At 37.4% G+C, this 144,179-nt stretch overlaps 1 protein-coding gene and 1 long non-coding RNA gene across 2 annotated transcripts; one reads left to right on the top strand and one right to left on the bottom strand.

Moving 5' to 3' along the window:
* Positions 1-7,629: 7,629 nt before the first annotated feature.
* LOC109029444 (uncharacterized) lies at positions 7,630-97,759 on the top strand. Its single transcript, XR_002008527.4, has 7 exons — positions 7,630-7,703; positions 16,953-17,126; positions 17,740-17,814; positions 19,222-19,272; positions 22,029-22,091; positions 22,397-23,653; positions 96,585-97,759. It is a non-coding gene; the product is annotated as an uncharacterized lncRNA (long non-coding RNA).
* EDNRB (endothelin receptor type B) lies at positions 84,363-108,665 on the bottom strand. Its single transcript, XM_004054622.5, has 8 exons — positions 108,270-108,665; positions 106,964-107,497; positions 92,387-92,499; positions 92,048-92,252; positions 89,929-90,078; positions 89,392-89,525; positions 88,730-88,838; positions 84,363-87,214 (listed from the first exon to the last, which is right to left on the bottom strand). The coding sequence occupies exons 1-8, from the start codon at positions 108,486-108,488 to the stop codon at positions 87,080-87,082; spliced, it is 1,599 nt and encodes a 532-aa protein (XP_004054670.3). The 5' UTR covers positions 108,489-108,665; the 3' UTR covers positions 84,363-87,079.
* Positions 108,666-144,179: the final 35,514 nt, after the last annotated feature.

Here is a 144,179-nt window from a genome sequence, read left to right on the forward strand (position 1 = left end):
AAGTGTGGAGAAAACAAGAGCTGTAAAATTAGAGCGTTTGCAAGACAGGTTGAGGGTAGGTAGTTTTTGACACAAAAGCAATTCGAGCTCATTTGGAACTATGTTTGGGACTCTGAATTGGCAACAAAGAAACTTATGTTTCTTTTAATAACTTAATAAATATACTATATTATCACATATAAAGAGGCAGTATATAACACAGCAATTAAAAGCATATACTCTGAAGCCAGGCTACTTGCTTTCAGATGCCAGTTTCAACGATTCAACTTTTGGGCTTTGGACAGATTACTTCACTGCTTTGTTCCTCCATTTCCTCATCTGTAAAACAGGAATAATTACATAACCTATAGGGCTGTTGAGAAGAGTAGTTCTAACACTTAGAAAGCATTATATAATTATATGTACATTACATATTATTGTTATTATAGTACTCTATAAAATCTGTAAGGGATCACATGAAAAATAGACTGTAAACATATTGATTCTATATAGTAAAATATCAGAATTAATAACTTTTGAAAGGAATATCAATATAACACTTTAAGAACTGATATAAAATTTTCAATTTTGTTTAGGAAGCACAGGATGTATATCTCAGAAATATGGAATGAATGAACGTATAGCAAATGAAACAGTCAATTTTCAATGAGTGAAATGCAGGACAATGATAACCTTCACATCTTTCACTAAGAAATAACCTCCTAGTAGATGGTACATACATATAAGATATTTTATTATGCAAATATCTTTATCATAACCAATAAATGAAAAAATACAGTTATTTCCCATTTTATTATTTGTGAATCCAAACCAGAGTCTCAGGAAATGACTAGTTGATCTCATGTGGTACTCATGTGGTCTTCTACTTTCTTCTAATCTGAGAATAGAAGAACCATTAATGTCTTTTGCCTCAAGTCATTTTTGAGGAGAATAAGTTCATTTCCTTAGTATAGGAAAAGAAAATGAAGTTGGCTCCTTGACACTTGTCTTAAAAGGCAAACCTAGTATTAAATTGTAGTCCAAATCTTTAAGTTTTTTCTTGCTGAAGAAGCAAACTGCTTTAGTGCACTTCATTGACCAGTATGGATAACACAAACAACACTGACTTCTAAATGCTTGGCTATTGGCATGAAGTAATGAATGTTACAAAGTTATAATAAGAGGAAATGTATAACAGACACACTAAAGAGATACATTGTGTGAAGTGTCATTATCTCAAAGAATGCTTTCCATTTTGTTAATTACACATAACTTCAAGGTAGCCATTAATACAATTAATTGAAGGAGACTATTAATACAATACAATTATAATTAAAAATTTGAATACTTTCTTATTTTACTAAGCTGTTATAGTTATTTTGGTACTTGTTACCAAGCCCTACAAAATTATACATGGAATAAAGTGTGAACCAATGAATAACTGATGTTTATTAAGCTTGAGCTTTGGGTCATTTTAGTCTCAGTGGCCCCATGAAGTTCACACAATGATCCTTATAAAATGAGAAATCAGGAATTGATTTTGATAATGCTACAATGTATAGGGGAAATTAAATGGACTAAAAATATACAACAGATGGTTAGATGTTTCCCAATCTCATTCCCTCTTCTTGGGCTGGTAGGAAGACTATGTTTCCCAGCCCCTGTGGTAGCTAGGCTGGACCGTGTGACTATATTATGGTCACTTGGTGATCACATGTGACACGTCTTCACTCTGGGCCTTTACATAAACCTCCCTCCATATCCTCCATGTTCTCATTTCCTCTTGTTGTGCTGACTACAGAGACCATGTGTTAAGAACGTAAGAGTCGGCCAGGCGTAGTGGCTCACGCCTGTAATCCCAGCACTTTGGGAGGCCGAGGCAGGTGGATTATGAGGTCAGGAGTTCGAGACCAGCCTGACCAACATGGTAAAACCCTGTCTCTACTATAAAAAAATACAAAAATTAGCTGGCTGTGGTGCTGCACACCTGTAGTCCCAGCTACGTGGGAGGCTAAGGCAGAAGAATCGCTTGAACCCAGGAGGTAGAGGTTGCAGTGAGCAGAGATTGTGCCACTGCACTCCAGCCTGGGAACCAGCCTGGGCGACAGAGTGAGAATCCATGAAAAACAAACAAACAAAAAAAAACAATGTAAGAGTCCTGGAGTCACGGCTTTGAGGGGAGCTGCCCAAGAAAGCCTCTGGACTTGCATTGGGTTGTATATTAACTTACCAAGATTTCAAGGTCTGCTTGTATATACTTGAGCATATCCTAGCTTATCCTGAGCAATGTCTCAGAATAGCTTGATAGATATTCAAAGCAAATATCCTCATAGATGTAGCATACAGGATTGGGCTTTTCCAATCGCTGTGAGAAAATTCCACAAGGAGGTGAGACAATGGTTCTGGTGTGTGCCAAGACTTTTGTTTTTAAGGAAATAGTTTACAAAAAGAACCGAATTATAAACCATCAAGCAGACTAAAATGTAGTATTTATTTTAGAATTATAGAATATTTTATGGGCAGGACCTCAGAAGTTGTCTGGTCAGTGCATACTCCAACCCAGTACATGAATCTCATCCACATTCACCCTCCACTTACTCCTTCCATAATTTGGATTACTACGATAATTTCTACTTATGAAAATTTGGGAAATTTTAAAAAATTTATTCTCTTTGTATTTGCTTGAACAGAAACATGTATCGAAATTTTTTAAAAAACTAAAAAAGGCAATGAATGTAACAAGAACCAAGATAAACACATGCCCCGTGTAGCTTGGCCTAAGATCCAGAAATGGATGTATGTGTGCAGGTGCATTCTGGGGGTGGGGTGAGGTTTCTGGAGAAACTAAGCACTATATGGAGACTTGACAGATGAGAAGGAGTTTCAGTTGCCTGGATAGAAGATGAAACCAGCCACAACATTTCCAGGGGTTAATGCACCTGGTGACTTTTAAGTTGAAGCCAATCGATACTCATTTACCATTTAAAAAATCATGGGGCCCTTAGGAATTATGCTTAATCTACTCTGCCTGTACTTTTATAAATGGAGCAACAAAGCCTGGATGACAACACATCTGTTTATAGCATGGATTACTGAATATCGTAAACCCACTGTTGAGATTTACTGCTCAAAAAAAAAGATGCCTTTTAAAATATTACTGCTCACTGACAATGCTCACTGATTAGGCTCTTGGTCACCCAATAGCTCTGATGGAGATTTACAAGGATATTAATATTGTTTTCATGTCTGCTAACACAACATTCATATTGCAGTCCATGGATCAAAGGATTATGATATGGTAAGAAATACTATAACCTTATGAAATATAAGAAATACATTTCTTATATGTATGTATTACATATATATATACACATACATATATATATGAAACACATTTCTTATATGCCATAGACAGTGATTCCCTTGATGGGTCTGGGAAAGGAAAATTGAAAACCTTCTGGAAAGGATTCACCATTCTAGATGTCACTAAGAAAATTCATGATTCATTGGAGGAGCTCAAAATATCAACATTAAAAGGAATTTGGAAGAGGTTTATTTCAACCCTCCTGGATGACTTTGAGGGGTTTGAGACTTCAGTGGAGGAAGTACCTGCAGATATTGTAGAAATAGCAAGAGAACTAGAATTAGAAGTGGAGCCTGAAGATGTGACTGAATTCCTGCAATCTCATGATAAAACTAATGGATGAGGAGTTGCTTCTTATGGGTGAAGAAAGAATGTAGTTTCTTGAGAAGAAATCTACTTCTGGTGAAGATGCTGTGAACATTGCTGAAATCACAACAAAGGATTAGAAGATTACATAAGCTTAGTTGATAAAGCAGCAGCAGGGTTTGAGAGAACTGACTCCGATTTTGAAGGAATTCCTACTGTGGGTAAATGCTATCCACCAACATCTCATGCTACAGAGAAATCTTTCATGAAAGGAAGAGGCATTGTGTGTTATTCATTGTTGGGTTATCTTAAGAAATTGCCACAGCCACCCCAACCTTCAGCAACCACCACCCTGATCAATCAGCAGCCATCAGCATTGAGACAAGACCCTCCAGCAGCAAAAAGATTATGAGTCACTGAAGGCCTGGATGACCGTTGGCAATTTTTAGCAATAAAGTATTTTAAAATGAAGGTATGTACATTGTGTTTCAGATATAATACTATTGCACAATTAATAGACTACAGTATAGTGTAAACATAACTTTCATATGTACCAGGAAACCAAAATATTCATGTGACTCACTTTATTGCAATACTTGCCTTATTGCGGTGATCCAGAGCAAAACCCACCATATCTCTGAGGTAAGCCTGTATACGGATATGTACATGTACATACACATCTACATAGGCAACAAGATGCTGAAAAAGACAAGTGAAACTGATTTTGACTTCTAGCCTCCAGAACTGCAAGACAAAAAAGTTTTGCTGTTCTAAGCCACCAAGTTCATGTGTATTAATTTGTTACAGCAGCCACGGGAAACTACTGAAGAGTTGAATCTTGTGGAAGTGGTGTGGTTCTGGGTTAGGAAATGCCATTCAGGTTTGGAATTGAGTATAGAAGTTCAGCTGAATTTCATTGAAATCAGAGGTTGGGGCTCTGAGGCAAAGGTATAAACGGATTGTCCACTTGCTTGTTCAGGTTCCCTGGGACAACACAAAAGCAGGAGTACAGAGATGTGTTTTGGGACTGGGCACCAAAGTCTTGAATTCAATGTGGAATTAGTGTCAGAAGGTTCAGTGGAAGACAAGGGATGTGGAGTAAAAGAGGCTGGAACCAAGTTTCATTAATGTCAAAGAAGAGGGATAGTTACGTGAGGTGGAAGAAATATCTTCTACTGCGTGGGGAGTAGAGATGCCTCTTGGACATACAGATAGTGCAGAATGGGGCACCAGGAGAAAAATCAGTCTCATGGTCAGGGGCTGCAGGAAAAGTGAAGTTGCAGGCAGTAAGCCAGATTTCAGCTCAAAGAAGAAGGTGGAGAGTGGATGTCTTACCTGATGTTCAATTCAGTTCATTTGCTTATTAGTTTTCTCAGAGATAGATGTTTTCAGAGTTAGATTTTATATTTCTCCTCAAATCACCTACTTGATATCTCCACTTTAAAACACCTTTATTATGTCTTTTTCTGTCAAGCGTGATCATTTAAAATATCCTTTAAAAGTAGTGTTAAATGGAGTAGAAACTTAAGGCAGAAGAAGCTGTTGCATAACCATATTGCCAACAATATATAATGCCATTTCCTTTTTTTCCCATCTTCTTATTTGTATAAATGTAAGGGGTATAAGTTTAGCTCTGTTACATGGATACATTGCATAGCAGTGAAGTCTGGGCTTTTAGTGCAACTGTCATACAAAAAATATACATTGTACCCATTAAGTACTGTCTAATTTCTTACTCCCCTCCCATCCTCCCACTCTTCCAAGTATCCAATGTCTATTATTCCACACTCTATGTCCATGTGTACACATCATTTAGCTCTCACTTGTAAATGAGAACCTGCAGTATGATGTCACGTGCTCACTCGTTTGTTTTAATAGGGCCATAGGAACAAGTTGGGGATTATTTTGCATGAACAGCTGGCTATTGCTAGACATGAACAAAGTAATTGGAAGTGATTTCTCTTTAAGCAGTGCACCACTGGACCTGTATACTTTATATGAAAATGTTGACTTTCATTCAACTACCAAACTTTTTATAGACGTTACAAACATATCTGTTGACAAAGCTCAGTCTTTGATATGCAAAGAATATGACTTTGTTATGAAGCTTATAAAAGCTTATTCCTCAGAGTTTATCTAAATGACTTTCATCTTCGGTGGTCTGTGGAATATTACCCAGTCTTCACACTGCACCTGTCTGGTAAGAAGACAACATATTATCTCCATTTTAGAGAATGAAAAAGAAGAATGGGGTGAGTCTAAGTGATTTACCTACATTAATTACATCCTGAAAAGAGACCATAGCCCTCATTTTTGATTTGTAACCTTGAGAATGTGTTTTGATGTAAAGCTTTCTGACGATTTTCAATTCAAAATCAATAACATTTCACACTGTATATAAAATATGGTAAGTCGATTCTGCTACACTTTGAAAATGTGAATTGGCTTCAACACGATTAATATATAAAGGAAGAATTTGAACATGATATGAAGTTCATGTTCATAAATGTACAATTTCATCCTCAGAAGCACTAGGTAAACATAGAAAACTACAGCCCTTGCAGCTGGCCCTTACATCAAAGGAATACACAAAGCCCACCACATGCACCTCAAATGTCTCCCGGTTAACTAAAGTCTTTGGGTGTATTATGATCCACTGCGCTCACTCCCCTTCACATCTACTGTTAACAACACTTTTGTTTTTCTGATTTCGGAAAATCCTCTTTCAACACTTTACAATGACTCACAAGCTACAACCCTTCCAGACACCCACTTCTGCAAGCAAACTTCGGGTTTTGTTCAAGTAAAGTGCAATAGTTACTGCAGTATTTGTGTATTTCTTAACCACTTACTGTGTGCTACTCTTTTTTCCAGGTTCTTGTCTTGTTTTTATGTGTCACTGACATGCGTGGCACCTAATCCCATATTTTCTCAGATGCCCTGTGGTTTATATTGCAAGATATTGCATAGGGCAGTGATTTTTAGGAATGTGTATATCACATTATATATAGATCATCACACTCTTAAACTCCACAAACAATGATCTAGCACTTGTTATGTTTCAGACACTATTCTGTACATGGTGGGGGATACAAAGATGAACAGTTCTGGTCCCTGCCTTCTAGCATCATAGTTTGTCAGCGATTGTCACACACATAAATGTCTCTAATGATAAGATATAATGTGCTCATAAATGAAGAGTCACAATGGTAAGGTGGAGGGAGAGAATAATTCTACCCCAGAGGATCTAGGAGAGTTTCCTGGAAGACATAGGGTTTGACCAGCACACTGAGGAATGAGAGGTGCCTTTAGTAGGTACGAGGGAATGAGATAGAGAGAAGGGTTTTCTGATGCATCTTAAATGGCCCTTTATTGTAGTTATTTTTTTTTTCTGTTTCTCTCCCTCTTCCCACCCTCTGACAGGCCCCAGTGTGTGTTGTTCCCCTCTATATGTCCATGTGTTCTCATCATTAAGTGGCACTTTAAAGATGCTTCCGTTAATTGACAATTCTGAGTCCATAATGGTAGAAATTTCGAGAAACAAACTGACTGCCAAGGAAAAATCTCCATGCACCGCAAACAGTTTTGGCTTTTTTTGAAGAGATTGACAATCAGTTAGGAGTCTGAATCAGGTAAACCTAATTTTTGGTATTCATCCATTTTTCCTGAGAACAACACTTTTCTCATTCTTGCTGTCACTCTTCTCTAATCTCTAAATAATTTTCCTTTTCAGTGGTTCGTTTCTGCCTGAACATTATTTGATAACATAGCTGTCACCTAAAAAGAATGTGGTCTCTTCCAGAGAGGCTTAAAACTGCAGAGGCATTTTTAGGGAGGAGTCTGGAAGGATGCAGGAGAATAGGAAAACACATTCATTGAGCACCTACCATATGCCAGGCACTGTGAAAGTCAGTTTTATATATGTGATGTATTTGATGTCATAATAACCCCATGCATTTATGTAATTAATCACACCCATTGCAGAAGGGATGGAGACACTTGCTGAGCCTATAGTAGTAGTTCTTAACTTTGACTGTTCCATTAGAATCAAAAGGTGGGAAGAGCTTTTAAAAATCCCTTTACCTAGACCATACTCAGCACAGTGGAATTAGAAACCAGGGTGCTGTGACCCAAGCTTTGATATTTTTTTCCCATAATCCTCAGGTGGTGCCAAAGTTCAGCCCAAGTTGAGAACTACTGACCAAGAAAGTCTCTTATCCCTGCTATAGTGACCTCACACAGGGAAGTTTGAGAGCAAACTCCTTAGTTTGATTTAAATAGCAACTTCGTGTAGATGCTACCATTCACATGATAATAGAAGAGAAAAAGAACTCACAACATTTTTTTAAAAAACTATTTTAAATTAGAAATTTGCTTATGTAGAATCTATGGGATTTGGGAGCTGGTTGGTTTTAGGAGGCAATTGTTCAGTTCTGCTTATCTAGGCTGGAGCAAACTTGGAAGGAGAAATCAGATATATGAGGGAAGTTTCTGGGTCAGTCCAGACAGGGTATTTATTACCACGGAGATGACGAAAACAAAGAGTCGTACAGATGGCAGGTGTAAATGATGCCCTCAGTTGAATCAAGGTGTCTTGAAGCCGGGTCTTGAATTAACAGATATAACACAGTCCTTGGGATCCAGAAGTGAGAAAGGAAATTTTAAAATGAGAAGGGCCAAAATGCTTCAAGACAATGGGGTGAGCTAAGCACAGTGACTGGTGGTCACTCTTGGCAGGTGCCATGTTGGGGGAGGTTGGCTCTTACAGGCATCAGTCTCCAGATGTCAGTAGACAGGGAGGAATAAAAAATAATGACATGACAATAAATTCCTTAGGTGATAGTATTATAATGTCCATTATTACAAATAAGGAAGACAGAAAGAAGAATAGACTCTTGGTTGTTGGGGAGTGTGTATGTGTCAGTTTAGGGGAAGGCTCAGGGTGAGGATGATACGGGAGAGTCTAGGCAGAAAGGGAAATGGTAAGTTTGCTTTTGGTACATATTTAGTTTGAAATGCTGGTAATTTATTCCATGGAGGTGTCTGGAAGCCGGGGAAAGATATAAAGTTGTTCTGAGTTTCAGTAGGTCACTGAAATATGCTGTCAGATACACCTTCATCCGGGTCCTTGGTTGATCAGTGTTTCCCAAAACTCTGGGCTCCCGATTCAGCCTCCAGTGGACTATATTTGTTGGCTGTTTCTGATTCTGTAAGTCCTGATTAAAATCTCCAAGTACTCCCTGCATGTGTAGGCCAGAATTATTTGGAATGGCTTCATCAGTTTTCTAGAGAAAACTGTACGAGTATATAGTTCTTTCAAGAATTTACTCAGAAGTGTCTAGCAGTTTGGAGAAAGCAGCCTGGAAGGCCATGCAGTTTTTGCCTTCTCTTGGTTTTCCTGCTCTTCAGTGGTCATGCTAGTTCTTCTGTGTTTGTTTTTCTCCCAATCTATTCTTTTACTGCTTTTTCCCAGGAGGCTGATCCCTGAAAACTGCTCCCTTTCTAGATTCTGATTGGGTTCAGCCAATGAGAAACCCTGGCAGGAGATCAAAGGACAGAAGGAGAGATAATCAGGGTATTTCATCTCCACCTCCTCCCCTCTTTGGTACCGCATCTTTGGCAGTTGCTGAAATACAGCCCTTGCCTGTCAGAACCTTCTTTGTGGCTCCAGTTTTCATTGTATCTTGATAACACTATTTCCTCCCTTTTCTTCTTTAACCAAATACATAGTAATGACTTCCTTCTGTTGCTTATCAGTGCCTCAACATACTTTGTTGGTTCCTTTAACCTTTCCCCGAGCTCTGTAATTATTCCCTTTATTATTATAGTCTCTTCATTTGAATAATTTTGGAGGAGGTGTGGTGACTTCTATTTCTTCTTGAGATCCTGATTTATGAGTCCTGAAGAGGGACACAGGTCCCAGTACATCCTTAGCTCCAAGTGAGATCTTATAGCCTAGAGGAGACCAGGATTTCAAAGCAAGGCCACCCCCTGCCACTAGGGGTTCCACAATTTGATAATTTAGGTCATTTAGCGTACCAGGATCTCCTATTATATTTCCTACTTGTAGACTAAAAGGATCCCTAAATATTCTTTGTGTTCCAAGATGAATGTTAATTATACCACTCATGATTGTAACAAGATGAGGTTTAGTAGATAAAACAGCCACTCTACAGATATCAGAAAGGATAGTTAAGGATCTGAAAGATCTTTTCAGTGACATACTGTTTAGTGACTTGAACAGGAACAAATTATTAATATATTTTACTTTCAATGATGTGCTATGCTAACACTTTGTTTGAACTAAAGTTTCAGGTTTTCAACTAAGCATAGGCGTACCTAACATTTTTTTCCATAATAGTTATTGGAAACAAGGTTTTCATCTTATTTGATGTGACAAAATGATACTCTTCCACCCTCACATAATTATAGGCAGGAGCCTCATTGATGAATGTGCTATTTCCTTCATTTGCAGGTAGGTACTTACATTGGGCTTATCTAACTCAATGAGTAATCATAATTACATAATTACAATGAGAATCATAATTATTGCACACACAAGAACTGGGACTTTATTTTCCTGCTATTAAAATGTATTGTTTCATATTTAGAGTTGTGAGGAGGACTATTAAAAGTATTAAAGAAATATATAAAAATGACTAAAAGAAGTAGGAGAACTTTCTGGGGTCCTTAAAAATAGGATAGTGTTAAATAAAAATAAAAGATTGAAGGATCAATTCATAAGTACTTTATGGTGTGATGGGTACTGCTTATTCATCCCCACTGGGGAAATAACATAAGGTTAAAAACCGTTGTTCTTTCAGCTCCTCTCTGATCCCTTGGCTGGAATTTCTCATATCTGGGGTGTCTTTTTTACTTTTGTCTCAACAATTCTTCTGGGCCAGGCTTAACTACATGGTGTGACAGAACTCATCTTGAAGGATAAACATGACAGATTATTCAACTAAGACATCAATCAATAGTGGCTGAGCAAAGAAGCTACATCCAGCAACCTGGCCACAGGGTAGGTGCTGGAATACCTCATTAGAGCCAGAGGGTTCAGTGCTGAGGGTAGCAAGTTCTTTTTACAACTAGTTATGCCTAATGTCCTATGTTTGCTCTGTCTCTGTCATTCCGTAGTAAATTTCTGGAGGCCAGGAATTGTGTATTCATTTCAATTCCCCACAGCATCTCACAGGGAGCTTGGCACCTATATTATTCATCATTGACTTATAGCCAAGTCAAGGTTAACCTATAAGCACTACTGCTGACGGAAATGAATGAAATCCTTTCTTTTTTTGAGCATATCTCATCTTCCATTTCATGTGATTGAGGAAGAGAGTATTTGCTTTGAGATGAGGTTTAAATTAGATTATTCAATAAGATTCCTTCTGGTTCTAGGATTCCAGAATTAAGTGCCAATTAATGAAGCCTCAGAATGCTGATTGCCAAAAGAATTGATTACTTTGACTTAAGGTATATGCTAAGGAGTAGACCTTATGTTGGATACTGCCTCATGGTATGAACAGGCATTCTTTTCTCAGATGTCTCCCGAGTCATTTACATGTGTTTTGGGTGAGATTGGTCTTTTTAATGGGCACAAGAGGCAAAAAGTAAAGTCTTCCTTCCCAGTATTCATGTAATTGTTACCGATCTTCAGGGCTCATAGCAATAAGCAGGCTGTGGAGTTGATGAGGAGGCTGGTTGAAAAGCCCTATTAGAGGTGAACAGGGTCCTCTCCCTCGTACTCATTTGCACCGCTGGTAGAGTTAGTGTTTTGAGTCTGAAGGACACTATGACTGTTATCAGTTTTATTGGACAAGTGAATATAAAGGTAATTAAAGAGACCATGCCTAATAACCCAACTCTTACAATTTAGAAGTAAGAAAGAGGCCTGATAGGGTACCAGGGATATACCTATCATCCTAATTAAGTGCTAACAAGACAGTTGTCCTCACTTTGGTAACTTCAGTATATTCCCTGTGTTAACTATCTCCAACCAGTGGACTCATCTACAATTCTTAATTCTGCTCCATGGTTACCCTTCTTCATTCTCCACACGAGCAATGTTTCTATAGGCTTCAGTGTTTAGCAGGTGGTGTCCCCAATGCACTCACCCCAAATTGCCCATCCAGTTTATTCATTCATCCACCTTTTCACACCTTCCCCCTGCAGTTCAGATTTAGCCAAATTGCCACACAGTTTGCACTTACCATCTCCTCCAGCGTTTCTACTTTATTAAGCAAGCACATCTCATAAATGAAAACAAGAGGAGACGTGTGGCAAGCCCATTCTCTTATTTCACTAAAAATTTTTAAAATCACCTACCCAACACGTAGTGCTTCAGGAATGTGAGTAGATATAAATCCAATGAATCAGTAGAGATAAATCCAATATTTAAATGAACATGCATAATCGAGTGGCAATTTTCTAAATCAGAGAAGCCTCTGGCTCTAGCTGTATTTAAAGACACCTCAATATTTTGATTAAATATGCCAAAAGGCAGAAAATGTTTTTAGAAATGTATAACAATGGTTTATGATGTACAAGGCAAAGAAAAACTCTTGTATAATTACCTAAAACCTCCCAATTTTATTTGGAATTTGCTTAGCATCTCTTTTTAGCCTTGTTAACTATAAGTTTGAGTTCTGAGAATGAATGGCATTGACATTTTCTGTGAGGTGGATGAAGAAAGTGAAATCCGGAGAGCCTGATTGATCTATCAATATTTGCTGAATGTTAATTCTAAGAAAAAATGGACTAGCCATTTCTGTATATAGCCAACAGGCCCAGGTATAGTTACATTAACATGACACTAACCTAAATAGAGAATTTGTTGGTGACATTATGACACTTTACTCCTGATCATAATTTACAAATAATAATTTTCTTTAGGCATAATAAACTTTTACTGTGCACAGCAATGTAAAAGGAGACTATTTGAAACACAGGAAATGATTATTCTCTATTCAAATACATCTCACAGAAACTACTGTATCTTTTCTTTGTTCACACATTTTTCCCTTGACATTATTTTTTAATTTCTTCCTTATAAGACCTTCTACCAAAGTAGTTTGTTTCTGTAATTTTCTAACTTTCAGTATGTATATAAAGAATTACATTTTTAAATCCTTTATAATATTTTACTTGGAATTTTAAGATATAACTTCTGGTCAAGTCCAATATATTTCTTCAAAATTAAGTCTTTATCAAAGAGGAGAGGTATTTGATTCTGTGTGATAATTGCTTATGGATACAAAATAATCAGTCAAGATCAGCTTGGCTGGGCACAGTGGCTCGTGCTTGTAATCCTAGCACTTTGGGAGGCTGAGGCGAGTGGATTACCTGAGGTCAGGAGTTTGAGACCAGCCTGGCCAACATGGTGAAACCCTGTATCCACTAAAAATACAAAAATTAGCCGAGTGTGATGGCGCATGCTTGTAATCTCAGCTACTCGGCAGGTTGAGGCAGGAGAATCTCTGGAACCCGGGAGGCGGAGGTTGCAGTGAGCCGAGATCACGCCATTGCACTCCACTCCAGCCTGGGCAACAAGAGCGAGACTCCGTATAAAAAAAGAAAAAGATCAACTAGATACTTGACGAATGGCAGGGTTAGAATCATAGAAGCTAGCTGGCCCTGAATTGTTGATCAGTTAAAAATGATCATGGGGTTTTTAGAATAAAGAAATGACATCATAGAAGTAGTCTTTTTATACAGTGTGTTAGGTAGTGTAGAGAAAATACTTTTTTTAATACACAGAATTAATTCAGCATGCAGAAAAGGCAAACCAATGGCATTTCCCTAATATAGTTGGAATAGGCAATTCAGGATTCTCATTAGAGCTATCAGTGACTGAAAATAGGCAGCAAAATTGGCAAAATCCATTTGTGTGTGTTGAAAACACTCAGTAAAATAGGAATGGATCTCTATTTCTTTAAAATGATAAAACATACACTTTAGACCAAAAGCCAGCATCTTACTTAATGGGGAAACATTAGAGGCTTTCCCATTAAAGTTGGGAATAGAATAAGATTTAAGATTGCCCATTATTTTCACTATTATTTCACATTGTGTTGATAGTATCAGCCAAGAAAATTAGAAAAATGAAAGTAATTAGAAGTGAAAGAAAGAGACAAAACCACTTATATTTGTTGGTGACATGGCATGGAGGAAAAACTACTACAGAAGATATTAGCAATCATAAATAAAAACAAAATCCATGTTCAACATTCTCAAGAGCAAATTGAATAGACTCTCATTGGCCAAAAATGGGACAGTTTAAATATCAGTAAGAATAATGAGCATAACTGACTGAAACACATGAAATATGCTTAAATCCATGAGTTCACAATAATGCTAAAATTTAATATTCCTAATTGGTCACCATTTACATTTAAAATTTAAATTCCTAATTGGTCACCATCTAGTATTAAAGGGTACTAGAGAACCAATTAATTACTGGCAAACTGGCAAATAAAGGGAAATAATCAGGCATTTATTCTGCCTTTCTCATGTGAATTGTAACCAAATAGTATGTAAGAGGAAGTTTCTCTTTATGGAAGAATTCCAACTAATACATAAAAAAGGAATGATAATTAGAAGATCCTTATTTTGTAAGCACTAAGGAACTAACAGATCTAGGCATTGGTCATCAATAGCTGCTAACAAAACAAAAATAAGACAATCAGAAATTATGAACCTCCTGGTGGAAGAATACAATAGCATCCATGAAGCAGTTTTGCCATTAAAAATTTTCAGCATGAAACTACTTAATCTTTAAAGCATCTACTTATTTGTAATTATTGAAGAAGATAGAGAGGCATTTAAACTACACCATGGGGATGCATTCAGTAAAATCCAAACTTTGAGAAACTCTATGTGGTAAACATTGTTTTTCAACTTAAGTTGCAAAGAAATAAAAATGGACAAAGAATGACCCTGTGGATTAGATGAGATACATGATACATATGAACCAATCACAATGGATGAACTAGATTTGGATCCTGTTTAAAAAAGAAAATACCTCTGTGGTGACTCCTGCAAGATCTCACTGTTCCCACCACTGAGGAAAGTTGACAATGGTACCTGGTCCTAGTATTAGAGTTCAGACCTCACCTTCCTTGCTACCGCCTGTCCAGGAACAGCCTCTGTACATTGCAGTGTCTGCACCCTCATGGTGCTCTTTCCTGAGTCTCCATCTTGAGAGCGTTGGCAAAGCCCAAGTCACATTCCTCGACCTCAGCTATAGGAAGGCCAGGAAAGTGAATATCTGGCTGCTCCCATGGGGAGAAAGTCCTCCTAGTGTGGGAAGTTCCCCAACAAAGGAAGGTATTCAAAACACTGGATAACCACAAAGTGTCACAAATGTCTATTCCAGAAGTTTTTATTTTAAGAAAAGTTAATTAGAAATGTATGATCCCTAACAACACCATGGCTTCTAGACTGATGTTAGTTTGATGAAAGCTGGATTTCTGTCAGTCATATAGAAGTGTGGTGAAATTCAGCCATAATTGAAATAGAGTGGGATTTGTGAATGAAATACAAATCCTACTTTATGTGCTATTTCTTTAAATCTTTATGCATATTGAAATATTTTAAAACATGGTAAATAGATGTTATGACTTTCTACTTAAATGTTTCAATAAAGTAATTTTAAATATTTTAAAGCCTATATTAAATTAATTTTTATTTTAATCAAAATAAAACACACTAATTGTATTATTACTAAAAGACAGTGCAAAAGAACTTTATGCTCCCCACCTACAGCTGTGCTCACCTTTTAGCAATGTATTCTGCTATTTGTGTCCATTTTCAAAATAATGTGCATGTACTGATTTGATTCTTCTGTTTTATTTTATTTTTTACTTACTTTTTATTTTTGTTAGAGACAATGTCTCATTCCACCACCCAGACAGGAGTGCAGTGGTGCGATCACAGTTCACTTAACCTCAACCTCCTGGCCTCAAATAAGCCACCCAAGTAGCTGACACTATAGGTTTGTACCACAATATTCAGCTAATCTGTTTTGCTGTTGTTCTTTGTAGAGACAGAGTCTCCCTATGTTGTCCAGGCTAATTTTGAACTCCTGACCTCAAGTGATCCTCCTGCCTTGACCTCCCAAAGTCTTGGGATATAGGCATGAGCCATAATGCCCAGCGCACTATTTAATTTTAGACTTAATTGATCAACTGACTTCAATTATGATGAGTTAGGATTTTAATCTCCCAGTTTCTTTTTCCTAATCCTCTTTTAATTCTCAAAATATAGTTATATTACAATCTTAGGTTAACTTTTTACCTAGTAGTTTTTTTAAAAAGTGATCATGTTCATTTTTTAAGCCATGTAATATATATAAATTATGTTTCCTTCATTTTATGTCTTTTCAACTATTACTATAGTCTAAGTTTGCTTTTTAAATTTGTTTTCTTAATTTTTTAATCTAAGCCTAAGTCTTCTGTACTCCGATAACTCTGTGCAATGCCTCTCAATTCAATTTTGCACATAGTCAAAACTATCAAAGAGTAGCTTTGCTTCTCTTCTGAATAAATTCTTCCTGAAGATTCTGAAGCAATCTGGACTGGTTGCTTTCCAGGCCTGCTGCCAAGTGCTCATAATTGTAATACTGAATACATCAAAAAGGAACCGAGAGACTTTCATATGCCAAGTTTTATATGAAGTACTCGACACACATAACTTCACTGAGTCCTTACACGTTTCATTCATTCAATAAATATTTATTAGCATTTACTAAGTGCCACATGCTGAGTTAGTGGATGGGCATATACTATTGTATAAACCGATGTGGTTCATGGCCACATGGAACTTACAGTCTCAGAGAAAAAGCAGGTGGAAATCATACCCTGAGATAAGCGGAGGGTGCAATGAGCACACGTAAAGTTTGGGAAAATCTCTGAGAAACTGACACTTGAGTTGGCACCTGACGGATTTGTTGAAATCATTTAGGAACAGTGGGTGATGAGAAGAAGGGAAGTGAGAGAGGATGTTCCAGCGAGAGGATGATGGCGCATGCTCAGGTCCTCTGGCTGGGTAGAGTTCCACATTTGCAGCCCTGGAGGTTTTAGGTACAGAAGCGTATGATGTGCCTGGAGTGAAGGGGAGATCAGTCAGGGGCCCAGGTGCTATGCTGCAGATTTCATTTAATATCTACTTCTGGCTCCTGCAATTTGACAATTTCTTTAGGTTTATTATACGTTGGTTTCCTCATTTTGGCTTTATTTTCCTACTTTTTTAGGCATCGGAAGCTCTCAGAAGAGTAACTACTTGCTCTCATCTTTATCCATAGGAATTGACCAGCTGACCAGCTGGCTAAGTACCCAAATGTGTGTGGTGAGGGTGAGACTTAAAAACAGAGCTCGACATCTGAAATCTAGAAACAATTTGGTGCCAGTGTTCTTCACATGAAGTTAGTGATGCGCTGCCAGTATTGCAACAGCATCCTCCTGGGACACATTTCTAAGTAGGTGCTCTTTATTTATTATGGACAACTCTCTGATGAGGGACTAGGGGAAGGTGGCAGAAGCAGAAGAGATATGGTGTTAAGCTATGAATCATGGTATCTTTCCCAAAGAAAGAATTCAGTGCAGACACATGGCCTGGGACAATGGCATATTCACACTCAGAAAACTTGGTTAACAAATTGTCAGAAAAAAAAATCAAGCAGATCTAAAAATCAAGCAGATCTATTGATGCTACAGAAAAAAAAGGATTAGAAGAACTTGAATTGTTCAAATTCAAAACAAAACAAACCTGAACACCAAAAACAATTTGTTGGTCAAGAAGTACCTGAATCATAGTGCTATTTCAGAAGGTGTAGATCCTTTGAGAATCTTTTCACTCTTTGTTTGTAAGGCAATCTTTTACTGCTCCACTTATGGAGAGAAAGCATTTGGAGAAAAATGCTAGCTTGATAAATGTTTGAACTATTATAGTATTGGGCACATGCCCAAATGTCATTTATCACATTGAAATTAAGCTCTTCTTTGCATAGGTAATTGTGATGCCTATAGTTGATAGCTGTTTGCAGGAGTGATCCAGTCTGAATGATATATTTTCCCTCACATTCTTCCCAGTGATGGACAGTCTGTATCTGCCTCCTGCCAGCCGCATTGCAAACATAATATGCTCTTTGCAGTTTCAATCAAAATGTATGTTGTTTTAACCTGGATGATGTTTGGTAAAGTTCTTTAGCTTAAGGAAAAATATTTTGTGCTCTATCACACTTAGTAATAACTCCCACATGCTTGAGTCATGTCGATCACATTCAGGGATTTTCAGAAGAGTTTGTTTTTCTGTGACTGTAGTCAGTAACAAGATGCAGGCAGAAAACAAGACTCTTAACCTGAATTCTGCTGTTGGAAGGCAAAATAAGACTCTAATGGTGGAGGAAGAATATTCTACCTGAATTTACATCATGTTGTAGCCTGGCTCCTTGCATTTTGGTTTTATTTTGCTGTCTCCATGCTTTTTTTTTTTTTTTTTTCTGAGACGGAGTCTTGCTCTGTCACCCAGGCTGGAGTGCAGTGGCGCGATCTCAGCTCACTGCAAGCTCTGCCTCCAGGGTTCACGCCATTCTCCCATCTCAGCCTCCTGACTAGCTGGGACTACAGGCGCCAGCCACCATGCCCAGCTAATTTTGTTTTTGTATTTTTAGTAGAGACTGGGTTTCACCATGTTAGCCAGGATGGTCTCGATCTCCTGACCTCGTGATCCACCTGCCTCAGCCTCCCAAAGTGCTGGGATTACAGGTGTGAGCCACCACGCCCAGCCTGCTGTCTCCATGCCTCTTATGGATGTGTCTGTATTGACTATCTCAGAGGATGACTGCTAGAAGGCAGGGACCTGGTTTATGTCATTCTTTGTACAGACCCAAGAACAATGAAGAACTTGCTAAAGCTATTGGATGTGATGCCCAGAATTTATAATCTGAAGCTGTCATTTGAGATCATTATGGCTGCTTGAGCTGATAATGTATGGGTAGTTTATTGATTGGAATACTGGAGCTTAAGTCTAGCCCCTGTACCATAAACCAAAATTTTCCTGATTTCAGAGACAATTTTTGATGGACTTACCCTAACCTATCTCAGATGACACTCACATATAAGTCAGAATATAAACTTAATAATGAAAATATACATATTTACCTCTTTCTTTCTTCAATCTCTACCTTCCTTCCCTCCTGCCTTCCTGCCCTTCCTTCCTCCCTTCCTTCCTTCCTCCCTCTACCCCTTCTTCCCTCCCTCCCTTCCTTCTTCCCTCCTTCCCTTTCTTCCTTTCTTCCTTCCCTCTTTCCTTAAGTTGTTTAGTAAATTCCTCCTCTTTGCTTGAACTTTTATATAGTTTCTCCTATTTATGAATGCTCCCATGTTAATGAGGAAGAAATTAAAATTCCAAAATGTTCAATAACTCATTCATGTTCACAAAGCTCATATATCGCAGAACACCAATATGAATTGAGATCTGTATAGCTTCAAAGCTACTACTGTTTTATTTATTTTATTTTTACTACATTGAAATACATAGTCTTCTGGTCTACTAATTGCCTTTTTTAATAGGAAATTCTTCATGGAAAACTGTACTGTAACTGGAAGTATTTGAAAATCAAAGTGAGAGATGAGCTGAATGATATAACACAGGGCTGCTGTAATTGACCAGTTTAGCTGGATTATTTTATTTTATCTAGGGATATAGCAACCAAAGGAATCCTGTGTTTAATTTTATAAGTCAGAATACCCTTTCAGATGTGCAGTATTTGAGATATTAGAATAATTTTTTTCTCTTTGGGCTCTCCCTTTTTCTAAACCTGTTGTCCTTCAGATGGGACACAGTATTACTAACCAGATGAGAAAAGACATTGTTGACATGCTGAAAATGGCAGATCAAAGGAGCCAAGGAGCCTGGGTCCTTAAAAGCGTAATGGAGACACTGACCTTATTTACTTTTTTTTTGTTTGTTTTTTTGAGATGGAGTCTTGCTCTGCTGCCGAGGCTGGAGTGCAGTGGCACGATCTCTACTCACTGCAACCTCTGCCTCCCCGGGTTCACGCAATTCTCCTGCCTCAGCCTCCCAAGTAGCTGGGATTACAGGCACCCACCACCATGCCTGGCTAATTTTTGTATTTTTAACAGAGATGGGGTTTCACCATGTTAGCCAGGCCGGTCTCAAACTCCTGACCTCAAGTGATCCACCAGCCTCAGCCTCCCAAAGTGCTGGCATTACAGGTGTGAGCCACTGCACCAGGCCCACTGACCTTATATTGATACTGCCTATCTCCAAACTACTTAATTAAAAAAAGCCCAAATATATATATTTATGGTTTACATCACTATTAGTCAAATTGTTTTGTGACTAGCAACTGAAAGCATTAATGATACATTGAACTTGTTGGAGTACAGCAGGCTCTGCCTAAGTTGATACAAATACTGGAAAAGTACTATTAAATACGAGTACTGGAAAATCACATTTGTGATGATTTTGGATTGTTTGTCTCTTTGCTTGGCCCACCCGTAAAATCAAGTTTCAGGCTAAAGGAGAAAAGTCGCAGTACTTTTTCCAGTATCAAAAAATGCTTTTAGATTAGCAGTGTCCTTACCCTTGAAGAATCTGCTGTTTCATGAAGAGGTGATCTTCCCGTGTCTGAGAGGAGGCTGAATGTCATGGATGCTGTGAAAGGATGGCTGTGCTGGCTGGGACGTTGGATAAGGTGACCTCTTCTAAGTCTTAATGCCTGTGATTTTCTAAGTGTTGCTGCCTTTAAATGGAAGTGGCCTCTTCATCACAAAGTCTTCATTGAGAAGAGTTTGAGCAAAGGACCCGTATCCATGGTTTGGTTCTGCCTCGACCTAGCATTGTGATTTTGAGAAATTAGCTTCCCCAAGTTTCTAGTTTTATTTTCTCTAACAATGAGATAATTTTCAATTAAAACAATTAGTTGGACACTCCCTCCTCCATCTCCTTCTTTCCCTTTTTCTTCATTTTAATGGCTTATTACGTGGAGCCCCGTATTTAGACCCGTAGGAGAAGAGACGGTCTGGTCTTCCAGAGACGAGGTTGAAGTTCTGCTTTTCTGGCTTCCTTCTCATTTTAACCCTCTCCTCCCTGTGGAGCTGAGGAATGTGTAGAACATAGTTTGACAAACTCTGTCTTAAATGTCACCGAGTTCTTTTAAATCAGAACCTTCTATGATTCTACCACAGATTGAGCACAGAGTCATAACAAGAAGATCACAGCATTTACATCCGCCAAGAGGAGGCAAACTGACCTGTTGCTTTTTCCCTCTATTGTTGAGTTAATATTGACTGAAGCCATTGTATCCATTGGCCCATGAACGTAAAGAAGTTTTATCAAAGAGCCATTAAGAACATGGAGTCATTTTGCTTACTTCTTAGGCCTTATCCAAATTTTAATATATGGTGACTTTGAATGCAAGATTTCAGACCATTCTACCAAACTTCCAATCTCATTATACAAATGTTCTGATACAAGAATCTTTGGTCACTTTTCACACAATGAGACTTTTTAGGCCTCATACAAATGACGCTATTTTTATACTGGGGCAAAATAACCTGATCACATTTCTTCTTTGTGTCTGAACTAAAGCTTGCCTTCTTCCTGAATGTGTGCCTTGAAATACATGTGTAAATTAACACTAAAAATTTCATTCCTAAAGAGATTTCTTTATGCTTGTTTTATATCAAGTTCTTACTCTGCTTACACATTAAAGTAATAAAATGCATAGACATGGCCGTTCTTAAACTTTGAAGATCTGGCATGCTTCTATGTGAATATTATTTCATCTATAGCCTTTGAATTGAGAAACTCCTTTGTGTGATTTCAACAACCTTTTGTCCAGAGTTAAATGCACTGACAGGGCTTTTAGACAGAGCCACAGAAAATTCTCTGCTGAATACTTAATCAGTTCCTAAGTTGGCAGGCTTCCTCTTTTCCTTTCTTCAAGACTATGTGGCCAGACTACTAGAGATTTTTATTTGTCACTGAAAGTTTAAGACTAAATAATTCGGATATACTCATATCATATTATTTTCATCACATACATTCAATGTTTTATACAATGTACATACACTGAGGTGTGTTGAAATTTTGTCATTTTTGAAAAATGGGTTTATGTTTTTACTAGTGCATTCCTTTACATTCAATAGCTTAATTCTTAATTATTTCACCTAATAGGATTATTATAATCTCTTTACATTTTAATACAGAAATCTGAATCAGATGAGATCCTATGTCTAGCAATTAAACAGAAAATTATTGGGCAATGAAAAATGTATTGAAAATTGCTGTTATACTGAGTAAACAATGATGGAGGGAAGCCAGTGACATTCAAAATTTTCTCTTTGTCTAGTGCTTCACAGCAGGAACTGTTTCTGGCAGCTTTGTGAACCAAGAAAGGCAATATTCTTCTGGGGTGAGTTCTCATTCATTGGCTATCTGGAGTGCATGGAGAAGAGCTTGACTGGTTGGCTGATTCCTGTTCCCCCACTTTCTAAGGAATCAGTTCAACCACATGTTTTGTCATTGTCAACTTTATATAAATAGACTTCCCTTGGCTATTGTTGGTCTTTCGAAGAAGGATTGAATCTTGTTGAAGTTTCTTTCTTACAGACATGGAAAATGCTGGTGGCCATAACACTCCAAACTATTTTTCTGGATCTTAATTTGACTAGGGAGAGAGAAGGTCATTTTTGTTTAAACAGGGATTGCATTTTACAGAAACATTGCCTTGAGAGACACAACATGAATTACAACATCATGATGTATTCAGCCAGATGTCTGCAAGACAGAAAATCACGTGACTGAGCAGGGCATGTGAATGTTCTTAAACGGGGAGAAATAGAAAAGAAAAACCAAACATGTGTCAGATATTTCCTTTTTGCATCACATTATTCCCAATCATATGGATGCCTTATGTATATAACTTGCCAATTATGAATTTCCCCTCATGTATATTAAACTTAAGGATCACTATAATTTTAATCTTGTTAACAAATTTGTTGTTTGTCTATATCTATTTAGGAGATTAGCATCCAGGGCTCATTAGGTATCTGTTAGGATGGTTGTTAGGGCATAGTGAGAAATTATTTTTTGACACTCACAACAAATGTATATGGATATACATTTAGTTTCTTGGGATCCTAGTCCATGTATTTGGAAAGTATATGTACTTGATGATCCTGAGCAAAACTGGAATCATTTGAATTAATTCATCTTTTTTTTCACAATTGGCAATCTCACGCTCAGTATGTTAATACATATTCACTAAATAATCATAGTGTAGTTTGTAGTTTCTCAGTTGCACAGAAATGGTTGGGTTCTTTCAGGGATCTTTACTTGAAGATAAGGATCAGACCACTATTAAGGAAAGGGAGGATAATCCTGAGGTGTGGGAGGGGATGGTCATGGATTTACCTATTTTTACTGTTTGTTTTATTTACTCTATTTCTAACAACCCAATCACTTCTCCAGTGGCAAAGGCCTTTGGTATTTGGTAGGCACCCAATGCATAATTGCTGATGAAAGAATGAATTCTATTGCCAGGGCATCCATTTCATTTTCTCTGCAGCCACACCATCAGCATGGCAACTGCCCCGACAGCACATTCTTTTCATGATTGTTTTAAATTTCTTATGCTATTTTCCGTAAGGTAGTGGTCTATATAATTTTTAGTCATGCACTCCTATTAATTAAGTTTTGTGCATGCAGTCTCTAAATACATATTTTACAAATAAGATATTCTGTTGCTTTATAAAATATAGTTAATCAGAAGAATGAGATTGCTAATAACAATTCTAATAATTATTTCTCCATTTTCATGGACTGTCTTGCTAACCTTCCTTGCACACTCTATTCTGGAGAACCTTGGCTGTTGAAAGCATAAAGGAAGAAGAATGCAGTTTTTGCCTTGGGGAGCTTACATCTTATCTGGTATACCAGATAAACACAATGAAGGACAACACAACGGTAAATAAGGTATTTCATGTCATGGTGGACTAGAAGAGAGTCCCTGTACAGAATTTTGCTAAAAACATAAAATTTAAAACATATTTCAGTCTGCCACCTTTGATTTGTAGTAAGATACTTCTTATGTTGAATTGAGTTTAAGCACACTCCAAACTTTGCAATAGATACATTCTGTTCTCTTGGAATCATACAGATTTAATATTAAGAACAATTTTTCTTTACTTCAATGTTTCTCTTTTTCTTCTATCCTGAAAAACCTGACCACTTAAAACTGTCCTTCTAATCCCCTTCTAAAAGAGGAAATTTTACTTTTTGATGGGACACTTTTGACCTAGGTTTTGACTCTGAGGGAAGGATAGCCTAGGAGGCAGGTGTTTCATAAGTACATTGTAGAAGTTCATTTACTTCAGGCATGCAGGATGACATAGCAAAATGTTTATGGATCACAAACATAAGTGCAGTGATTCTGTAAATAATCCAACAACCTAACTTGTCTTGGCCAGAAATCTAGATGCTGACATCTGGGAAATATCCTTTTAGTTTGATGTATGCATCTTTCTTCAGGGCTCTTTATCCTTTAATACCTAATTGTTCTACCTTGTTTTTTTTTTTTTTTCATTCCCACTCCTTTTCTTCTACGCCCTTAGGTCATATGTATCTATTTTCGTCACAGTCAAGGTGGCCCCTGTATGTTGGAAAAGGTCACTCCTTTAGTAGGAAACTAGCAAATATCTACCTAAAGTGAATTCATATAGTCATTTGTGAAGTAAATCATCTTAAGAAATGGTACAAAAATAAATTATTTCAAAATCTCTACTGAGTGAGGTATATTTGCAAGGAGATAATGGTATACTATTTATCTACTCATTTGTGCTATAACTTGACTATTTAAAATGAGTATATTAACATAAGGATTGCGCTGTATATACAATCTAGGAGAAAAAGGAGAAGGTCAAAAGCTAAGATCGGTGAATATGTCTCTAGGAATAGTTGTCCTGGGTCCTCTCTAGACAGCATGATAAGTATAGAAGTCTTGGTAAATTAACATATTGCCATTTAGGTTTACAAATTCATTTCCTGTGATTTTGGCTAATGTAAGTTTTAGGTCACCGGAGCAAAGTCAACTTTGGACCCATGATATAGAGAGCTAAAACCTATATTATGATGAATCTACTAAGACACCACACAATAAGAAGCTCTGTCTGAGGCCCCAGCTGGCTGCTGTGACATGTTTTTAGCTTCCACATATTAGTTATAGTAATACTAGCTGCTGTAAAATACAAATCTCAAAACTTTAGCCACATAACAAGATAAACTATTTATTCTTGTTTATTAACACTCTAATACAGATGTTCCTAGTGGGGAAGTAGGGGGGGCTTTGCCCTGTGCAATGTAGGGTCCAGATTGCTGGTGGGGTGGTCTATCATCTTCAACACCTGGCTCCTCAGGTTGCCTTGGGTGTTGACATCTTACAGGCAAAAGGAGTTGGTGTGGGTAAGAAAGGCGTACTCACTTTTTAACCATGTTGAAAGGGAAGTGACATATATCTTTCCTGCTTCGGTTCCACTGGGACAAGTCAGCTATATGCCCATATGTAGATGAAAGGAGGAGGGGATTAGGAAATGTAATCTCTCATAGAGCAGCCAGTTCCCAGCAATTACTCCACAATAAGGAAGGAGAAGTGAAGCTCTGAAGAACTAACTGCTAAGCCCTCTCTGCCGTAACCCATAGTATTGTGAAATGTTCCTACGGACAAGAAGAATGTTAAAGTAATCATTTTAAATCTTTCAGTTTGCAAAGCAAACCTTTGCTGCAATGTTTTATCTTTAAGAACAAGGCATGCATCTTATATTAACAGTGAAAGTTTAAATTATAAAGTACAGCATTTAGATTACATTCAATATACAAAGTGATGGTGAATCCTGACAATTACCTACTTAATTTCATTGCTATAGACAACTGACTCATCTAGACCTATCATAGATTTGTCATCTAAGTTATGTAACTTGGTTTACTATTAATATTAAATAGATAAATAAAACAAACTCTTTGTTTTATAGTCATAAATATAATATAAATTGTGCATTTTATTCTTTTCAAAACTGTTCCTAATTGATTGGAAGGAAAAAAAGTATTTTTCTGTATGTGAAATAAAGAAAACTCAAACATCTATTTTACAGTTTTGATATCTGTTCATGGAAATACTCAATGAATTGGAAAGAGATTCTCTGTGATATATCAGATTACAGAAAATATCACCCAAAGATAAATACATATTTCTTAGCACACAGGACTTTAGAAATATAGAAATATTTAATGGGCAAAAGATGGACTAAAGTAAATATTCAAGCTACTTGTCCATAAAAGAGCCTGAATTCTGTTTTAATATGTAATCTAATGTAGGTCTAGTCTTCTTGTTAATGATGTTTTTCCTTGAAGATGCTTTACCTTTATTAATTCTATATTCAGTGAAATGAAAAGCAACACAAAACCAAACAAATTATTTTAAACTAATTTTTTTTTTTTGAGACAGGATCTCACTCTGTTGCCCAGGCTGGATTGCAGTGGTGCAATCTCAGCTCACTGCAACCTCTGCCTCCCGGGTTCAAGCGATTCTCCTGTCTCAGCCTCCCGAGTAGCTGGGACTACAGGCACAGGCCACCACACCCAGCTAACGTTTATATTTTTTAGTAGAGACTAGGTTTTACCATGTTGCCAGGTTGGTCTCAAACTCCTGGTCTCAAGTGATCCACTGGCCTTGGCCCCCCAAAGTGCAGGGATTACAAGTGTGAGCCATTGCAACCTGCCTAAAACTAACTTTTGATTGCAATTGCAATTGTCTTTTTCTTTCTCTTTTTTAAAAACAGAATTTTTGTTCTTTTAATAAACTGAATTGCTGTCAGTCCTATAAATAGATCTGATTTAGCTGGATGTTTTATTGATTTCCAATTAGCAAGAAGGCATAGATTTGGCCTCGAACAGCGAGCCTAAGTATACAACAGTGATCAGGGAAGATTTTGGGGCTGCTACCTTCCTCTCCAAAACAACATGTATTGAACAATTAGAATTCCTTAGGTGTTAGGATGGTGAGAAAATGAAAGTAACAATACCAATGATTAAGTGCCTACTCTGTGCTACCTGTGTTAGAGGCTTAAAATCACTGAATTTCAGAATAATTCTGCAAGAAAGATTTCATTATTCCCATTTTGCATATGTAGAGCCTAAAATTCAAGGAGGTTGAGTGATTTGCTCAAGGCCACATAATTATTTTCAGGAGAGGCAGCATTCTATTCATTTGTGTCTGATCTCAAAGCTCTTATCTTTTTCCCTAGGCTAATCCTCCTCTCTCAGTAAGGTATCCACAACAAACATTTTGGATCCTTAGATAAGTTTATTATTACACTTTTGCAGATGTCAGTCCTGCCTTACTCTGACATTAGTGACTGCCCTAGGCACTAGCATTTCACTGCACACCATAGCAATTATTTATGATTTGGAGATTTGCAGCCTGGGGCTGGTTTACCGGAACTGTTTTGAACAAAAACAAAAGGAACTCTTTTCTTGGTTGCTCCAGGATTCTTTGATTCTTTGATCCAAAGAACTCTGTTGTCTGTAGGAGACGTGGAGGAGGAGTACACACAGAAGAAAGGCCTTTTCCAGGCCAGTGGCCTTGCTTGTTTTATATGAGTTTAACTTTCATACTAAATCTCATCCACTTCAGCAATTTCTTTATGGTTAATTAAAACTCCCTGTAATTGTTGTGGTATGGTAGAGATGGAATGGAGATGACTTAGGAGTGAATAAGATGATTTCCAGGCACTGGCAGGTGAAATGTGTACCATTTTGCAAGGTAAAATTATATTATAAATCTTTGTCCCTGGTATATTGAGCAAAATGGATAAGGGTTACTCATAAACCCTCATGCTGCAGCCGCCAACCCCTTTTTAAGACTCAGCCAATGCCTCAATTTCTCCAGGAAACTTTTCTGATCTCTTCATGCTCCAGGCTAGGCAGCCAAACTCTATGCTCCACAGCACCTTGTTATTGCATTGATTACATTAGCATTACAATAGATGTTTGTGTTTAACAATAGTTTGAAAAATAGGACCATAACTTTGTCTTATGGTCTTTATACTGCCGGTGACAGTTTCCAATGCCCTAAAATTTCTCAGTATAAGTCTTTGAGAAGACCTGAATTGAGTTTCATTTATTTATTTAATAAATATTTAGTGAACACCTATTATATGGAGACATAAGGGAGAGGAAAATCAGACATTTTCAGCTTTTCATTTTTGCTACTAAAAGTCATCAGTTTGATTATATCAGATTGAAAATTTCTTTCAGGATTTGACATCTGAAGCCACTCAGACTTGTCTGTCTATAGAACTAGTGTGCTTCCTTCAATTAGGCACCAGCCTTGTATAATCATCCTATGTGTGGACAACTGAGAAAGAAGATACCCAATAAAATAACATTCTTAATAAATCTTCAAAGGACAATAATCGACTAATTAGTTATCACTGACGTCTGTGTATATATTTAAACATAGAAACACTGTAGTTAGTATTCAAATAAACTTAAACACCAAGCAGAAGCAAGTGCCCTTGTATAAAGTTCAGTTATTATCAATTTCTTTCTTCTCATCACCAAATCTAAGCAGAAAACTTACCATGACCTTTTTCTTATGATCACATTTTTCAGGGCATATATGCAATGTCAATGTAAATTTGATTGGGTGTGTTAATCTTCTGCTTAAAATTTCATACTTAAATCACTGTCAAAATAAATTTAAAACTTTAAAATTTTTTGCATGAAATAAAAGGCCTCACATCCCTTCTCATCGTATTAAAGCCCCTTTAGTTGCTATTCATAGGCCCCCAACTGGCTAGCAGTTCATTTCCCTACACTTTTTCATATAGTGTGGATGCTTCTGTTGCTGGAGAACCGAACTTACCTCTCTCATCCTTTTAGGAGCTTTCTGTGCCTGCTTTTAACCCTAATACACAAAACATGTGTGTATGTGCTACCACCACATTATACATATCTTTTAAGATTACACTCATCACACTGCACTGTATTCTTTGCTTAGCTCCTTGATTTTGAGATCTAAGAAGGCAGGGACCATATTTCACCTATTTTTGAAATTTTACTGGCTGATATGGTTTGGCTGTGTCCCCACCCAAATCTCATCTTGAGTTGTATCTCTCACAATTCCCACATGTGGGGAGGAACCTGGTGTGAGGTAATTGGAACATGGAGGCAGGTTTTTCCCATGCTGTTCTCATGATAGTGAATAAGTCTCATGAGATCTGATGGTTTTATAAAGGGGAGTTCACCTGCAGAAACTCTCTCTTGCCTGACGCCATGTAAGATGTCCCTTGCTCTCCTGCCATGATTGTGTGGCCTCCCCAGCCATGTGGAAGTGTGAGTCCATTAAACCTCTTTCCTTTGTAAATTACCCAGGCTCGGATATGTCTTCATTAGCAGTGTGAGAACAGACTAACATACTGGCTATTGACCAGCACTACGAAGTTTGGCTTGGGTTGCTCTACTCTGATCTGTTTAGAAAGACAATATTAATTTGACTTCTGACTTTTATTTTATTGTGGTAAGATATTAGGTGTATAATATGGTATTATTATCTATAGGCACAATGTTGTACAGCAGATCTCTAGGACTCATCAATCTTGTATAGGTGAAATTTTGTACTTGTTGATTAACTATTTCCCATTTTCCCATTGCTCCAGCTTCTTTCAACCACCCTTCTATTCTTTGCTTGTAAGGGTTTGACTACTTTAGATACCCCATATAAGTGAAAGCATGCAGTATTTGTCCTTCTGTGCCTGGCTTATTTCACTTAGCATAATGTCCTCAAGGTTTAACTATGTCGTCACATATTGCAGGATTTCCTTCTTTTTAAAAGTCAAATAATAATTCATTGTATGTTTATACTGCATTTTAAAATCCATTCATGTACTGGTGGACATGTAGGTTGTTTCCACATTTCAGGTATTGTGAATAGTGCTGCAATAAACATGGAATGCAAGTGTTACTTTAAAATCTTGATTTTAATTCTTTTGGACATGTATAGAAGTGGGATTGCTGATCCCACTACTGGGTATACACCCAAAGGATTATAAATCATTCTACTATAAAGATGCAAGCACACATATGTGTACTGTGGCACTATTCACAATAGCAAAGACTTGGAACCAACCCAAAAGTCCATCAATAATAGACTGGATAAAGAAAATATGACACATATACACCATGGAATACTATGCAGCCATAAAAAAGGATGAGTTCATGTCCTTTTCAGGGACATGGATGAAGCTGGAAACTATCATTCTCAGCAAACTATCACAAGAACAGGAAACCAAACACTGCATGTTCTCACTCATAAGTGGGAGATGAACAGTGAGAACACATGGGCATAGGGAAGGGAACATCACACACCGGGGCCTGTCAGGGGGTGGGGGGCTAGGGGAGGGATAGCATTAGGAGAAATACCTAATGTAGGTGACTGGCTGATGGGTGCAGCAAACCACCATGGCATATGTATACCTATGTAACAAACCTGCACATTCTGCACATGTACCCCAGAACTTAAAGTATAATAAAAAATAAAATAAAATAAAATAAAATAAAATAAAATAAAATAAAATAAAATAAAATAAGAAGTGGGATTGCTGGATCATATGGTAGTTCTATTTTGCATTTTTTTGAGGAAACTGCATACTGTTTTCCATAGCAGCTACATCATTTTTCATCCTCACCACAAGAGTTCCAATTTCTCCCCATTCTCACTAATACTTGCATTTTATTTTTTTTTATGATAGCCATCATAACAGGTGTGAGGTAATATCTCATTGAGTTTCTGATTTGTATTTCCCTGATGATTAGTCACATTGAGTATCCTTTCATATACGTTTTAACCATTTGCATGTCCTCTTTGGAGAAATGTGTAAGTCCTTAGCCCATTTTTTATATAAGGTTATTAGTTGTTTTGCTATCGACTTGCAGGAAGGAGTTCCTTATATATTTGGAAGTTACCCTTTATCAGATGCAAACATTAGAAGTGACTTACTTCTTTTCATCTTCTTTTATCATAAAATACATTCTGCTATTTAAGATTCAGCTAAATCAGAGATAAAGAGATAAGGTGCCTGCTTCATGCTCACCTCTTATTTGCAGTCCTAACTACCCCTCCCTCCACACATGCCCTCACCCTTTAGGGAAAGAGTTCTTTGGCAATTAGAACTTCAAAGTTCACTCTAATCTAATCTAAAATCTTCAAAGTTCACTCTAATAAGCTGGGAGCTAGACAGATCTGATCTCACCTCTTATTTGCAGTCCTAACTACCCCTCCCTCCACACATGCCCTCACCCTTTAGGGAAAGAGTTCTTTGGCAATTAGAACTTCAAAGTTCACTCTAATCTAATCTAAAATCTTCAAAGTTCACTCTAATAAGCTGGGAGCTAGACAGATCTGATTCAGAATTTATTCTATCACTACACTTCATGATATGGTTTTTCTCTGTGTCCCCACCCAAATCTGACCTAGAAGTGTAATCCCCACATGTCAAGGGAGGGAAGTGATTGGATTATGGGGGTGGTTTCCCTCATGCTGTTCTCGTGATAGTAAGTGAATTCTCATGAGATCTCATGGTTTTATAAATGGTACTTTTTCCTGCGCTCACACTTCTCTCTCTTGCAGCATGTGAAGAAGGTCCTTGTTCCCCCTTCGCCTTCTGCCATGATTCTAAGCTTCCTGAGGCCTCCACAGCCGTATGCAAATGTGACTCAATTGAACTTCTTTCTTTTATAAATTACCTAGTTCTTGGGGAGTGTTTTTATAGCAGCTTGAGAATGGACTAATACACTTTATTAGTCATTCAACCTCTCTAAGCCTCCATTTGCTTGTCTGTACAATGGAAATAATAACGTCTTCTTCACGGAGTCTTTATTATTAGTATTAGAGGATCCAATGAATGGAAAACACCTGGAATAGAGCTGGGTTCCTGTGCATGCTTACCAAAAGTCCTTTCTCTTCTCCTGCAAATCTTTGAATGTCTATCTTGATTAATTCTTGTTGTATTTATATTACATGTTTGAACTACAGGCATTGGAATCAAACTTTCTAAGTACTCATCTTCTCTGGAATACCAACTAGTAACCAAGTAACTTAGTAAACTATGACTCAGTTTGTTTATCTGTAAATTAAAAATAATAGGCCGGGCGCGATGGCTCACACCTGTAATCCCAGCACTTTGGGAGGCCGAGGAGGGCAGATCACAAGGTCAGGAGATGGAGACCATCCTGGCCAACATGGTGAAACCCTGTCTCTATGAAAAATACAAAAAAAATTAGCCAGGCATGGTGGCACATGCCTGTAATCCCAGCTACTCAGGAGGCTGAGGCAGGAGAATTGCTTGAACCCGGGAGGTGGAGGTTGCAGTGAGCTGAGATGGCACCACTGCACTCCAGCCTGATGACACAGCTAAACTCCATCTTAAAAAAAAAAAAAGAGTATTATCACCCCAAGGAGTTGTGGAGACTGAATGAAATGTTTACTTCTTTAAGGAGTAGCCATTTTGTTATGATTTTCACCCTTGGACTTGTATTTTCACCATTGGACTTGTATTTTAATAGAGTTTAAAACATAGTGGTATGTTTCCATTTTTATGTGTTGCTTTTGTTTTATTGAGGACTATCAGAGAGGTTGGTTTCTGAAATTTTTCTGTTTAATGAAGATTTAAATTGCTATGAACACCTACTAACCTCCCTGCCCAGTGCCTCTATTCCTTTGCAGAACAGCTATCTTGCTTTGTCAATTATGTGTTTCAAGTTGTATCTGTCAATCACAGAAACCTGCCTTCTTGGCCACAGTGATTTGTCCATGGGTGGAAATAGCTAACCCAAAGTAGACCAGTGAATTGTTTTCCTTAGAATGTTAACTTGAGTCAGTTCCTGCAGGCAAAGCTGTGAGTTATTAGACCCCAGGACACAAGATGACCATATTCCCTGCAGTGTAAAACAAGTCAATCTGAACACGACTTCAGAATTACAGAGAGTGGGGCCAGGATGTTCTGATACCATTTGGTCTCTGGTTCTAGCCACTTCTTTGACCAAGCTGTACGCTGCCCTTCATTTGGCTACTAGACACCTCCATGAAATTCTCTTGGTAGCATGTTCCATTTCAATTGGGCTTCTCTCACTTGTGATGTGTCAAATAACACAGAAAAATTTTGGTATGTTAATGATTGTTACAGAAGACAAGGTGTAGCCTGCTATTTTATTCTAATATTATTATATTATAACATTATAAGCCATCTTTATGTTTTATGTGCCCTTCATGTACATTACTTTTAATGACCATGTAATATCTCATCATATAGCTATATTAAAACTTTATTTAACTTTTCCGCTAGTAAGGTAAATTTAGATAATTTTCTTAAGACAGAATCTTAAAATCAGTGGGTGGAAAGCTTTTGATATATATTGCCAAATTGTTTTTAGGAAGGTTGTAGCCCCTGGAATCCCATCTGTACTGTCCAAACACACTATTTCATTGTACCATTTCTAGCACTGATTATTAATAGTTTAAAATATTTTGATCATTTGTACTAGTAGAGTTCAAAATTTCCTCTCATGTTTATCTTGTGTCTATTTTTCTATCATTTGATTGCTAATGCACTTCTTATTGATGTATATACGTTTTTTAAATACAATTAACTTTTTATAATATTTGTGTTATTTTTTTCCCTTTGTTTTATAGTTTGCTTTAGCTTTTGGTTACTTTTTTATATAACAAAGATTTATATTTTAATGCTACTAAATATATTAGTCTTCCTTTCCCCTCAATTACTATTAAGCTTAGAATATCCTTCTATGTTAAATATCAGATATTCACCTATATTTTACCTTTCTTAAAATAAATATTTAAAAAATTTCATCTGTCATCAATGTGGGATTCATTTTCTCCAAAATAATTAGCCGTTCTGAAAACTAATTATTGATTAATCTCTTCTCTCACCTATTGATCTATAATAAGATCTAAAACACAATATATTAAATATTTTATATACGTAAAAATGGTTGTTCATAGATCTATACCAACCATCTACAAATGTATCCTTCTTTCCCATTCTATAAGGTTTTGTTTTATTTGTATATACTTTGATAAGAAGTGACAATAGTAATAGCTATCACATATTGAGTGCTTGCTTACTATGCACCAGACATTGCCCTAAATAATTTCCATTTATTATAATTTTTAAGCTTGTCAAAAACTTATGAATTTCTAAGAGGTTCTTCTTCATTACTCTTCTTTTGCAAATTATCCTTAGGTATTCCTGCCCCTCAGATGAACTCTAGAATTATTTTGAGAAGTTCTGTATTTTTTCCTTAAATATAAAAAAATCACTTAATATTTTTACAAATATTGCCAAAATTTTCTTCTGGATGAGTGCAGTAGGGCTGGCTCAGCCTGGGATGTTGGGAGCAGGGACTGGACAAGGGCATATTAGGAACCTCCCCACCACTGCAGAGCAAGGGGAGAGGGAGAGTTGAAAATGAACAGACAGTATAGTGCAGGGCTGTTCAATAGAAATATAATAAAAAGTACATCATACAAAATTACATGTGTAATTGTGAACAACTTTCTAGTAGACAAACAAGATAAAAAAGGTTAAATTATTCTAATAATATATTTCATTTAACCCAAGCTATCCCAAATATTTTCAAAAAGTTATCCTTATATAAATTATGAACGGAATATTTTACATTTTTTCTACTAATATTTGAAATGGCGTGAACATTGTACACATACAGCATGGATCAACCAGGATCAACCACATTAGGAGTGCTCAGTAGCTTCAGGTGGTTGGTGGCTATGGTATTGCACAGCACAGATTTAGAGAAAGCCTCCAATCTTAGAACAGCAGGGAGGAAAATGTAGGCTAGGCCAGAGAAAAATTCCACAAGATAAAACCAGCTGTTCCATAGGGCAAATAGAGGGTGAATTTGAGAGTTGCTCAGAGAGGCAATCTAAAACTAGACCTTCTTTCAGAGTCTACATCTCAAGCTCTCAGTGAGTAGTGGTGCTAACAGGGTGCTGGTCCAGTTTAGACAATGATATTTAATCTTCCTTTATATTGCATAATCCTGGAGTGAACAAATAACAGAACATTTACAACTAGAGGAAAAAAGCTAGCATATTTTTTAAGTGGACTTTTTATTTTGTATATACTCAGATGGTTTTTCAGTGTCATGGGAATATAAAATGAAAAGTTTGAAAAGCTTGTTCCGAAAACGTGAGGGTATTTCAGAGAAAAACTCACCTTCTTTTTTGTTTATTTAGGGAAGGAGATTGAACTGTTTATTAATAATAGAATACAGGACAATACTTCTCTGTATATCTGTGGAGAAGCATAGCAAAATAGGAGGCTTGTTTACTTACGGTGGGTCCACAAGTTCACAAAAACAAGTCCAGAACTAAGAGAATAAATGTATAGCTCTATGCTATGAAGAAAGTAACATTCAATGTTTTCAAGAAACAATGGTGATCAAATATGCCATCTAAAGTCATCAGAAGTGAAGACTCTTCATGTTGTGCAGTAGCTTCCCCTTATCTGCAGTTTCACTTTCTGTGGTTTTAGTTACCCATTGTCAACTGCAGTCTGAAAATATTAGATGAAATTTTAAAAATAAACAATTCATACGTTTTAAATTATGTGCCATTCTGAGTATTGATGTAACTGTTCTATTTTATTATGTTATTGTTGTGAATATCTTACAGTGCCTAGTTTATAAATTAAACTTTATCATAAGTATTTATGTATGTATAGGAAAAAAACATAGTATATTTATATAGGGTTTGATACTCTCCAAGGTTTCAGTCACCCACTGGGGTGTTGGAATGTGTTCTCTGTGGATAAGAGGGACTACCATGGTCTTTATTACCATCTAGTTGGTAATTACTCATCTGCTTCTGTTAAAAAGGATAAAAGGCAAAGCAGATGTCTTCAGAAATACTAGTGAAGATATCTGAAAAGAGAAACTTGCCAATACGTGAAAAAGAGCAGTTCACGTAGGTAGCAATAGTGAAGGTAATAGATTCGAATAGACTGACCATTTGCAGTTATTGTTTAAAACCCTGAAGGCTTTATGAATTGTTACCAACAGAGACATAATGCCTGAATTTGTTTATGGGAAAGCTTTAGAATCTAGAATAGCACATATCTGACTATGGGCTCTAGTTTCAGGAACTTTTATTTAATAAAGTTATTTTGGATTGAATCGTGAAATTACCACTTTTGAGATCACAAATGGCTCAAGATCAGCAATTTCATATAGGCTTAAAAGTATCAGGTGTTGAAAACACTATGTTATTATGAATACAGGAAAATTTAGAAAATACTTCAAATCTCATTAATCCAAACAATTCTGATGGAGCTATCAGGCTGGCTATTTTACTGGGAGACAATCTGGGCATTGCTTTAGAACCGAAAATTTGAAGTCAGGTTGCCAGGGTCCTGGCTCCCTAGTTATTTGTCACATGCTGTTGGGCAAATCATTTAACGTTTATCGGATTCAATTTATTTATTCACAAAATAGAGATATTAATAAATTATCTTAATCTTTCAAAAATGGGATTTAAAAATCTTTCATAAAATGGGATTTTAAAATGAGATTACTTAATTCCATAGAATAGGATTATTTAATCTTCTATAAAGTGGGATTTTGTCCATAAAATGGAGGTATTAATAAATGATCTTATTTAATCTTCCCCCTAAAGTTATGAGTGAACACCGTTCATAATGTTTTGGTAAAGAAATTTGAGGAAAATAACCCTCAAATTATAGATACACTTTTATGGGAGTTGTGCAAAGAATGGGTCTCATTAGGAAATCTAAATTCAAAAATTCAAAAGGCCTTGGCTCTATATCAGAATGAACATCATTCATAGTATTTTGAGGAAGATTATATGAGATAATTTATGCAAAATGATTAAGAAAGTGCCTGGCACTTAGTAAGTGCTCAGTAAATGTCAGTTTTTAAAAACTAAACAGTTTTATTGAAGTATAATTTATGCCATAAAATTTTTCCATTGTAGGTGTACAATTCAATAATTTTTCATAAATTTAAAGAGTTGTCAATAATCACCAGGCTGGGCGTGTTGGCTCACGCCTGTAATCCCAGCACTTTGGGAGGCGGAGATGGGCGGATCATGAGGTCAGGAAATCGAGACCATCCTGGCTAACACGGTGAAAGCCTGTCTCTACTAAAAATACAAAAAAATTTAGCCAGGCATGGTGGTGGGTGCCTGTAGTCCCAGCTACTAGGGAGGCTGAGGCAGGAAAATGTCATGAACCCTGGAGGCAGAGCTTACAGTGAGCCGAGATCACGCCATTGCACTCTAGCCTGGGTGATTGCACGAGACTCCATCCCAAAAAATAAATAAATAGATAGATAAATAAATAAATAAATAAATAAGTCACCATAATTTAGTATTAGAATATGTTCATTTTGCTTGTTTGCAGTTAATTTCCACTTCCATTCTCAGTCCCAGACAAACTCTGATCTGCTTTATGTCTTTACAGATTTGCATTTTTCTCAAAAATGCATATAACTTGAATCAAACAATATGTGGTCTTTTGTTTCTGGCTCCTTTTACTTGGCTTAATATTTTTGAAGTTCAACAATGTTATAAAATGTATCAATAAGTAGTCCCTTTTTATTACGTTGTATTACATACTGCATTTTGAAATTCTGTTCACCAGTTGACATTTGCACATTTGGGTTATTTCCCATTTGGAAATATTATAAATAAGGCTGCTATAAATGATTACAAATTTTACATGGACATATGTGTTCCTTGGGAATTGCTAGGTTGAATGGTAAGTTTATGTTTAACTTTTTAAGAAACTGCCAAATTATTTTCCAAAGTGGTACATCATTTTATGTTCCCATCAGCAATGTATAAGGGCTGCGATTTCTCCACATCCTCACCACCACTTACTATTGTCAGTCTTTTTAATTATAGCCATCTTGTGTAAAACGGTATTGCATTGTAGTTTTAACTTAAATTTCTTTAAAGATTAATGATGTTCACTATTTTTTTCACATGCTTATTAACCATATACCTTTTTTTTTTTTTTTGTAAAATATCAATTCACAAAGGTTGCCCATTTTTAAATTTGGCTTTCTTTTTGTTAAGTTATAAGTGATCTTTATATATTTTGGATACAAGTCCTTTGTGAAATGCATGGTTTGTAAATATTTTCTCCCAGTGTGTGGCTTGTCTTTTTATTTATATGTTTTGATGAGCAAAATATTTTAATTTAGATGAAATTAAATTAATCAGCTTTTTAATGGATTGTACTTTTGTTGTCACATCTAAGAAATTTTTATCTAAAGTCACAAAGAATTTTCCTTTAGAAAATTTTGGCTGGGTGCAGTGGCTCATGCCTGTAATCCCAGCACTTTGGGAGGCCGAGGTGGGTGGATCACGAGGTCAGGAATTCACGACCAGCCTGGCCAACATGGTGAAACCCCGTCTCTGCTAAAAATACAAAAATAAGCCAGGTGTGGTGGTGTGTGCCTGTAATCCCAGCTACTTGGGAGGCTGAGGCAGGAGAATTGCTTTAATATGGGAGGTGGAGGTTGCAGTGAGCTGAGATCGCGCCACTGGACTCCAGCCTGGGTGGCAGAGCGAGACTCTGTCTCAAAAGAAAAAAAAAGTTTCTCTATTTTTCTAGAGGCTATATAGTTTTAGTTCTTACATTTAGATCTATAGTCTGAGTTAATTTTTGTGTATGGTGTGAGGTAAGGATCTAAATGCTTTTTCTCTCTTTCTTTTCTTTCTTTCTTTCTTTTTTTTTTTTTTTTTGACATATGGACAGTCTGTTGTCTCAGCAACATTTCTGGAAAATACTATCCTTCTTCCCATTGAGCTGCTTTGACATCTTTGTTGAAAGTAAGTTGACCATAAATATAAATGTTTATTTCTGGACTTTCTTTCTTTTTTTTTTTTTTTTGAGATGGAGTCTCACTCTGTCACCCAGGCTGGAGTGCAGTGGTGTGATCTTGGCTCACTGCAAGCTCTGCCTCCCAGATTCATGCCATTCTCCACCTCAGCCTCCTGAGTAGCTGAGACTTTAGGCGCCCACCACCATGCCTGGCTAATTTTTTTGTATTTTTAGTAGAGATAGGGATTCACCATGTTAGCCAGGATGGTCTTGATCTCCTGACCTCATGATCTGCCTGCCTTGGCCTCCCAAAGTGCTGGGATTACAGGCATAAGCCACCGTGCCTGGCCTATTTCTGGACTTTGTATTTTATTCCCTTGATTTATATGTCTTTCTTTATACCAATACAATCCTGCCTTATTACCGTAGCATTCTAGCAAGTTTTGAAATTAGGTAATTCTAATTTTCTCCAATTTTCAAAGTTGTTTTGGCTATTTTGTTCCTTTGCGTTGTCATATGTATTTTTGATCAGTTTAACAACTTACAAAAAATTCTGCTGAAATTTTGATCAGGATTACCTTGAACTTATATATTAATTTGGGAAAAAATGTCATTTAAACAATATTGAGTTATTCCATCATTGAACATGAAATGTCTTTTTGATTAGATATTTTAAAATTCATTTCAGTAATGTTTTGTAGTTTAATATACAACTCTAATACCTTTTAGATTTATTCCTAGTTTATTCTTTTTGATTCTCCTGCCAATGAAGTTATTTTCTTAATTTTATTTCTGGATTGCTTGTTGCTAATGTTTAAAGAATGCAAGTGATTTTTGTATGTTGACATTGTAGCTTGTGATTTTCCTAAACTTGTTTATAAATATAAACCAGTAGTTTTTTTAAAAAAAATATAAATGTATTAGAATTTTGTATGTAAAGGATGATGTCACCCTCAAATAAAGACAGATTATTTATTTTTCTAGTATATACACCTTTAAGGTTTTCTTCTTGCCTCACTGTTGTAGTTAGAGCCACCAGTACAATGTTGAATAGAAATGGTGAGTGAACATCTTAGCTTTATTTCCTATCTTAGGGGGAAAGCTTTTATCTTCTACCAGTAAGTTTGATGATAACTGTAAGTATTTGGCAGATGCCCTTTATCAAGTTCCTTTCTATTTTCTTCTAGCTTGTTGAGAGATTTTATCATGAATAGATACTGAAATTTGTTACATGCTGCTCATATCTATGGAGAAGAGAATCATGTGGTTTTGTCCTTTATCCTATTAAAATTGTGTATATTAATTGACTTTCAGATTTTAAGACTTGCATACCTGGGATAAATCTAGTTGGTCATGTTGTAGAGTTTTCTTTCTTTCTTTTTTTTTTTAAATATATGTTGCTGCTTATTTTTATGCTTTGGAATCATAATTGTGCAAAATCCCTTCTAAGTAAGTAGAATATTTAATAATTGGTTCCTGTGAATGATTACTTATATCCAGCATATTCTAAATCATTTTAGTTGGAAGATTTTTGAGTACCAGGAATGGCTGCTCACTGATGTAATGCCCTGTGCCCCCCTCAAACCCAAATGTCTTTGCTCTGTAGTTATCTATTCTTACCTGTTTCTCAGTGAAGAAGATTCTTCTGCATATGGTAGAAGCAGAAGGGAATTTTAAGCATTCTTCTCCAAAACAAAACAAAACAAAACACCAAAAACCTTTCTATTAGCAGTTTTAACCCCAATGTTTTGTGTAATACATTAAAAATATCGTAACTGCTTAACTAATTTCCACTTATATGACTTTGTAGTTTAGCTGCACTCTCCATTACCTTTGCAAACATGCTGACTAGTACTCATGGCATCTTCAGCACTTGTAGTGAATAGGCTATCTCTGGTATACTCACACATTTCTGTTCTCACCAGTTGAATTACAAGCTAGCAAGAGTAAGTTGTGCAAGTTGCTTAAACTGTTTATTCCAGATGTACTTGTTATTATAATTCGATAATAATGTAGTTTGGATAGTTGTCCCTACCCAAATCTCATGCTGAATTGTAATCCCTAATGCTGGAGGTGGGGCCTGGTGGTAGGTGTTTGGATCATGGAGGCAGATTCCTCATGGCTTGGTGCTGTCTTCATGACAGTGATTTCTCATGAGATCTGGTCATTTAAAAGACTGTGGCACCTCCCCACCCCACTCTCTGTAACTTACTTCTGTTTTCACCGTGTGACTTGCCTGCTCCTCCTTTGCCTTCTGCCATGATTGTAAGCTTCCTGAGGCTCCGTGGAAGCCAAGTGGATGTCAGCACCATGCTTCCTGTAAAGCCTGCAGAACGAAGCCAACTAAACCTCTTTTCTGATTTTTTTTTTTTTTTGAAACGGAGTCTTGCTCTGTCTCCCAGGCTGGAGTGCAGTGGCGCGATCTCGGCTCACTGCAAGCTCCACCCCCCAGGTTTACGCCATTCTCCTGCCTCAGCCTCCCGAGTAGCCGGGACTACAGGTGCCCACCACCATGCCCAGCTAATTTTATTTGTTTGTTTGTTTGTTTTTTTGTTTTTTGAGACGGAGTCTCGCTCTGTTTGTCGCCCAGGCTGGAGTGCAGTGGCGCCATCTCGGCTCACTGCAAGCTCCGCCTCCCAGGTTCATGCCATTCTCCTGCCTCAGCCTCCCAAGTAGCTGGGACTGTAGGCGCCCACCACCAAGCCCAGCTAATTTTTTGTATTTTTAGTAGAGACGGGCTTTCACCGTGTTAGCCAGGATGGTCTCTCGATCTCCTGACCTTGTGATCCGCCCGCCTCTGCCTCCCAAAGTGCTGGGATTACAGGCGTGAGCCACCGTGCCTGGCCACTCTTTTCTTTATAGATTACTCAGTCTCAGGTATTTCTTTGTAGCAGTGCAAGAATGGCCCAGTACAGGTAACAATTAAATATTCAAGCTGATTAAATGTGTAAAGAAAGAGATTTACTTTGGTAATCTAGGTAGGTGATAATAGGTTCAACCAACAAACCCAAATTCAAAAATTCAAAAGACTGTTGTTCTATGTCAGAAGACTGGAAAATGATTATTCAACAATGGTAAGTTAAAATACAATGTGTTTGTGTGTATGTACATATATATTTCCTACACTAAATGACTTTTTCAATTAATGACCATATATAAATCCTGATTGTGTCATTGTGTCAGATAAGAGGTCTTGTACTAAACCTCCCCAAATCCCCGTGGTTTGGAGGTTGGGGGTATTTAATCATTTCATGTCTTGTATCATATTAAGTACATAATATGCCTTCATATTAGAATGAGGGGAAATAATAAGACATGGGATTCAGAGAGAGTAAACTGTGCTATTTTACTCTGCTTCCATATTTGAATGTGAGGAAAAATATGTTAGGACACATAATCAACTTTTAGCTTAGATGCAACTTTGTCCCTCTCAAGAGGGAAGAGTTTTTGAGTACCGTGATGAGCTATTCAACTTACTTTGTGCAGTCAATGGTTTCTGGCAAGTGAAATAAAGAATAAAATAAGAAAATGAAGACATCTGAGAGTGTAAACAAATAATGAGAGGTAAGGTTAGTTTTTAATTAGAAACAAGACTTCATAAAAGTAAATGGGAAACCAAATGAAAGAGTCAAGCTACCTCATGGTAATAAATATACTCAAATAAAGGAAAAATTGGTCTAAGAATTCATTCTGTAGCATTGTCCTATTATGTGGAAAAATATTCATCTGTAGCCAAATTCCCAATTTCTGTAGCTTTGAGTTTTTTTTTTCTTTTTTTTCTGGCAGTAATTTGACCAAAGGCTTCTTGGTAGCTGTACACACTTGAGAAAAAGACCATTCTCTTAGATGATTTATTTCCATTTAATTAGAAATCAAGTCATTTGTCTCCTTGTGATCTGATTAGACTACAGTCTTAACATGGTAAAGATTGGAAATAATTGTTATTTAAAAGAAGAAGGAAAGAAAAAGAAAGCCAAATCTCTGAGGACAAAGAACTACGGTCTTTCCCTCAGTTAAACCCTCATTAACAGCGTGTGAAGAAGCAAAAACAAAGCCCTCAGTGTTCTCTTTAGAGGATCCTTAAGAGCCTAGTCTGTCTGTAAGAAGCTTTTCTTTTGCTAATGTGGGCTGAATTACTGACAAAGACCAGTGTCAATGGTCTGCTTCAAGAATCTAATCCCTGGAAGGGAAGCATTTCCTTGCATAGCTTTGCAATGCATTTGTCAAACATTTTAAACTGTTTAACAGAAAGAAGCATTGTCATGACAAGACTCAACATTGCCAGTTCTTCGGATACATCTGCCAGTAGAGCCATGGGATGAGCCTTTCGGGCTGCAGTGCTCAGGCACAAATGCAAATGTATGTGTGGTACACATCTTGTGACTCAGTTTTGATAATTAGTTTTGGCCAGATTTATTAGCATATTTTGCATCTGTTTCTTTGTAGAATATATTATTAATGTCTTATTTTAAGTAATGTATTTTCTGGTTAATCTTGAACTTCTTTTGGAAGGCTAATAAAGTCACGATGACAAACATGTCTTGTTATAATCTCAAAATGATATTGGAACATTGTAAAAGAAAGCCAGATAGAATCTCTCTTTCTCTTGCCAGTTGAAGGTTCATTTTCAATCACTTTTTTTCAAGCTCAATACAGTAAATATCCTGCTATTTCCTCCTCATTGTAGGACTGGAAAGCGGGTGATCTCTTTCCTCCCTATCATAAGAATCAAGGCAGACACTCTAATAACAAAGACAGGTTAACAAGAGAGGAGCATAAGAAATTTGATTTTTGAAATTTGATATTTGATTGTAGTTTTAGGTAACATGGAACCTTTGAAGACTCAAAGGTACAGGGGAAATTATTCATTTTTATGCCTAGGTTCAATGAAGAATGGACAGTTGTGTAGAGACACGATTGGGCAAGTGGTATGATCTAATGCTTATAGACTGAAGGGGGAAATTGGGCAAAGTCTCTGTTCAGACTCTTCTTGGACTCTCTGTACAGATTCCATCTATGGAGTAGGACTCCTCTGGAAGGAGGGTCTCAACTTCTTTATGGCCAGCTGTTACATACAAAGGTGGTGGGTAGGGGAGGAGGGGAAGTGAGTAAAATTTTTAGACCTTATGGCCTAAAATATTTCCCACCTTGGGGAAAAGGGATTCTAATTTCTATGGCTTGCCTTGAGGGAGAATAAGGGGCAAGGGACAAGAGGGCAGGAGGTCAGAGAGAGACTTTTGTTTCTGAGGCCTTTGTTTTGGGGTATCATTTTCTGAGCCCCAACACCATCTAGAATACTGAATCTAAAACTAATATATTCAGGGGATCAATGTACCTATTGTTCTGACTTCATGCATTTGCTTTATGACCGCCAAGCATTGCTCTAAAAAACCACACTAACCGGATTATTCATGATAGTTGCTGGGCTCAAAAATAGGAATCACCATATCAGATAGCACTCACTCCCCAAAATCAAAGACGATAAGTAGTTTTATCCCTCTTTTAAATAAATTGAAAAGGAAGGGTGATGGGGAGAAAGGCTTTAGATTTACCTCAGGCAAGGGATTCAGTGCACTTAGATATCTATTACCTTGTTTATTCTCACACTATCTGCAAGAATTTGGAGGGGAGAGGTAGCATTTATTACCTCTTGCCTTTGGTTACAAAATGCATTAGCAGTGGAGGGAAAAGGTGGGGGATAGTGGAGAATGGAAAACTCCAGAACCATGGAGTTCCTGGAAATGTTCAAATAATCTGCATCTCTTTCTTTGTCTCCTTTCATTTCTCTCCTTCTCTTTTATTCTCCTACCTCTATTTGATGGTATCTTGCGATTTGGAGGATTTTCCTGAAAAAAATTGAAAAGTAAAGCTAATAGACCTGCAGACTTCTTTTTAAAATATGATATTCACAAAGCAACGAATATTCTTATTTTCCCTATTTCATTTATTCTATTCCTTTCTGGCTTTCCCACTTCCTTTCTTTCTTTATTTTTCTTTGAGTGGGGTCTCCTTCTGTTGCCAGGGCTGGAGTGCAGTGCATGATCATAGCTCAGTGCAGACTGGGCCTCCTGGACTCAAGCAATCCCCTTGCCCAAGCCTCCATAATAGCTGGGAGTACAGATACGCACCACAGTGCCCAGCTAATTTTTTTTTTTTTTTTTTTTTTTTTTTTTTTTTTTTTTTTTTTGTAGAGACAGAGTCTCGCTATATTGCCCGGACTGCTCTTGAATTGTTGGGCTCAAGTGATCTTCTGCCTTGGACTCCCAAAGTGCTGGGATTACAGTTGTGAGCCACCATGCCTGACCCTCACTTCTTTTCTTTTCAATGGTACTCTCCCTGCCTCCCAGTTTGCCTGTGAGTAGTGAGTATGGCTTAGTTCTTAGGAACACTTAAGGCTCAGCCTGCTACCGGTCATAGGGACTAGACAGATTCTTGCCCTCCTTCCTCTCAGTCTAATAAACTGTCAACCTCACCTTCTGACCTAACAGCTAATCATTCTTGGAATTGAGAGCAGCAGGAAAAAGTGTTAAGTGATATGTTGCTAATAAAAATTGAATACACATGTTTAGAAATATTTAAATTAAAGAATTATGAATGTGATGTCAGTCACTAGCTTTCCTTCTTTTTCTGAATGGGGAGAAAGAACTAGAGCTTCAAAATAATTCCATTGGTTTTACCTATGTTTGGATCCTTTAAAGAGCAATACTGGTTTGTGAATATCATATTTAAAAAAGAAATCTGCAGGTCTATTAGCTTTATTCTTCAATATTTTCAGGAACATCCTCAAAATCACAGGAGAGTGTCAAAAAGGGTTTCCAGAATAGGTTTACTTCACATAGTAAGTGGTCAATACACATGAATTGATGAAAGAATGAAATACAAGAAGTCATCATTCATGTGTTTTGGGGCATGAAACAAACATGAAGAACCGCTACTGTATCCTGCAAGTTTTATGATCATACTTGACTCATATTCATATTAATATCAATTTAATATTTTCAAAGCTAGATTAAAGTTCCAAAATAGATTTTTAAAAGTGGGATTGATAGTTCAGGGCAGATGTTCTTTGAGGAGGATAATGTCTCCTGTCCCCATCACCCCCAGTGTGATGTTCAGGGGTGGTGGTGGGGTCGGGGGTGGTTCTTATGCACAGCCACAGGATCTGTGCCTACCTCTGCATTGTGAATCGTTTTTTAAAAATTTATCTTTTATTTTAAGTTCAGGGATACACATGCAGGTTTTTTATATAGGTAAACTTGTGTCATGGGGGTTTGCTGTACAGATTATTTCACTACCCAGGTATTAAGACTACTACCCATTATTATTTTTCCTGATCCTCTGTCTCCTCTCTCACCTCTGAATCCTTTTTGCTGTTTTTTTTTTTTGTTTTTCTTTTTTGTTTTTTTTTTTTTGTTTTTTTTGTCGGTATCTTCTTAGGCTTGGTAGTAGTTTGGGAGGCTGGGAGATGTCTCCTTCATCTTTTACTTCCGAAGTCTCCAGCTCTGATTGAACAGGCTTGAGTGATTCATAAGCATTGTACTTTTGGAGTCACCTTGTCATATTATTGCAAATGCATTTCAGTGTACTCATACCAAATTAATTATTTTTGTTGTAAAAAATTTTAAAGAGCTTAAAATTACTTGGCTATACGTAACACATTTACTTGATAATTGGCCAATATTTCTTGACCAATCAGTGTGCATTGTCAGGAAGTGGCATGACCAGGGAAAGCCCCAAAATCTAATCTGCAAGTTTTTGCAAATGTGGTAAAAATTTTATGCATATCAATTTACTTGAATGATTGACTAAATTGAATAGGTTGTGTAGGCATTTACTTATTACTTCAACTATTGTTTTTCTTTTTGTATTTTGGAGTTTATAATTTTTTTTCAGGTGTCAAACTCTTTTGTAGGCCCTTGAAATGTTCATTGCCACTAGGCATTGAGACCAAGATGCTTAATGAATAGAACAGGCCTGCAGCGTAGGGCTCAACAAATAGCTAACATCCAAGTAGCCAAATAGCTGCCCACCAAGGCACAGAATTCATGGGGGGTTACTGCTTTTGAGTAAAGCATTTGGTGTAGGCTTCTCACTGCAGTGCCTCTGAGGCTGAAAGTTTTCAAAGGGAGCAATTAGGAAAGAGAATGAAAACAGATTTCACTGTCAGAGAAGAACAGCATTTTCAGAGCATGGATAGAATGAACAGGAAGGAGATCCAGGGGTTTTTGGTTCCCATCAGAAAGTAAGTCACCTAACCACATTTGGATGATTAAATGAAAATAGTTAGGCTGTACAGTGAAAGGCCTGTCCCTGCATCGTTGTTTATTTTAGCACCATCTGCTAGGTTCAAGATTAGGAGAAGTGGATGAGAAGTTTACACTGATGCTTTGGTGTGCTTAGGCTGTATTTTAAAAAAGCTTGGTGACACATATTAATTAACTAGTCATAAGAAGCAAATTGTACAGTTTAAAATACCTTTACTTTTTATTTATGATGTTTCTTTTCTGTTCTTCTTGTTCAGACTATAGATCTGCAATTTCTATTTCTTTGGCTTGCCTATAATTCCCATACATCTTTTGTTGAAGTAACTCCTGAGTAATGTTGATTATTTGAGCTCCTTCAAAGTAATTTTCTCTTTCATTCTTGTCTTACTATTATCCTTGCCCTGTCTTCCTTATACTTTCTTTTCTAAGATTCAAATGCTTGAAGCTGAATTTTAGAAAAGAAACAAGTATTTGGAATTGCTTCTAGAATGTTTTAAACTTATATTAAAACAAAGGTTTCAATGTAATTTTAGTAGAGTTTGCTTATGTTACTATCATCTTTCAGTAGAATTTTTAATATATTAAAATAATGTAAAACCTTTTTAATTTGGAGGATTCTACTAATTCTGATTGCATGAAAATTTTATCCAGGTTGTATTGGAGTTTACCTTTGCATAATACCTAAAAAAATGAATAAATAAGTAATGCAATGAAAAATGCTGATAGACTCTTTTAAAGATATTAAACTATTTTAGGATTAACTATTTTAGATTAAACTCTATATATTCAATGTAATTTATTTGTATGTTATTAAATGACCTATTAATAAAATTATTCCTGGCAGAGTTCTATAAACTGCAAATTTGTTAACATTTAATTCAATTACTGTGTTTAAATGAACAAAACAGAAGGGCATTTTTGAAACATAATTTATAATTCAGATTGATTTTCTATACACAATGTTCTGAATTAGTCGTATATAAATCAATTTCAAGATGGAGTTTTAAATGACGAAGTGCATCTTTTATTCAGGTCACTATTCAGAAATTATTCTGAAAAAAATCATTTACTGATCTGTTTCCTTAAAAACATCAGCCTCTACTTATCCTTCAGTCATCCTCATCAACTCCCTCCCCTTCTCACCACCCCAAAGCAAATGAAAGTCTCAAAAAGCATGCTTGAATTCATTGAATGTGTACAAAGAATGTGTTCAAAGCATTCACATTGCTTTTGCTCAGATTTTTCCTCTCCTTCTTTCATGTTCCTCACTCTCATGTCTTTGCTAGTTTTGCCTTCTTCCATTTCTCCAGTCTCCCCATGGGTGTAGCATCCCTGGATCCCCTTTAGTTAAGGGGTAAGCATTAAATCAAATTAGGTCAGTGCTACTCTCTATCTTTAGTATTTATGTTAAAGTGAATTAAATATGGCCTGAGAAAGCCTCTGTACTTCCATATTTGAGTCCTTTTGGACGAACCGTAACCTAAGTTAATAGGTAGACAAGACTGAAAACCTAACTTAGGCCTATGCTTCTGTAACAATAGCTGAGTCTCAGCCAATCCCAGCAGCCATACTTCAACCACGCGTACACTGCTGACTGTTCAAACTGTGTTCAAAGAAGGCAAATGCCAACCTGTAACCAATCCAGCTGTTTCTGTACCTCACTTCCGTTTTTCTGCACGTCACTTATTTTGTTTGTCTACAAATTTGCTCTGACCGTGAGGCATCCCTGGAGTCTTGCTCAATCTGCTGTGATTCTGGAGGCTGCCCGATTTGTGAATCATTTTTTTCCTTGCTCAATTAAACTCTGTTAAATTTAATTTGTCTAAAATTCTCTTTTAACATTTGTATCCAGACACAGTGATGGATAAATAGAAAATCACTGGAACTGATTTATCCCACCTGGAAGAAGGCATCTGTTAGTTTTTGCCCTCATTCCTGTTTTTTTTCAAACCTTGGATTCTAAGCTTTACTCGCTAATCTGTGAGTAATTCTCAAAAAGTACTAGGCTTTTTGATACACACAAGGTCTTTGAGCAGTAAAAGTTTGGTTTTGTGTGTCAAGATTCTAAGCTTTCCTCACTAATCTACGAACTACCTATATGCTTCCAATAAGTTGCCTTTTTGCTTAAGCTAGTTGGAGTCAGTTACTATTTCTTCCAGTCAATGACACCAACTGGTCAACTTCTCATCTACTTCCTTCCTGTTTTACTTCTCTTCCTTTTTCCTTCTCTATCAGCCTTTCCTCCCCCTTTCTTACTATTCTCATGTTTTTCTTCCTCTTTTTTGGATTGCTTTTAATAATGAAAGAAAAATTAAAAAGTTAAAAAAATGGAAAAATGAAAATATTTTAAGCGTATTTAATCACAACTACTTCTCTTTTCAAATTAAAATGGAGGGTTTCTTGACTATATATTGTGTACAGTTCCAAGTCTTATCTGAGTACAAATAAATACTATTATTAATAGCAAAAATAATAAGCAAAGCAACTTAATCCCCTCAAGAAATTATGCAGTGCCTCCAACAATTTTACAGTTTTGGCCCATTAAAACATATTTATGGCTTGTCTAAACTAATTAGATGATTTGATCCATGTGGCATTCATTTTCAAAGGATTCGCTGCCAGATTTATGTCTTACTACAGCAATTAACAAAGTTATTTTTGGAAGTAAGCATTTAATATCTTCTTGTAGCAGGCTGAAAGAATTTAAGTTTTGATGTCCAGACTTAGCCTATAATTAAAGGTAAACTTAAATATTTAACATAGTAGAAGAGGAGGAACAACTACAAAGTTTACTTGAAAATGAAGTGAGTCATTTCACTGAGTCATTTATCTTTTATGCTTGCATGCATAATCAACAGAAGTTTGTGTTTTGTACTCAATTCCTTTCTCAAGACAGCCAACAGCTGTTGCTTCCCTCAAGCTGTAAACTTCATCTTCCTGTTTTACCTCAGCTGTTTTGCCCAAACTGCCTTAGACATAATGGCAGTTGAAAATCAGAAGTTTTTGTAAGTCATAGCAGTTATTGTCAGTAATAACTGCTAGATGATATTAGGAATCAAAGCTGGGTCTGCTAACATCAGTGCAGTTAGTTCAGGTGGTGTTTCCAAACATGAAACATTTAGAAAAAGGAAAATGAGCCTAGCTTGGAAATCATGATTTTCAGGGAGAAATCCAAGGATTTTCTGTTCTGTGGGCAATGCAGCAGATTAAGATAGCTGGCATGGATCTGAATCGATAAAATTTCCCTTTTATGTTAGCAGACCTAATTTGTGTCATCTTAAGAGTTAAAAATTGCATAGAATTTATTTCAGTTTTTAAAAATTGTTAGCATAGTATTTATTCTCCTTGTAGTCGTTTCAATGTTTTATATACTTATTGGTCTGGTCGTGTGCTAAATATTTTTGGCTTAGAGTTAAAAAGTCGTAAAATGTAATTTTTTGAAAATTTAGAAGTGTGATATATAATTTAAATCGAATCTTGCACTTAGGACAGGTCTTATACTTCCTTGTAAATAAACCTCTTCCTTTTCTGACAGAAGTATTCATTGCTTTGGGGGTATTACAAATATTGTAGCAGAGATGACAAGAAGAAGTGATAGGCTCATAACTTCAGTTTTAAAACAGTGATTTGAACTGAAAACAAAGAAAACAATCTTGAATCCCAAGACACTTGATTTGTAAGAAGTAGGCTTTTTGATAGACATGAGGTCTCTCAGCAGTAAAAGTTTGTTTTCCAGTGTCAAGAGAAAATCCCTGGAGGAATCAGGAAATAAAATCAATAGGTTCAGGAATATTTTTGGAAGAGAGAAGATGAGGAGCCAGATAATTCTTCCCAGGATTGCTTATAGGAAGATAAGAACTTGGAAGGAATCCCACATTCAGCCCTTGCCCTTTTCCTTTCCTCTTGGCCAGATGATAAACGTCAGCTGATGCTAGTAGGCTAACTGACAGTGACAACCTGAATGCAGAGGAAATGTGGAAATCATGGTGGTTTATAAAAAAATTATGAAAGTTTTTTTCACATCTCATATTTTTGATGGTGAAATAGTGTATGCTAATGTGTTAATGTATATGTAGAGATAACTGTTTACTAGTTTTTCTCATTAATAGGATGTCAGGAAATACTGTGGAAGACTTTGCTTTGAAAGGTACCCAAAATTGCTGGATATCCTGTCTAGTGTATCCTTCTAGATTATCTGTTTTCCTTGTCTTTAAGTGCATTTACAACTGTAAGTTATAGAAAAATGATATTAATGTAAGTAACTTTTGTCTGTAGAAATGCACATAGCTTTGATCAATTTTTTTTTTTTTGAGACTCAATCTTGCTCTTGTTGCCCAGGCTGGAGTGCAGTGGCGTGATCTCGGCTCACTGCAACCTCCATCTCCCAGGTTCAAGCAATTCTCCTGCCTCAGCCTCTTGAGTAGCTGGGATTACAGGTGCGCACCACCACACCTGGCTAATATTTTTACTTTTTTTAGTAAAGATGGGTTTTGACATGTTGGCCAGGCTGGTCTCAAACTCCTGACCTCAGGTGATCTGCCTGCCTCAGCCTCCCAAAGTGCTGGGATTACAGGCGTGAGCCACCGTGCCTGGCTGCTTTGATCAGTTTTTATTGTTCTGTCAATATGAACCAATTTTGAATCTATTCATACATTCATTTCAGTTTTTTTGATTGCCTATATGTGTGAGCTTTTTGAAATGTTTTTTGAACCAGTTGTAACATCTTACTGGTTCTCTCATTAATTAATGAGTTAAATAAATTTGTTGGCACATGCTAATTTTATATTAGTCTAAGATTAATGATTTTACCCTTAAAAATTATCTTGTAATGTCTGTTATTTTTTAAGTGAATGGGAAATTTCTGGAGATTTATTAACTGATTTTAAAATCTATCTATTATGATGAATATTTTAGACATCTACCCCAAACAGCAGAGGAAATAGTTTGTAGAACAACAAGTGGTAGTTACCTATCGCCACTCCTCAAATCATATTATATAGGTATTGTGTGTTTAGGGACAAGCTCCTTTCCCTTGGCTTTATATTTACATATAGAGGTTTTCTGTGGGTAAACTGTCTTCTCCATTCCCTCACTCAGTCTTCACTAAGGGAGATAAAATAACTTATCTGATTGAGGATATTGGGAGAAAATGGGCAAAATTCAGAAGGAAGGTAGAGCAATCTCTTTATCCTGGTGCTCTTTAGAATCAGTTACTTTCATCTTGAAACCTAAAACTGAGGGGTTTACATTTATCTGCATTGTCAGCAAAGTTCACTGCACTAATAGACCCCAAGCCCTGTCCTCCGAGAGCTTTATGAGTCATAGAGCTGATATTTTTGAGTTCCATTGTTGCATCTATTTATCAAATGGTTTGGAAGTTGGGCAAGAAAAGGGGAAGTTATTTATTAGTCCCTCAAACCCAAGAAAAGGAACTACTCCATCAATCTTCCATACATGAATACTTAAATTACACTTTGAATACTTTAACACTAATTAATGAGATATGTTCCGGAAATGCCTTAGTAGAAATTGAAATGATTTTAGAATAAAGTTACAGGACAGAGCAAACTTGTGGAATAGAAATATCTGGCTAACTCCTTCAGCATTCAATTTTAGAAGCAAAAAGGATTTTAAATTTATATTACATCAGACATTTCTAAGTTTTTACTAGTCTGTGAATTATGTTATGGGTGAATCCAATGTCCTTGTGTACCTTCTGTAAGCAAAGAGACTTTGGCTCACTTTATAAGTTAATAAAATTAGGAAAGTTGCAGGTTTTTTTAATGTAGTTGTAATAGAAGAAGATTAAAAAAACCCAAGACTGAAGCCATGAAGATGTTCCAATGGTTTTATGACAGTACAACTTGTAAAAAGTAATTAGATGATTTTTTTCATGTAGTTTTTTTTTTTTTAAGATTTTATGTGAGACTCACCTACTTAGTTCAATAAAACGTTTAGTAGGGAGTTGTTATATTTAAAACTACTGCATAAATAAGAATATTGGATGTACTTAATATCACTGATTTTGTAACAAAGTAAATTTATTTGAAAATTTGCAGTGTTAATTATTGATTCCATGAATCTTCGAAAAGACTACCAAAATAACCTATTGACAAAGCAAAGCAGAGTTATTTATTACCTCAGTAAGGGATGATCTGTCTTTGGGAGTCTTTGTAGCTTCTCAGAAGCTTCTGAGAAGCTTCTCTTTCTACCTTATTTCTCAGAATAAGGTAGAATGTTTCTGAGATTTGAGGGTTCTGATTTAGGATGCATCTTTCAATACAGGGTAGAGAGCTAATTAGGACTGAGGAAAATTTGTAACAAAATAGTTTCAAATTGGTGGACATAGTGAGGTGGGGCTTGCGAAGTGGTCTTGAAGAGTAGATTGATGAGCCTAGTCAAGCAATCCAATGTCCTGAGATGGGTATTTACTCTGACAAGGGATTGTTGAGTAGTCTATTATTGGAGCAAATGAATTTTTGGAAAGTTTCTTTAAAAAGCAATGAAGTTATTTGCACTGTCTTCCTGGGCAAGAGTTTACTCAACTAGTAGTCTTGTTAGTGCAGGCAGTTGAATTGTAAAGTCATTTTAATGTAAACAATGTGCTATGTAATGGCAGATAATTTAGGTTCTGTATAGCAAGTTTTTTCAATGTAATTTTCAGTAACATTTAATATTTTGGGGTCATTTGTTGGCTTTTCAAGATATAAGTAACCAACATTTATAAGGGAGGGTCAACTTAGAAAATATTGTTCAAATTTCATGGCTGAAATAAATGGAAGTAATGAAAAAATTGAACTTATTAAATAAGCCAGAATAATCCTAAAAAGATGAAATAGACTTTATTTTTAGAAAAACAGAATTATTTTGCTAGTTATTTTACTTTGAAGTAATTTGTAGTTCAGTCTATGGTTTGTGATGTTTCCAGAAAAGGTAAGTCACTTTTATTGTAACTCCCTCAATAGCTAAAATCTTTATAGGCAGTAAACTTAATTCATGTTGTTGTTTTTTTTTTTTTTTTAGTTTTATTATTAGAAGTTAACATTAACTGGTGACATTATTAGTGCTTCTGTAAATTCAGAATTAGCATTTTGGCAAGCCATTTGTTTTTGGAAATGCATCAGCTGGTTCCATAATACCCATTGATTAATTTCTCTAAAATTATTACAATAACTTACTATTTCAGCATCATTTAGGTAGCTTTGGCATAAGAGTAGAAATTAAAAAACATTACATATCTGAGATAAATGAAACGGAATTTGTGATCCTTTGGGAAAGATTTGCCAATAGAATAACTTTAGCATTATTTTGAGCATTACACTAGGAATTTCACAGTAGTTGTGTCTGGCATGTGTTCGCTGTCTCTTGTAGCCAAAAAGACAAGAATTTCTTTTTACAATTTGACATGAAAGTTCTCGTTCCTTTCCTCTCATTTTATTTAGTGGGCAGCACAAGAACCTAGATCTTCACTGCACTTTCTTTCTTTTTTAAGTGGGAAAAATTGACATTTTTAGAGGTAACCAAATTTAATAATAAAAATATATACTGCATGTTATGCTGCTTGTTTAATATTTTAATATTCACTACTTTCTTTTATGGTTTCCTATTTCTACCTTTCAGATGCTAGGAATTATAATGGCATAAAAATAACCCTAGGGATTATATATATTGTTTCGGGTGTATATCAGAAGCTTTCTGGGGACTTGAGCTGAGTCTCAGTGTTGAGAAAGCAGTGGAATAATTCCTAAGCAAAATTCCATGTTACATTCTCTGAAGAAACAGTGCAATGATTATGAAACCTCGGCTGGGTGTTGATAACCTTATGTGTCAGTCACCTCAGGATGGGACTATTTGTTCCCAAAGCAATCAGGTGCAATAAAATCTAAAGTACATAGATAGCTCTGGGAATGAACTGCCTGCAGAATTCAGATGCAGCAAATCTAGTGATAATCTTGGCCCTGGAACCTCAGATCAACCTAAAGTCCAGGGTCGTGGGATATGGGTGAAGAAGGGAGCTCACTATGCAAAAAAATGGATTCAGCCATCACATGGTTTGAATTTGCCAAAGGCATGATCAATCCATAAGGGCCATTCTATCACCAAGGCAAATGGGTGCGTTTTTCCGTGTTCTTTCCAGGCTTTTGTTATAAGGCAATGTTTTTCTTTTCAGGGCTAACCTTTGAATTAACCTTATATCAAGGTAGTATGATTTCACTTGGAGGGGAAAAGAGGGAGAGAGTGATGGAGAATGCACTAGGGGGAAAACATAGGGACACAACATATCAGACTCCCAACAGCTATTTTAGATGGCATTCATTTCTAGGAATGGCCTAGTCTTTAAGCTACTTTCAAATCAGATGTTCACCAACAGGATTGTCAATTTTTCCCCAAGTATCAAGTGTAGCAGTGTCCTGACATGAATTCTTATAATCAATGTCTGTTTATTCAGCTAGTATTTATCGGGCACACATCATGTATCAGGTGCTAGGGACAAAATGATTCTTAACCCCATGGTGTTATATTCTTGATGGGAAAAATGATACTGAACTCATGTAATAGGGCTGACATGCTTCCACAACTGATAATGTGGAATCTGAAAAAAATTAGCAAGAAAGACTGCAGTTTGATGGTTGCCTGCCAGTTTATATCTAGCAGTGGCAATCTCAAGTTCCTTCCCAAGGTTTTTGTTATGGAGAAAATGTAAATTTTTGGTTATAAAAAAATAATGAGAGTAGATACTTATCATTCTGTGAGAAAGGTAGAAAAATATACTCACTTTTGGTTTGAAAGGCCACCTCTCTTATCTTGGTATATAGTACCAAAGTTACTGGGAATTTGCATACAGGTCTAAGAAGCTTCAGGGAAGGAAAAGAATCAGGAACCACAGGCTTTCTCTTCTGAGAATCACAATCCTGGAGCCTCTCAAAGGAATCAAGATAGCTCTAACTTGAATGGCTTGTGTAACAGCAGTGTTGGGAGAACCACAGTCCTGCTACCCTGGGATACAACCACAGCTGGTCAAAATGATTGCAAAAATAATTAAAGTAACTGGAAATGGTATAAAGAAGATACAAATGTGTCTTCATACAGAAAATGAAGATACATTTGTTCAAGAAAATTTACTATCTTAGAAGGCACAGTGAGAGTCTGTGGCACTTGAGATATGACCTGTTCCCTTTTCTTCCTCTCCCCCAGCTCATTGTGTCAGAAGGTCCCCTCTGGGTGAGTGTGGTGAGTGTAGTCAAAAAGACAAGACTTTCTTGATGTCTCTCCTCCCCCAGCTCCCAGTCAAGGACTGGGAGGGTCCAGCCAGGAGGGTCAGGCCATCAGCATTTTCATGTGGCTGAGAGGTTGGAGGCTAACATTCCCCAATCCAGCTCATGGGGTGGAAGTTCTAAACCAGGCATGGCAAGGTGGGGCTCCTTTGTCCTTGGCTCAGCTTATTCATAGGGTAGAGGATCTACACTAGGAGAGAGGAGAGTCAAGCTGAGAAGACCAGAGACTACAGTCCTTGCTTAATTCCCTAATCACAAAGCATGGGTATCATTTTGGAGCAGCAGGCACTAACCCTACCTTCAGCTCTGGTGGTTCAGAGATTTTGCCTAGGTAGAGAAGCAGGTTATAGGAACTGAGAACACTAACAATCTTCCCAATGGAACTGATTTATTTATGACAGAGTATGAGAAAGTTCAGGTCTACAGGAGTTCTTAAAAACAATGAAGATTTTGGTAGTAAGCAATTAAGAAGAAGCTGATAGCTTTATGAAAGCAACAAGATAAACTATAGGTTAGCTACTTTATCAGAAGGAATCAGAGAAAAAGACAAATAAGAAGAGCTTTCCTGAGGTGAGAACAAACCTCAAAGTCTGGCCTCAATACTGCCTTTACAAAACGGCTTGAATTTAATTGGATCAGACTGTGGAGACATGTATGCCCCAGCATGTAGTCTAAACAACAAAGCAACAGTCAGCACTTAGTGGAGCCTAACAGTTGAGTTTGATACCAACAGAGGCAAACATCTTAACAAAGGAATCAGAGGGAAAGACAGTCAAAAAGAGCCTGGCTAAAACTACTGTCATCTCAAGGTGACTGTGCCATGCCCAAGGCACTGCCCTCTGAGGATCAGTGTCTGAGGCTTCATGTTGTAGGGAAAATAGACTTCACTAAAATAGTATAGTCACATTAATAAACAAATAAATAAGCAAACAACAACAACAATAATAAGCCCTGGGGAGATCAGGACCCAGATTTGCTATACTGTATTACCTGAAATGCCCATACATAGGAAAAAAGTAAGCAACAGCAACTGTCTGTGAGAAGGTTCAGATGTTGAAATTAACAGACAAAAACTTCAAAGCAGTTATTATAAAAATGGTCAAAAACTAAAGGAAATCATGCTTAAAAATGTAAAGGAAGATATGGTGGCAATGTCTCATCAAATGGAGAATATCAATAAAAGGAAATTTTTTTAAAGAACCAAATGGAAACTTTGGAGTTGAAAAGTACAATAACTAAAATGAAAACGTCATTAGAGTGGCTTCATGGTAGATTTGAACTGGCAAAAGAAAGAATCATCTACCTTGAAGACAGATCAATCGAAATTATTTAATCTAAATAACAGATAAAAATAATAAGAAATATGAACAGAGTCTCAGAGAAATGTGAGGCACTGTTAAGCACACCAACACACATGTAATAGAAATAATGGACAGAAAAAGCAGAAAAAAGTCAAAAAGAAATAATGGCTGAAATGTAAGGAGTGAACACATGGACTCCTGAGGGAAAAGTTGCCATGAGGGAGTCACAGACCTGGACTGACATTCTGAACTCAAAACCAAGCCCTGTGTTGTCTTGGGAAGACTAGCCCTAGGTCCAGTGTAATCGATGCAGGCAATCCTTCTGACTTAGCTACCAATGGTAGTGACTGACTCACTTCCTAGAAGTGACTGACTCACTTCTAGAGAAATGACATGAAAAAGAGAGGTGAATGGTTGTGGGGAAGTGGGGAAGAAAGTGGGGAAGGCTGGTGCATTTGTGCCTCCATTAAGGACAGAGAGAATGTGTATAATTTATTTGAGACAAAATGGTGCATTGCTTAAGTGTAGAAAGTAAAGGGCGAGAGAGAACCAAGTGAGGCAGGGGTTAAGCTGGGGTGACTCCATGCAGGCATTGTAAGCCATGGGACTTGCTTTGAAAAACTTTTCATTTTGAGGCCAGATGCAGTGGCTCATGCCTATAATCCCAACACTTTTGGAGGCCAAGGTGGGTGGACCACTTGAACCCAGGTGTTTGAGACCAGCCTGGGCAATATGGCGAAACCTTGTCTCTACAAAAAATACAAAAATTAGTTGGGCTTGGTGGGTCATGCCTGTGGTCCCAGCTACTTGGGAGGCTGGGGTGGGAGGATCACCTGAGCCTGGGAGGTTGAGGTTGCAGTGAGCTGTGGTCACACTGTTGCACTCCAGTCTGAGTGACAGAGTGAGATCTTGTCTCAAAAAAATAAAAATAAAAATAAATTTTACAAAGCCTTTTCCTTTGAGATAATTGTAGATTCATGTGCATTTGTGAGAAACAATACAGAGAGAAGCTATGTATCCTTTTCCCAGTTTACCCCAATGGTAACATCTTGCAAAACTACAATTTTGCAATCAGATATTAACATTGATTTATTCAAGATAAAGAACATTTTTGGCCAGGCATGGTGGCTCATAACTGTAATCCCAATGCTTTGGGAGCCTGACTCGGGGAAGATCACTTAAGGGCAGGAGTTCGAGACCAACATGGGCAACATTGTGAAATTCCCTTTCTACAAAAAATTTTTAAAAATTAGGTGACTGTGGTTGCTCTCACGTGTAGTCCCAGAGACTCAGGAGGCTGAGGAGGGGTGATCGGTTGACCTCATGAGTTTGAGGCTAAAGTGAGTTATGATCGCACCACTGCACTCCAGTTTAGATGACAGAATGAGACCCCAACTCAAAAAAAGAAAACAAAAAAATGCAGAACATTTTTGTCACCAGAAAGATTCCTCATGTTGCCCTTTTATAGCCACACCCACTTTTTTCTTGCTCCCATCTCTTTCTTACCCCCAGGCAAACACCAATTTATGCTCTATTTCTATAAAAGCAAAGGCAAGTCATTGCATGGTGAAATGGTATAATTTGAAGAGCAATTAATTGTTCATGGTAGATGTATTGCTGTAGTTAGGAAATTCAAAGAAGTCTTATGTAATTGGATCAATACTAGTATTAGAATGTCAATAATATTGATATTCAGCTATGAGGAAATTAGAAATTTTCAGCAAACAACTGATAAAGAAGTCAACAAACGAACCGAATAGCAAAACTGATCAGCCAATTAAAGCTTAGTCGGCTAGATTAGATATTCAAGAACCTACTCCAGAAGGTATCAGGAGGGGTAACAAATATGGAAAAAATGAATGAAGATTGTATTACCATTTAGAAAATTTATGAGAACAAGCAGGATTTTTCTGCATGTGAATGTCCTTGGACTTAGCCAGTCAGACTTTGAGAGACTGGAATAATGAGCAGTTTCTGTGGGTTTGCAACATATTCCGTGAGAAGGGAAGTAAGATGGGTAAGTGCCCCTTGGCTTGAAACAAGATGTAGATGCTAAGCAGCTGAGGAAGAAAAGTGCCATAAAAAGATTAGGTTAAAACAAAATATAAACTTGACTTGTTTAACATTTTTTCCCATGAACATGCTTATTTCAAGACATTGCTAAGAAGTGGGGAGAGAATATGGATCATTAGTTTTCAGCCTCGGCTGCGTGTAAAATCATCCGAGGAGATTTAAAAATGATCAGTGCCTCAGTCTCACCTTCAGAGACTATGATTTAATTGGTTTGGATATGGTCTAGGCATTAGGATTTTATCAGCTCACCAAGTGATGCTGATGGACAGCCAAAATTGACACATACTGGTGAGATGTAGATCTGTTCAATAGTATAAGATTGATGGTTTATGCATTTGTATATTACGATTCTTTTCTTTCAAAACAACTTGAGTTCATGTAAATAAATTAGTGTACAAATAAGACAACTAAAATTAAAACAAATTTACAACATCCATAGAAATGGTTCTGAAATCTCCCTCTACATTTGCATCACCTTGGAGATCATTTGAAATATTCCAGTTCCTTGGCCCCACCCTTAGATCTGGGCTGGACACTATCTCAGACATCAGGTATTTTTAAACAGAAGTTTCTAACTTGCAGCTAGGGTTATAACTGTTGAAGCAAGCTGCGGTATTGAAATAGATGCTAGCAAGCACCTGAAATAAATGTATTACCTCATTAGGACATTAAATTGAGTTCAAAATTCCTGGCCACTAATGCAAAAAAAAAAAAAAAAAAAAAAAAAGAAAAGAAAAAAAGTTACATAGCTTCCAATTGATGAATGAAGAAGCATACCAAGCTCTTCTTTAGAGATTATGTATTTCTGGAATGAAATTTTCAATGAAACTTTTCTAGGTTGACAGTAATGTAAGGGCATGAGTAGTGACTCGTGGCTTTAGCCAAAGCCTTGCAAAAGACTCCAGCACACTATTCAAATGAATACTTCTTGTAGAGACCTATTATGAAGACAGAGGCTATATACTTGAAATGGGTCAGAGAAGACATTTTTAGTCAGCTAAAGAAATGAAGAGACCTGAGAGAAGATCTTTTATTATTAACCAATTTTAGGTATAACTCAGTTACCCCAATAGAATTAGTTTCCATGTCCAGCTCATGTAACAAAGTGGCCAAGTATACTCCTGAGACCTGTTTTGCACAGGTACTCCAGTGTTCCATGAAGAGATCATTATAAAGATCTATCTGAACTTTGGCCAAGTTTCTCAATTACTTGAAATTCATCCACTGCCTGGGGAATGCTGTTGAAAGTGGAGCAAGCAACTTTAAGGGAAAAGGCTACCTCTGAGACAAAAGAAATAAGGACCTGAGTCCTGCTTTAGGACATAAAGAAAAAGATGCTGAATGGACTTCCACAAGTGTGATACATACTGGGAGACATGTGCCTCAGGACATATGGCTCTCGTTGTAACCAATATAGAGTATCTGCTCTATAGGTACCAGAAAGAGAATTCATTCATGGAATAACTTCCATCTGCATGTGATAAAGATACCAAATATCTGAGGGTTGAGAAAGAATTTATCAAACAAATTTACTTTGGCATTATTTAATTCCTCAAATTCTGTCTTTACATAGTTTTCTTGGTGTAACTCTGGTTACCTAGTTACTGTTGTGTCTGTGTTAATTGGTTCAAGAGCCCTTTTAAATTTCTGAGTACATTGTCCCACTGGAATTTATGGTAAGAAACTGTTAGATCCTCTTAATGAAAAAATTAGAAAAATTAATCAACGATTTCCTTTTCTGTGGGGGTTGGTATTGTGAATCCTCAGATTTTTAGTTAAAAGTTTGTCAATGGCAAGTTACTTTACTCCTTTGTGCCTCATTTAGCTCATCTACAAACTGAGAATAATACTTGTAAAAGCTGATAAGGTTGTTTTAAAAATTAAATGAGATAATGCTTGCCAAGGGCTTTGCATAATTCCTGACATGAAGTAATCACTCAATAAAAACTGGCTATTAAATATTTTGTGATCATGATAATTGTCTTCATCACTGCCATCATATCATCATCATCATCATCATCCTGGAGTGAAATACAACAATGGGTAGGCAAGACAAAAGATAAATAGGACACCTATTTTTGGACTAAAAGATTGAAGGGTTGGGTTGAGGAGAAAAGCATTTTTTACTAAGATAAATATAAATATATTAGAAAATAAATTTCAAAAATTACTTGGATTTTTAAGCTGAAATATGAGACATCAAAAAAATTGTGCTTGCAAAATTTCCTAAATCTATGCAACTTCACGTTAAACCTCAAAACCTTGGAGGTCACACATCCTCTTTCCTCTGCCATCAGTGGAATTTTTCTGGAAATTTTGGGAAGTGTCCTGATACAGCAACCCGAGTATAAATTGCATCTTAAGTAGATTCTTTCACCAGAAGAGACATGCACCACTGTAATTCCCACTGGGACAGATACTGCACTGTGAGTTCTCAGTAATAATGATGTTGATGTAGTACTTGAGGAGACAGCTGAGGAACCAGGGCACGCATGGAAAACCCTGTGTATTAACAAGAACTGCTGCAGCGAGACGACTGCTGACACTCTTCCTCAGAACAGCTGGAAGAAACCACCAAGCCCTGGTGCTAACCTCAAGGGCTGCAGCTGCTGACCTGCTGACCAGAGCTGCCAGTGGAAGCACCATGGGGTTAATCCTGCTGTTGGGGTTAATGCTGAGAGATGGTCCTTCCAGGGTTCTCCACACCTCTCTATTGCCTCAGTATGAATCACTTGAAGGAAGAAATGAGTATGTGTGTGTGTGTGTGTGTGTATGTGTGCACGCGCACACATGTTCAAAACAGGGGACTAGGGAAAATTTAAAATTAGATCGGGATTTGTGGGAAGTGATGTTTTTCCTTCATCATCACTGAGGACAGACACTGACATTGCTTGTGGTGCATTCCAGTGGGACTGGATGCCTGGAATTTAGGGTGGATGCTTGAATCAAATTAAAGAGACCCAGCAGTAAGTAGGCAACCAGAGTGTTGGTGTTCAAGGCAAGAGGGCTCCTAAGGAAGAACATGCCAGACTTAGCTGTCTCCTAGATTCTTTCTCAACTCTCAACTCAAGTATTTGGAACCTTTACCTAATGCTAGATGGAATTGAAGTCTTTTTCTGATTTTGGTAGAGCAGGTATTCTGTGTTGATTTCAAGGACAGCCGTATTGAGTGGATGCCAAATTTAAACTTTTAGTTGTGATCCACAGGAGAATCGATTTCTGCTGTGCTTGAGTAGAAGTGGAGCCTACAGGTGGAGCCAGGATTTTCCTTAGAGGTTTGCACTTATCAGGCACTAACTCACATTTGATATAGTCTTTTGAAGCACTGAAGTAGCAGACATCTGCCCATAGGACTTGTGTCCCCTCTTTGAGCCCTATGATTTTAACCAGTTTACATTTTAGTTGTTCAAGGGCATGATTATATGAATTATATGAATACCTGTTATATGAACATATATAAGCATTTAAGTTGCATTTTTCCACTTATATTTGCAATAAAGAGTCTAGTAATGAAGAGGCTAAAACCATGTTTTATAGCAATGAACACAGTTACATGAACTGGATTAAAGTTTTATGATTTTTTAAAACCTGAATTGAAAGGAAATTAAAGTCCATAAAATACCATGAAGACAAATTCTGATTTTCATTGAACTTTTCTGTTTTAGCTCAAAAGAATTTGAATAATATCCTGTTATAACCAAGGATTGCAATGAATGTCTATAACGAGATAGGTAGATGACGTTGGTTCAAGTCTACTTAAGGTGAGTGGACAAAATATGAACCTCTGTAGCCAAAAGCTGAAAGTGTGAGTCTCCTAATATGAAATACATAAATCTAATAATTTTATCCAAAATCAGAATACATACGAACGTGAGAGGAAAAGAGCAAATATCATTTTATTGTGAAGTGGATATTGCAAGGAAATGTGTGTTTACCTCGTTTTCAGCAGCATTGCCCAGTGAGTCACTGCCATGAGCAGCCTGCCAACTCTTTCCTCTGGTATCATTCTTCTTTTTATATTTTATATTTAATGCAGGCTAGTCAAACAGATTACAGTTTTCTTTCTTTAAATGAAAGCTGTTCTGACAACTTAGTCATGCTAAGTAATAGTATATGAATTCTTAAACCAATGACATTGATATTTATCATTGCATATACCAAGTCGAAAAACATACATTGATTACGGAGTGGAGGATGAACTTGAAGTCAAGCTGTTGCAAAAGAGGACTCAGATAAAATTTGCACTTACTCAAAATGTACTTCAAAATGTTTTTCATTTTAAAAGTATGATTTAAAAAATTTCCATGAGAGTGTACACACTTATCTTTTTTTAGGGGGTGGAGTAGGTACATGTATATGGTTATCCGATTTATCTCTTCATTCAGAATGTTGATAGTTGTTTGTGGGAATTGTTCTTTTACAAATATTGGAAAAACATAATTTCAGGGATCTATATATAATGCCGTCATATAAGCTATCATTCTGCAGTTGCTTTTAGCTTGTTTAGGATTTGGCCCTTATATTAGTCAATATCTCCTGAGTATATTCCGTTTGAAAAATTTTCCATAACATAGAACCCATGAAGACTTTCTTTCCTGATGAAATCTTAAGATTTTGTTTGTTTTTTTAGTACTAAAAAATGATATACCAACAACATATAAGTTAGGCAGCTTGTAACCAATTACATCATTCATAGAAAAGATATAGCTCTGGATTTTTTTATTTTCTTAAGGTTTTTGGTAGTTTTTTATTTCTAAATTATGGACTTCTTTAGCTTACATTTGTGTGTGTATGTGTGTGTGTGTGTGTGGACTACCTCAAATCTCATGTGGAAATAAAGTTGGTCTAAGTATAATATCCATAACTATTTCAGGGTCTATGCCAGGCGTGGCTGGTTTATACCAAATTTTTGACTATAGCTGTGCTAGTCACAGTAAAGCTCTAGTGTTTGTGCAAATAAATGAGTATAGACAGGAATAAGGCTTTTTAATATTTGCTCTTGTCAAAAAAGTTTTTTGGATAATTAGGCTGGCGAGGTCACACTCTGTCAGAATTTATTCTCTATAAAAATTCCATAAACTCATCTATGCTAATAATATATTCTATTCTTCCTGACAGTGGTGCTTTTTAGCAAGAACATTCTGGAGATATTAATAATAACTATATTAAAAAACATAATCTCAGTATAAAAATCTCTAGCACTTTGCAGACTAGTAAATGGGATATTTTAGGACTTATGGGGCCTTAAGTCTAAAGTTATCTCTATCAGCAGTTTTCTCTCAGATAGTTTATTTGATGACTTAATTAAATGAGTCTTCGGAGGTCCATAGCAATGCAGATCATTCCTGTTTATGACAATGCAAATGAATTTTGTCTGGTGGAAAGAATAAATCTCTGTAAGTCTAATTCTTATTTGAATGGGTTTTAACATCTTTAACTCCTACTGGGTATTCTTTGCTATGTGAGATACCTCACATTCAATCTCAACCCCTAGCTCCTAGAATTACTGTGAATGTTTGGAAAGCTAGTCTGAAAGTAGTTGAGAACAATTGTAAGTCAACAAGTAGAGATTGGAGCAGATGGAGGATCAGACAAACTTCTTCTGATAGACATCTTATTGCCTATATGCTTTGTTTGTTGAATCTCCTGTAAAAGTGAACAATCTGAAAAGTCAGCCTTGTGAGAGAGGAGAGTGATATTATCTGGCAGGCAAACTTGAAAAGAGAATAAACAGCACATTCCTCTTCATTAAAGTACGTCACACTGCTGACTTTTTGCATGTAAGAGTTTACCAAAGAAAATCTGGAGCCACTAAAGGCTACTTACTCAACCAATACCTTGTAACCATAACATTCAGCTTTTTGGAAGAAAGACAGAAGCCAGGATACAAATACTTTAAATTTTCCAAAGTCTCTCTAAAGAGCAGGTACACCAGTCAGTCCTGAAGGAAATGAATGATTTTTTGTCAGTTTGTAAGTGTATAACTCAGGTTTTAAAAACTGAGTTTCAAATTTTATAAGCACGAAAATGCCATGTGTCTAGTTGTATTAGAAAAGAAGTTAGGTGGACTGCCTCAATATTAGAGATTTCTCATTTTTGTCAAAAGTCTCCTAGGATAAAAGAAAAATCCTGGGAAAATAGTTACTGTGTTTAAAGAAAAATAAAAAAGAATAAAAGCATATTAATAGGCTCTTTGTCAAAATCAGTTCTGATTACTTGCCCTTTTGTTTGAGAATAAATAATTAAAAATATTTTAGAGAGAGTTGTTAGATAAGATATTGGAGAGAAAATTAAGGGCAGATACTTCCAGACCAGTTAGACTGACTTAATGAAAGTCCTTAGCACATGAAAAGTTTTGGAAAAAGTGTATTCCAAAGTCCTGATGATAAAAGGGTCTATGTAGATATCTCCTTCCTTAGTCATAAGGCATCGGCTCTGTTGTTTTATATGATTTAGAGAAACTTTTGATGGCAGAACATAACATAATGACATGTAGATAGATAAAAAGCAGAACTTTTTGCTACATACAACTCTGAAGGAGAGAAGGCTGCTAGATGGGGCCATACGTGTATTGCTCTAGGGGACAGGCAAGCTGGAGCTGTTGGGGACAGCTTATGTATGGCAAAGGGGTGGGATTATCTAGGTTTCTGGGCTTCCTGTGGTTTGGCTAATTTGAGTAATTTTAGGCTGTGAGGCATATAGGGTGATATGGTTTGGCTGTGTCCCCACTTGAATCTCACCTTGGATTGTAATTATCCCCACATGTCAAGAGCAGGGCCAGGTGGAGATATTTGAATCATGGGGGCAGTTTCTCCCATACTGTTCTTGTGGTTGTGAACAAGTCTCACGAGATCTAATGGTTTTGTAAAGGGGAGTTTCCCTGCACAAGCTCTTTTGCCTGCCACCAAAGACGTGACTTTGCTCCTCATTCACCTTCAGCCATGACTGTGATGCCTCCCCAACTGTGAGTCAATTAAACCTCTTTCCGTAATAAATTACCCAGTATCGGGTATGCCTTTATTAGCAGCCTGAGAACAGACTAATACATAGGGACCATTCCTAATTGTGTGGTACTTGGCCCTGGGGTGATTAGGGCTCTTGTGTGACAGCTGGACAAGGGACGTGGTTGGGGTATGGACTTAATTGGCTTTTACTTAGGGCCGGAAAACTAGGCTAACACAGAATGAACAAACAAACAAAAATACGATTTTACACTCTACCCAGCATTGTGATGGGGCTTGGCAGGGTTTATGGTGTATAGATGTGTGAGAAGACTCACTACTATTCAAGAAGCTTCAGAACAGGTCTGATTTCTGGCAGGACAAAATTCCCATTTACACACAACCGTTATGCAGGGTGCTCAATAAAGAGAAAGTAAGGTATTGATCTTACCTTGGACTCTGCATGAAAAATTCTGCATGAAGAATCTTTTGATAGCAAAATATCTGCTTTTTCTAGCCTGTTACCTTAAAGTTGATTTAAGCCTGACTTGGATCACTGGTGACATTCTGGAGTTTCTGCATGCTGTACCTATCTGCAGACTTTACTCATTCTTTGTCAATGTTTACTTCTTTGTTTAAAAGCAGGTTTATTGTGGTCTAATTTACATAGCATAAAATTTATCTGACTTAAATATACAATTTAATTACTTTTAGTAAATTTACAAAATTTTGCAATCATTGTCATGATCCATTTTTAGAACATTCTCATCACCCCAGAAAGAATTCTGTGTCCATTTGACATCAACCTTAGGCGACCAACCGCTGACTCACTCCTTGTCTGAACTGATTTGCCTTTTGTAGATTTCATATCTGGCTTTGTATCTGAATTTTGTATCTGGCTTTGATGTAGCAAAATGTTTTTGAGCTTCATTTATGGTATTTGATTTATCAGTAACTTATTCTCTTCTGTTGATGAATAAAATTTTGTTGCATGGATATATCATATTTTGTTTATCCATTCACCAACTGGTAGAAATATGGGGTGTTTCTAGTTTTGGGGTATTATGAGCAAGGTTGCCATAAACAAAGCTTGTGTACAATTATTTATGTGAGCATATGTATTCATTTCTCTTGAGTAGATACCTAGGAGTAGAATTACTTGGTCATGATATACATTTATGTGCAACTTTTAAAGAAACTGTCAAACTCTTTTCCCAAGTGTTTACACCATTTTACACTCCCACCAGCAATATATGAAGGTTCTAACTTCTTCACATTTTCATCCACATTTGTTATTGTCTAATTTTTTATTATAGCCATTCTAGTGGGTGTGCATGAGCATTTACTCACGAGTATTAACTTGAGAGTGTGTTTGCAATGTATCTTTACTCCAGAAGTCTTTTCTATTTCCTGAAATAAAAATATTACCACTTATCTTGTTTCCCAACCTCACAAGAAGCCATTTTGTTCCTTAGGATTCAGGGATCTGGGAAATGAGATTGTGCCTATGCTCTTTCCATTTAGTGTCCCAGGACAACTGAGGGGCATTTTCCTATTGATTCCTTGGGTCTAGCTAGAAGGTCATCAATAGGTCATATGATAGAGGGAAAGTGGGTGCTTTTTTCAAGCTTCATCTTTGGTAAATGATTCCATGGTGATAACTAACTGAGAGTTGGTCATGTTTGTCCTGCTGCCCTTAATTGTCAGTACGTAGCCAAAATACTTTGGAAAGGTTGATGGTACACCTAGTCCATATTGTTTGTGTTTCAAATGAATTTTTTTTTTAATGGGAAAGCAGGTTGTTGTAATGAAATGAATTTGGGGTTGGAAGTCAGAATGCTTGGGTTATTGTGCATATTCAATCACTAATTGCAAGATCTTGACCAAGTCTGGGACTTAGTTGCCTTATCCATAGAATAAAATGGGAATGGTAAAATAATCGAATAATTTCATACTTTGTTTAGTAGAAGAAATATTTTCCCTAGAACCCCAATAAAATGATCAGAAATAAGAGGATTTGCTCTGATTGAAATGGGATGGAAGCCAAGCTCCTAAGGTTTTGTTTTCTCCTGATGGTGATTTCCCTCTTTTGTGGTTAATACAGTTACACATTCCTCAGAATCTGTATTAAGGAAGTCACTGACTGTATCACCTCCAAAATCCCCATTCAGCAACAGAGAATCTATCAGTAAATAGTTTTTTTAATTTTTTTTTATTTTATTATTATACTTTAAGTTTTAGGGTACATGTGCACAATGTGCAGGTTAGTTACATATGCATACATGTGCCATGCTGGTGTGCTGCACCCATTAACTCGTCATTTAGCATTAGGTATATCTCCTAATGCTATCCCTCCCCCTTCCCCCCACCCCACAACAGTCCCCAGAGTGTGATGTTCCCCTTCCTGTGTCCATGTGTTCTCATTGTTCAATTCCCACCTATGAGTGAGAATATGCAGTGTTTGGTTTTTTGTTCTTGCGATAGTTTACTGAGAATGATGTTTTCCAATTTCATCCATGTTCCTACAAAGGACGTGAACTCATCATTTTTTATGACTGCATAGTATTCCATGGTGTATATGTGCCATGTTTTCTTAATCCAGTCTATCATTGTTGGACATTTGGGTTGGTTCCAAGTCTTTGCTATTGTGAATAGTGCCACAATAAACATATGTGTGCATGTGTCTTTATAACAGCTTGATTTATAGTCCTTTGGGTATATACCCAGTAATGCGATGGCTGGGTCAAATGGTATTTCTAGTTCTAGATCCCTGAGGAATTGCCACACTGACTTCCACAATGGTTGAACTAGTTTACAGTCCCACCAACAGTGTAAAAGTGTTCCTATTTCCCCGCATCCTCTCCAGCACCTGTTGTTTCCTGACTTTTTAATGATTGCCATTCTAACTGGTGTGAGATGGTATCTCACTGTGGTTTTGATTTGCATTTCTCTGATGGCCAGTGATGGTGAGCATTTTTTCATGTGTCTATTGGCTGCATAAATGTCTTCTTTTGAGAAGTGTCTGTTCATGTCCTTCACCCACTTTTTGATGGGGTTGTTTGTTTTTTTCTTGTAAATTTGTTTGAGTTCATTGTAGATTCTGGATATTAGCCCTTTGTCAGATGAGTAGGTTGTGAAAATTTTCTCCCATTTTGTAGGTTGCCTGTTCACTCTGATGGTAGTTTCTTTTGCTGTGCAGAAGCTCTTTAGTTTAATTAGATCCCATTTGTCAATTTTGGCTTTTGTTGCCATTGCTTTTGGTGTTTTAGACATGAAGTCCTTGCCCATGCCTATGTCCTGAATGGTAATGCCTAGGTTTTCTTCTAGGGTTTTTATGGTTTTAGGTCTAACGTTTAAGTCTTTAATCCATCTTGAATTAATTTTTGTATAAGGTGTAAGGAAGGGATCCAGTTTCAGCTTTCTACATATGGCTAGCCAGTAAATAGTTTTGTTCAAACTAGGAAGGTTTTCTTCTTTTTCATTGCATGGATTTTGCCATTGTTATTAAACAGTTGGCATTAGGAAAACTCAAAACAAATGAATAGTATTTTAAATAAAATTTATAAAGAACCTAAATGCTGCTAATAATCCAAGGATTTTTGTAAGTCAGAGATTATACCATAAAGAATTGAGAGTTTTTTTGTTTGTGTGTTTATTTCTTTGAGGCGGAGTCTTGCTCTGTCGCCCAGGCTGGAGTGCAAAGGCCTGATCTCGCTCACTGCAAGCTCCACCTTCTAGGTTCATGCCATTATCCTGCCTCAGCCTCCCGAGTAGCTGGGATTATAGGCACCTGCCACCACGCCTGGCTAATTTTTTGTATTTTTAGTAGAGATGGGGTTTCACCGTGTTAGCCAGGATGGTCTCGATCTCCTGACCTCGTGATCCGCCCACCTCGGCCTTCCGAAGTGCTGGGATTACAGGCATGAGCCACTGCGCCCGGCCAGAATTGAGATTTTTTCTTTTTTTTTTTTTTTTTAACTCAACTTAAGATAAAAATGCCTATAGGTTTTATAATAAAATCTTTCAGGAGGAGCCATTCTTATCATATTCTCATTATGAGTGGACTTCTTTTATATATTCACCAACCTTTGCGACATATAGTATATACCTATCACTGAACCAGATACTGTGGAGTCTGTCAAATACATATTTTTTTTTATATATAGGGATAATTGTCTTAGAATACTCTAGTGAGATTAGCTGGGAAAGACTCAATAGATGTCAAGGTGAGATTTTTCAGAACTCTGATGATTCTTCTTTATTTTTTGTGATGAAATGAGCGCTGTCTGTTAACAGTCAGTTACCCTGGGACATACTTTGAAGAACCTAGAGCATCTGATAATATCATGGGTAAAATAAGAATGTAAAGGTATCCATGCTTTCCCATAGGGAAATTGGTATAAATAAACAAAAAGCTGTTAGGATTAGGATAAAAGGTGAACAAGCAGAATATGATCAAAGGATTTTATAAGTGTTGAGAAATTAGCCCAGAAATTACTTGAAGTAACTTTTGTAGTCTCAAAAGTTGAAATTTAACCTTCCTGCCTGTTAGTACACTTTGATTATCTATAGAACACCAGTTAAACTCTAAAGAATGGTAGAATGGCATTTTTACCCTAAACATACATTTCTATTTTCTTAAGAAAAATGGAGAGAAGTAAATTCTAGAGAAGAGATATAATACTTTTTAACTCTTTCTTATATTTTTACTCTTATATTCCTAGGATTTTGGCAGGTACCTAAAAGAAGTAGAGAATTCAAATTGCATTCAAAATGTACATTGTGTCCAATGATATATAAAAAAAGTGTGTGTCTCTGTTTCTGTCTTATAAATTTGTAATAAATTTTTTATACCTCACATACCTTATGAAGATGCCATTAATTCTTTGAATTACAGAAAAGATTGATTTAAGTAGAGCTTAATATTATATAAATTGTTTTTAAATGATGTTGTTTATTACTGAGACAACTTACTTCTTAGATCTGAAGTTATTCAGAGGCTTAAAATAGCAATAAAAGGATAAAGAGTTTATCCTTGAACAACCCTGGGTTACAGGCACAGACATCTCGCTCAGTTGAAAATCCACATGTAACTTTTGACTTCTCCAAAACTTAACCAATATTAGCCCATTGTTGACCAGAAGCCATACTGATAAACAGTTGTTGAACACATGTTTTGTATGTTATATGTATTATATACTGTATTCTTACAATAAAGTAAGCTAGAAAAAAGAAAATGTTATTAAGAAAATCATAAGAAAGAGAAAATATATTTACTATTCAATAAGTGGAAGTGGATCATCATAAAGATCTTCATTCTCATCATCTTCATATAGAATAGGCTTAGGAGAGGAGGAAGAGGGGGCTTGGTCTTACTGTTTCTGGGATGACAGAGGACAAAAATTAATCTGCATACAAGTAGACCTGTGCAGTTCAAACCCATGTTGTTCAGGGATCAATGGTTTTTTTTTTTTTTTTCCAGTTGGCAGTTTTAAAGTTGTTATTATGCAATGTTCAGGAAGCAGATATACTCATGTTTACTTGTTCAGTTGAAAAACATTACCAGGAAAAAATAAAATAACTTTTCCTGTTTCCGAGTCTTTGCTGTCTCATACCTTTCAAAGGGACCAGGTCACTTATCCATATTCCAATGTCAAAATGCAAAGAAACAGGAAAATTTAGTTTCATCATTTTACATTTCTTTGATGCACTTGAAAATGCAGATTTTTTTTCCACTATGTAGTCTATTGTCTTCTTGCTTTTTGATTTAAAGAATGTAGAAGAATATGATATGCCATGTGGGTGTCACGTTGCAACTTTTCAGTTAAATAGGTTGTGAAAAAATCTGTTTATTCATCTAGGAAATTACCAGAAATAGTAGTTCCCAAGCAGGAGACAGTAGAACCTACTGGAGAGAACATAGGAGAGGCATTGGAGAGACCTGTGCACTCATTCTGGCTCTGTGGCCAATCGCTCATGTAATCTTGGGTAACAACACTCAACAACTCTTGGCCTGGAACACAATAAGTACATAATAAACACTTGGTGAATGAATGGATTAACTCAATCAATATTTATTGTGTATCTACTCTGTTTCAGGCACTGTTCTAGGTTCTAGGGTTAGAGCAGTGAACCAAAGATTCATAGTCCTTGCCTTCATAAAGCTGAGATTCTAGCTGAAGAAGATAGACAACAAAATAAGCAAATCAATTATGTGGCAGATCTGATAAACGTTGTTACAGAGAAAAATAAAACCAGGAAAGGCAGGTAGAAAATACCAAGCAGGGAGTGGTTGCTATTTCATATAGGGTAGTCTGGAAGAGTTGACTTTTAAGTAGATGGCCACACCGGGAGAATTGTCTCATTTGTCATGCCAAACAGTGCTGTGTGCCCTGGTATCCACAGATAATTGTAAGACTTAGGTGATTTGAGGACACTTGGGCATTCAGCACTGTTTGGCATGCCAAATGAGACAACACTTCCAGTGTGGCCAATAAGAACAAAAATTTAAAATCATACACTTTCAGGTTATTGTGATATTGTTTATGGGATTTGGATGCACATATGTTCTTATGCAAGTATGATTCTAAAATTTCGTAGATTATCTCAAAAGGAAAGGCTTCCATTTGAATGAATGGAAAGAAGGGAAAATTTGCTACTTACATCTGAGGGGTTTTACAGGACTTTCAGGGAGGTATTTTTATTTGAGAAAACCAGATTGAAAATCATGCTACAACTTGTTAGATAAAGGAGGCTGCTGCTCAGAGAAAGAAAGGGGCTTTATTTCCTAATCTAGTGTTGGGCTTTAAAAACACTTCACCAAGTTTGAGGTGGGGAGTCTGTTTATAGTTGAATGCATGTGTTGAGGTAGAGGTGGGGTGGGTTGGTAGTTAGAAGAATTTCTCTCATTGCTGAACTTATAAATACCACAATTTAAAAGGCATGATTATGTGTAGACTCTGGTTGTAAGTAGTAGTTAATAGCAACATGAGGTCAGCTTATTAATATTTGCACGTGGGACAAAAGGGACAGATTTCTTCACATCACTTTTTCTCATCTACATTTTCACACCACATAATTATTAGAAATCTCTGCATAGGCAAAAAAACACACAATATACGGATTTTGTTTTCTCCTTTTGATTTTATGCTACATGTGATCTTATTGCCTTCTCCCACTTTTGGTACAGTCAATGTCTTAGGAAACACAATATTTGGAAAATGACACACTAGAAATCATTTTGACCAATCCCTCCTTTTCCTCAGTAACAGAGCTAAAGGTTGTATCTAGATAATTTTGTGGAAGTATTTTTTAAGAGATGCTACATTTTGGGGGTGAACATTAGAGATAAGAAAAGCAGGCTATTCCCCTTGCTACCCCTAATTGGTCATTTGTATTAGAGGGAGCTTATTGTGAACACACAGTGGCTGGGTTCTCTGGACTGACACTGCCCTGATTTATTTCTTCCCATTTGCTGTTGTGTGCTGAATGGCCTATAATTTGTTATTGATATGTTGGAGTTTATCTCAATTTATTATTCTATTTTTTGTGCCTTGACCTATGGACATTGGTTTAACTCTGACTGAAAACTTAAAGTTGACATTCAAAAAATAATTTCTCAAGCAAGAGTCCTGGAAACAAATTATCTAATTCTATTATCTAAGATGTTTTCCCGGTTCCTACTTTTCTTGGTAATGGTAAACTTAAAACGTTTTGTTAGACAGAGTGTTTGTTATATTAGGTATCTTGTGGGTGTGTACGTATGAATTTAGGCAAGCAATTGTTTTACAGAAGACAGTTGAAAAATAAATCTCATTTTACTATAACATCCATCATCATTCTTTTCCATAAAAGAAAGGCTATTTGCTCTTGCAGGTGATTTGAATTAGTGTCATTATATTTATGGCAGGTAAAATGTGATATTTTCCTAGAATATTCCGTACTGTGTCTAGAATGGGCTCTAGGCTTGAGGAAAGGTGAAAACGCACAGTACTGGATTATCTCTGCTCACTGCTCTCTCATTGACTAGAGTAAATGAATAAAATAAAGCAGTTCAAGCAAGTCAAGGAAGGAATACAAAGCCAAGCAATTTAGAGGGAAAAAATTTTTTTTGGAAGTTTTTAAGTAGCTGAATTGTTTATACAGAACAAGAGAAAGTTTAAGGCTGAATAAACAATTGTCTTGCAATTATTTCAGAGAGTAATTTTTATATGGAGTGTTTCATTCAGTCAATAATTTTTTTTGAGCACTTGTACCAAGTGTGTAATGGTCAACAAGGTAGCCATGGTCCCTGCCTTTAAAATGTTTTGCCCAGGAGAACATGACCTCCGTCCTCCAAATCGAGTAAGCAAAGAATAAAGAAATCACAAATTGTGGTAAGAGTTACGAAGGAAACCTGCTAAAGGCTCAGACAGAAAAAATAAAAATCTTTCAGTAGGAGGGTTTTTTCTTTGACTCTTAGTTTAAATGTCCCCTTTAGAGGAGGAGTCACCTTTAGAGGAGATGGCATTTAAGCTGAGACATGAAAGTAAAAATAAACAACAGTATCTAGCCATGCGAGCAGTGGAAAGAGAGAGAGTGTCCTAAACATTCTGTACGTGCAAAAGCCCTGAGGCAGGAAAGTGGTTGGCTTTGAGGATCCACAAGAAGACCACTGTGCCTATATAATGGGAAGAAAAAAGGAAAGTGACTCAAGATGTTGTTGAAGAGATAGAAAAAGTCCACATCTGCAGACTTTATAGGTTATGTTAAAGATTTGGGATTTTATTCCAATTACAATAAGAGTTTATTAAGGGGTTTAACTGAGGATAGTGACATGATCCAAAACACACTTTAAGATGTTACTATTTTATACATGTGGAAATAGAGAGATAAATCAGTAGACAGTCACAATATCAAAATGATGATGGCTTTATCCACGTAGGCGGAGGAGAGAAGGCAAGAAGTGCATGGATTTGAGAGACATATTGGAATAGAATTGAGAAGTAGAACTTCCACTGCTTTGTAAGAAAAAAATGAGGAAAAAGGAAGGAATCAAAGGCAATATTCTAGTTTTCTATGTTGAATCACTGAGTGGCTGGTAGGACCCCAGTGATTCAACATAGAGAACTAGAATATGCATCCTTTGCTGAATAGGGATACACTGAGAATGGTGAGGTGGAAAACAAGTTTAGTCAGAAAATCAGAGTTATATTTTAGATATGTAGTTATAATATATCCATGAGACACCCAAGTGGAGATGCCAAATAGGCTGTTGTGAAGATGAATCTGGAGCTCCAGGAGAGGGTTGGGTTAGTGATATAAATGTGGAGGAGGTCAGCAGATAATTCAATGCTGTGGATTCAATGGAATTCAATGGAATGGATGTGTTTCAATGGAATGGATGTGACCAGCTATGAAGAGAGTGTAGGGAGAGAAAAGAACCCGTCCAGGACCAAGCCTCCATGAGGATGATAGAGGCTGTGAAAGGAAACAGAGGAGTCTACTGAGGGTTGGGCAATGAAGCAAGAGGAAAACCAGACACATGTTATGGAAACATGATAAGAGCATTTTAAGCAGGAGATTGTGATAAACTGTGTTGATTGTTTTTTAGAGGTCTCAAGGACAGAGTAACACCTAGTGACTTTGACAACACTGAGCTTTGGGTGATCTTGACACAGTTGTTTTAGTGAAACAGTAGGGCTGAAAGACTATTTGTATTAGGTTGAAAAATTACATGTGAAGGAAGGACATGAAGGAGAAGCTTCAGTCCTGTACTCTCAAGGCTAGACCACATATCTAATACTGACAATCTAGGAATAATTTTATGACAGCCAAAATCAATTTCCTTTTTAAATGAAATGTAGTCTCACTCTCTGAAAACCTTTTAAAGCTACACAGCTCCTGATATATCTGGAATGCTGAATGGATTGCTTAGCTATCAATATTTATTATGCTATCTGACCTAGAATTTAATATTTGTCATCAGTCACTAATTTTTAAATTTTCTTGCTTACTCAAGCCATAATTAAAAAAATCTGCATTTAAATGACCGTATGCTGAAGGTCAACAACAGCTGTGCAAAATATCATGGTAAGGTACCACTGAGAGTTACAAAAGAGGTAGAAGCATAATCTCAAACTTCCATGGGATTTACAATCTAAACTCAAGCTGCCAACCAATGTGTATAGAAAGCAATTAAGTAACTTTCTTTTACAATAATCTCAGTATAGTCCTTGTTGTTCGTAATATAATTTATTATGTGTAAGAAAGCCATTATATAAAATTAATAACTTAAATATTATTTATTTTAGTACTTCAAAATGTATTTTGGAAATATATGATTACTTGTATCAATAAATTTTTAGAAGCTGCAAGCTAGAAAATGGAGTCTAAAACCAAGATTAATCTAGGCAGTTGTTTATATGAGGATAGAGTTATCTCTGTCTCCCCTCCTATTTAAACCCAATCTCTCCTTCTATGACTACAATCCCACTTCCTCAAACTTTGTCAGGGCTTCCTTCTCTGAAATATCTCTCAAATGTCTCCTTTCTTTTGCATGTTCAACCTCTCTTTCTGGTAGTTTATCTCCATCAGTAGATAAACTCTCTCAAGATTCTTATGTATTAAAAAAAGACAAATGTTTTCCAAGTCCCAGAAGTATAAGATATGCCAAGTGAAATACATGTTTTTCCCTCACCCCTGACACACATACCTTTCACAGTAATTACAGGTTGGCTTTTCCTTGTGATTTCCCCCCTCAGTGAATAGCATCACCCGTGCTAGAAATCTCGAATACATCGTCGACTCTTTCCTTTGTATTACCCCCACTTTTAATTTATCACTAGGTCCTGTTGATTAACCTTCTAACATCTTTTTAATCCAGCTACATCTTTCCATGACTAGGATATTACCCTAATCTATTGGACAGTGTCTCTCACCTAAATCGCCTATGGCCTTTTAATGGATTTCTAGAACTCCTTGGAATTTGTTCTCCTCCATTGTCTCCAGTGCATGCATGGTCATCTTTCTAAATGCACATCCCTAGATTAAAAGACTTTAGTGTCTCCCCATCACTACCTGGGTCAAATCTGAACCTCTTACCTCAGTATATAAGACCCTTTCTGACTTTGCTTATGTTGAACACACACACACACACACACACACACACACACACACACACCTTTCAGAAGTCATGTTCTTTCTCATCTCTGGGTTATGTGCATGCTGTCCCCTCTCCTGGGAAATATTTCTCTGTTCTCGTGCTCCCCACTGGCCAACTTACTCACTCTAGACTCCAGTTGAAATGTCACTTACCCTAAGAAGACTTTCTTAAGTGCCACAGATTCCAGGTGACTCTGTGCTTTTCCTATCATGGTTCACCAAACTCCATGTTGTGTGAGTGATTATTTTGGATCTGCTGAAAGGAAAAAAATGAAGTGTTACTTAATCCCAGATTTGTAACTTGGTTTTCTCCACCATCTTTTAATATATACTTATACAATGAGTTTCCAAACATGACCAAAATGTCAGGTTAAGCAACTGGAATAATTAAAAATATCCTGGCCTGAAAGTGTACTAGGATGATGATGCCTAATTATTATTGATTACACTTATGTTTCACCCTTTTAGAAAAAAATAATTTTTCTAGTACCACCTGCTATGTGATGAAATTAAACTCACTTTCAATTACCCATCAGTGTTTTCTTTTTCTCTGTTTCTTTTGATTTTGCCAAAAGTTTAAGCTTTCAATAATTAATTTAGTGAGGCATTTAAATTTGCCTATTGTATTGAAAGTGATATAGTTTTAAAATCCTTTTTTGAGATTTGTTTGCACAATGTCTTTAGTAATCACCACAACATACTTCTATATTGGTCATTTAGTAAAATAACCTATGGATACTTTTGCCAACCCAAAAGAATCCAGACATGCAGAATATAATCAACACCATTGTGATTGATAAGCACATAAACTATCTAGCTTAAATAGCCACAGAGCTCATGATCCATGAAATGTGTCCACATACCCCACTTGACCACTATTCCATTTTAAAAAATAATTTATTTCATTTATTAAACTAATATATGTACCTCATGGACTGCAACAATGCTCGTATGGAATAATAACAGCTCACTGTACCTCCCCTTTAGCTCTTGTGAATTCTAAACTCCTAAAACAATACTTTCTTCTTCTTCTTCCCCCCAGCTTTTGCAGGCATATCTCATCACATTTCTAAATAATATGTTTATACTGCTACTTTTTGTTTTTCAATTAGATCTTACTTATATGCTTATTTTTTTACTTTCAAATTTTTTAAACGTAACACATACAGAAAAGGACACAAGACATGTATACTTAAAAATAATTATAAAATTTTATTATTTATAAAACATGTATTATAACTGTATTACACATTAACATTACACATATAACTATATTACACATTACACAGATAACATTACACATATTATACGTATATTATTACACATTACACATATAATATTACACATATTATAACTGAATTACACATTACACATATAACTGTATTACACATTAACATGTACATTTACATGAAGAATAAACTTGTAAATTAATAACATTATCATCATCATCATAATCACTGCTCCAAGGCCAAAAGATCCCCATACATCTCTTCCAAATCACAACTGTCCTCTGTCTCTCAAGAATAGCAATTGTCCTTATTTGTATAATAAATTTCCTTGTCTTCCTTTGCTTATTTTTTAAATCAACTATGTATGCATCTCTGTAAAATAGAGCTTGGTTTTGCCAGATTTTGCACTTTATATTAATGGGCTCATACAGTAGTGCTGCAGTTCTCAATGGGAGCAGCTCTCCCCTGGGAGACATTTGACAATGTCTGGAAACATTGTGGTTGTCACACCTGGGGAGGGGGGAACAATACTGGTGTCTACTGGTTGGGGCTAGGGATGTTACTAGCATCCTACCAAATACAGGATAACCCCCATAACAAGCAGTTTTCTGGGCCAAAATGTCAATAGTGCTGAGGTCGAGAAACCTGTTGAAGAGGGTTCCATTGTATGGATATACCACAAAATTTAGTTATTTAAACTATAGCTGATGGAGCTTGAATTGTTTTCATTTTTGGATGAAACAATGCTTCTATGAATATTTTGGTGTCTATATCCTGGTCATACAAGTGGTTTCTCTATAAGTGGAATGTTTTTAATCATAGGATTAGCATCTTCAACTTTCCCAGATGCTCCTCATTGGTTTCCCAAAGTGAATGTTGGATTTTTACTATTGAAAATTAAGATGTGACTTTCTTAAGCCATAACTGTCAAGCACACTTTCCTTCTACTTTTTCTTTCAATTTATTCATGTCACAGTTTTGTTTAAAACAATTTTACTGTTTATTTAGACAAGGTGAATTTGCTCATATCCAAGCTATATAGGTATGATTATATATATTTTTTCTATATAAGCAAGAATTTTGGGGGAGACTAACAATTGTCTAATTTCTTCTTGTTTGCTTGCTGTTCTATGTAGCTGTCATTCATTTATCCTCGGGTGCTTTCATGGGACTACAAACTCCCATATGTTGTATGTTTCCTTGGAGATACTCTTCCTCTGCTCTTCTGCTTTTAACAAGACAGATTGACTGATTGCTTCATAGACAGGCTAGGGTTTTTTCCCCTCTATCATCTTGGGAATAGCTTTTGAGTATTTCCTGTGTTGGAGTCACCTGTTTCCTGGATTCCTTCATTTTCTTCCTTAGTTTTGTGGAAACACACTTTGGCAGAGTAACTTCATATTCTACTTTTCTCAACTTTGACTGTTGAAACTCTTTTACTGTGTTTTATTTCTCCTAGCATATTTTCATTTTCCAAGATCACTTTCTCGATCTCTGAATGTTCCTTTTGCTCATATATCACACTGGTTTTGCTTCTTGTTTCTTATTGCTCTGTGTTTCCTAAAAGGTCTACTGGCTTTTGCCTACTCATTCATGTTTCAAAATGTGGCACAAAGAGGCCACTGGGAAATTCTATGTACATGGGCAGAAAGGAGCAAGAACATAGCCCATTTCAGTGAGAACCCTTCTCACTCTGATGTTGATATTTGCGGGTATTTTTTTCCCTGGGGCAGGTTGTTTTTTCAGAACAGAATCTCCATTCTCTTGCTGGGACATACAAGGCTGCTAGTCACTGCTAAAAGGGATGTGGGCTAAAGATCTCACTGTTTATGGGGCAAGTCTTTGCTAAATCTTTTTTATTGCAGACAGGGGCCACATTTCTACCTTCAGCTGTTCTTGCTGTGATGAAGTCCAAAGTCCGGAGAAAATCTGGCACAAACTCTTCAGAAAATAAGTCATCTGACTTTCAACAATACCGATTATATAGGGAAATTATGGACGCCAGGATCTGTTAGACTTAGAATCAATTCTTTCATTTTTGGCCTTACTTCAGTCCCTTGTCTTCCCTTCCAAGGAAGCTGCTGCCTCCCTTCCTGAGGCAGGTCTGGGTTGTGAACCATGTCAGCCTCCTTGCTTCTTGGATAGACATTTAGTAGAGAAAGTAAAAATCTGAATAAGTTGTCCATCTACCTGGTTTCCATCTTACACAATTTTGTTAACATTTCTAGTTGGCTGGTGTCATCTCTTTCATCTCTGTCCTTGTGGGTTTATATATTTAATTCTTTTTTGTCATTTTAGTGGAATTTTAGAAGAAGGATGAAAAACACATATATGTTTAATCCACTATAGTTAACCATTAATCCTTCTCTACTACTAAAGTTACATTATATATGATATACATATATGTAAAATATATATATGTGTATGTATATATATATATATATGTACAGGAAATAAGAAAACAGAGATATATTGTCCTCTTTCTGTCTCTTTCACACGCAAACACACACACACACACATACACAAACATGCATACACACAAACTGCTTTAGATGAGGTCTCTGATGTTTTTCAGATTGTCAGTTACAAAGATCTCTTTTCTGTTCATTTTGCTCAGATTCTCAGCCTACTCCTTTGCCTTGGCATCCCCTTCCTCTAGACTTTCATGACACCAGTTTTCTTTGTTCCTTGCAGTCTTTTCTGAATTTCTCTTCTCTGCCCAGTCTTCTTGCATTTGGGACCTCTGCCAGTTTACTCTCCATCTCTTGTTTCCTTTTTTTCTACTCTTTGACTTCTCCTCTAGTATTGCTATTCACCCCCTTCTTTAATTAGCATCTCGAAACCATAATAAACAAGTTTGTGTCTTTAACCCAGAGATGCCTCCTAATTTTCTCTGTGAATGCTCCATGATACCTTAAGTCATTATTTTCCAAATGGAATTCATTACATCTCCAGAACTCTTTTCTCTTTCAACTCAATTGCTGCCTCTCTTTTTCTTTAATATTTCTTATTTAAATCAGGGGTCAGAAATATTTTTCTGGAAAGGCCAGATAGTAAATATTTTAGGCCATTTGTATGTTTCTGTTAACCAACTATGCTGTTATGGTGGAAGGCAAGCTTAATCGATACATAAGCAAATGGGTCTGACTGCATTCCAATAGGATTTTATTTACAAAAACAGACCAGCAGGCTGGATTTGGCCCTCTGGCCATAGTTTGTTGACCCCTGGTCTAGGTTAATGGCCATTCTAACCAGAAACCTCTTAACTGAGCTTCCTCTCTCACATCTGGCCAGTATGCCCTGCTGACTCCACCCTTCCAGATCTGCCCTGTTTCTACAGCCCGGCCTGCACACTTTCCTCTCTCAGAGCTGCATCTTTTCACCTGTTAATTGTGGTAGCTGTTTATCCAGTCTGTCCGCTTTCTGTCTTGTAGTCCTTTAGCCCATGTTCTGCGCTGTTTTCAAAGCAGTCTTAGGCAAGCAGAACTTAATCCTATGACTGTTTGTTGAAAATACTCAATGTTTTGCAAATATCTATATGGTAGCGCTTCTCCAATTTTAGGTGCATAAGGGCTACTTGAAGTATTCATTAAAGTAAATATTTCTGGGTCCCATCCTGGGAGTTCTGATTGTATAGTTCAGAGTTGGGAGCCAGGAATTCGCATTTTGAATAAATCATCCAAAATGACTCTGTGATATATGGTCTTCAGATACTTGAGAAACACTAGCCCATGGTAAAGAGCAAACAGCTATATGATTATAGTTTACCCACCAATGTGTAAGCATGCAAAAATGTAAAAGGCATAGCTCTTGCCATCTGGGAACTTACAATCTAATAGAGAAGATAGACACATAAACAAATAAAGGGAGTTAATGTATTTTAGATATTCAAATATAGATATGTAGATGGTAAGAATCCTGGAGTTGAGGAGAACTCATCCAAGAATGTGAGTGCTTCCTGACCTGCCTGCATCTCCAGCCCTGCCTCTCACAACCCCTCTCCAGCATGCTACGGGTCAACCCTTCACCTGAACTGGCCATGTTCCTTTACCCCTTTCACATTTCTTGGATGATAGTAATTTTTCCAGTAATGCCATTAAACCCTTGTTAGCTTAGCAAACTTCCTTTAAGGCTCAACTTGAGTACCATCTTCTTGGATGAGTTCTCCTAAACTCCGGGATTCTTACTATGCACATATCTATATTTGGGTACCTAAAATGTATTAACTGCCTTTATTTGTTTATGTGTCTGTGTTCTCTATTAGATTGTGAGTTTCCAGAGGGCAGTAGCTATGCCTTTTGCATTTTTGTATACTTACACATTGGTGGGTATTTTATATAGTACATATATTAACATGTATTGATTGGATGTAAGAATTAGTAAATATATTAATATTTATATTTTATAGATAATTAAACTGAAGCTCTGATATATTAACTGACTTGTTTGAGGTCAACTAAATTGCAGACACAATCAAGGATATCACATTTTTTGGACTTTCGGTGTTTTTCTGATCATACATACTTCCTTTCTAACATGATAGGGTTATTCCCTCTGCTCAAGTGAGTCTTGAATCCGGGAAGTGTTCAACAGGACTTCCAAATTTGATTATACTTATTCAATCTTTTGATTTTTAAATGTGTGTCATTTCAAAGGCTGGCTAATAATGTTTGCTAGTCAGTCAGTCATGCCAGAGTCACTGCTTTCTATAACCTTGGCCTGTACAATTTTTGAATTTCTGGACCTCTACATCTTAGAGCTGCACATCTCTTGGTTTTCTTTGGCTTATGTAAATTATATTTTTTCTGCGTACTTTTACTATAATAAATTGTGATGGCATTATTATTATTGCTTAACAACTAACTGTTCAAGAAAACAAAGGCTCTTTTTGGCAACTGCTTTACGAGAGTATTTCCTATGTTATCCTTTTCTGTACTTCTCATATGGCCCTTGGGATTCAGAACACTTGTATTTTGAAGTGCCAGCTAAAATTAGGCAGCTGAAATCCAGGAAAGGTCAGGGGTAAATGATAGCAACCTCTGGAATACTCGGCTGGGTTTGACCTTACTGTCTGGGAAAAAAGCAATTGCTAATTCTGGATTATTTTTGTTGGGTGAAGAAAGGGATTACATGCTGAGAGACACAGACAGGTGAACTACTGCAGCAATCAGTGTGCAGTTATTTAGTGCTCATTTCATTTTGCCTCATATTAAAGTTTATCATCACTGTCTCTTATCAAGTAGGGACCTTGCATTTTGTGAATTTCATCCCATCTTGCACACAGAAAACACTCAAAAGAAGCTTGTGAAATGCAATGAGCAATCCGTAAACCTCATTTCAAACTTTCACCTTTGCTAAGGTACAATAATGATGAAACAATGAAGTGCTCCAAAGGCAGGAAACCAAAGAAAGGAAGACCAAAGAGGCCATTGGAAACTATTACCCAGAAAATCAACCTTGGGAAGTTGAATGTCTGTATATCTGTTTCTTCACAACAATGAAACACACAGTCCAGCCCAGAGACCAGAAATGTGGCATTTTAATTGAATAACTTCATACTTGCTTGATAATTGTATATTTAACATAAATAATGTCCACTTGTCACATTTATATTTCTTTTAAACAATCAATTAGTATTTAATGAATTAGTGTCTGTACAGTGAAAAATAAGCTAGTTGTTAAAAAAACTTAAATTTTTATTGGTTTTGCTTACATAATAAAAAATCAGTAACTATAGCCACTTTAGGCAACCAAAAAATCCTCCCAGATATATAGTTTTTTACATTGTTATATTACAGTTTTATAAAGTTAGCTACAGCATACCCATGTTTTGCTATAAACTGTATTCCTTTGGCCATATGTAAGCTATCAATACTAAAAGGTGTTTGAGCATACATCCACATTAGCAGTGGATAATAAGGGAGAAAATAGGTTAAAATCTTTTATAAATCTTTTGAGCTGTAACATCCATGTTAACAATAATTTTGTCTGTTGCTATATTAAAGTCCTTAATACTAGGAAACATGTTTTGAAGTTGAACAATAGCACCTTTTTCTATCTTGGTTTTGAGTATGTAAAGAAATTATAATTGTTTCTTACTTATCAGTATGTTAAAATTTTGAATCAAACGTTTTTTTAAAAAGTCACTGAATGCAATTTTATTATAAATAATGCAAGTATGTTTTTTGTGTGTAGTTTCAAAATTTGGCAAGATAATTAGAGAACATGATACTGATGTGGAGAAGGAAATGATATCAGGATGTAAAAATTCAGTACATGGTAATAAAAATAATCTAAAATTTAAATAGAAATAAAATATATTAATAAACTGTGAAAATATTAGTGATTCAAAATTAATTTAAAATTGAGAGTCTAAAATGTCTTCTATGATAACAGGCCTCTGAAAAAGTGATTGGGATGAAATTAAAACACAAGTTTGTGGGTGATTTATAAATAGAATCCATATGGTGTGTGAATTAATTATTATTGCTCTTTCTTTCTGGCCACTTTGTTGGGTTTCGGTTTACTGTACCATCACATTCAATATTGACAGAAAACAACATTACTAGCTTATTTCCAACATGTGGCCCAGTCTATTAAAAGAAAAACAAAGTAAAAATTTGGGCATATTTTAAGACCGAGTTAAAGCTCTTGGGCCCAATTTATTTCGAAAGTCACTCTGAGAACATTGCACTGTGTTTTGCTGGAACAAAATCAGGACCTTTTGCATTGATGTGACGAGGCAATGACGAACGTTAAGCTAAGAATGGGAATCTGTCCCCATGGGTTTCCTCCAACCCCACCTCATTTCCTCTCTCTTCCGTTTTCTCTTGTACATACTTTCACACACATCTCATCCCAAGCTATCCTAAGGCACTTTGCTTAGAAGATATAAAAATTAGGCAGAAACACACAAAGCTAAGAGGTTCTTACAGTCTCAGAAAGCAGTTTTGCCTCTAGATGAAAGAAAAGCACCACGTCAAGCAAACTTTTCTATTGGCTATTTACAAAAATAATACAAAAATTAGTAATAAACTTTACAGGTAGCTGTTAAATGTACTAATCTGTATGATTTTGAAAAATAGTATTTTAACTATAGCATTATACATATGCTAGAAACCATTTTAACCACAGCATGGGTGAGAGAGGGTGCTACCTGCCCCTTTGTCATGTGGACACTGCACCAGGCAGTTCACAGTCTTTATTATGAGGTCACTGGCATCTCTCCATTGTAAAGCTATGAGCACAGGGCCTGCCCTCATTTAATCATCTACATGCAGTGTATGTAGGTAAGTATTTACAGATGACAAAACCAAACAGAGTTTAAGCTACGATAGTGAAAGAAGAAGATTTTAATAATCCTGAAAAAATTGTAGATAGTATTGTCTTCACAGGGTATGTAAATGACAGATTCAAAGAAGTCTTTTGGGATAGCCTTTCAAACATTCTATTTCTCTTTGTGAGGTTTGATCTTATCTGAATGTAAAGGATGTAATAATTTTCTTTTTAAAAGTATTATATTTTAAATTCAGCTGGCACATGTGCCAGTCTGTTACATGCTGCTTGTTTGTGACATGTTGGTTACATATTGCAGAATGCTGAGGTTTGGGCTTCTAGTGAAAGGAGTGTAATGATTTTCAAAAACAGCCTTACTCTTTCTGTTACTCCCTCCTGATCATTTAAATGTTTCTAGTGTCCGAAAAATGCAACAACTAAACTGCTCTCTCATTTGCATCTAATTACAGTCTGAGCAATAGTGTGATAATATTAATTGAAAAGTTGTTTTAAAGGATTTTAAAATTTTAAATTGAGTAATTTAAGCTTCATTTAAAAGTTCTGTTTTACAGTGACTTATTCTTCCTTTATATCAGAGTCCCATTGATTTAAAAATAAATCTCTTTTTAGAAAGAATAAAAATTCTGAGTGAGCTCATTTTTAAGCCTAAGTGTTGTGTGAATATCCTGGAAGTTGTTAAGAGCTATGTTGAAGTGCTAACTGTAAAAAATTAAGTGCTTTCACGATGAGGCTTTCTTAATTCCCACTGATTTTCTTTCCATGCCGTAAACAGCTCATTAAATGTCATATGTAGCTATGAGTGTTAAAATAATTACACTTAATATTTTAATAGTGTGCTGTGCAAATACATAGTTTTTTGTTTTGTTTTGGCAAATGTTTCATTTTGTTTTAATGACTTCGGTCCAATATAAAGAAAATGAAATACAGTGAATAGTTCTTCTTTCAAGATGAGCTGTATTTATTACTGGAACGGAAGTTGTCATATCCGTGATCATTAGCTTTGAACTTTAAGCATGACTGCTTTTCCTCCAAGGACTGTTTTTCTTCAAATGACTGGCACCAGCAGCATAAGCATGACTGTACAAAACAAAGTAACTCATTATATGTTAACATCAGTCACCTTTCCCAACTCTTCCTCCTCTCCAGGGTTCTGACTTTCTTTGTATGATTAGGAGTTCTTGGGCCCTTTCTTTCAGTGCTCTTTTATTTTCCCTCTTAAAAGAATATAATCACAGTAGTAGCATATGATAATTTTTTAACTAAAAAATGCAGAGAAGAAAAAAACCTACATAGTTAAAATTTCTCAACAAGAGAAAGCCACTTTTAATTGATATTTACTCTTGGTTATTTGATAATATTTGATAAACATATAATTCAAGACATTTCCTCATGAAAACAAATATTTGCACATACATGAAATAAATTATACACATGTATATGTGCATGTGCTGGAGAATGTGAGTATAATTATTTTACTGAGACTGTACTGTATGTATACTCCATAACCTTGTAGATACTTTCACAAACATCTCATCCCAAGTTATTCTAAGCCACTTTGCTGAGGAGATTTAACCTGCTTTTTCTCACTTGACAGTGACATAAATATCTTCTCATGTCAATGAATTTAATACTGCTTTCCTATTTTTTCAGCCATGTGTTCTCATATCTCTTTTCAATATTGGTAAACAATAAGGTTATATAGTACAAAAGCATCTCAGTTTTCTTCAATTTTTTTCTTGAAGTTTTTTTAAATATAAAAATTTTTTCATTCTGCTTGTCTTCTGTTAATTCTATATGTAAAAGAAAATGGGAAGTCCACTGTTTTATGTCTTATAAAATGAGGGTGTTGATCCTGATGGAAGTTCTCTTCCAACTCTAAAATTTGAGTTATGAGTGGGCGAAGAATGTTATAGGCTGCCTTAGTGTTTACACGGGAGCTACGTTCTTAGCTTTCCAGTAGTGAAATACCATGGACAAATGGATGATTTTCACATTAGGGGAGGGGATATTTTATTTCATGTTAGATTGTTGAAGGAGTGAATGAATAGAAGGATGATAAAATGCAAGCAGCTGAAGAAGGAATTATATGTATTTCACATTGAACAGCACATCACTGTTATACAAAAAAGGAAGAAAGAGGTAAAACCTAAACTATTTTTTTTGTTTACCTTGCTATTCTCACAGTCCATGTGAAAAAGGAACTAATTTAGTTATAATAATAATTGCAGCTGCGAAGTTCAGAATCTACCAAAAACAGGGAACAGGGCCTTTAATTCATGTTTAGCCCTTATTTTATTATGTGATGCCTATCAGACATCAATGCATGTAATTTTTATTACTTTTTGGTCAACAATTCCATGAGTGTAACTGATTGGCTGAGGCAGTAGGGAGTGGCTGACTAGGATTTATAGGCAAAAACAATTATAGTGATTTACAAGCAAAAGTTGTATTTAAAAAAATCATCCATGATGTAATAAAAGGGAAACTATAAGATAATTTACTAAATCTGTCTGGATAGATATATTAGCAGTTTTGAAAGCTTATATTTGAGCCATATTACAAAGAGCTTTTTATTTTGGGGTAGTCTCTTACCTTAAAGCAGTTTTTGAATCTTTTGCTCACCAAATACAGAGCAATTGGGTTAATGCAGGAATTCAGTGAAGCCATGTTGATACCAATATAGTCCAATACCAACAGAAAGCTGCAACAAAATAACCCAAAATGTGTCTGAAAAATATGCTATTCTGAACATGTAGTCATTGTAGCTTCTGTGCTTTTGTAAGGAAAAAAAATGCCAATATACAATGGTTCTAAATTTATCACTCATCTTTGCTAACAATGATTCCCTGCCTGTCTCTGTCTGTGTCTCCCTCTAACTGTAGCATTTCTACTGACTTTCCTCCATTTCCCCTTCCCAGGCCCAATTCTTCTCTTTTAAAATAAAATCTCATTTGGAAGTACTGAAGCTGGCTGAAAAGAAGAAATTTAGAAAACGCGTTGGAGAATCGGACCTGACATTTTCCGCCTTGGCACTCACTCATCATCTTGACAACTCTGACTCTCTGTCCCCAGTGTTGTTCATACTCCCCCTTCCCTGTCCCTCTCAACAGGACCTCAGATAAAAATTGGGAGTCTCCATGACTTCCTAAGGGTTAGAAAAATGGTAGTCTGTCTTTCTGCCTATAAAAAAGATCGATGGAAACACTTCTGAGTGGCATTTATTTACGAAACCATTTCTAGTTTGCCTTTCTTACCTCAAAAGTTCACATCTATTGGGATCATTCTGATTATAAAGAGTGAGCTTCAGAATCCTGCTGAGGTGAAGGGGAAGCCAGCAGAGGGCAAAGACAAGGACCAGGCAAAAGACGGTTTTGGCCACTTCCCGTCTCTGAAATAAATCCATAGTTTGACCCTTAAGAGATGGCTCATTTTACTCATAGCATGCTATCTTCTAAAACGACATTTAATATTGTCTACAAAAAGTCAGTGGCATGTGTAAAAACTCAGGACACTGAGCTTTATACGGAATAGTTAATGTGAAGTGGAACCGAAGTGACTAGAGATTCATCTTTAAAAAGTTCTGATTCTCCCTAGATCCTTTTAGATTATATAGAATATCTCCAAATAAATAATATAAAAATATTCTTTATCTATTTAAAACTACCAGAAGCAAGAAAAAGGAAATATGCTCTGGTATATAATAATGTTAGTTTATCATCATCATCATCATAATTTTCATATTTATAATTATAAATTCAACCATGAGTTATCAAATATTTGTATTTTCTTACCTGCTTTAGGTGATCATTTAAAGCAATCTGCATGCCACTTTTCTTTCTCAACATTTCACAGGTCATTAGTGTATAAAAAAATGCAGTGATGGCCAATGGCAAGCAGAAATAGAAACTGAATAGCCACCAATCTTTTGCTGTCTTGTAAAACTATGGGGATGAGAGAATTTTTATGATTAATACTTCTCTGTAAGAAAATCTTATATAACAAATGTTAAACTTAAAAAAATTCATCAGGGAATGATTATCTTCTAAATTAGATCCAGTTTATATATATCATACAGAATCTTTCAGGCCACACTTACTGAACAAATAAATAGTCATGTTAAATAAAACAAATTTTCCCAAAAATATTTCAGTTCTCTAAGACAATGTGTTATGCATGCACAAAAACTTAAGTAGTTAGGCAAAATTTTAAATATTTGGTAATTCAATGCTTTGTCTTCACATAAGAAACATATCCTTAGAGTTTTTTTTGTGTGAAATATAACACCTAAATATGTAAAGATAACTTAGTGTTTAGATGAAGTTCTCACTTTTTAGCAAGTTTGTTTAATGGGAACAACAGATACGAAAAGGTCTAGGTTAACCATTTAGCTCAGTAACATATAAATCTAACCTCGCAAAAAGATAAAATCTGCTTTTGACTTATGTCATATCTCTTTTTCTTTTCTGTTATCTTTTTCATATTGCTTTAGATATATCTCTGTTGGAGAGGGAATTATGTAACCTAGGCAGCACTTTTTTTTTCTTTTTACTAATAGGAAACAAGGAAATAGCAATTTCATTTTCAATTTCACATTATGTCCTTGATTCTTTTACTTAGCATGATATATACAGTTCATAAAGTTTTATTTAGTCTCCTTACGTATACAATAGAAAATAATCTTTGGGAATAGTTAAGCCAGACCCCTTTGCATTAATGTCTCTTAACTCATTCTGTTGGGAAGAGCCTTTTACACTCAGGATCTATCTTCTGGAAACGAGCATCATCATTCTTTTTCTATTCCCTAATCAAATGTTCTTTAATAAATGACCAGGATGAAAAGTTTCTTGCAATGGCAGCTTTCTCTTTGGCATCAAAGACAGAGAGAGGGGAGTCTTGCCATTCAGACTCCATCCATATCAGGGTGACTTCTATCTGAATATTTGCTGGACCATCCATTCCTCTGACAACTACTGGGCTATCTTGTGCAGATTACGTAGTAGTTGTCAGTCCTTATGGGGCTGTAGGATACAGTAAATTCCTCTTCAAAGAACCAATATGTCAGTGTGTTCAGCTTCCCTGTTCTTTGTTCTCCATTTTAAAGTTTAACTCCCCATTCTTTACATCTCCTTGCCCCTAGTTTCAGTAAACAACCCCCTCCTAGCCTCTATCACCTGCTCTTTCCTTAGTTATCCTTCGTCACCTGCTCTGTCCTTAGTCATCCTTAGTCACCTGCTCTGTCCTTAGTCATCCTTAGTCACCTACTCTGTCCTTAGTCATCCTTAGTCACCTGCTCTGTCCTTAGTCATCCTTATTCACCTGCTCTGTAACTGTCCTTCCTGCTGAAACTACTCACCCCACCACTCCAGCTCGTACCCCTGCTCTCTTTAAAATAGCCAATTGGAATTAACTTAGACTGTGCAGTCCAACCCTACCCAATAGGGGAAAGATGCGGCAGTGGGAACTAGTTGCATCAGGGATAACACCCCCTTCCCCTCCCTTGTCTGGTATGCTCTCGCCATTGCTCCATTGTGAGACACAACCTTCTATAGAAGTAAATTGCCTTGCTGAGAAAACTTTTGCCTGAGTGCTATTTTCACTTTGTGGCACCAAGCATTTTACTTCTAACATGGCTTTGGGTAGAAAAGCTATAAATTCACATCAATTCTTTCATGTGGACTTGGTTTATCTATGCCACTGAGATCAAGGGGATTCTTAGAGAAGTAGTGATCTAGCTTCTTGCAGCTTGAGTCATTGATCACCATTAACTCCACAGTCCTTGGATCTATACCCTTAATTTATGCCAAGGACAGTCATAAGTCAATAGTTTCCCAAGGAGTGGGGAACAGGGGAAATATAGCTAAATATTTATAAGGCAAGAGCAGAAAGGAAAATAAAAAAAGTAAAATTTACCTGCATGAAAGCTGTCTTCTGAACGGGATGAAGCAAGCAGATTCGCAGATAACTTCCTTTGTAGTCCATCGTAATTATATCAAAACCTATGGCTTCAGGGACAGCCAGAACCACAGAGACCACCCAAATCAAAACAATTTCTACTGCTGTCCATTTTGGAACCCCAATTCCTTTAATTCTACTCCAAGAAGCAACAGCTCGATATCTGAAGATAAAAATAGAATTGTATTTTAAGCTGGCATACCTTAGTTTTATTGAATTGCACAGTTTATTTTCTAAGTAACATGGAAAACAATAGTATATATTCAGAATATACTTGGATTAAATAGAAGCTTCTACCTGTCAATACTCAGAGCACATAGACTCAGCACAGTGATTCCCACGGAGGCTTTCTGTATGAAAGGCACCAGCTTACACATCTCAGCTCCAAATGGCCAGTCCTCTGCCAGCAGCTGCATTGAGAAGACACGAAGCTCTGTTAGGGGGTTTCATAAGATGCCCTCTGAATTATATCACTTAGTGAAGAGTAATTAACATGCAGAGTAGGATAAATTCTGGTTGTCATTCTTTTTCTCATGGACTACTTCTTTGAAAAGCACCATTGTTTGATATATGTATGGGACAGGAAAGTGTGTTGGGATTGAAGAAAATGCAGCCAGCTTATAAGAAGTCATCATGCGTATACAGTAGCTTAGAGTTCAGCTCACCTCATCAGAGCAAACTTGAGCCAGTCGCTTAAGTTTCTCCTGAAAATTGAACCTGTATACTGTCATGGAGTCTGAAATGCCCAGGTCATGGCCAAAGCAAAATATGGGTTAATTAAAATTGAATGATAAATAGTCCTTAGCTGAGGAGACCAGACTTCCCTACTGAAGTAGTACTCCATGCAGAACAGCATGTGCATTCAGGCACTTGTTCTTCATTGCAGTCAGTTTACCTAACTGAACAGTCATTCAGTAGGAGTAGCTACACAGTTGCTCGAACACACCAGGCACATTCCTACTTAGGGCTTTCACTGTAGGTCCTTCCTTATCCTAGAAGGCTCTTTCCCCACAGATTCACCTGGTTAACTCCCTTATCTCCTTCAGGTCTTACTCAAATTTCATCTTTTCAACATGACTTACCTTGATCACACTATTAGATACCGTAACCAGTCAGACATCCCTATCTCCCTACTCTCTTTTCCTTTTTATCCATAGTCTATCAATTCCTGTGGCATATCACATTAACTTATTTGTTTGCTTAGTTTTTTTTCTGTCTGGATCCCTGGAATGTAAGACAGACTATGAGCTCCACAACTGCCTAGAACAGTGCCTGACACATAGCAGATGTTTAATATTAACAGTGCTTGACTCATAGACTCTAAAATATAACAGCGACTGGCTGTATAAGGAGCAAGAAGAAATAGTTATTGCTATTATATATATATACACACACACACATAGTATGTAATATATATATAGTGTGTATCTATGTACACGTATATATTTCTCTTTATCTGACTGCAGACTATGAAACCATCTATTATTAAATGTGGTTATTTTCTTTCTTAGGACAATGTGGTGTGTCCCACACTGGTAAATGAATCACTTTAGGTAAACATCTGGATCAAATGTTCATGAGGTTTTGAAAATAAAAGTATTTCAAATCCATGGGTCTTAAAAATAGTTTGAAAAACAACCTTCCAAAAGTGAAAATTATTTTGAGACACAATGGAGTCTTTCCATCCTTTCACTAGTAGTGAAGACTCTACCGAGTTTGTCAAGCTGAGTTGATTGTTCTATAACTAGAATGACGTCAAAGGCTAAAATGTTTGTCTCATAATCAATTTGACTTGGAGATTCAACATAGGACCAACTTCATTTCTAAGTTAGATGTCAAAACTTACACAGACATGTGGGACAAAAGTTGGCAGACTTATCGTATATATGCCTAATGTAGGATCCTGAAGACCTACAGGGCCAGGCAGGTAACACAGAGAAGTGGAGGGTGCCAGGTCTCAGAAAGTCACTGGTGTCAGGAAGATGACAGGGAGTGGGGTGGGGTCTGGGGTAAACTTTGTCTGAAAGGAGCAGCTGCTAGTAGACATCACAAACTTTGTGCTAAGGGACCCCAAATACAAAAATCTCTTGATTTTTCAAAAGAACCCAGACTGGAATTTTTATATGAATCTCACAATTTATTAAAGTCCAATTCATATATATATTTTTAAAACTCTCATATAACATTGTATTATCAAAATACATCTGTGAGCCATCATAGCCTCTATCTTGTGACTTCTGGGTTAATCAACTGACTCATTAATTCTGCTTGTTCATTCATTCATTCAATGAATATTTATTGAGCATTCACTATGTGCCAGACACCATTCTGAGCACTCCTGCTCTCATGGAGTTTACACTATAGTGAGGGAGGCAGACAAAAAACACATACATACTTAAAATGGTGTTAAACAGAGGCTGTGATCATATTGAGTGAGGGTGGGATTTGAGGTGTTTTCTTGATAAGCTTCTTAGTAAGGTCACCCTGAAGAGACAACATTTGAGGAGAGACTTGACTGAAATAAGACAGTAAGCCATGCGAAGAGCATTCTAGGCAGAGGCAAGAGCGTGTGCAAATGCCCTGAGGTCAAAACAAGCCTGGTGAACTGGAGGTACAGCAATGAGGCTACTAGCTACTGAAGCTGGAGAAGACTGACCCAGCCCAAATGCATGGAAAATGAAGTTGTAGAGGGAAGAATTTGAATGCTTTTTTTGAGGGAATTCATTGCAAGGTTTGAAGAAGGGAAATGGCATGATCTAACATATTTTTCAAGAGATCACTGTTGCTGCCCAGTGTAGAATAGAATGTAGGGCCAAGAAAGGAAGCACTGATGAGAACTAGTGGTGAGCTGGACCCTGTGTGCCCTGAGGCTATGAAGAGAGGGTTATAGGCTGTATATATTTTAAGGGTAGAGGTAGCTAGCAGGACTTGCTGATGGGTTGGACACATGATGTGGGAAGTCAGGACACTCACAGAGGTTTACCATGTGCATGGTGAAGCCATTTACTGAAATGGGGGAGACTTGGTGCACCACAGGTCTGAACCAGCTTTGAACCCATGTAGCTTTAAAAGAACTGCCAATTACCCTTAGAAATAAGAATAAAAATTATCCAGCTGGTTTCAAGGATTGTGCTAGACCCAGCCTCGTACAACTTATTCAGATAATATTCTGCTATTGATTACTCCTCCCTTCAAAACATGAAGGCTAATTTCCTTGCCTTTGAATGTGGATTGGACTTAGTGATTTGTTTTCAATGAATACAATGTGACAAAAGTGATGATGTGTGATGTCTGACACTAGTTCCTAAAGAACTGGCTTCCTCTCTCTTGGATCACTTATTCTGGGGGAGGCCAGCTGCCATGTCATGAGGACACTCAAGCACCTCTGTGGAGAAACCAGATGGCAAAGAACTGAGGCCTCTTGAAAACATCAAGCACTAATTTGCCACATCTGTGAATAAGAGGATCCTCCAGCTTTAGACAAACCTTTGGACAACTGCATCCCCAGCCAGTATTTTAAATGTACCTTCTTGAGAGACCCTGAGCCAGGGCCACCCAGCTAAGCCACTCCTTAATTGCCAAACCAAAGACACAATGTGATTTAAAAAATATTTACTGTTTTAAGCCACTAAATTGTAGGGTAATTTGTTACTCTTCATTAGGAAACCAACATGTTTGCATTTGTTTGCTCACTTAAGTGAGTAATAGATCCACATTTGAACCCAGAAGGTCTAGAGTCTATGCTTACAACCTCTATAATACCTGCCCGACAGTGGTTTGAAGGAGGTGATTGCACAAAAAAAAATGTTTAGAATTAAATCAAATTTTTTTAAACCTATAGCTATGTGTCAAATAATAGTAAAATATCTAGATGCAGAGCAAAATCTTCTGCTCACCTAGTGCGATGGTTAACTTTATGTGTTAACTTGACCAGCCACTGGTTGCTCAATTAAACATTCTCTATTTCTGGGTGTGTCTGTGAGGATGTGTCTGGAAGAAATTAGTATATGAATTTGTGGACTCAGAACAGCAGATTGCCTTACCCTAGGTGGGTGGGCATTATCCAATCTCTTGAGGACCTGAATAGAACAAAAGGCAGAGGCAGAAGGAATTTGCCCCTTTTTCTTCCTGTCTATCTGGAATGTCTCATTTCATCTCCCCTGGCCCTCAGACTGGTTTCTCAGGCCTTTGGACTTGGACTGAATTACACCACTGGCTTTCCTATATTTGCAGCTTGCAGATGGCCAATTATGGGACTTCTTAGCCTCTATAATCTCATAAACCAATTCCTCATTATCTATTTATCTGTCTGTCTACTTACCTACCTATCTACCTATCCATCCATCTATCTAACCCACTGGTTCTATTTCTCTGGAGAACCCTGACTAATCCCCCTAGTTATTTTATTCAAATAATGTACAAACATTTGGATATTTTAAAATATTTTATTCTGTCTTAAATTATTTCCAAATATGTTAATATTGTTGTCCTGTAGGTACCGCTATCAGAAGAATCAAGATGAATGAGCGTCCAGACCATTGAAGGGAAAGAAGTCTGGCTGATGAAAATGAGCTCTGCACTGAATCCAGGCCATGTTTTGAGGTTTCCATTGTTTTTGGCTCAGCCTAGAAATTGGATTATTGCTCTTCATACCACTGGAGGCCTGCAGCCCAACCTCTGACCCAAGCTATCACAGAAAACAGGGAAACACAAACTGAAAATTGTAACAATGCTCTTCAAGCTCAACAGAGAGATAGTCAGACACATAATCACCACGGAGAGATTACAGTTTTCTAGTCTACACTTTTGAAGGGAAAGAGACTGCAAAAAAAAAAAAAAAAGAGAGAGAGAGAGAGAGCATTAACCTTTATCAGCTTTCAGCATTTCATGCTTTCAATTTAGAACTGGATACTATTGGCTCTGGAAGGCCATAGAAGATGTGGGAAGAGCATGCACTGTTGCTTCCATTATTTTGTAGTGAGAAGGATGGCTTTGGCAAGACTCTAAATGCTCTTCCTTTAAAACTCTTAACCTCTGCCTCACTGATCAGAAGGCTTTGTGGAGACCCAGCAAAGCCTGATACTCTGTGACAGAAACCATGCCCACTATTGATGCTCATCTCTGTCATCTTAATGGCCTCTAGCAAGAAAGTCTTTAGGCAAGCTAGTGCTTGAAACTTACCTAAAATATAAAGGTATCCCTGGTGGGGAAAAACTATGAAGTTTTGCCAAAAAAAAAAAAAAAATTCACTCTCAACCAAGATGCCATCTTTAAAAGTTTGGTGAGAGATTGTTCTTATAGATGGGTATGATTCTTAGACATTCATTTCTTCATCATTCTTTGGGAAAAATAACAACATCTAACATCAATAATTTGAAGTCTAAGGATACAGCTTTCCCCACTGAAGAGGAAATGGATTCACTTTACTGCAAGAGGAAGCAACTCTAACTTTAAACCCAGCAATAACACATTCCTTATTCCCTATTTTTAGTTTTTTCTTTGGACTTTACCCCATTAAATTAGATAACTTAAGGGCAAGGTCTGAACAGTGAAGACAATTCAAACATGTAATCAAAAGGCAGTCTCTCTGATCGCAAAAAGGGTGTTTAGAGTTCAATATTGACACTATGTCCCTTCCACATAAATTAAAATTTTAAATCCTGTTTAAAATTCAGTTGAATATATGTTACCTAACATTGATCAAATATGAGCCAGTTGGCAATACTCACATAACTGGCACTGGTTTTCATATCATGATGTCTCATCTAACTGAATAGCTGTTGTTAGTGTTAAGTCCTGCTGGCAATATGGTATCCATTTGACAAAATGATAGCCTATGTTTGTGCTGACCCATTTTACCCTAAGGCTTATACTGCTTCTCTAGAACATTTCTTTTGGATGATAAACACAAATAAATAAGCACTAGATTGAAAAAAGGTGTGGCCATACTGGCTAAAAGATTTGTACTCAAGAAAGACCGTGATTTTATAACTTTACCTTGGAACAGCTGCTTGAGAAAGAAACAAGGCAAGAGAATCCAAATAAATTATTCTATTACATTATAAAGTCATTTTGATACTATAGTTTAAAATTTTTCTAAAAGGATAAATAGCATGAATAAGAAACAAATATTCTTTACTTATTTGAGGGTTTTGTGAAGTGAATCCTACAAAATCTCTCTAACCGGGGGATTTACATTTTTCATTTCTCTTTTTAATTAAAAATCACATACTTGAGATAATAAATGAAGAAAAAAAATCCTGTTAACACACACCCCTGTTAATGCCAAAAGGAGTCAAGCCCCATAAAGTCAGGAAATGCCAAAGTTAACCGTCTTGTACAAGCAAATGTTCACTCACCTCATTAAACATAGCATTTTCTTTTTCTACTTTATTAAATTACAAGTGTACATTGAGCTTTAACTGTTTATTTGTTTCAGAATATTCTACAACATTTATAATGCCTAGTACAGTGATTGGCACACAGTGGTCACTCATTCAATGTTTGTTAAGTAACGATGAACGGATGAGTGGATGAATGAATTTGATCACACGGCAAAAATCATCTATGACAAAACATTTGTCATGAGCTTTTCAGTTCTCATATTCTACATATATTCTTTAGATAATTGACATGACTGTATATTTACTATTTATATTTTCTAGTACTGATGATCAGGTCTTCTTGGCACATAGAGTCAGAAACTCTAGAATTGAGGCTTGAGAGTGGGCTGGACTCTTGTTGGAATTCCGCTCTTCCATGCAGGGCGGAAAAGGTAACGACAAAAATTCCTCTCCCACCCTCTCTCTCCTACTCAAACTTGTCAAGGCAATGACTGATATAAAACAGAACCTACTGTTTCTCACTATGTAATGGGATTCTATGAAGAGCTTCAGCTGTGGAGAGGATTGTTAAGTTTCGTGGAAGTAGATGCAGTAAACATAGGAGCATTGTAAGAGATGATTGTTTTAGAGGATGAGTGAGTGGTGTAATTAAGAGGACAACCAAGATTACTTTGCCAGACTGCAGTCTATTCCATCCTGTGATAATTTGTGAACGTTTCTTTAAACAACTGGCATTATATAAATGTTTTCACAGTAAGAGTCAAAAAAGGAAAATAATGGAATAGCTGCATTTCACAACTTTAGGAAAGGGTGTATTCTGTTTTTGTCTCTGTTTCCTGTAGTAGTTAAGAGTTTTTCTGTGTTTGAACTAGAGTTTTAATGAGATAGGGCACCTTCACTCAAGAACTTCCATGCCAGAACTCTTTCTGTATTAATACACAGAGAAATAGTTCAAAGTAAGCTTTGAATTTAGAGTCAATATGCTGATCAAGTGCATGGAAATATTTTCTTCTTGACATACAGTGCACTGTGCCCTGAAGGACAAATATAAATTACAAGTTCTACCCTGCATCCATCAGAATGCACTTAATCACTTAAAGATTAGCCTATGTGAGTTAGAAATATGTGGGTCAGAAATAATGTTAGCTTATCCCCCAGGGATGCCATCTCAATAGATTACAATATGTACAGTGCCCCCTAGAGTTGTGCAAGGCAGCGGTTCTGTCCATGGGAATCTATTTCACACACATCCACAAAACAGAGGCCTTTTCACAGCTCTGGAAAGATTCCTATAACTTGCTGAAATAGAACAATGGCTTATGAAAATGAATTAAAGTTCTTGAAACAAAATCTCTAAGAGAAACATAGAGATAGAAAACAATTTTTAAAAATATTTCTTAAGAGAAATTGAAGTTTACCTCAAATATATTTTCCTACCAGAAATTTATTTCTAAGTCTGTAACAGGCCAGGAAAGAAATTGATTGTACTCTTTTATTATCTAAATTTAAAAATATATCCATAGTTTGAGCTTTAAAACTATCACCGACATATTACATATTTTGAAAAGATCCAACTAAGGGAAATAACAAACCCCATTCACAAACCTGGCCTATTATTAGTTCACTTATCTGAGCTGGATCTTCTAAGATCACTGGTGATATCTGAAGACACAGAAGAATGAGAACCTGAGGGCCTCCTGGCTCAGAACGAGACTTGCAAACTACATGAATTCAACAAACCTTATTAAGTAACTTCATGCCATACCTAAGCCTAATTCTATCTGTGGAATATCTTATGGGAGACTAATAAGCTGTGATCAGAAAATGTCTGATTACTATGGAATCTGAAAGCTCATTAAAATAGGCTGAAAACACTGAGTGAGTGGGAAGAAGACAGCGTACAGTGTAAACATTCTGAGGATAGTTTTTCTCCTTTCTGGAAACTACAATGAAACTGAAGAAGACAGAAGTAGGGAAAAGACACAGGTCAGCAGGCATGAGTGCAGTTTTGAGCCTCAAAAGGGGAGACTTGCTTGAGAAATGCTTCAATCAATTTTGCTAATAAATTTCTGATTCAAGAATGATCCTCTTCTATCTTCTCCCTTCACGCCTTCTCTTCTCTCTCTCCCTCTCTCCCATCCACCACCACATTTTGGCCATTTTCTTGTTCCTTTACATTTTCACCAGAGGCCCTACAGGGAAGGATAAATAACTCTCTAAAATAAAAGCCTTGGAAATAATAAAAAGTCTAAAATTAGAGAAGTTGTTGGCTAAGGTATACCCACACACCACATTCAGCTATCTCCCAAACATAACCAACTTCTTTTTAACTGTGCAAAGTCCTGAAAGAGAATGTTTCACATCATAAATTACATCTTGAATCTTATTTCAGCTCAGGCTTTATCTGTCAACACCCTTTAAAGAACTTAATCATTTATTAGCATTTGGCATGTTTCTCTAAAAATAATCAACTATAGCATATTAGCTACGCAGAGATACCCTTATATGGTTTTCTTTGTGAATTGAAGAACATGGCTCCCTGGCCTGGAGACAACAGGGTCTTGGCTACGTTATCCTTTTGTACAACTATGGAAATATCTTCAATCTTGAAAGACTCATTTTAAATGAGCAAACTGAGAAATGTAAAGCTTTTGATAGATAAGCCTTACCATATTGAAAGAAAACCTTACCCTGACATTTGTAGAAGCTTGGATTTACGGAGTGACCAAGTGGCAGATCAAAGGCAAACACAAGAAATACCATCAAGTTGAACCGAGGGAACCTTTCATTGCCCAAGGCCAAGTGCTTACTGACCATTTTGTCACAGAAATCTATGACCAACATGTGAAACAGTGAATTGGGAATATGAAGTCTGAGTTTCTGGTTTATTTGAATTCTGCTATCAACCTGTTATCTGACTATGACAATAATACAGAACAAATCAAGCTTTCTTTTTCTTTTTCATTTGGACATCGGTAAAAATATGAGTGGAAAAAGCCCACTACTCTTATGTCTTCTGTATAACATCATTTGTCTGAAGCATTTGTGTAGTATTGACAGTTGCAGCCACTATGATAGATGGGTGTCGGGGTATTTGCTGTATTGTTAACTGATTCCAGGTCATTCAAGCTAAAAGCCTGGCTCTTTATTAACACGTTTTAAAAGTTAATACTTTAAATGCACTTACTTGGTGCTCCTTAAAAATTATTTTGCTTTACATAAATAATACAGGTTCCACTTTTGGTTCAGAATGCTTATGCTGGTAAAATATCTTTAAATATTACTAAAATATTTCAGTTACTTGACTGGAAATGAGAACATTGTTATTAAACTGGGATAAATTAGACTCCTCTCCCAATGATACCCTTACTTCTTGTGTTGCTATATATGCATATGCTTCAGTTTACTGATTGGAATGTATGAATATACTTCAGTTCACTGACTGGAAAATTATAACTTCAAAAGTTGGTGGTGTTCCATCAACTTTTACTTTTAACTACAAAACTAGTTAATTATACATAAACTTGTTAAGTACCAGAAGTAGTCTAAGAGGATAGTGCAAAAGGTAAATTTGTTCAGAAAGATAATCCTGATTGTGTCACAAGCAGAAAATGTCTGATTACCTGCCAAGGTCACTTCACTCGAAACTCATTTGTGGGTTCGGTGAAGCAATTCCGCATTTTGACATACCAGCATTTTAATGTTATATGTTCCCACCCTTAACTAGTTAAACGTTAAAGATCAGCAGTTTTGTCTTTCAGAACTATGAATGCAGCCTCTTTGCCTCTAATAGTAGCCTACAGTTCTTAACTGTAAAACCATCTAGAAGCACTCCAGTGGGTCACCAGCCTAATTTTTAGCTCTCCATCACCATTGGACACCTGATTACCTTTGGATCCTTACCGAACTAGTTAATGTGGATATTGGTATTTGTCTTATCAGTTTGCAAGTAGATTTGTTTTTAAATGCAATTTCTTTACACATAAAGGAAGCTATATTTGAGAGCTAACTTCTTCAACTCAGTTATCCATGTAACTATAACACAAAGAGAGTTAATAAAATTCAGAAGTAATTTAAGAACTCACTATTTGCTCAAGAATTTTTAACTTCTCCCAACCTACAACCAAGTTTTGTTAAATATCATTGCCAAAGCAAACCAAGCAAAATCAACTAACCAACCAAACAACAACATAAACACATTGATAGCATCTACAAGTACACCCGGCTGTCTTGCTTTTTATCCAGCTTTGATATCTATGCTTCTACAACTTAGTAGTGGAACACCAGGCTCTCATGTGAACAAATATCTAGATTACCCCATTTATTTTAGGATATATAGGAAGGGCAAAATAAGTAGCTTGTGAATAAGGAGAAATTCATCCTAACATCAGGTAGTCAAGCACTGGCTTTTGGTTCTGATGTATATGTAGACTATGTAAATATTAAGCATGGTGGCCCATATACATATTACAGATAAACATTAATATGCATTTATATCCATATTGAGATATTATATAAAATAGTGATTAATACCAAGAGTACAAGAATAACTTTCTAGCACAATATGGCAATATCTTTCAAAATTACAATGCACACACATTTTGATTTAATAATTCCAGTTATAAAAATTTACCCTTCAGATGTAGTCACACATGTGTGCAAAGCCGTATGTACAAACATGTCGTTTGTAGTCATGTTTGTCACAACAAAAGCTGGAAAACAGAATACTCAAAACGCACATACACACATTTTAATAACATTTATCATTTCTTGCTATGTGCCATGCCCTGTGCCAAATGATAGTCATCTTTTTACTGATATATTCTTATAAAACTTAACATTTTAATGTATGTACATGTACACATGCATATATATTTAAATAAATATCTCCTTTGGATGCCTGAAGTTTTCATTGTTCTTCTGGTTGGTGTTGTGTAATGTAGGCATAGCCCTAGTGTGTGCCTATGAGAAGCGTAAGCAACGCTTATTATTTTCTGCATGTTTACATGAGTTTGAAGTGCTTCAGCAGCCTCAACTTGCTAAGTGTCCTCAGACACTTCCCTAGCCTTCAACACAGGATTTCACCCACAACACAGGAGACCTGTGAGAGTGGTATGATTCTTCCTAAAAGTTTCCAGGGACCCAGCTCCTTGAGGAAGTCCAGGCAGATCAGACATGTTTCCCAATGCTTTTCAGCTTCCCACTGCAGCAACTCCAGATAAAGTCCCACCAGTTCCACAGCCTGAAGACTGTAGCTTCCAATAAGAGCTATGACATTTTGTGATTTGTCAACTTTACTGAACTCTATATTCATTAAACTCTAGATTAATGGAATAGATTCACATTGACATTTCTGGGCCTCTGGGCCCTTAGTGTGCCAACAGGAGAGTAGGAGAATTTCACAAACCCCCAGAAATTGTGTATATTGAATTCTCAAAGAGAATTATAAAACCCCACCAAAAAAAGTAGAAATCACTGGTTTAGATTTAAGCCTCTCATATTAGGATATATTAAATATAGCCTTCATAACTCATTTAAATTACTTTTTTCTGAATGATCATACCTGACTACTCTGAAATTCTAAATGCATTAAAAAAACTATGTTGCCACAGTTATTTAGGAGAATAAATGGCTTTTGACTAGTCCTGGATTTGATATTTTGGTAAATTAAGCCATTAGAATAACTTCCACTGATATTACACACTACAGACCAGCTGAAGTGGGTTTCAAGAGACAGAAATCCTGACTCAAATTAATTTCTGAAAATGTTTACCAAGTATTCTACTGTGGGATAGCATATTATTTGCCATAATTCCACCAAATGCTCCCAAATGAGATCCTAAAACAATACTCAAGGTTGGAGATGACCATGCAGTGCCTGAGCATGCTTTGTGCAGTGGGATGGGGTGGACCACAGGGTCTTGGGCTGGATGATCTGGGTTCAAGCCCCAGTTTCATTACTTTGTAGTGGTATGACATTAGGCAAGTTACTTCTTCACCTCTCTGACAAGTAGTTTGCCTAGATCTAAAGCAGGAATGATAACGATACCTCCTCTACAGGGTTGTTATAGTGATTTAATGAAATAAACCAAGTGCCTAGTGCATCATTAACTGGTAGCCGTTATTATGATATTGTGTCTCAAGCTAAACCTAAGGCCACAAGGTAGGATTCAATAATGATGACCTTAGTGATGGGACGTAATGTGATGAATGTGTTTGTGACCCATATAGATTAATGGATGGACAGATTTGTAATGACTCATTGGCTTATTTCAGAAGTAAAAACACAGTCATGTTAAGACTGGATGGCTTCAGGGAAAAGGGTGTAACTTCCTAGGGAAATCATACGGGAGTTTGAAATGAAAGGGAAACTGTGTGACCTCTTGGGGAGTCAGAAATTCTCTAGTTTATCACAAATACTCATTTAACCAGACAGAGGAAATAAGATGGTTCTGGAAGAGCTGATTTATATCTGTCCTGGAGGCAACACAACAGAACTAAAAAAATGTTCTCAATCCCACCTTCTACACAGCACTTCAGCTACTGTCTGATTTAGAAAGGTTTCTAACTGGGCTGGACATGTGGGGTTTCCTGACCCCCTAAACAGAACTTTCATAAAATCCTGTGCCAACCTAGCGAAACTAGACTTTAATCTCCCTTTGGGAAGAGATCTTGTTAGATTTATTTTAAATTTATCACAACACCTTGTACTGAAAAGTTCTCAATTCGGTTTTGATGAATTGAATTGAAATTCCTTTGCCAAATTAGAATGGGAAGACTTAGTTTGTGGGACGTCTTAAGAAGTAAAAGGGTCACTTCTGGCCCTCATGGAGTTGTGACTGCATTTAGAGATTCAATTTCAGCTCTTACCAAGTAAATCCTCACAGTTCATCAGAATCAATAGCCACACAGGATTTTAGGATTTCTTCAATCGATTCCCCCATTTCCAGGGGTGATTCCCTTTAGAGAAAACTGTATCCTAATCCACTCTCACCGCTAAACCTCAGAAATGTTTGGAATTCCCCTTAAAATATAGCTATTGGGTTAGGATTTTTAGAGATTTATGAAGGGAAATTTACAGGCATGCCTTATGGTAACTACTCCTGCCAATAGGTCAAAGCATTCCCTACAACATTTCCCAACTTTACATTCCATTTTTTTCCCCTTGTACTGAAGTACTGAAGTCAGGGCTAGCTATAGGCAAATCTGCAAAGCACAATTCCATTTCCTTACACTGTGATTGTGTTTTTATGTGCAACTTTCTATTGCTGCTGCTGCTGCTGCTCCTGCTGGGAAAGTTTTAAATATTTTCATATGTCTTTGAAATTTTCCAACTGTTTTATTTAGACTGCTTTTTTTTTTTTTAACACCATAAAGCCTCAGTAAGTGGGCACTGGCAGCCTTATTGTGGAATTGAGGAAACTGAGGCCCAGAGGTGCTGGGATGCGTCTGGAGTTCCAAAGCAACCTGGAGCAACCTGGCTCTTTGTGTGTTTCTACTGATGCCCATGGTAATCACACAATAATGTTAACTACTGAAACCCTTACAGATTTTGAGTGCTCCTTGGTCTTGTCCATGAAATAATTGATGGGGTGCCATCATATAGCTTGCACTTTGGAACCTGACAGATTTGGGTCTGATCCCCAGCTCCACCTCTAATTCATTTACTTTGATCATCCTACCAGTCATCTGTAAACTAATTGTAATATCTACTTGTGGGCTGCTGGAAGGAATAACGGAAGTAACACATCTCACCCAGTCCTTGGCCCACTGTAGATATTTAATACAAAGTAGCTACAGTCCGTCACAGCAGGTGAACTGTGTTTTTCCTACTTACCAGTCTGGATCTCTTTTTTCCAGGCCATTTATTTCCTAAAAACCTACTTTGTACCTGCTACTTTCAAAGTCTTCCAAAACAGTGCTTCCCAAAGTTAGTGGGCGTATCAATCACAAGAAGATCTTAAGATGCAGATTCTAACTTAGTAAGTCTGAGGTAGCCTTGCATTCCTAACAAACTCTCAGGTAATATTGATGCTGACTGTCCATGGACCACACACTTTTGACTAGAGGATGTACCCCATTAGGTGCACTTAGGGACCAGATCCTTCAGGACTAGTGGTTCTCAGACTTTACAGTTCATCATAATCACATAAAGGGCTTGTTAAAATACAAATTACTGTGCTCCACTCCAGAGTTTCTGATTCAGTAGGTCTGGGGTGAGGCCAGAAAAATCTTCATGTGCACCAAGTTCCCAAAGTGATACTAACATTGCTAGACTGGGGACTACGCTTGTCCTAAGCTTAGCAGAGGTCTACTGAAGACCTGAATGGAATCTTATTCCAATGGTTACTGACTTTTATGAGTGGACAGAACCAAATGGAATTTGGTTCCAAAGATTACTGACTTTTAGGAGGGGCAGAACCTTAAGAGGGAGCTAAAGGGAAGCTCCCTCTACAAGCTTTCTCATCTCCCCGTCTCCAACCAGGCCCCCTTCCTCAAGCCCGCCGTGATTTCAGCAGGCGCCCTTTACCTTGTAGACATTGATAGGGATGTCAATGACGATGTGCAGCAGGTCTCCCAGAGCCAAGCTGGCGATCAAGATATTGGGACCGTTTCGCATGCACTTGTTCTTGTAGATAATTCTCAGAAGTGTGGAGTTCCCGATGATCCCCAGCACGAACACAAGGCAGGACACAACCGTGTTGATGTATTTGAAAGTCTCCTTGATCTCGATGGGTCCTTGGCACGGGGGAGGGGAGACGGTGCGTGGCGGAGATCCTGCCGTCCTGTCTCCTTTAGGCACCTCCGCAGGTGCCAACGACCGCGCCAGACTGGCGTTGGAACCCTTGGGCCATAAGGTCTTAGTGGGTGGCGTCATTATCTCTGCGGTTTGCAAAAGCGGAGTGGCCCTGTCAGGCGGGGAGCCTCTCTCCTCTCCCCAGATCCGCGACAGGCCGCAGGCAAGAACCAGCGCAACCAGGGCGCGTCCGCACAGACTTGGCGGCGGCTGCATGCTGCTACCTGCTCCAGAAGGCGTCCGGTGGCCGCTCCGCAGTTTCAGAGCCTAGAGACAAGCAGGGGAAGGAAGACAGGACACTTGGGTCAGCTGCCCGAGCCAAGTCGCTGCAAACGCTAATAACGCCCGCAGCCTCTTCGCCAGTATCCACGCTCAAAAGTAACTCAAGTTTGCGCGCCAGTGGGGAACTTGGCGCTCATGACTCGCCAGCGCGGGTCGAAACTCCTTCCTGATGCCCTCTCAGCTGTTTTTCTTCCCCCGCGTGGCCAGGAGGGGGTAAATAATATGCAGTGGGGCGGGGCGTTTGGAAGGGGTGTGCCAGGGAGGGAATGATGGGGGTCCCAGGCAAAGCTCCGAACTCTTTCACGTAACGGGAGGAATACAGACACGTCTTAGTAAAGCGTGCGTGGGAACCGCGGAATTAAGGCACCTAGAGGCCAAGGGCTCGTGTCAAGCTCTGCATTTTGCCCCGCAGGGGAACCTCTATACCCCGCGATTGAACTCGAAAGACTCCTCCCGGCGGATGAAAGCCGCTACTCCCTGGCTGGCTGAGCTACAGCTCCCCGAGCGCGCCCAGGAGTGCGCCGGAGATTCGGAAACCCGCAGAGACTTCTCAAGTCAGCAGGAACTCGGAAACCGCTGTTCCCTCCAAACGGCTTCAAACACTCGCGCTCCTTCCTTTACCTAACCTAATTTTAATTTGCCCTCTCTATAGGCTTTATTTTTATTTTTTTAAAATCCCAAACTAGTAAGCCAAACCGAAGCCCCAGGATAAGGTTCAATCAATGATTTTAATTCAACACCAAGCCCGAATGTTTACCTCTCGGATCTGACAAACCAGATGCAGAGCGACGAATGGAGACCACCTTCCCGGGACGCGGAACCCAGCTGGGTTCCAGCCTGCTCTGGGAGAGGAGCACGCCTCCCTTGAGCTGCAGGCGGGTCTGGCTCTGACGAAACGCTGCGAGAATGCCAGACAGTGTAGCCTCCACCGTTTGCTTGGGGTCTCTGCTGCCATCAGACAAGTACTTTTATTCATTCATCCCTTCCCCATCAATCACCGCCAGACTCCTCCCGCGCCTTCTGACCCCGCTGCAACCTTTCCCCTTGGGCGATGCCTGGACAGCATCAGTAGTAGTTGCCCGAGGGAGGGGGGCAGTCCTCGTCCGGGGACAGGTCCCAAAAGGCTGTTTATTTGTTAGAGTTCTACGCTCTTCAAATGAACCCAAATCAAGGGCAAGTTATCACGCACCATGTGACACCCGGCAGCTCCAGACTAGAACAAGGCTCTGCACTGAACGTGATAATTGAACTTTTAATGCCAAGTGTCACTTTTCTTTCAGGTAAATGTTCCGCCGCTGTGATATTTAAGGTTGGTTTGTGGGCGCTGCTCTTTGCTCTGCTTCATTTTGCCCTGAAGTTTCATTTCAAGCCAACATTAACCCCAACACGGAACAGCTCGATCTTTTCTTCCCAGGCCCTCTCACTGCCCCGAGAGAGGATTACAAGTACTCCTCATTTTCCCCAGTACAGCGCTTCTCTCTTCCTGCCACAGTATCGGTGTTAGGCAATCTCAGGCATTTTTATACTGTACCTATGACAGACTTGATGCTTATCGGAGACATGAAAATAATCAGAAAGCTACCATGCAAATTCAACATGATATTTATTTACCAGGTAGAGCAATACAATAAGGTCTTTCTATCCATTCTTGAGCTCCATGTTTACCGCAGAGAGGAAAATAACAGCGACTGGTAGTTTTGCCCAGAGATTGTTTAAAAGAGGTCAGGAAGTCAGGCTTGGAGATGCACTGGAGAGTACTGTGCCGTCCTCCAATCAGCAAAATCCCTACTGGATCTGTGAAACTTCAAACCCAGAAGCACCCATTCCATGTAGCAGTTTCACCCAGAGACAGGAGGTTCGTTTTTTGCTTCATGTTAGTTAATGGAATAAATGGGACAAGAACCTTGGATTTTTGGCTCTTAGGCAATGCTTTCTGGGACAGTGGAAGTAGAAAATCAATTTCTATTTAAAAAGGTGAACTTTAAGTGTGAAATATGGTTAGGAACATGGTTACGGAGTAAGGCTAAAGGAATGAGAAATATGGTCTAGGGTTGTGAGTGCTAATTCCAAATCTGGCTATTTTGAATTGCAGTCCTTATCCTCCCTGTCTCGTAAGAACGAGGTCAACATTCAATTGCTGAGCCAAGTAACAATATACAATGTTGTCTGAATAAGGAATTATATGGAAGCTTTGGAATATGAATATTTTGCTTAGGTGACTCCACCCAGTGTTGGATCTGCCCTTCCTATACAAGCTTTGTTGGGTTCATGCCTACGGCTCCTGTGGGGTGACTTTTCTCTCTCCCCACTGGCCTTCTCATCATCTCCATCTCCACTCAAATTTCCTCCACTGAGTCCTGGAAGTCTGCTCTAATCCTCACTGAGGTCTATCTCTTTACTTTTCTTGTAGCACTTTTGGACTGTTAACCACAACTTAGCAAGCACTTGATCACATAAGAGACATCTATGGGTCACTATTGATTTCATGTGACTTAATTTCTTTTACAGGACAGGGAGTTGAATGAGTTATATGTTCTTTCTGCACCATCCCACTACCTGCCACAAAATGAGCTTAAGAAATATTTTTTATAAATTGATAATGATATTTTAAAGTATTTAATTATACTTTATTAACTGGTCATTGGGCTCAAGAAAAAGGCCAAACAATTTTAAGGTAAATATACACATTCCTCATTTGGAATTTAAAACACAGTATCAGCTACTCCTTACAGGGTCTACCACCTGCGTTAGGCACCTTTTCACAGTACCTCATTGATTCCCTGATGTTTGTCTTCCAGCTCGGTATTATTTTCTATGATGTTATAGGTAGTGAAACTGAGTCTCAGTAATTCAGTTAAGGTCATGTGGCTAGTTAGTTGTGGGACCAGGAATTGGAGCTAGGATTTGAATGCATGTCTATCTGGTTACACAGACTATGCTTTTTATTATTGTAATTGCAGAAAGGCTAAGCAAATTTTTTTCTTATTTTGGGGAAACAGTGTTCTAGACATCAGAAATATGCAATTGAAGTTTAACCTTAAATATTTCACCTTAACATGTAAAGACAACCATGTGAAATGTAAAGAATTGTTCATTGATCTTCATGAATGACTGGGTGTCAGTTTCCCCTTTTTGTAAAATGGAAGAAAAGGATTAAAGTTACTTCTTGCTCCAATAAATCAGTCTGACTGACAAACTGCCTCTGTAGGAGTGTCTTAAAGTGCAGAAAAGTGGAAACAGATTCTAGGCCAATATTTTTTTTTAATGTTACTTTCATTACTCATGCCTTGAGCAGTACTGCTATGGATATAGTTTTTTTTTTTCATCTTATTACTTAAAATCTGTTATCGATAAATTTTATTTATGAATTCACTAGTAACTAACTACTATGTAAATTTCACTTCTATATATGAGCAAAAAGTTGTATCAAATTTTAAGAATTCCTACCTGCAAACTTGTGAACTAATTTTGCATTTATGAGAGGTTTTTTTTTTTTCGGCTAGGTAAATGTGGAGTCTTTTACAAAGTTGCTTATTTTAAACGTTTATGAAGTGTCTAGGAAATCTATCAAAATTCCAGATTGGCTAAGATCACTTCTCAAAGTTAGAAAGTTGATGATAGGCAATGTCCCAGTATCTCCTTTAAATGCTTTATCTAGAAGTTCCTGAAGACAGGGTTTAATGCAATTCGGAATTCATTTCTCAAAGAGGTTTGCCATGGGGAGTATTCCCAAAATAAACCTTTTCCCCTGGTGACAGAACGAAGAAAAGCCCTTTTAGCCACACAAAAAAGTTAGTACTTTCATGTAATCCTCTTGAAATGAATGTGCCCTCAAAACCTAACTTGAACTCTCTAAATCATGAATGCTGAGAGACAAGGTGTGCGAAAAACACAGAAAGAGTTGGTTCAATTGGTTCTCCACATATTCCTCTGGGACCAGATTCAATGATCAAATAGTGGTTGAAATAAGAGAATAAAAAAGTTTTAAAGTGACTGCAAAAGTCAACAGCAAATAGCATGAGAATTTCTATTTCTTGAATTTTCTTTTCTATTAAGTGACTGTAGCTATCTGGATCCATGATAAAGAATTTTTTTAAATTAAGTATAATGTATGTACAGTGAAATGGACAGGGCTTAACTGCAGCTTGAAGAGTTTTGCCAAATGTTTGCAATCCTGTGACCCATACCTAAGGGGCTCTTTGAAAATTCATTTATTCTTTAAAAGTGGTAAAATTTGAATATTTTAGATTTGGACGCTATTCCTATTAAAACGCTCATTAAGACACTATTTCGGCTTCATCAACTTATCTGATACATCTTATCAGCTTCTATAACTAAAATGTCACTCATAAATTAGAGGTGTGATTAAATGAGAGAATCTGACATTTGAAACGTTATCAATGATTGCTTGATGGTGCCAAATTACAGTTCATTCCCTGATGTAATTAAAATTTGATAGGTTTAATGTAACTAGAAATAAGACTTCATTAATTCTTTTCTGCGTATAGAAAATATGAGAAACAGACAAGATACACTCTTTTTTTCTGAGAAAAGCAACATAGTTCAGCTATTTTAGGCTATGGTCTACTTTAATTAAAATTAGACAATAATTTGCTTTCCTGCTTATAACTTAAGTAATTTTTATATTCCTTTCTTTGACATATTTTTTTCACCAATCTCAGTAAAGCAAAAAATGAGTGTAACTTGGTCTACAAACTTCTTAAAACTGTTCACAGAACTTTTGTAACAACTTTGAAAAGATATTAGAAATTCCAGTCTAAGAAGGCAGTCGGACCTGTGCCGTCTTGGTTTGTCAATGCACACTGTATTTATTAAATTATTCTTACGCCACTCAGCAATGGAGAAAACACTATCATTACTGTATGTCAGCACAGTCTTATCATGTGTAATGCACTCTTTGGGGAGTTGTTATTTCATATGGAATATAATTTATAATGAGTTTATGTATTTTCTGTGACTCTAATTGTTTTCTTTAATTTTTACCTTTCCTTGTTTCCATTCTTTTGATACCTGAATGAAGTATCCAAAGAGATGTGAAATAGTCAAAATAGGTTAGAAAGCAAAAAGAAAGAGAAACTTGGATCTTTAGCTATTTACTGGTAAATAAAAGAGAGGTACTTTTTTTTTTTTTTTTAAAGAAAGTAAAAGTTATTTGTAGTACAGAATAGAATGTGCTAGGAGAGGCCAAAAAGGAGAATTCCCACAGCAGGCTTTTTTTCTTCTTCTTTTGTTTTTAACAACTGTACTTAATCAATGAGATATTTTAAATTTCATTTCTGCTAATTATTAAGCTCTGGTAATGGAAATACCTTTTAATCAAAATCTGCCAAAATCTGTAAAAAGTTTCCGATTATGCTTTGAGATTTAATTGTAGGGGAATAGAACTATTTGTATGAAAATTTAAAGGGAAACAATGATTTTACTGAGTGTTTATTTACTATACATTAGATGAACAATTTAACTTTTAGGCCAAGAGTCATGGCATGCTTTTGTCAAAGCAAGGGATCATCTGGGGCTTGCAAAGCCATGCCAATTTCATAAGGCGATTTTTGCTTATCTCTTCTAGTGATGCATGTATAGCAAATTGCTTCTTCTCTTTTGGGCCCTGCTAGAGAGAACAATTATTGCTATCCGTGGAGAAAGTGATTCTGAAATGGCTTTACCAGCTGTGAATTATCCAAAGAAAATTACTCACAGAATCTCATGGGAAATGCACAGGCGACTTACTTCTTATGAGGGCAGCAGATAATGCAAAGCTGGCATTTGAGGGGGACATGGCCAAGGTAACAGATGCCAAGTACCCTGCAGAGAGGTAGGCAGAATATAGAAATGGGAAATCCAAGAAGCGGTTAATTCCTTGAGTATCTTTTAATGTGGTAAAAAAACACATAATATAAAATTTAACATATTAACCATTTTTTAAGTGTACACTTCAATTGTGTTAAATACATCTATATTGTTGTGTAACAGATCTCTGTGACTTTTTCATCTTGCAAATTTGAAATTTTGTATGAAAGAATGATAAGGTTTGGTTCTGTGTCCCCACTCAAATCTGATCTCCCATAATTCCCATGTATTGTGGGGGGGACCCAGTGAGAGATGATTGAATTATGGGGGCAGGTCTTTCCAGTGCTGTTCTCGTGATAGTGAATGGGTCTCACGAGATCTGATGGTTTTAAAAACGGGAGTTGTCCTGTACAAGCTCACTTTTGCCTGCTGCCATCCACCTAAGATGTGACTTGCTCCTTCTTGCCTTCCACCATGATTGTGAGGTCTCCCCAGCTATGTGGAGCTGTAAGTCCAATAAACTTCTTTCTTTTGTAAATTACCCTATCTCAGATATATGTTTATCAGCAGCCTGAAAACGGACTAACACAAAGAACAACTCCCCATTTCTTCCTCCACCCAATCCCTAGCAACCACCATTTTAATTTCTGTTTCTATGAATTTGACTACTTTAGAAATCTCATACAAATGAAGTCATACTGTACTTGACTTTTTGGGACTGGCTTGTTTTATTTAGCTTAATGTCCTCGAGGTTCATCAATGGTGTAGCATATGACAGGCTAAATTATATTATTTTTAAGGCTAAATAATATCCCACCGTTTGTATATGCCACATTTATCATAAGTCTGCAAATACCTCTTTTAATTCTTTTCTCTATAGATCCAGAAGTGGGATTGCTGAATCATATGGCAGTTCTATTTTTTAATAGAGGTATTTGCAGACTCATGATCATGGCAGCACCATTCACAACAACCAATAGGTGGAAACAGCCCAAACTTTATGCATGGATGAATGCACAAATAAATGGCTAAAAGGGGCCAACATGCAGCTCAGGCTGTGCCTTCAGAGGGTGGAAGCCGTAAGCCTTGGCACCTTCCATGTGGTATTGAGCCTGCAGGTGCACAGAAGTCAAGAATTGAGGCTTTGGAAATCTCTGCCTAGATTTCAGAAGACGTGTGGAAACGCCTGGATGCCCAGGCAAAAGTTTGCTGCAGGGGAAATGCCCTCATGGAGAACCTCGGCTAGGGCAGTGTAGAAGGGAAATGTAGGGTCGGAGCCCCCATACAGAGTCCCTACTGGGGCACCGCCTAGTGGAGCTGTCAGAAGAGGGCCACCGTCCTCCAGACCCCAGAGTGGTAGATATACCGACATCTTGCACCGTGCGCCTGGAAAAGACGCAGACACTCAATGCCGGCCCACGAAAGCAGCCAGAGGCGAGGCTGTACCCTGCAAAGCCACAGGGGCAGAGCTGCCCAAGACCATGGGAACCCACCTCTTGCCTCAGCATGACCCAGATGCGAGATATGGCATCAAAAGAGATCATTTTGGAGCTTTAAGATTTGACTGTCCTTTTGGATTTCAGACTTGCATGGGGCCGGAAGCCCCTTTGTTTTGGTCAATTTCTCCCATTTGGAATGGCTGTATTTACCCAATGCCTTTACCCACATTGTATCTGGGAAATAACTAGCTTGCTGCACACAGCATGGGGACCCTGGGACATTTTCCCCATGGTCTTCGGGATTAACATTAGGATCCTTGCTACTTATGTCAATTTCTGTAGCCGGCTTGAATGTATCCTCAAAAAATGGAGGAGAAAGAAAATGGGTTTTTCTTTTCTATTGCATCGTCAGGCTGCAAATTTTCTAAACTTTTATGCTCTGTTTCACTTTTAAAATGGAATGCTTTTAACAGCACCCAAGTCACCTTTTGAATGCTTTGCTGCTTAGAAATTTCTTTCACCAGATACCCTAAATCGCCTCTCTCAAGTTCAATTTCCACATATCTCTAGGGCAGGGCAAAATGCTGCCAGTCTCTTTGCTAAAATATAATGAGAGTCACCTTTGCTCCAGTTCCCAACAAGTTCCTCATCTCCATCTGAGACCACCTCAGCCTGGACCTTATTATTCATATCACTATCAGCATTTTTGTCAAAGCCATTCGACAAGTCTCTAGGAAGTTCCAAACTTTCCCACATTTTCCTGTCTTCTTCTGAGCCCTCTAAACTCTTCCATCTCTGCCTGTTATCCAGTTCCAAAGTTACTTCACATTTTTGGGTATTTTTTCAGCAATGCCCCACTCTGCTGTTACCAATTTACTGTATTAGTCCGTTTTCATGCTGCTGATAAAGATATACTGAGACTGTGAAGGAAAAGAGGTTTAATTGGACTTAAAGTTCTACATGGCTGGGGAAGCCTCAGAATCAGGGCAGGAGGCGAAAGACACTTCTTACATGGTGGCAGCAAGAGAAAATGAGGAATATGCAAAAGCAGAAACCTGTGATAAAACCATCAGATCTTGTGAGACTTACTCAGTACCATGAGAACAGTATGGGGGAAACTGCCCCCATGATTCAAATTATTTCCCGCCAGGTATCTCCAACAACATGTGAGAATTTTGGGAGTACAATTCAAGATGAGATTTGGGTGGGGACACAGAGGCAAACCATATCAGTATATAAGATAAATACATCCCTATCTATTTATCTTCTCTGGAGAGGTTGTTGTTGATTACCTAGTTATCTACTTCTCATAGTAGACGCTGGAGATTCAAGCATCACTGTGGGATCATTGAGCCCTCAGGTCCTAGATCTGGATGCTTGAGTAAGTTCAGAGAATCCAAAGTTGAGGTAGGTTGAGGGCTGGACTATTGAACTTTATCCTGTCTTGTTCTAGATTAACACAGTGACTGGGCTTGCCTGAAATTACATAAGAAGAGTACAAGTTGACCCATCTGGGGGTGTGAGGTTGAGGAAGTCTGTGTCTAGGAACTAGAACAAAGTTGGGCACTCATGATAAATTTAAGACAAATTTCCGCTTTTTGACAATTTGGCAAGAAAGTAGACCTGATATTTAGGTGAATTTGACAATCAGGAACCTGATATAGGTGTATTCATATTTTTCCAATTCCAAATTAGTTGGAAAAGTGAGTGAATGATTATCATTACTGGGATGCTTTGCATGAAATTTGTCCACAGCAAGAGCTGTAACATATTTAGACTGTCACAATTTCTGTTCTTCCAGTATCTTTATCCATTCATTAATCTAGATATTCACAAGGAATAATCCATAGCTTATGATAGAGTCAAATATTTGTAAGAAAAGTGTTCTTATTACTCAGGTATTGATAAGGTCTGGCTGTGTCTCCAGCCAAATCTCACCATGAATTATAATAATTCCCATGTGCATGGGAGGGACCTGGTGTGAGGTAATTGAATCATGGGGGTGAGTTTTTCCCATGCTGTTCTCATGATAATGAATAAGTCTCATGAGATCTGATGGTTTTATAAATGAGAGTTCACCTACACAAGCTCTCTTGCCTGCTGCCAAGTAAGAAGTGACTTTGCTCCTCTTTTGCCTTCTGCCATGATTGTGAGGCTTCCCCAGCCATGTGGATCTGTGAATCAATTAAACCTCTTTACTTTATAAATTACCCAGTCTCTCATATGTCTATTAGCAGTGTGAGAACAGACTAATACAGGTACATTTAATCATTTGTATGCAAGCAAATTAGACAAGTAATTAATCTTTTATAAAAATTTGGAGGGATAAGACATCACTTTTATTATATATATGAGTGGGGGCTTCATATTTTATTATATTATCATCATATTTTAAATCTGTACTGTTAACCACTGTCTTATATCAAGAAGCAAGTAACCTGATATTTGGTAATTTTGATTTTCCACTAAGAGGTACACTTAGGAAATATTTCATTCCCTTTATTTATCACAGGGTGGTTTCAGTATTGTTACCAAATATTTTGTACATATTTTTTCATGATACTATTTTTTGGTGTAAAATTAGCTAAAGAATATAATATTTTAAGGAGCTTCATTTTCAAGAGGAATGTCTTTCCTGAAAATGTTTACCACTGGAGGGATCAACAATGTGTTTGGCTTAAAATTAGCCCTAACAACACGTTTAAGTTATTTAATCTAAAATATATAAATGCCAATGAATTTGCCAGAAAAATACAACTGGCCTTTTTCGTTCGGAATTCCAGACATAACACAGCTTCTCTGAAGTCAAGAGAAGATCAAGTCTGAGAACAATGCTATTCTTACCTTTACTCTAGGGAAAAGCTGAATTGGCTCTAGGGATAAGAAGCAAAGACAAAATGCCATTGTCTTAGTGACGTTTTCACCAAATCATTAAAGAAGAACTTCCAAAGTATTTCCCAAAATATGTCTAATGCTTAATTTAAAAATAACAAAAAACATCTTCCAGCCTCCCACTTTTAAATTATTTTTTATAGTGATTAAATTTACTTAAGTTCTAGGCCATTAACAAAAGATGAAGTGGCATCCAAAGTAGGCATTTTCAGTTGAGAAACTCAGTCCTATTTAAACGTGCATCAGCTGTAAATTTTAGGTTCAGACGTTGACGAAGGTCAAAAGGTTAGTGATTCATTTCCTGTACTTGTCACTCTGCTGCTTGTTATGACACATTTCTGGAAGTGACTGACAACAGAAATAATCACTCAAAGGTTTCAATTGTGTGACATGAGCAAATATATTTTAGGCTCCAAACCATGAATTGTTTTGATTATTAGAAATCCTCATAGCATACAAATAAGAGGACCAAAATATACAGGGCCTTATCTTCCCAAACAGTCACCTATAGGACATAGGGAGAAGAAGGAAAGATAAATGTATAAGGTCTGGTCATGGTAGATGCACCTTTCCATCTATACATATGTGAGAATATTCTTTGATATTTCCAATATTTTGTTGGCATCAGCTTGATCTCATAATGTAATGTATGTCCTCTTTAGGTGGCCTTTATTTTCCTAAGAGAACATTATCATAGATTTCCCCTTCTGTAACTAATAGTTGCCATTAAGATTTGGGGATTAAGATCTGTCTATGTTAGAGCAATGAAATATCAGCTCTCTTAGTTCTTCTGAAGGTTAGATGCTGGTTCACGCCCTGAAAACCCATTTGTACATGCCCTGAAAACCCATTTGTACAAGGCGGGTGACTATTCCAACACTTTCATGCTAACAGCCTTCCACTTAAACCTCTGGTCAAGAAACAGGAAAGAATCATGCCCTTTTGCAAGGAAAGGAGTCTGGGAAAGAGGAGAGCATGGACTTCAGGAACGCTGACTCCTGGCCATTTACCTACCTGAGAAGCCTTATGCAAATCATTTTACCTCGCTATTTCCTCTGGGTAAAAGAAAGGGTAAGAATAGTGTCTCCATTGTGAGATTTAAATTCTGTTATGTTTGCAAATCATTCAGTATAGTGCGTGGAATACAGTGACTGTCTAGGAAATGTCAGAGATCATCTTTATTAATATATATTCTGGTTTCTGGAAGATAATAAGAAGAGAACACCATCAGACCTCATGATAAACTTTCTTAGCAAAGGTGCAGGCTTGGAATGGAATTCTCGTAGTTATGGATTGATTGAAAGCTAAGTTTATGCAATTATTGGCATTGGTGGTTATGTTGGATTGCCTTTTTTTGGATGATCAACTATATGAGGACCAGGAAATGGGCAGGACTGACCGCCTCAGTTGTTGGTTTACTGGTCTGCAAAAACATGGTTCAGGTCTTTATGACAATTCAACAATAAGCACTTGAAAATAAACCAAGAAAACTGAAAGCAGTAAAAAATAGTTTAGTAGACAGCAGATTCTTCATCACATACAGAGCTACATAGATTCAGATGACTTGTTTATTTCAAGAAGTTCTTAAAATGTACTTACATGCATGAAGTATGTTCCCAACCCTCCTACTTTCAGAGAGGGTTATATAGATAAGTGGTCTGTGATGGTATCAGTTTTAATTATTACTTCAGAACACCTCTTCTTAATTTATATTTAATATTAATAAACATTTATGATATGGAACCAAAAATTAGCATGACTGATTTCTTAATTATTTGGATGTTTGTTCTCAAGAAGACAATAGTGTTGTGATGGAGAGATGGTTTCAGGTAGGAACTTCCACAACAGTAGACATAAACCATGCACATTAGTGCAGAGCTGAAACTGAAATCATGTCAGAAATGTTGAGTTTGTAACTTATTAACTTTTGAAAAGTACATACGACAAACTATTTGTAAAACTCAGCATTTATTGATATATCTGCAATATGCCAAAATAGAACTTCTGGCAACTCTGAAATGTTCTCAGAAATAATGAGTTTTGGCTAAATGCATGCTGTGCCTGAAGTTTGGTCTTTGAGGAGTTTAACATGCACAGCTGGGTCTCATTAATGGTGCCAGTGGAATTTGTAGCACTATCTATTTTATGACACTTCCACACCTACTTTTACCTTATAAGGTAAAGACCCAAACTCTAAATGTGTATTATCCATAGGCCTATATTTAACAGCAAAATAATGATTTTTGCAAGCCAAAGAGAAACAGGAATTCAGTCTCCAGATGCTGTTTTTGAAAAGCAGCATCTAAATAGTTGCCGCCCAATGTCATGATCATGTTGTTTACTAAGATAATTTCAGCCTGTTTTACTAAAGCCATCGAGTAAGGCCAGATTTCTATTTTTTTAATAATACATCTAAAATAGTTACATGCGTAGTTGAGACTAAAATAAAAATAAAGGCATTAATGGAAAGGCTCAGTTTTATTAGAGTTTTTATTTAAAGTCACACCCCCAAATCTGCCTTTCCTTGCATTGTTGAAAAATTTCACAAGTTTTCTATAAGAAGTCAAGTATTTTTTTAAGGTTTGAATAAACCTGCTTATAAATGACATTCTTGGAAAAACTTTGGAAATAGTCTCCCAAAGACTATTTTTGTATGATATAATCCAGCCTTACTGGCTGTAGCTGATCGGTGGGGGAATTACCTGATCCAAGCTTTCCTCTCAAGGACCTTCTCTGAGGTGGTTTTGTTGTTGTTTGTTTGTTTTCAAAGTAGATCAGAGAAACACTTTTTTATAGGAGATATCAGTGGCCTCTAACAAATGCCAGGGCTTGTCAGTGCACAATTAGAATAATGTAATCAACTAACCAAGAGAGGGAGAGAAGCACTCTTGCTGACTTTGAGTTCCTTCTTCCAGCCTTTTTTGAGGCTCAGCTACAGCTCTATTTTTCCTTAGCATTGAAATAGTGTAGTAGCAAAGCAAAAAAACAAAAAAACAAAAAAACTCCTCTTTTTATCAAATTATTTTCAGTAGGGCATTTTTCAATAGGCATAGCAATGAAAACAGTTATGATTTGTACAAAAATCATGAATAAGAACTGCACGAATCAGCTACAGCTTTCTTTAGCAAGAGATAGTAGCTCACAAGTTAGTTTTTATACAACTGTTTCCTGTAAGATTTAATTCTATTTTCCACAATACAAAGAAAAGACAAAGTAATATTTGAATCTGGTTTTACAACATAGACTTAATTATGTTGGTGAATTATTAAAAAAAAAAAAAAGTGAAGAAAGAGCCAGTTGAGACTAGGTTAGGAATAGACCCAAAAGTGGAGAAGAGAGAAGTCTTGTCTTTTAGACACTGGCTGCCTCGGAAGAGGAAGATGAAAGAGGGCACACATATAAGGGGGTGAAACCAGGACTGGGGACCAAAGATGCTGAAAGTCTCTGGAGTAAAGTGGACATCAAAGACAGCTTTATGTCCTTTTCAATCTTTTCAGTGTCTCTCCCTGGATCAAATTTATCAGAACATATCTATGTAGGGACATGTTTAAAAGATAGGAGAAATACCCATCTTTATGGCTAATTTAACATGATTTATTATTTAAAACAATAATGGTAGAAGTGGCTTCCACCTATTGAGATCTCAATGATGTGTCACTCCCTTTATTTATTTATGTCTACTTTGTTAAAGTCTTACAAAATCCCTGTGAAATAGGTATTATTTCTACAGTGTTAAACATGGTAATAATACTGAGGCTCAGAGAAGCCTGTGCCTATGGCTACAGCGTGAGTAAGACAGACAGATCTGGGACCTTAGACCAAGTCCATCTAACTCCAGTCTCACGCTTGTAACCATATATTTTGGACATTGAAATTGCATGTGTATGTCCAGTCATAGCTTCTTTGCCTTCTTTTCCTTGACATACTTTTTGAAAAGGACTATAAATAGTCAAGACCAAAAATACTAAGTGAATCTGTTCAATAATTGGTGTTTGCCAAAGCCGTTTTTCTTTCAATCCCATTTTAAACAGAGCTCAACTTTAATGTTTTAATTACATGCATTTCTAGTTCAATTCAAATCTCTCTAAGATTAAAACAAATGAATAAATCAGGAAGCATAATGACTTTTGGAGAATGTCCATTTATAATAAATCCATTATGACCAACTAAAGAACACATAACATTAAAAAAGCAAACTTTGCTATTTTGCCAAGCGTTAAAATATGCAAATTTCCCTCGTGCTGTGTTATATATGTTTAAGATATGTTGATGACATGGGCTATTTTGAAATCTCTGCAAATATCCTTTTTAGGAAATATTTGTTTCTGTAGCAATTCTAAGATACTAGCAACTCATATGCCCATTCCAAAACACCTGTGAATATCACATATAGGTTACACTTCAAAATTTAACTTGTGGAACTTTTATTCTGGTGAGCAGAGTTTCACGCGCGTCCGTGTGAAGAGACCACCAAACAGGCTTTGTGTGAGCAATAAAGCTTTTAATCACCTGGGTGCAGGCAGGTTGAGTCCGAAAAGAGAGTCAGCGAAGGGAGACAGGGGTGGGGCCATTTTATAAGATTTGGGTAGGTAAAGGAAAATTACAGTCAAAGGGGGGTTGTTCTCTGGCGGGCAGGAGTAGGGGTCACAAGGTGCTCAGTAGGGGAGCTTTTGAGCCAGGATGAGCCAGGAGAAGGAATTTCACAAGATAACGTCATCAGTTAAGGCAGGAACAGGCCATTTTCATTTCTTTTGTGGTGGAATGTCATCAGTTAAGGCAGGAACTGGCCATCTGGATGTGTATGTGCAGGTCACAGGGGATATGATGGCTTAGCTTGGGCTCAGAGGCCTGACATTCCTGTCTTCTTATATTAATAAGAAAAATAAAATGAAATAGTGGTAAAGTGTGGGGATGCAAAAATGTTGGGGGATGGTATGGAGAGATAATGGGCGATGTTTCTCAGGGCTGCTTCGAGCGGGATTAGGGGGGGCGTGGGAACCTAGAGTGGGAGAGATGAAGCTGAAGGAAGATTTTGTGGTAAGGGGTGATATTGTGGGACTGTTAGAAGAAACATTTGTCATTTGGAATTATTGGTGATGGCCTGGGTACGGTTTTGTATGAATTGAAAAACTAAACAGAATAAGAGAAGGAGAAAAACAGGTATTAAAGGACTAAGAATTGGGAGGACCCAGGACATCTGATTAGAGAGTGCCTAAGGAGGTTCAGCATAGCCTTGCCAGCAAAGATTATTTATTTACTTTAAGAGTTAAGAGTGGCACCAAGAGATATCAGCTGTGATGGCTTGGAGACGCAGCATAAACCATCAGTGTAATCAAGAGCAGGGCATGTATGCGTAGTTGAGAACGGTCAATAGGAGTATGACTAGAGAGAATAAGGAGCATCCATACAGGAGCTTAAATGGGCTGTACATTGTAGCATTCCGAGGACAGGCCTGAATTCTGAGAAGGGAAAGTGGAAAAAGTATTGTGCAGTCCTTTTTAAGTTGGTGACTGAACTTGGTGAAGTGTGTTTTTAAAAGACCTTTAGTCCGTTCTACTTTTCCTGAAGACTGAGGACTGTAAGGGATATAAACGTTTCACTGGATACTACGAGCCTGAAAAACTGCTTGGCTGATTTGACTAATAAAGGCCGGTCTGCTATCAGACTGTATAGAGGTGGGAAGGCCAAACTGAGGAATTATGTCTGACAGAAGGGAAGAAATGACCACGGTGACCTTCTCAGACCCTGTGGAAAGGCCTCTACCCATCCAGTGAAAGTGTCTACTCAGATTAAGAGGTATTTTAGTTATCTGACTTGGGGCATGTTAGTAAAGTCAATTTGCCAGTTCTGGGCAGGGGCAAATCCCCGAGCTTGATGTGTAGGAAAGGGAGGGGGCCTGAATAGTCCCTGAGGAGTAGCAGAATAGCAGATGCAACACTGAGAAGTTATTTCCTTGAGGATAGATTTCCATGATGGAAAGGAAATGAGAGGTTCTAAGAGGCAGGCTGGTGGCTTGTACTATAGCATAGCCTGCCTTTGCTGGTGCGTGGCGATTATGCCTGGTGGAACTGCCATCAATAAATCAAGCGTGATCAGGGTGAGGAACAGGAAAGAAGGAAATATGGGGAAATAGGGTGAATGTCAGGTGGATCAGAGAGATACAGTCATGGGGGTCAGGTGTGGTATCAGGAATAATGTGGGAAGCTGGATTGAAGTCTGGGCCAGAAACAATGGTAATTGTGGGACTCAACAAAGAGTGAGTACAGCTGAAGGAGCCGGGGAGCAGAAAGTATATGCGTCAGGTGTGAGGAAGAAAATAGATTTTGGAAGTTATGAGAACTGTAGAGAGTGAGTTGAGCATAGTTTGTGATTTTAAGGGCCTTTAAAAGTATTAGGGTGGCGGCGGCCACCACACGCAGACTTGAGGGCTAGGCAAAACAGTAAGGTCAAGTTGTTTGGATAAAAAGGCTACAGGGCGCAGTCCCAGTTCTTGTGTAAGAATTCCAACTGCACAGCCCTGCACTTTGGCTGTGGGTAATGAAAAGGGTTCAGATGAGTCAGGGAGAGCTAGGGTGGGGGCAGTCTCTAAAGCTGTCTTCAAGGAATGGAAAAGAGTGGGGAAAGGATTTAGGATCTATGGGGTCAGCTAGGTTTCTTTTTGTGAGTTTATATAATGGTTTTGTTAGGATGGCAAAACCAGGTATCTAAAGTCAAAAGTATCTAACCATGCCTAGGAAGGAAAGGAGTTGTTTTGTAGAAGGTGTTGGGGTTTGAGAGATCAGTCAGACACAATCGGCAGGGAGAGCACGTGTGTGTTTATGAGAATTACGCCAAAACAGGTAACAGATGAGAAAGAAATTTGGGCTTGATTGAAGTAATGGGGGCTGTCTGTGAAGCCTTGCGGCAGTACAGCCCAGGTAATTTGCTGAGCCTGGTGGGTGTCAGGGTCAGTCCAGGTGAAAGCAAATAAAGGCTGGGATGAAGGGTGCAAAGGAATAGTAAAGAAAGCATGTTAGAGATCCAGAACAGAATAATGGATTGTGGAGGGAGGTATTGAGGATAGGAGAGTATATGGGTTTGGCACCATGGGGTGGATAGGCAAAACAATTTGATTGATAAAGCACAGATCCTGAATTAACCTGTAAGGCTTGTCTGGTTTTAGGACAGGTAAAATGGGGGAATTGTAAGGAGAGTTTATAGGCTTTAAAAGGCCATGCTGTAACAGGTGAGTGATAACAGGCTTTAATCCTTTTAAAGCATGCTGTGGGATGGGATATTGGCATTGAGCGGGATAAGAGTGATTAGGTTTTAATGGGATGGTAAGGGGTGCATGATTGGTCACTAAGGAGGGAGTAGAGGTGTCTTATACTTGTGGGTTAAGGTTGGGAGATACAAGGGGAGGATGTGAAGGAGGCTTTGAACTGGGGGAAAAGGTGGCAATGAGGTATGGCTGTAGCCCAGGAATAGTCAGGGAAGCAGATAATTTTGTTAAAGTGTCTCAGCCTAATAAGGGAACTGGGCAGGTGGGGATAACTAAAAAGGAGTGCTTAAAAGAGTATTGTCTAAGTTGGCACCAGAGCTGGGGAGTTTTAAGAGGTTTAGAAGCCTGGCCGTCAATACCCACAACAGTTATGGAGGCAAGGGAAACAGGCCCTTGAAAAGAAGGTAATGTGGAGTGGGTAGCCTCCATATTGATTAAGAAGGGGGCGGACTTATCTTCCACTGTGAGAGTTACTTAGAGCGTCTGTGATGGTCTTGTAGGCTTCCGAGGCAATCGGGCAGTGTCCGTCTTCAGCTGCTAAGCCAAGAAGATCTGGGAAGGAGTCAGAGAGCCTTGGGCCAGAGTTCCAGGGGCTGTGGAAGTGGCTGCCAGGTGAGTTGAACAGTCTTATTTTCAGTGGGGTCCTGCACAGATGGGACATGGCTTAGGAGGAATCCCGGGCTGTGGGCATTCCTTGGCCCAGTGGCCAGATTTCTGGCACTTGAAGCAAGATCCTGATGGAGGAAGTCCTGTAGGAATGCTTGACTGCTGCGGCTTAGGCGTGTGCAGCTTAGGCATTTTGAAGTTCTTGTATGCTGGAGGTGTGGCTGGGTTTTGTCTCACAGCAGAGGCAAGTATTTGTAACTCAGAAATGCATTGCCGTCTGGCTGCTTCCTATTATTGTACACCTTGAAGGCGAGGTTGATTAATTCCTGTTGTGGGGTTTGAGGGCCAGATTCTAATTTTTGAAGTTTCTTCCTAATGTCAGGAGTAGATTGGGTGATAAAATACATATTAAAAATAAGGTGGCTTTCTGGCCTTTCTGGGTCTAGGGCGGTATAGCGTCTAAGCGTTGCTGCTAAGTGGGCCATGAACTGAGCTTGGTTTTCGTCTTTACCTTGGGTAGTTTCTTTAAGCTTGTCATAATTAACAGGTTTGTAAGCTGCCTTTTTAAGCCCTCAAAGTAGGCAGGAAATCATGTAATCTTGTCTAGCTATACCTGGGGAATTTGCCTGATAGTTCCACTGGGGATCCTCTCAGGGAACTGCTCTAATGCCTTCATGGAGGTCTGACTTGTGAAGCCAGCGGTTATCAGCGTGAGACTGGGCTAGAGAAAAAACTCTTTCCCTTTCATCTGGGGAGAGGGTAGAAGTCAGGATGACATTTAAGTCACTCCAGGTTAAACTGTAGGACAGAGTTAGATATTGGAATTCCTGTATATATTTAATGGGGTCTGATGAGAAAGAGCCTAAATGCTGACTGATCTCAGAGAGGTCTGATAGAGAAAAAGGTACTTGTACCTTGACTATGCCTTCAGCTCCAGCCACCTCTCTAAGAGGAAATTGTTGGGCAGGTGGGGAAGAGCTAGTCGTGGGACTAAACTGTAAGCCGGACCGAATGTGAGGAGGGAAGGTGATAAAAGGATTATAGGGTGGAGGAGCAGAGGCTGAGGAAGAATTGGGACCTAGCTTAGCCTGGCGAGGAGGGGAGAGGTCAGATGGGTCTGTAGAAAAGGAAGATTAGAAAGACTCAGCAACGCTTGAGGTTGGGACTAAGGGGACAGGCAGGAGGGAAAGAAGGAAGATTTGGGACGACCTGCATCAGGAACAGAGACTAGGGAGGGACTGTTGTGTAAAAGAATGCCTGGATGTCAGGCATTTCAGACCGTTTGCGCATTTTACGACAAGAATTATTTAGATCTTGTAGGATGGAAAAATTGAAAGTGCCATTTTCTGGCTATTTGGAATGACTGTCGAGTTTGTATTGGGGTCAAGCGGCATTGCAGAAGAAAATAAGGCATTTAGGTTTTAGGTCAGGTGTGAGTTGAAGAGGTTTTAATTTCTTGAGAACACAGGCTAAGGGAGAAGCAGGAGGAATGGAGGGTGGAAAGTTGCCCATAGTGAAGGAGGCAAGCCCAGAAAAAAGAGAGAGTAGAGACACAGAGGGAAGGGGTCCGGGAGTTCTTACCCTCCAGAAAAGTGGGAAAGGAGTCGGGGCACAGAAATAAGGGGTTGGGGTGCAGAGATTAGAGGTCACGGCACAGAAATAAGGGATGGGGCACAGAGATAAGAGGTTGGGGCATGGAAATAAGGGATTGGGGGGTTCTTGCCCCCAGAAAAGCAGAGAAGGGGTAGAGACACAGAAAGAAGGGGTTGGGGGGTTCTTGTCCCCTAGAAAAGTGGTACTTGCTGCTAAGGGTGAAGGAGAAGGGGTTGGCGGGTTCTTACCCCCCAGAAAAGCGGTACTTGCCGCTAAGGGTGAAGGACCAAGGCAGGCGTCCCCGCGTGGTCAGACACCTCTGAAACATGGGTGAATAATCAGAGAGGCATCCCTGCAATGATTAAACACCAAGGGATGGCTGCCTTCCCGAGTCCGTGACCAGCGCTGGAGTTTTGGATCCACAGATAAAATGTGTCTCCTTTGTCTCTACCAGAAAATAAAAGGAATTGAAATTAAGAGAAGGGAGAGATTGAAGGGTAGCACCAAGATTGAAAGGAGAAAGTGGTTGAGGGATAGTGAGAGAGGTTGGAGAAGACAGTAAGAAGAGGCCGCTTACCAGATTTAAAATTGGTGAGATGTTCCTTGGGCTGGTGGGTCTGAGGACCCGAGGTCATAGGTGGATCTTTTTCACAGAGCAAAGAGCAGGAGGACAGGGGATTGATCTCCCAAGGGAGGTCCCCCTATCCAAGTCACAGCACCAAATTTCATGCATGTCAGTGTGAAGAGACCACCAAACAGGCTTTGTGTGAGCAATAAAGCTTTTAATCACCTGGGTGCAGGTGGGCTGAGTCCGGAAAGAGAGTCAGCGAAGGGAGACAGGGGTGGGGCCATTTTATAAGATTTGGGTAGGTAAAGGAAAATTACAGTCAAAGGAGGGTTGTTCTCTGGCGGGCAGGAGTGGGGGTCACAAGGTGCTCAGTAGGGGAGCTTTTGAGCCAGGATGAGCCAGGAGAAGGAATTTCACAAGATAATGTCATCAGTTAAGGCAGGAACAGGCCATTTTCATTTCTTTTGTGGTGGAATGTCATCAGTTAAGGCAGGAACTGGCCATCTGGATGTGTACGTGCAGGTCACAGGGGATATGATGGCTTAGCTTGGGCTCAGAGGCCTGACACAGAGAAATAGTTGGAATCCTAAATTTGGCACTTTAAACTTCTTTGATCTTTAGAAAATTCTCTAATTTGAGTTTTAGTGTTGTCATGTGTGTATTTGCCAAAATAATACCTTCTTCATAAATTCGTTGGGAAGATTAAATGAAGTCATGAATGAAAACTGCTTTGCATGTTGTAGGTGTTCCATGATGCCTATCTTAAAAATTGCTTGCAAATTAAGTGAGATAATGATGCTAAAGGATTCATACATTGTAAACACTCAACGAAAATATCTGATTCTCTTTCCTAGATGTTTTTTATATTATGGTAGCATGCTGGACTTAAAATTCTTATGTATGGGCTGGGCACAGTGGCTCATGCCTGTAATCCCAGCACTTTGGGAGGCTGAGGTGGGCAGATCACGAGGTCAAGAGATCAAGACCATCTTGGCCAACATGGTGAAACTCCATCTCCACTAAAAATACAAAAATTAGCTGGGCGTGGTGGCACATGCCTGTAGTCCCAGCTAATTGGGGGACTGAGGCAGGAAAATCACTGGAACCCGGGAGGTGGAGGTTGCGGTGAGTCAAGATGGCATCATTGCACTCCAGCCTGGCAACAGAGTGAGACTCTGTCTCTAAATAAATAAATAAATAAATAAATAAAATAAGAATAAAAATTCTTATGTACAGACCCATGTTCTTATAAAATTCATGTCACGGTTGTATTCACCATTAATACAGTTATTCATTTGTTAAGTTATTCATACATTTGTGCAAGCAAATAATATTAATTAACCACTGCATTCCAGGGGCTGTTCTAGGCACTGGGGGTTGAATGAACAAAGAGGAATGAGATATGAGCTTCACTATAAGAGATTCATTGGAGGTGTGTGGTAAAGATATGAAAAGGACGGAGGGAAGACATAAAAGAGGAAATGGTTAAATTTAACCTAGAGAACAGTTTAACTTTTTTTTGTCATAGAGAAGGTGATAATGGGGCTCAGCTGTAAAATATGAGTAGATGTTCTCCAGGTAAAAATGGAGATGGGGATTTCAGAAAAATGGAATACCTTCATAAAATTTTGAAATACATAAAACCCTCTCATCTTCCTGGGAAATTTAATCTCAGAATGCCTGGAATGGCAACTAGAAGATGGAGTTTTAGTACAATAAGTCTGGCAAAGTAGACGTGGAGAAACAGGAAGCTCTAATACACCAACCTAAGATGACTGTGGTTTACCTCTTAGGCATGAGAAGCATGTGTACTCACACTGCATGTTATGAACAGGTTAGTTTGTCGGAAAATCTCATTCAAAGCCAAGGAAAAGATGAATTGGATGTGTGTGTGTGTGTGTGTGTGTGTGTGTGTGTGTAGGTCATGATGCACAAAGAGCAGTTGGGTTAAAATTGCCACAGTCTATGAGCAAGATAAAGAGACTTTGGCTTGGAATATTTGAAGGGGAGATGGAAGGAGGTTAAGCGTATAATTTATGATTCAGAATTCACAAGATGTGGTCTCTGTGTGCGAGTTGAAAGGGATGGGAACAGGATCCCAGATGCCATTCTGGCATGGATCCATGTTTTATACTATTGATTAAGACAGGAATCCCAGAAATTTTTGGAAAACTACAATGATTTCAGTTTTGGTCTAGTTTAATTTATGATGCCTTGGAGATACCTAGGTGTGATATCTGGTTGAAACCTGGAAATGTGAGCCTGAAGCTCATAATATAGTTCTTAGACACAGATGCATATTTGGGAGCTATCCATAATTAATTTGTACAGGGAGTGAGTAAAGAAACTATCCCGTAAAAAGACTGAGAAGGAAGAATCAAATAAAAAAGAGAAGAATCAGAGAAGCCAAGGGAGGGAAGAGATTCAAGAAGTAGTCCAGAGGTTCAGTATGATAAGAATTAAGAAAGTCATTGGATAATTTTTTTTAACTACCAATAGGCACTCATAATTATTTCTAAAAGTCTTACTAGAAGGGAAGGGATGGTATGGTTGGTTTGTCTATTCTCTGTTCTGAGGAAAATAAATGTAAATAACCAGAGTTCACAAGGAGCCACAGTTATTTGTATTGCACTATCATCTACTCTTTAACTTACATAATGACCAGATTCTTCTAGTGATTTATCAAATAACTAACACTTTCATAAGTTCACAAGGTTCTTCTCTATTAGCTAGCTCATTTTCCTCACAGCAGCTTCATATCTATTTTACAGATGAGGCAGTTTCTCTTAACGGGTTAAATGAGGGGGCACAGGCCATTGGAAAGGTGGAACAGAACGATGGTTTTAACATTTTTTCAAAAGGATGAGGAGTGGTGGTGATTGGAAGTTTTCTAAGTTGGACAGTAGGACAGGGACAGTTGTTTTACATTTTGGAATCTGTTTGGCACATAATAAATATTCACTCAACATTTGTTGAACTAATGCTTAAATAAAGCAAAAGCCTTGTCGAGAATACTGAGTTATATACAGTACCATTTTGAGTAAGGAGTTATAGGAGATGTTTAGTATTTTGTTACCATTCATAAACATCAGTGAAGAGAGATGGAAGAATAGAAGGCTTTGTCAGTATTATGAAGCAGTCTGATAAAATTTAAACATTATTAACCACTGCAACAGCTATGCTGACCTGCACATGTTCTGCCTGTCATGTGCTTACCTCTGATGTCAATTCTTGCGCTTTGCCTAAACAAAAATAAAATCCCTACCACCTTTTTCAGGGAACCAGCTATTGAATCCTTGTGCCTTCCCTCTGCTGTCTCCCTTGCACTTGAGCACAATCCCTGAAATAAAAGCCTTGTCTGGGAAAAAAAAAAATTAAACATTATTTCATAAAGTGCTTCCTTACTGTTTGGTATTATATTATGAAGAGAAAAAAGCTTGAAAAATAATATCTTACATTTATAAAGTGTTTACAAACAAGCCTTGTTTCTGGTGTTCTGTATTATCTCATTTAATCTTCACAACAACGCTGAAAGATGGTTAGTTCCAGATGAAACATTTTAGAGGGAAAGAGGTTGAATATGTTGCCTAAGCCTGCACAGAAATGAAGCTGTGCAGAGATGAAGCCAAGAAACCTAAATCCAGAGCCCACACATTAGCCACTAGATTATACATACTTCTCAGATATGCCAAACAGACTTTTCATAATATTTTGTCTTTTCTTAGATTGCATCACATTGCACCCAATTAATAAGGGAGACGATTTGAATCATTTATAGCAATATTTACATCAAATAAAGGCCAATTGGCAATATGCAAACAATAATTTATTCAACCTTAGAAATAACTGTATTTACTCATATCTAACATCTAGATAAAACTACGTAATTTATAATTTTTCTATTAATTAAAAATATCTATATGACTCATAAGCCGCTGATTCAAATCAATGAAAAAAATGAAATAGAGAAAAGAAGCATTTTCAAGAACATTGTTCTTAAGCAATTATTATTTGTTTTCTAAATTATATAGGCTTTTTCTTAACAGATTCAATTATTCTTAAAGTACTTCCCTCTACTTATAGTAATGGATAATATTAGTTCAGGGAATATTATGTATTTGCAAAGATCTGCCTAATATATCATAAATTGTTTTTACTAGAATAAAATTTCTCTTTTTGACAGAAACTTTTAGCCTGCCATTTAAGGCAACATCAGTCTAAAATAGAAATCAATTCCTGACTTAAGTAATTCTCCATATTGTAGTCATTACATTCCGGTCAGAGTCTATTGTCTCCTTCTATAAAAGCTATTCTTTGATTTAACTTGCCTGAAAATGTATAAAACCCTTTCCTGTAGAGCAATATGTGCTGTGTGGATATAGTAATTGACTTACCTAAATTATCTCTGGTACACAGACAGACTTGAATCTATTAGAATTTATGTATCTCATCCCGTTAAATGCTCACGTAGAGTCTGAACTCTTGTTGAAACCCATGACATTAAAGAAGTCTAAATGTTAGGGATAATCTCTATTAATGATGGAGGTTTCTCATATACTCATGCATTTCATCTCTCTCTTTATAATCCTTAGAACTTAGCTATTGCTTTACTGAAACTCTGCTTTAGCCTGTTAAATGTCACGTAGTCTTACAAACTGAAGTAACTTTGCCTGTTTAAGCATCCCGTAAGTACTACTGCTTCTGATTTCAACTAAACTTCGAAAGATATTCCCTAGTTTTATTGTTTTAAAATCTAATCATTTAGCTAGGTATGCTCTACTCAATAACTTAATGGTTTTATATGTTTTTATGTCATCCTCCTTTCAGCCTTTAGCATTCTTGACTTATGAAATCTAATTGTTTTTGGCCTTTCCTCATGGAAACTTCAACTTCCTCTTCATTATCTTAGTTTCTCTTCTATTGACTTTTTCACCTTCATTTTTTATTTACTGACTTCAGCAATCAGAAATATACCCACACTTCTGAGTTCAGGTGCCATATTCTTTTTTTTAAATAAGTAAATAGATTTTTCTAGAAAATTTTAACCAACAAATTCAGATACCAGCACTTTGCTAACTTTCTATAATATAGTCCTTTTCTTTCATATTGAAATAAATTTGGGAGAGATAAAGGAAATTTCAGAAAACCCAGGAAAGTAAAGCCTCAACACTTGAGGTAGTTATAGTCAAGTGAAATGACCACTTAACAGAATCTACATAGAGAAATTCATGGGGGTGCTAAGTCTTGTTTCACCTTTAAACAGTCTGGAGGACAAATTGCAAAGTAAATCATTAAAATCTCAAACTCCATGTTTTTTTCTGGATGATAAAATACAGATTTCATGAAAGCTTTACCAGGTTATATGACCAGACATAAAGATGGCCAATGAGGCTCAGTGTAAGCAATAATGCTCTATGGGGAATATTGCTCAAAGTGCGTTAGAAGATTCTTGGTCTTGAATATTGAACCAATCTAACATAAGGGCCTGGTTATAAGTAACATTTATACCCTGAATGCATCTATCTAATATGTTGTCTTGAATGTGTGTGATTCCTATAAACTCTGAGTTTATATAATTGAATGAACTTTAGTAACTCACTGCTCCCAAAACAAACTTGATCTCCTCCCTTCATGCATTATATTTACAAGATTGTTTTAAAACAATTATAGGCATCATGTATAAGCTACAGCCTAAAAGAAATTAGAAATCATTTACTAGAGGAGATAAATAGGTGCACATAAATTCCAGTGGAAGTCAGAATATAGTAAATGCATAATAGAGGCATACATAAAGAGCTGTATAGTTCAAAGATAGAAACTCTCACATAGAGTTAGGTAAATTTGTGAAGTTCTTATCATTAATTTAAAAAAATGAACAGGATTTCTAAAGGCAGAATGGAGGGAGTAGTGTTTCCAGGCAATGGAAGCTGCATGGATAAAGCTTCCAAGGCATAGTTCAGTGAACAGCAAGTTGTCCAGTTTACCTGCATGTTAGAGGATTAGTGCTTGCATGTTGAGTAGGAGCCAATCCCAGAAGCTAAGATGAATTTCACCTAACAAATAGACATGGGAGAAAAGTTTTAAAGTTAGTAGTAAAACACTTTTGTTATGGATGCCTGGGGTAAAGAAATGGAAGAGTTGGTAGGTAATTGTGTTTTTTTTAGGGAAATTTCCAAGTGTGAAATCTTGGAGGGGGTGTAGCTGTTGAATGACTGTGTAAATACCTTAGAGTTACTGTGAACTCAATGCCCTTTATGTTACAAAGGTGTTGGATTATGACAGGTGGCAGCAGTACTAGTGTCCTATGTTGACAATTTCAGTCTCAGGGATGCATGGGTTCACTGAGGTGTACATGTGTACATTTTATGTTTTGGTACAGCTGATTTTATTTTTAGTTGTGAAAATATACAGAACTTTCTTGCTATTGCTAAAAAAAAATCCAAGACAATTACTAAACTAAAACTCTAGGAAGATTTTGGGCAATCACTTAGATTCTTTTTGATTGAACAAATAAGTGAACCTGTTCACTGATTCCCAAGACAGTGATGTGGACTTCTGGTGTGTGCACCAATATTTTGTAAATGGCCTGGAAGTCGTCATTCCCATTCTTACAACAAGAAAATGTGAGACAAACTGAAAATTAACAACTTTTCTTGGACCTATCAGAGAACTGAGATCACAGGGAAAAATGGTCACAACAAAATCTGGAGCGAAAGGCAAATCCAGGGTCCTAGCCAATATCTGCTTACCTGGAGCAGAAGCCACATAAACTGTATTCCAGTTTCACACTGACTTGTAGCTGAGAGGGCTGCAGGACTGAGAGTCTCTCTGAGGAATTGTACTTACGGAAGGCTTAAATCAACAAAGGACATAAAAATAAGGACACTAGAAAAATTGGAAGCCTCTGGCATCTACAGCTATAGCAAATATTGAGCCCAGCTAAATTCCTAAACAGATTAATATAAAATCTCACACTAAAGGCCTATTTCCCTTAGTTCCTATTATCTGATACATTATATCCAGCTTTCAAGAAAATACTCTAAGCCATGCAAAAAACCAAAAAAAAAAAAAAAAAAACATAATCCGAAGAGACAAAGCAGGTATCTGAATCAGACTCAGATATGACACAGATGTGGATATTATCACACAAAGATAGTCAGGCTTTGCCACCGTTTGGCATTGTTCAGTATTCGTTGAAAAATTTACCATGCCATGAATCCTGTCTCATGTCTGAGGCATGAATAATTACAAAATAAGATTCCCTTAAAAGTCACAAGTATCCGAACTGTGATATACGTGTAGAAACACCACAGAAAGTAAATTCAGAAGTGCAGATAAATTGCACACCTGTTTCTCTATAGAACAGTTATCTAAAGAAAAAGCCAAAAATCTCCTAGGATAAGCTACACCTATATTCTATAGTATAGAATCCCATTCTGGGGTTTGCTGTCTTCAGCTTTTCTCTTGAATGTTAGAGGATGAGAGAGAAGGGGGGAAAAGGGTACAGAGGAGATATGGAAGGAATGGATGCATTTGGCATGGTGTAAAGCTAGCTATGTCATTACTTTCAATGGTTTAGAAGCTTGAAACAAATACAATTATACACCAGGTTTATATTTAATATAGTTTCCTTTGGAAATCCCTAGTTTTGCAGCTAAGATTTGCCTTACTACCCAGTTGTTTTTCGTTCACTCTGATTTGTGGCTGAGCTCATGAATCATTTGCCTTTTCTATTATAAGAGAAAAAAAAACCCATTTCCAGTGATTTCAACTCTATGTCGGTGGCTCCATGTGACAGGCTAGATGATAACCTCAGCCACAGGCTGCAAGTTTGAGACTAGAGAGACTGATCCACAAAGCACAATGACAGGAATTCGAGTGAGCATGTAACAGTGTTTTTATTTCCCCAGAGATAGTTGTGGAAGACAAGGGAAATACGCTGACGTTATTAGTGATGTATTTATAACAGTTTGTACTCCCACCCTCACTTCCATTGTTGAACTGCCATTGTTATTTCCATAAAAATCACCCTAGACAGTTTCAAGTTTATACAAATGATTTATTTCCACACTTGCAAGGGGCAAGGGTGAGAAATGGTTCTTTAAAGCAAGTATTTACTTGAGAAAAATTTCAAGCAAGTCCTATGGGGGTACAGGATTAAGAATGAAATCTATGACTGTTCTTCAAAAGCCTTAGCCTAATTAAATAAGCTTTTCTAAACAGCAAGTTACTGTTAAAGTTGACATTGCTCATAACACTAAGTGTAACAGATTGAAGAATGTATATTTAAACTGGGGAGTTATTTGAGCCCTTTATTATAATGACCACATATAAAGTAATAATGATCACTAATCATTATCACTAAAATACTAATGATCATTTTATTGGCACTGTTTTTGCAATCATCTCAACATAAAGAGGTTGGTTTTTATTAGATTTCTTATCCAATAGGATTAGATTTCCTATGAATGACCACCTCAACATCTGTTTTTTTTTTTTTTTTCTATTTTTAGTAGAGACATGGTTTTGCCATGTTGGGCAGGCTGGTCTTGAACTCCCAACCCCAGGTGATCCACCTGCCTCGGCCTCCCAAAGTGCTGGGATTACAGGCGTGAGCCACCGTGCCTGGCCTCAACATCTTAAAAGATAAATCAAATTCATTTTAGCTCTCTGAAACTTTATCTTTTTATTTTTATTTTTTTTAGAGATGAGTGCAGTAGCTATTTACAGGCACAATCCCACTACCGATCAATACGGGAGTTTTGACCTGCTCCATTTCCAACCTGGGCTGGTTCACCTCTCCTTAGGCAATCTCCTGGGGGCTCACCATATTGATGCCAAACTTAGCGTAGACACCCGATGACCATAGTATGTTACAGCGCAGAGCTCCTGGGCTCAAGCAATCCTCCTGCCTCAGCCTTCTGAGCAACTGGGACTATATGTGTGTACCACCACACCCAGCTAATTCATTTTTTTTTTTTTTTTTTTTGTAGAGACAGGGTCTCAATATGTTGCTCAAGCAATCCTCCTGCCTCAGCCTCCCAAGTAGCTGGGACTACAGGTGCCAACCACCGTGCCCTGTGCTCTATGAAACTTTCTAAATAGATCTCAATCAAATATATATGGTGAACTTTTAACTCTCTCAATAGCAATTAGAAGGGAGTGGGTAATTATTGTGAGAAAATAGTTACCTGCTTTTATTCTTAAAATATCTAAGCCTTAATTAGATTACTTAATGGTGCCTTACAAGTCATATTCAAACAATTTTGCCTTCAGAGTGACCTCTGAAGTATATTCAGTCCAATTCTCCCAAAAGTCTCTGATGTGCTAGACAAAAGTCTTCTAGAAAGGTGGAACAGAGATTTACTTTTGATTGAACTAGATTTCCTTGGGGATCAAATAGGAATTTTTTTTTCAAAGAGGAATTTTAAAGCTAGAGTTAATGATGTTATGGGTTAACATGCATGAGTTTGATAGTAAAATAAAGTCAGCTTCAAATCTTTGCTCTAAAAATAGAATCTGGCTTTGGATTAACATATAACCTCCCTGAGATCCATGTGTTTATTTGAGCTTGGGGAGAATTGCACAGTGCAGTGCTTGGTACTACATTTGATACCATACTGGCACATAGTAAAGTGCTTAATATCTGATACGTCTACAATTCTCCATGTTTTCATATACTAGTGGTCTTTAAGAGGCTTTGCAAATGGATGATGGACATTGAGGAGATCTGAAATTCACACCTGATAGATGGCTTTAGTTTCTCAGTGAAATGGGAGCTTATCAAGGCTGTCGAATGGAGTGAAGAATGAGATGAAGGTTTAGAATAGCTATTGTACTCACATGCACATGAGTTTGATATCCTTATTATAAGAATATTGATATTCTGTTTCTTTTATTCCAACTCAAGACTTGTAGCAGTCCCTTCTCTACCATTTACTGCAAAAAATTCCACAGCTATTAGTTGGTGAGATGAAATTAATACAAAGGGAAGTCCTAGTAGAAAATATACTTTCTTAATGGTTTATGATGTTCTCACAAAGCTAAAGAAAATACCTTGGGAAGTAAAACATAAAAGATTGCTGTACTGCTTTTTCTTGTATTAATTTATTCACACATTTATTTGGAAAATGCTTACTTAACATTTATCTGCAAATATGAAGATATGTAAGATAATGTCTACACATCTCAAAAATTAACAAATACTTTAAAATTGATCACTGATTTTTAAAATTTAGTTTATTTTTAAGGCACTTCAGGATGAAGAAAGATAAGTAAACAATGAATGACAATATACAGTCTATGATATTACAGAATATGCAGCCACACAGGTATGTCACTTAGATTTCTCTTCAAGAGAAAATCTACAACAAGGAGGGAATTTAGGTGACAGATTCCAGTTGCAGCAAATTCAGGATCTCTTGTAGCATTCATTTGTGCTGATGCTACACTCTTTCTGGACAGCCCCTATTAATGACTGAACATAGCAGAATGGATAGAGCTTGGTACTGCCCAGTGCTAAGTTCTTCTATGGCAGTCTGAGATGAGGGTCCCCTGTTGTCTGGCCAAGACTTCGCACTGCAGTTTGAGACTTGTCCACCTTTACTCTATCTTCTTATAGGTTTTAGACATGCATCACAGTCTGTAGCCTTTACTTGCTTTCTCCTGCACCTTTTGCCCTTTGTCTTCCAAAAACTTTTACGCCAGTAAATGTCTTCCACTTCAGCTCAGCCTTAGACCTTAATTGACACACTGAGTTCTATGGGAACACGGAAACCAAGGTATCTAAGTCCGCTTGGGGATGAAAGAAAAAAAGCTGCTGAAATAATGCTTGAAGTCTTGAAGGCCAAATATGAACCTACCTGGCAGATAGGCAGGAGATAGTGTTCCAGACAATTGGACCAGCATGTTAAAGGGGCAGATACAGAGCACAGGATCTGTGAGTAATCCCACAAAGCACAGGATTGCCTCAACTAAATGCCCTTGAAACAAAACTAGATTTTCCTCTTTGCCCTGAGAAACTTCCTTAACCTTCCCATAGTTAACAGGATTTTTCATACATTTCTCATCCCTTCCAACCAAAGAGTGACCATATAACCTCTCCTCCCCAAGTCCTCACTGTCCCTTTAATAGTTCTACTCTGGATCTTGATCTGGAACTGCTATACCTCCTGCCTGATATATATCATGGTTTGGGTTGCAAGCCAATACCTCGTGTGCATGGGTCCTAGCTGCCCCCAAGATGTGTTGTTTCTCTCCCACTGTACAACACAGAGACAATAAAACATGCAGATCCTGCCAAGTTAAACTATACGTCAGAGTTAATTTCTCAAACTTATCTATGAATTTTCCTGGGTCTTCAGAGAAATGACCAAACTCCTCTTTATATACAGCCAAATCAGACACAGAAAAGGGAACATGTACTCTCACAGTGACTTCTTCCCCATTTGTCACCTCTCTAAGTGGACAAAGGTTTCCCTTTGGAGGTTGATAGGAGGCTCCACTACAAGTAGTACTTGCTGGGCTGAGTTCCTCAGGGAGTGGTGGGTATAGTGTGGGACTAGATGGGTAAGGAAGAGGGGACAAAGGGTTTCCAATAGAACATTCAGGTGGGCTGAAGGGAGAAAGGACCAACACATCTGAACCTTCAGAGCTGACAGAAGGAGGCTCTGCTCCACCCAAAAGTGCCCCTAAACTGTTGCAGTGGGGGGTTGCATTAAAGAATCACCTAGTATGTCTAGATCTTTTTCTTCTTTACCTCTCATCAAGCATGCACACACCTGCTGCAGGGTTTTATCCTGACTGAGCAGCAAAAATGCTTGAACATATGGTATTTCATCCCAGTTTCCCTCCAGCTTACAAAACAAATCAAGTTGAAGTGCAGTATTAAAGACTGTAGTTCCAGTAGGAGGCTCTTTCTCTTGTTTTTACAAATAATAACGAGGCCAAATAGTATTACATAGAAACACCAGTTTTCTCATCTTAAGCCCATTCAGTTTAATCTGGTCCCAGTGTTCAAGAATACATCCTACTGGTGAGTTCTTTGGAATTGATGCCAGGGTTCCCATGAAGGAGGCAGGTGATTTTTGAAAGAAAAGTTCCAAACCTGCGAGATTGTATTGCCACTGGCCAAGTTCCACTAAAAAGGATAAGAGAGGTTTTTAAGGCCAGCTACATTAATGAGGGGATCCCTGTCGAAAATTGAATTCTCTTATTCACATTACCCAAATAACATAGGTGAGCTGAGCCATGAATCTTAGATAAACCACAACATGGACTTTGACAAAAATGCTTAATAAGGCAAGGGAAATGAAAAGGATTTAGATGGGAATGACCAGAGCAAGCAGGTTTTGGTCAATAGCAGTAGGGTGGATTGGATAAGCAAAGCCAGTCTGCCTGAATCTAAGAAGGAAAGAAGTGTTTTTTTTGTTGTCGTTTTGTTTTGTTTTTTCAGTTTGCAAAATGAAACAAAACAGCAAGGAGAAAAGTCCCCTGATTACCATCTTAGTGCTTCTCAATCACACCTAGTCAGCATAGTGACAACAAAACATAACCACATCTATCTAATCTTATTGGCTGTAGCTGTTAAATATCAAATCTCAATCAGCAATTTTAGAGATGGAGCCTTCAATGCTTTTTGTTCCCAATGTTTCACAAACTAATGGACAGAAATTGGGAGGGGCACAGGAGAAGAATAAGTTCAAATACAGTTAAGTCTCCTGAAAATGACAGTGAAACAGAGACAGCAACCAAGAAATTGATTGGTGCAGCAAAGAGAACAAGGCTGATGAATACGAACAGCATAGCCAGTGGTGTCAAACCCGTTCTTAGCCAAAAGGGACTTTACTGAGAGGGGCTTCTAATCCCCTAAATTTTAAAAGTGATTCTAACCTCTCAAGTTGGGCCTCTAACCCAAGGTCTGTCAAGTGTCCGTGCCTTTTATTGAGAGGAGGCTTTAACCCTCTTAGTCTTTAGGAGAGACTCTAACTCCCCTAAATTGGGCCTCTAACCCAATCCCATTCTTTACTCAAGTATGCACCCCACTTACCCAAAGTCGTCCAATCAGTGCTGCAGTCTATTTCCTTTGGGTTCGGGGTGTCTTCAGTATCATCCATTTGGTGGTTTGCCAGAAATATGTTACCGGACAACCCTACTTACCCAAAGTTAGCCTTTGGGTCGGGGGTTTCGCCACTACAATCCCTTCATGGTCACCAGAAATGTTGCAGGGAAGAGGTCCCGATCCAGATCCCAAGAGAGGGCTCTTGGATCTCATGCAAGAAAGAATTTAGGGAGCGCAAAGTAAAAGCAAGTTTATTAAGAAAGTAAAGTGGTGAAAGAACAGCTACTCCATAGACAAGAGGAGGACGTTCCCAAAAGTAGGAGAAGGAATGCATCCACCCTGGCTACAGTGCTTGTATATGTGGGGGAGATGTGCTCTGCTACAAGGGTTTGTGATAAAGGATTAAGTTTCTTCATTACTATATTTTGCAAAAAAATCAGTGTTATTATCTTTAAAGCAAAATTAGGAATGCTTCTGTTCTCCAGATATTGGGATATGTGGACACTCCTAAGTCTGAGTCTGTTTAATAAACATTATTAGTTTGTTCCCTTAACTGCAAACATCTGGAGGCCAGGAATGCCTAACTTTCTAAGAATGCAGCTCAGCAAGTCCCAGCCTCATTTTCCTAGCCCTCATTCAAAATGGAGTCGCTCTGGTTTGAATGCCTCTGACATATATACAAAAAGCTAATTTAACCCAAGAAAAATTAAAGTACTACAATATTTAGGGTTTTTAAAGTAAAAATACTGTGGCTGAAGAAAAAATTTAATGGGAACAGAGACCCTCTATTAGATAATGTGAATATGTTTTTAAGTAGAAATCAATTTTACCCTGAATCTCATGATGCCCTGGACCTAAGATGTTGTTTATCCTATCAAGGGGCCCTTGTATTGCTCTGTAGATTGATATTGTATACCCCATCACATTGCTGATTTTCATGGATGTGCTGTGGAGGCCTTGACCCCAGGCAAACTGCATTCCTTTGAGGTTAACACAAGCAGGGCTTTATGGAAAGCGTTGTACAAGGGACAATGACTGCAGAGAAAATGCTGAGGGAGCCAGCCAGCTCACCAGTTTCTAGGCAGCTTTAGTCTACAGTAAGCAAATGCATCTCAAGACACTGGATTCCAAACTGTGAGAGAAAGAGAGAAGAACAACCATCTTATATTTTCTAATGTCTTTATCTTTTAGTTGTACATCCTTAGAAATGCTTTGAAACAACCAAAAATCAAACCACTACCCCAAACAACACCTCAGAAAGGTAGCATTTACCAAACTTGGTTTAGATTTAATGCCAAAAACTAGTTTTGAGATGACAAAGAGCTGTCCTTTCATTATGAATATTCAAATGACCAGTTCCTGAGTAACTGACATTATTAAGTTGGTCCAATTAAATAAATACCATAGAGTTACTAAGGTGGAAGATATATATTACATATGTATACTGTATTTGTATTTTTAAAGATTAAAATATATATATATACTTTATTTTCCATTTATTTGAAATCGAAAAATAAAACAATCATTCAGGGAAATGAATCAGTCTTAAAAGACTGGTAGAATTGGAATGCATGAAGAGAGAAGGATTAGCCACCTACAACCAGAATGAACATGGCATTTTTTAGACGAATAAAGAGATTGGGCTTTCTACTATCTGTTGGGTTAGAGGGTAGTGAAATAAATAGTCTGGACTAAAGGATGGAAAACCTTAAAAGTAGAGCAAATCAATTTGCATACTGAATACCCTTGAATAGCATATGTGTGTTAGAATGGAATAATAAAGGCTAGAGTGACTGTGGTAGAGAGATGGATTTGGGGAGATGTTGAATGAAGTAAAGGGCATTAGGTAGGAGTTGATTGCAGGAACCCAGGGACCATATAATGAATATCTGAACTCGGATGGCTGTGACAGGGAAAATAAAATGGACAGGACAGATAGAAGTATCAATTCATAGGGAAAACTTAGTTGTTTCCAACTGTCCTTTAAATTTGGCATCAAGTAAGAAATATATGGCCAATCTTTCTAACCTGTAGTATTTTTTAAAACTTCACTTTTTGGAGAATTTTATATGTACACAAAAACAGATACAATATTATGATGAACCCCAATCACTCAACTCCAACCTGCAGGCAATGCTGCCCTATCTATATCCTTATCTACTTCCCCCTTCTTTTGATTTATAATTTGCAATTCCAATATTGTATCCCTTTTTTCTTTTGTTTCTTGTGTTGACATTTAACATGAGCTCTACTCTGTTAAAAAAAATTTTAAGTACATAAGAACTTTTGTTAGTCATAGGTACTATTTTACAGAAGATCTCTGAAACTCATTTATTTCCTATATCTGTAAATTTATACAAGATTTATAAAAACTCCTTATATGCCCCTTCTCCCATTCTCTGGTAACACCATTCTATTGTCTACTTCTATACCATTGGCTATTTTAGAAGTATTTTATGTGTAAGAAAAATCATGCAGTGTTTGTCCTTCTGTGATTGACCTATCTCACTTGGGATAATGTCTTCCAGATTCATCCAAGTTGTCACAAAAGGCAGGATTTTCTTTTTTAAGAATGTATTTATTTATTTATTTATTTATTTATTTTTGAGACGGAGTCTCACTCTGTCACCCAGGCTGGAGTGTAGTGGCACGATCTGGGCTCACTGCCATCTTCACCTCCTGGGTTCAAGCGATTCTCCTGCCTCAACCTGTAGCTGGGATTACATGCATGTGCCATGGCGCATGGCTAATTTTTGTATTTTTAGTAGAGATGGGTTTTCACCATGTTGGCCAGGCTGGGCTCGAACTCCTGACCTCAGGTAGTCCACCCTGCCTCGGCCTCCCAAAGTGCTGGGATTATAGGTGTGAGCCAACATGCCCAGCCAGGATTTTCTTTTTTTAAGGTTCTGTTTTAGGTATATAGCAAATTTCTGTATCCTTCATTTGTAATGGTCATATTTGTTGTTTCCATATCTTGGCTATTGTAAACAATGCTGCAATGAACATAAAAATGTAGCTATCTCCCTAAAATCTTGATTCCAATTCTTTTAGATACATACTCAGAAGTGAAATTGCTGAATCGTATGGCAGTTCTATTTTTAATTTTTTGAGACACCTCCATACTGTTTTCTACAGCAACTGCACCATTTTACATTCCCACCTATAATGTACAGAGGTTCCAATTTCTCCACCTCCTTTCTAATACTCATTATCTTTTATTTATTTGTTGTTTGATAATAGTCATTTTAACAGATATATGATGATATCTCATTGTGGTTTTGATTTGCATTTCCCTAATGATTAGTGAGGTTGAGAATCTTTTCATATACCTGTTGACATTTGTATGTCTTTGGAGAAATGTCTGTTCAGTTCCTTGCCTTTTTAAAAATTAAATTGTTCATTTTCTTGCTATTGAGTCTTAGGAGTTTCTTATATACTTTG

Source organism: Gorilla gorilla, chromosome 14, assembly GCF_029281585.2.
Source record: "Gorilla gorilla gorilla isolate KB3781 chromosome 14, NHGRI_mGorGor1-v2.1_pri, whole genome shotgun sequence".
Lineage (NCBI taxonomy): Eukaryota > Metazoa > Chordata > Mammalia > Primates > Hominidae > Gorilla > Gorilla gorilla.

Coding starts and splice junctions, on each gene's coding strand:
- EDNRB (XM_004054622.5), bottom strand. CDS start 108,488: ATGAATAAAAGTACTTGTCTGATGGCAGCAGAGACCCCAAGCAAACGG. Junction 92,500..106,963: donor TCCCTATCAATGTCTACAAG/GTAAAGGGCGCC, acceptor TTCTCAATGCAG/CTGCTGGCAGAGGACTGGCC. Junction 89,526..89,928: donor TAAATGATCACCTAAAGCAG/GTAAGAAAATAC, acceptor GATTTATTTCAG/AGACGGGAAGTGGCCAAAAC.